General features: G+C 33.7%; 2 protein-coding genes across 6 annotated transcripts; one reads left to right on the plus strand and one right to left on the minus strand.

Annotated features, from left to right (window-relative positions):
• Positions 1-2610: 2610 nt before the first annotated feature.
• Positions 2611-94488, minus strand: LOC142973961 (synaptic vesicle glycoprotein 2C-like). 4 transcript variants are annotated; one of them, XM_076115999.1, is made up of 11 exons: positions 94242-94488; positions 18699-18780; positions 9521-9682; positions 8851-9013; positions 7531-7652; positions 6536-6780; positions 6030-6184; positions 5591-5729; positions 4989-5272; positions 4494-4621; positions 2611-4086 (listed from the first exon to the last, which is right to left on the minus strand). In XM_076115999.1, exons 1-11 carry the CDS (start codon positions 94287-94289, stop codon positions 3986-3988), a joined length of 1629 nt encoding a protein of 542 aa, XP_075972114.1. In that variant the 5' UTR covers positions 94290-94488; the 3' UTR covers positions 2611-3985. The 4 variants fall into 4 exon arrangements, with proteins under 4 accessions (XP_075972114.1, XP_075972112.1, XP_075972113.1 ...); XM_076115997.1 differs by lacking the exon at positions 94242-94488 and adding an exon at positions 41335-41540; XM_076115998.1 differs by lacking the exon at positions 94242-94488 and adding an exon at positions 30468-30667.
• A 1625-nt stretch (positions 94489-96113) lies between these two features.
• LOC142973962 (uncharacterized) lies at positions 96114-108709 on the plus strand. 2 transcript variants are annotated; one of them, XM_076116002.1, is made up of 4 exons: positions 96114-96295; positions 101748-101957; positions 107068-107210; positions 107601-108709. In XM_076116002.1, the coding sequence occupies exons 1-4, from the start codon at positions 96209-96211 to the stop codon at positions 107701-107703; spliced, it is 543 nt and encodes a 180-aa protein (XP_075972117.1). In that variant the 5' UTR covers positions 96114-96208; the 3' UTR covers positions 107704-108709. The 2 variants fall into 2 exon arrangements, with proteins under 2 accessions (XP_075972117.1, XP_075972116.1); XM_076116001.1 differs by having other exon boundaries at positions 96115-96295; positions 101745-101957.
• Positions 108710-144179: the final 35470 nt, after the last annotated feature.

Below are 144179 nucleotides of genomic sequence, written 5' to 3' on the forward strand. Positions count from 1 at the left end.
GTTCCATTTCAAATACAGAACACGCTTGTGGTTGCCGGTAGCGTTAAACGTTGCTAATATGGCGAAACGGTAAACCACGTCAATTATGTCCCAATTTACCCATTTAAATTTCATGATGGGTAAACCGATTTAAAAGCTTGCATCGAGCTAAGTTAAAATTTCGTAGGCTATTTTTATTTTATGCTTCTTTTTAATTTGCCTTTTGCCTCTATAATAAATACATCAGTCTTTCAGAAATATTTCAAACAATATTTTTTAAAGTACAAAATGTTGATAGATTTTTTGCGCATTTGCTAGATAGACAGGGATGGTGAATGCGACAAAAAATCATGAAGTCTGATTCCTGGGTCAGAAATTGTGTCCTTAAGTTTTTGTTCGGAAGCTAGTTTCACTCGCGAAGAGGCTTTTATAGAGCCCTACTAATAATTCCAGCGTGTTTATAAAACATCTACAAACAATTGATTCTATGGGCCTAAAACAAACCTGCACCTACATGAGAAACAATGGTCGCTTTATCATATACCGTTATTGTTTATATAAAAGCAAGAATAAAATAAACTACATTCTAATGAATTTGATAAACCGTAAACACTGAAAGCAACATGTTTGTCCATGTTTGGCGCGAACTTCATAAACTGTATGCGAGGGAACTTTCATATTTGCTCTGTAAACACTGAATATTTGCCGCTTTTGAAGTCACTGTATGAATGAAGGAGTGCAATCATTTACACCAGTATTATGTGCTGTAATTTGTTTGGAGTACCGTACTAAATATTTCGTTATTATTTTTATACTTGCGTTCCAAAATTACATGCATTTTTATTTGTAAATTGCGATGGTAAAGGCTTATGATTACTGTTCTCTCGTCGAAATTAGGTCTTGGTACTAAATTCTTTGATCTAATATGGCGATGGCGAACATATTCATTCATACACTGTAACATTTTTAACTTTTCTAATAGTACGAGTAAGTACCCCACCATTATAGATTTATTGGATCGTTCCTTTTTCGACTACTAAAGCATGTTAAATGCACAGCCTAATCATAAACATTCTTAGTCAATCTCGTAAGTAACTTACGTTTACGAGTTTAGTTTTACGACCCTACATCACTTAAGTATTCCATCAGTACGAATATTCAACCAGACTTCCTAACTCCCGCCCAGACAGGTGTAAACGTGCACTCACTCAACATGAATTTATTCAATAAAAGGAGGCTGTCCCATTGGTCGGATACTTGATACCTACTCGGCGGCAATTAAAATCCCTTCCTGTGCCTCAGGCTATCAGCAAATCAGTTTTCAGACACCCTCTATAACACAACTTTACTTACCACAGTCTAAAAAAATGAACGGATTATTTTTAAAAATTATGCAGGCTCGATCATAAATCCAATGTCTTTTTTTACTCTGTGTCATGCGTAGTAGGGTGACCAAACAAGATAAGGCGCAGCCTAGGGTGTAACATCCATAAAATGACGTAAGCGAGGGTCGCCATGGGTCTGATGGGCCAGTTATCGAATCACTTGGAATGCATGGGATATTTTGCGCTTGCACGACGTTGAGATCGGTAAATAAATTTCACGGTAATTTCCTGCTGAACATAATCAGTTTAACAATGTCTGGTGCATTTTTAATAGTATTTTGTTTTTAATGCAGAAATATAGTTTTCATATAAACGGAATAAAATAACTTTTGAGATAAAAGAAACCGCACGGAAAGCCAAAAATTCACAGTATTTATACAACATTTACCTTAATTTATTCCGAGATGTGATTATACCGGTGCAAAAACAGTGCACGAGAATACACAACAAAGCTCTTGTACCGTCCATTTGCACAACTACAAAATAAAGTGAAATCAAAATGAATACTTTATGCAAATTCACCGTGCACTTCTTGAGTGAACTACAATAAAGACAAATGTGTTTTGTGGAGAAAACCAATATAGTTGAAGCTGCTGGCTTAGTTCAAGACAACTTGGACGTAAAATGTTTAAGTGTGGAAAAAATAAAATTGTTCTTTGCATTGCGGTGTTAAGTATAGATCATTTTATTCAATTACGTTTTATTTTACTCTGTGACATAAGTCCTTTTATTTGATAAGTAACTTCGTTTTGAATAACCGTATATCGAAAAAAGATTTGTTTAGTATACACTTTGTTAAAATGAATTACATTTAGTATATTCCCGCCTGCCTGCTATTCTACCTTCCTCCAAAATCAATTTCTCCTCTTCATTTTAAATTAATTCTGGCACTAGATATTAGCCCAGGTTATGGAACGCAATACGTTAGTGTAGGCATGCCAGCCATAATCATATCGAATTCCTGGTTAGAGTTAAAGCTGCCATATTTCTAACGATTTGCAATCCAAACTAGCGCAGTAGCGACAGTGATATGGCTGCAATACCATTTGTTTTTTCATAACAAAATATTTTTGTTAATATTTTTTGGCATTATGCATGGTTATTGCTGAAATATGCAAGAACCATGTACATATGTTCGTTGTTATTTAAACTGCTTGTGTACTTGCAAGTTGCACGTAAGTATGTTTTTTTATAATAATTATTCCAGTGATGATAGATTAGTCTGCTCCAAATAAAAATACAATGATACCATTTACAAAAGATCTTTTATTCTTAAATAAATATACATTAAGTACACTAGAAAGTGCCACACAAGAACTCACACTTAATCTACATTTCACCTATATTATCGCTAGGCGGACCCGTTAGCTACCGAGATGAGATGACGCCAAAACATTGACGGATCTCGGTAGTTCTCGAGATTGATTATTTATAAGATTATATTTACATAAGATTGGATACATTTTGTACTATTTACAGAAAGAAAAGGGGATTTTAACCACAAATGATGCTTCGAATAGCCAATTTCAACTATAAATGAAACGCCAGTGTCATTATATAATTTTATCTCAATATCGATATCATCTTAAGTGTAATTTTAGAAGTATATCAAAGTACTGATGATGCTATAGTGTCAGTCGCGTTTCAAAAAAATGTGCCTCTAAAAGCTTAAGTGGTTAAAATTCAAATAGTTGAAGAAGTTTACAAATGTGTAATTTACTAAGCTATGACTATTACCCCTCTTATTATGAGAGGAGACCCGTGCCCAGCAGTACAATATAGATAAGTCAATAATCAAATTTATACATAGTACAAAATGAAATTAAATTATGAAGATTAAAATAATTGCGCAATGCTAATTCTATTTAAATACATCAATACTATTGCTGTCTTTGTTCTGCTCAAAACTTCATTCATACCACGGACTGAAGTATTCAATAAATAATAATTTGCTTACAAAAATGTACTGAATTATTAGTTCCTACGGCACCCACTAGGGGCGCTGATCAAGTTTACACACGAAATCTATCGGTAGGTAGCCAGTTGTCTATAGTAGTAAAGAATTGCGCTACTGTTGTAGAAAGGCCTTAGTAAGTAAAAATAATATTAGGCCGCATTTGTGAAGACGCGAATCTCATGCGAGGTCGCCGCGTTACAGTTCAATACGCCGGAAGATCTAGAGCATAACCATCAATGTGATATAATGTTCCTTTTGCAACATACGTCTTAATATTCACTGTGGAACATCGTCAGAAGTTCAAAATACGCGGTTTTTCTTCACAAAGTTCAATAACCCCACAAATGCATTACTATGATGATTTACAATGACTGTTTAAATAGCTGTCTTCTATGCTGTCTCGGATTCTGTTGCCTCAGTCACTAAAGCATTGCCCTTCTTTTCATTGTCCATCGGTATGTCACTTTGGTCACATCTGAACTAACACTTTCACATAATCTGAGCCATTCTCCCTCCACTCATACTATCAACTCTTATTCATTCTTATTAAGTTTTATATTCCTTCTCACTCTTTTTCTATGTCTTTCTAAATATCTTATTTGAGTTTTTCACCATTCATTTCAATATTTACATTTTCTTTTCACCAGATTGTAAGAACGTTGGTTTATTGCTGTTGGCTTTCGATCTGTGCGGCTGTTGGCAGGTTTTCCGTTAATTTCGTCTTCTTCTTGTTGTTTGGTATAGTTAGACAAACTAAACCGTTTACTGGAAATAGAAAACAAATATGTTTATACTGTCATTTAAATTGCATACGGTTTTGACTGTAGATATGTCAGGAATCATAACACTGGCGTAACAAAGATAATAGCTTCGGGCTTCAATGATAATACAAAAGCAATAATAGATCTACATAATTAGGATCGATTTTAACTAAACGTTAAACTATTTACTGCCTAAGTAATAAAGGTCTACTATAACCTTTATTACTTAGGCAGTATATAGCTATACAGTGCTTTGACATTTTCTTTAAGTATCAAACTCAATTTAAAATGACAAAGCATGATAACTAATCCTTGTTTAAGCCGCATTAATTACTACGGCAGTAATTGCGTATTTCCTTCAAAATATGCGTATTGCGTTACTTTATAGCAGGTAAAATATTTTCAACTTACGAACTAAAAGACCACCGAAGAGATAGAAACCAGCTCCACAGTTGACATCCAAGAACCATCCTATGAGGTTGGACCCCACCATGGAACCGCTACGTCCCAACATCATTGAGAGGCAAATACCCATGGCTCTGTAAAAAGTAAAATATTCTTTTATAAGTAACAATACAGCAGTATATTTTTAACGTTTGTTGTATGAATATATTGATATATAGCAAGTGATTTGTCACAGATCTGACATGAATAGTTTTTTTGCTACAATTCGTTAGCCCATAAGTTTCTTTGGAATTCAGTTTCCTTCAAATTTTACAAAAGAGTTACTTTAACCATTTCAATGATATTGTAATCTTTCTGTTCTTGTTTTTCTCACAAAATGATCAAGTCATTTATTTTGTTTTTAAACCAAATTCAATTAAAGGAGGAAGATATTTAAGGCAGTTCTAATTTCGTCGCTAATTTTTTAATGATTAGATACTAAAAAATCTAATACGGCCTTACCTGTATTTAGTAGGAAACAGTTCCACAGCCACAGCATTCATCAACCCTATACAGGCTCCAGACATTTGGAACACAGCGAACAGAATAACAGCGACTTGGACATGAGGGGCCAAATGTGCCGCAATGCCGCACAGACCAGTGACGGTTAACGTGCCTAAAAGAATGTGCTTCTTAGCGACAAAGTCCACGATAACTACGACAATAATGTACATGCTGTAGAATGTTAGGCCAATGTATGTTGATCGAAGGTAGGTGGACGGATGAATGGAGTCATCGCAGACAGCCTGGAATAAAAAATGGAGTTAAAATATCATCTTGGAGAAATTAAGCGAAATTTTACTTCTAAGCACAATTATTTACACGTAAAAACAGCTACAAAAATTACTAATATTATTAAATTTATTATAATATAATATGTCGGTGTAATTTTCACTAATAACGGTATTAAAAATAACTTCATTACATAAGTAGTTTATCAGGCATAAACTTTGTTTTCATCACGTTTTTCGGACAATAACTGTTATACCTATTATTAGTGTCTGTTACTATCTTTATTCTGTGACGCTCGTGAGGTAATTCATTATTGTTTTAATATTACTCACCGTGACGTTTGAAGAAGCAGCGGCTTCGAGACTAGCAAGTCTGTTCTCATTGAGGACGTCACAGATCTTCATGTTAGTAGCGTCGTTACTTGCCAAAGAGTTCAAGATTGAGGGGAACCATACGTAGAAGCCGTTGGTTCTAGAAGATAAAATACACATTAGGTTTTGTTGGCTACAAAAACTATATATACATACATATATAAACGATATGTTAGAGCTATGGAGTACCTACTTTAATTTGCAATTATGTTTATCACCTGATTATACTATAATTGATCGAGTATACAATATCATTTCGTACCAAAACATTGTTTGGATACGTACTGAGAGCAGAGGAACATAAAATTAAATGTTTTCTATAGCCATTGCTTTCCTTACGTTAACAATTAAAGCAAAATTTTCAGTGACGGACACGTGGACAGTGACATTGATTACTTACGCTGCAAAGATCCCGAACTGTACGAAAGATGTTAGCGCAAACCACTTTAGTAGAGGCGGTCTGAGCAATGGCATTGTCTGTTCCTTCATTGAGGTCAAAATACTTCTCTTTTTGTACGCTCCAGCCTCACCATTTTCTATGATAAGAGTCTTAACCTGTAATAGAGATTTCAGATTTAATAACACGTTATGATAGAGTTTATCATAATCCATTATATCTGTGTAAATAGATAATTAAAGTGTTAGAGATCGTCGACATGCTTATCTTTTACTAGTGTATGTACCTGTTGCTTTCGTATGAAGATTTTAGCTGTTACGGTTCTCAGTCTAATCAGTGTTACTAAGGTAGGTATTATTTACTATATCAATCAATCACCCTTTCATTTATCTCATTAATGGACTTTGATTGACGACTGTTTTTATGATTAGCTTTGTATAAATTATTGACCGTCATACCTTTTTATTATCTCATTCATTTCGAAATTGATCTAACTAGGAGTTACTTACGGGGAAGGTATGCCTTGATTTTCTGGTATTCACAGTATAGATAGTCTTCACGACTTCCAAGGCTTCCTCATGGCGTCCAGTCGCGAACAGGAACTTGGGTGTTTCAGGCGCGAACAACAGGAGGATAGTTCCAAGTGCGAACGGGGAAGCACAGATTACCACAAGCAGTCTCCAAGAACGGTATGTGATGCTCAAGAATGGAATTGGATACGCGAATTCAAGAGGTAGAATGAGCCAAGCGAGACCTGGAAGGAAAAAAGTATTATAGATCTTTGTCTCAGTTGTAGTCTTAGAATAATAGATCCTACTAATATTATAAATGCGAAAGTTTGTGAGAACGTATGTATGTATGGATGTTTGTTACTCTTTCACGCAAATTCTTCACAACCGATTACGATGAAATTTGGTATATAGGTAGTTGAAGACCCAGAATAACACATAGGCTAGGCTTTTTATCTGTGAGTTCCCTAAGAATCTGGATTTACAGGTGAAGGGTTTCCACGCGGATGAAGTCGCGGGCGGCCTCTAGTGAAAAATAAAATTGCTGTCCATCAATCAGTATGAATTGTAGCCCTGACGTCGGCTTTTAATGAGTTACTTTTTTTTGTTTATTGTTGGTTCATCTACCTATAGGTACATGTGGAAAAAACATGTTAAAGGTATTTCTTTTCCTTAACATGTTCGAGGTCAACATTTTATTTAATACTGGTTTCGATAGTTTAATATCGGTATCCATTCAGTTGAATCCATTCTCTCGTAATTGAACATGTTAAAACAAAATTAATACAATTTTGTATTAACATGTTGTTACATGAAATGTTGCTGTTTACAACAAAAATACGTATGATCGGCAAAACTCAGATATTAAATTAGAGTCTCATAAATACGTTGTCCATAATTTGCTCGAAGTTTTTTCTCTATGGAGTCAAGCTGTTTGTGATTATGATGCTCTATACTATAAAAGTTTGTATGAGATTTTGGAAATCGATATTTACACGGTAAAACGATCGTGCCCATGCCGATGAACGAAGATCCGAAGGTCACCATCTTGTCCCTGTGGCGGAGGCTGTTGAACTCTCCCAGGTAAGTGTACACAATTGATGAAGACCCCGTCATACTGTAAAACAAAAAATACACTAATTTTCTCATATACTTCTTCACTATTTACGAACTATGTCGTTCACCGGTGGAGTGAGTAGTCGCCGGTGCTGTATAAGAAGCGTGAATAACATTTCGGTTCCAATTCCGACAAAAAATTTGTTTCACATTTTTTTCTTATTAACAAAGGTTTAAATATAAACTCTACCTTCACAATTTCTATGATAAGATTTTATTGGTACTACATAATACACTTATGATACTATCTCTAGTTTATGTCTAATCCATTTATTTCAAGAGTCACAATGTATATTATTATTACACTTGAACGTGAATTATTAAATCGTTCAGTATTATAAAAGCCTCTATTAATTAATAAAACGACGTTAGATAGTACAAGTGTATATTTGCGCGCCGTTTACCGCACGCGCGGTTACAAGCGTGACTATAAAATCAGTCTTAAGTACTAAGTCGATTCTAATTGTACGTAAAGTACAGCTATTTACTCCAAAAGAAGAAAATCTAAACAAAATATTAAAGATTGAACGGCTTTCTAAAGACTGCATAATAGATACATTCTTGGTTACAGTACGAAGAGTTGTATGAAAAATCGGACGGAAAAAAAATATGATTGATTTGTGTTTTGCTAATAATGTGCTAATTAAATACAATTATCGGGGTTAATCGATAGATGTTTCAGAATTTTTATCTTGTTTTTATTAGAATTACACATGTCATTGTGGTCTGACCTGTATCCTGCTATTTAGATAAGCGTATAATAATAACAATATACAAAACATCTTTTTTTTTCTATTAAACGCTTCACGATGCGGATGGGTTTGATACAGTGACGTATTCAGTGACCGCTGAAGATCAAATCAGACTCGTTTTAATTTGTTTTTTTCTCTTCCAGCCAAAGTGAATCTTGAATCACGTGAGAATTTAGGAATATTACTGGTACGTAAAAAGTGCGAAGAGACTCAGAACAGAATAGATACAAAATAATGGATCTAACAATCTTTGTTTAATTTGAGTATCAAAGCTACGACACACCAAACGTCAAAATAATGATGGCGTATAAAACTTAGATGGAATATTCAAGTAATCAATACGGCCTAGTGACAAAGGCAATTTATCACATCAAACTTCATGAATATGGGATACAAACGCAATGACGAATAAACAAACGAAATTGAAAATATTTTTAGACAACTTACAATATAGCCGATAAGAATTGCAGAACAGCGAAGGAGATCAGCTCAGGAGCAAAGCTAGCAATGGTGGACAGTATTGTAGATCCCATCATTGAGTACAGCATCACTGATCTTCTGCCTTGAGTGTCGCCCCACCAGCCCCAGAAATATGACGTCAGGACGATCGCTGGGAGAAAAATAAACATAGTAAGAAATACGTTTATAAAAGAGATTTAGTTTTGGATACATAGGAATAAGAAAAATGCATATATTCAATGTTTAAAAGATCAACTTCATCAATACAGTTCAGCCCCCTTTCTGGATGTGTGTATATAATTTGCTACCCTTACGATATATTCCTTCAGAGATCAAATTCATTGATTAGATGACTAGTTCCAATGAATTTGTTCCTTGGAGGTAAACATCGAAAGGAAACCAAATCTTCTTCGTAATCTTCTGTGGAAAGACTGACATCTATCATCACGCCGCTGGTTTTGTTCGACGGTTTTTCCTATGATATAGAATCGTGACTGTTGTTGGGGATGCATAAACGATACAGTTTCTACCATGAGAATGGGATAGAGATATGAAATATGTATAGCAACTACCTCATTCTTATGGTGGAACTTGGATCGAAACAGAGAACGTCCTGTATAAAATAATGTTCAAAATATAAATGGGGTTTGTTATTTACCTGCAAATGGAATGGCAGAAAGCCATCCCTTCTGCTGCGTGGTGAGATCCAAGTCACATTGAGCTGCCGGTATGACGTAACCAAGTACAAGACATTGTATGATCATGCCCATAAGTACGAGGCCTGACATCAACATGTGGAAGATGTTGTAGACACCGAACCCTGAAACAAAAGTTTAAGTTACCGTCTCATACATTACCATAGTTTATATGGGTGAATAGTATTATTTAGGCATTTCTTTCTAGCTCTTAGTAAAAATATGTGATATTATTCAAGAACATCTTTTCCAACTACATTCTTTTCTAAAACTGTTTTACTAGAAAACTGCAATTTACTGCACTTAACGTCGCAATGACAACAAAGTAATCTATTAGAGTTTTCCTTGTGCATTACCTTGCTGTATCGCCTACCTATGGTGGCAAAGTATTGTTAAAGGGATTCGGATTAGCTTGTAAATTTAATAGATAAAAAACCTAGGCTGTTCAATGCCTCCAAGGTTTTCCTCCAAAATTAGGGAACGCTGCTTATTGTCCAGAATAGTTGCAGGAAGTGATAAATAAAAATGAAATGAGTCGTAAAATGTCTTCAGACGACCTCAAAGAAAACGATATTTTCTCAGTCTAGTTTGTGAGCAGTTCTCCAGGCCATTACCTGTTTCCGATTTCCTATGTATGTATCTATATATCTTTTGCGCAGGAATTTGGATTTTCATATTTTTCTTGGACTGAATCGACGAACTTTAGTTTCTTGGTTCAAATTGTCATCTTAATGTTATAAATTCTTTGATATTTCATACTGACGTCACACGTGTCTAACACAATGAACGAGTGTATCATATCGGCTCGGCAGACCAAGAACATTCTATGGTTGCATATGTAACATGATTGTTTGCTAATATGGATGGGAATCTTACTAACAAGGTATGCCTATCTACGTTTCCGTTTACTAAAGGACTACATACAGTATAATGATACACACAAAATAACATATGCATTTATCATACAAGGTCATACAATACGCTTCGTAACTGCCAGAGAGGCTTTGTCTCTTTGGGTTTTCTCTTCTCCTCACTCTTTAAGTCCTTAAGTATTTTACCAAAAACCAAGCTTGGTTTTAACTTAACTCAGAGTTTGAACATAGATATGAACTGATAGAGTACGTGACCTCGTGAAAGTCGCACCTACAGCTACAATGCTAGTTAGCATGTTTGCTTTATTAAGTGGATTGGAACTTAACCTTAGCATACTAAGAAACAGCAGTTACTTTAGAAGCTCAAGTACTTTTTTATATCTCCATACTTTTTTTGTACAGAATTGCATCAGAAGACCCACTTTTTGGCGTTTGTAGTGTTGGTCCCAAGTAATAAGAGGTGAGCCTATTTGCTAATGTCAATTGCGAAATTAGGAAAATCTCGAAAACTTTTCGTTTCTTTTCGAAAATTTCTTACTGAGTTATCGAACACCAAGTTGCTTATTACACCATCGCTTAGACCACAAAAGCAATCATCAAAGGTTGATGTAAAAAATCAAAGTAATCCTTCAACGTAACAATTTAATTCAAAACAAAATATTTGCCTATTCATCCCACATTTATGTTGTAATATTGTACTCTGGTTATCGGTATAGTATATCATAACGATAACGTGGCGATAATGGGGTAGGCAGCGATGATGGAGCAGAATTCGATTGTAGGCGGAACTAGGGCTAGATACGTCAAAGCGTAGTCTTCAGTACAGAGCGAATCGATATTGAAATTATTACATCTTTTATTAGTACCATTGTTCAACCAAGTCGAGTATTTTGTACAGTTCTTCTTCATTACAGTTTTCGAATTTCAAAAGAAAAGTCCATCAGTTGAAGTCTAAGATACTGAAAATGGTCAAAATTTCAAATTTACATTGTGCTGCATGTGTTTGAAAAGAATAGTCCATTATCAATAGGTATCATTTTACAATATCATTTTTTCGTGGTCCGGGGTTCTGAGTCCCCCATTCAATAAATAAATAGGTATGTGAATCCATTTTGCAGTGAACTGTATTGTATTTATCTTATTTTCTTATAGACCCTAATTCTTCAAGTTTGGTCGTTGAAGTCTTTTAAAGAAAACTTCCACTAGATACCGAACGCATTCAGCATTAAACCATAACGCATTACAATAGTTAAAACAATGCCTATGATAGAACCGATAAATACAATACATTGATATGACAACGCCTTCACACTTTTTAGTATGCATGTGCGTAGCCTCTGACGTCACAACAACCTAAAAAGCAACGCGAAGTTTATAGTAACTCCCACGGAAGTCATAGTAAAAATCTATAGTATCGTGGGCGAATTTGCAGTAAAAAACTAGTTCTTATACCCAGAAGGTCAGTATTGTTTATTTATAACGTTCTAAAATAGTATAGAACACCTTGATAGAAATGTGCTGGTCATTGACACAGTGACATAAATATCGTTGCATAGTTTAAGATTCCGTATAGTATTAATTGACATTGAATAGCTGACCAAAATTTCTATAGATTCGATATTTTTTACTACAGTTCGTTAAACGTGTATTTTGACGCTAGTTTCAGGGCTTATGAAAAATAGATAAAATAACAGCAAATGTATGTAAATAACTGTCATAATTCCACCTAAAAAGCTAAGCAATACTAATTTAGTAGTGGTCAAGCCGGGAGGAATATTTTTGGTAAAACAATGAATGACTCACTTTTGCCCTAACAAAAGGAGTATTAATAAGCGAATGCTAAGTTTAAAGATCCTTGTTATATAGACACTTCACACACGATATTTCTTGACTTGCCAGTTGCTAAGCCACTAAACGACCTCTTAATTTTAATCATACAAAAACAGGTAACTGTAACGAATAAGTTAGTTCTCTAAAATTAAGATGATGTAAAGTTGGTAATATTTCAAGGCAGTCTACACGTTGTTTCAAGTGCATCTGCACAAGCTGAACAAACCTTCAAGAACAGGTTTTTTGGCCATATTATCCGTAACGAGTGATGACGATACTCTTGTAAAACATTTGAACTCGTGAAATCAATGGTGGGTGTTGTGTGTATTGATTTGGAAGAAAAGTAAAATTGTGAATGCCTTGTTATTGTTTGAAAGAACATTTATGTTCTGAAATTATCAACACGGCAGTTATACGTTATATAAATCAGTGGTGAACTAAGTCTGAGATGTAAAAAACGTTTGATGAAAATGTATAATTTTCTTGGTATGGATATAAAAAAAACGTGTTTATTGTTTCCTAATATATTTTGAAACATATGTTTTTAATTGTGGTTTATTATACATTTCTAAAGTAATGAGGCCAGTCGCAAATATAAGTTAGAATGATGAATGTATGTAATTTTCCTTAAATAGTACCTAAATATTGTCATTAAATAATGTAATAGAATTAATAATAAATAAAATGTAGGCATAATAAGTGGTTTTGCACTGTCATCTTCCAGTAATGCAATATCAGAATGACTAACATAAATATTTACTCCGAACTGGAGCATAGTTCGCATAATATAAGGCTTATCAACTTTTAACTGTTTTTTTCTTTTCTGGAATTTAATATCTCATGAATTTTGATAGGACTTTCTCTGTATTATAATAACTTAAAATACCAAATAACTAACCAGTTACCATAATACTAATCTTCGTTTGTTGGGTAAAACCGCAACTTTGTTGAAGTCTAAACGCAAACAAGCAATATAAACGTTACTAACGAACTACTAAAATTACTGGCCGCAATTTCTTAGGTTACACACGCCACTCATACCTTGTACAAATAAGTATCTGTTCGAAACCACATGATTTCGTGTCTATTCCGCATGTGATACAATGGATAAAGCATTGCGTAAGAGTTGTAAAGTATGCTACTGGCCTTATGGCATTTTTTATTTAAAAAAATATGTTGTTCAATCATGTTGATTTGGATAGATCACAAGGAACGGAATACGAGTTCTCTTTAACAATTGAATTGCACAATAACCTTCGGTAAACATAAAGCAGTCATTATTTAAATAAAGTGTATATTAATTGTATCATGTTATTAAGAGTATTTGTACAACCCACATCGCTGAAGGTTTGTTTTCATAGAAACAGTAGAGATAATGTATTTGATATGTCATGATACGTACCCAATTTTAAGAATTCTATTGTTGGGATGGTTCTAGACGTTTTGTCAACAAGAACAGTCCCGCTGTCTATCATATTGAATATGCATGAGTATATCGGCCTAAAAGCCGCTACATTTTTTACGAAATCACCATAGAGGAATATTTTTTGCAATCCGGATATTTATATTTAGTATTTATAACGAACTTCGACCAGTTTTAAAAAAATCTTTGGCTCCATGATCGTGGAAGTTATGTTTTATAAGTTGCCCTTGCGGTTTTTAGAAGCAGTTATGCGATAAACAAAATTGATTCCACACTCCGTAGCCGCAAACATACCGTTTATACGACAAAATATGAATCGTGGAAGTAATTTCACAAGATTGTAAAATAATGTTTTCTGCTACAAGGTCCATAATTTTATAATTTTTTGATGATTTTCTTGTAGGTTGGCCTTGCTACATCGGCCATGACGGTCATCAGTGCTCAGTTCATCGGCACTGAGAAAACTGAATAAGGAATCTAGTAGCAGTATTAATTTCCAACTGTCTTGCAAAAGTACTAGTTTTATCCTTTAATTCGAGGTGAAGATCAACTTGCCTGATCATGCCGCATTTTTTTACGTTTAACGCACTATTTTCTACAACTGAGGTTTTCGTCCAAGTTTTAAATTCGGTCCTTGAGTCTACTAAGGTAACCAAGTGCGGCTTGACTGCATAATTTCAAGAGCTGAATAAAGATGGAGAATTATCAGGCAATCAAGGTTTTCTCCGATGTTTTCCATTTCTGTTGTAGTGACTGATAATATTTCTGCATAGTCATGTTGTGTTCAAATAAGAAGATAGTATATCATAGTTTGAACTGATTGAACATGTGATGTAAGGGTTAAGGTCGTTGTTATCACAGCACGGAGTCTGTCATGTCGCGTACATTATTACTGAGGTCTTATCGACAGATTGACTTTTCAGGTCTATATTTAGAGGCCATGACTTGCATATTTGTGTCTCCCGATACACAAGATTCCTCTCGGTACGGGAGGTTTTTTTTGTAAACAAACATAATGTATTTGTTCGAGTATTTAAATCGTAAAATAAGACCGACCTACGTATTCATTATAATTCAATTCTAACCTAGTAACTTATTTCTATCCTATACCAAATTTTTTAACATTCATCAATATAAATTCTTATGGCTTTTAATCTTCGTTCCCGACCGTACCCGCACCATTTTTTACTCTTAATAATTAAAGTCAATTCGTACAATTGATACGCGTCGTACTCGTTACACTATACGTTGAATTGTTTAATACGTCACTGGCCACTATGTGAGACGAATAAAACCGTTCGATTTTGTGCGCTTAAAATAACCGTGTGTGTGTGTGACATTGAGATGAATGTTAACTCGTATAGTAATTGATAATATTAGTCTGTGAATTTTCCTTGTAAATATGTTTTGTTTGTATAGTTATAATGACATTGTTGAACAATGGTAATAAAAGTCCATTTAATATTCAGAAAATAAATAAACATTGTTAGTTACTTTTAGACGTTTTTGTAAATTATCGTCGCACGTCACGGCACGCTTTTGACGTCACGGTGTAAGAGACCAATGTGGCAACCATTAGTGTTTCCGTTTATTTTACTTTCAAATCTTCTGTGAATCATCTGCCAATGTCAGTAAATGATTGTTAGATGTAAATTGTATCAGTATGTGTGTTTACTAATGAAGACTTTTTGTGTAGCTAGACGTCTCCACAAAATCGGCAACCTTTTAGCGCCAGGATTTTATCTAAACGAGAGGTGTATGAATTCATTTAGATTACGCCACATGTGTTTAGTTGTAATTTGACGGAGGACGAGTTATTAATAGTCCCGTTTATTTACAACTTCCTAGCTGGTAAAATATTCCGGAACATTTCGATTCTGGTTAGCCCTTAGCCATGAACTCGCTATATTCTAGACAACAGCTTGGAAGATTATGATCAGAAGACGCATAATCTAGTACAGTAGTTCAGTACGGTAATAAATACATGCTTTAAGTTTGCTTAAAGCTTGTGTGACGAATTAATGTATCCTTTTGCGATTGTTACTAGACACGGATAGTGTGATTTTGTAAATATCATGGCCAATGAATGAACAAATTTTTTGATTAAAAGTACCTAAGACCTAATTAACTTATTTGTTTGATTAATTAGAAACGCTACAGCTAATTATTGGGTTCCGGTCTAGTATCCGTGTTGGGAAAGGTTTAATTAGATTGGGTGTCTACAAGCAACTACCCGGAAGACCTATACAATTTTGAAAAGAGCACATGTTTTGTGTTTTTGTAATGCAAGATAAGACCTTTTCGAAGTAGCATACCTAATGAAATCTGTCAATTGGTTTATTTGACTGTCTGTAAACATAGAGTGTAAAAGATTATTTTAAAGCTTATGTTTATACAAGGAAGACTAATTCGTAAATATTAGAAAATTATGTATGTAAAGAACTCGTATTACAAACCAATAAATTTCGGTATATGAATTACGTTGTTTTTAATTTATATACTTATCCAAAAATAAACCTCTTTATGATGAGATGTTACACGTGTAAACTGGTTCGAATCGTTTTGTATGGTAGTATAGTACTTTTAAGATAACAAAAGATTTTCTTGTAAGAGGAAAATATAATAAATTGTTATTGTACCTTAAGCCGTGTCATGTAACAAATTTTGACAATTATATCAATGTGACTAGTGACTACGTACGGTATTAATCTTAGGGAGGTTTCCCCCTTGCTTTAAATAGAGCGTAAGGCGGACGATTGTCAGAGTTCTTCAAATTTCCTTAAAGAATCTTCAGTTATACCTTTTTAATTTGAGAGATTTAGTATCATATCTCCAAAATGGTGAGTCTTTATTTAAGTTGAATGGTAAGAACGGTCTGCAGGAGTCCAGATGCCTATATGGTTATGTACAACCATCTATCTAATTCACTGCATAGTGATAGTACAAATTTGACGGAAATAACCAATTAAACTTTCTCTCTCTCTTAACTTAAGGGCACAATAACTTATGGCATGACGTATAATTTTTCTATGCAATTAGGTCGATACTTTACTTAATAAAGTATGGCTAACACATGTCTTTATAGTTTTGATATGCGTCATTTCACATGCTGTGAGGAATTACTGATATTGTCTCGTTGTATGTACTTTGTATGCAAGATAATTTACAGTTAAATGAGAAACGTAGATTATAATTGCAGTGTTTATATTGTTCATACAAACATTTCTTGGCGCTGTTTCTGTTTCCTTTATGTTTTCATATCTTGTTGATTTGTTCGTTTTTGTATGAACAGCTTTGTATTTTCTAAATACACTTTTATGTATACTATTTCTATAAGAAAATAGCAAATTGTATTAAAACATTTTTTTTTATTCCTTTCGTATAGCAATTTATAAACAATTTGTGTAGGTGTGTTAGCTTTAATTATTAATTTAATTCAGAATTGCTCTTGAATATAAAAGGGGCGTTACGATAGTTACCAATACATGCAGTGTATTCTGAATATTCAATATAGAAACAATTTACATAATACGACGATTGATTGAAAAGCACATTGATGGTCTTTTACATTTAACAACTAAGGATATATAATTGTGGAATGCTAACAATGACTCTGCCCTACAGAATTTGTTGAGTTTGTTCTGTTGAATGTAATACTGTTTTACTTTTACATATTTTTACGGACTTATTAGTATCCTGATAATTGGATTTTGATATCGGCTATATCATCGTGGGAATATCAAACTAAATTAAGTTTTGTTTAAAGTTAGATAAACTAATTGTATGTATGTTCCCACATTTTAATGATGTTTGACATTTTAGTTGACATACTGGTGTATCACTAGGGCATATCCATTAAATTATAAAACAAAACGATTATGTGGAATTTGAAATAAGTGCTACGGGAAATGTTATGATATCGAAATTAAAATTAAATTGGTATCCTAGAAAAAGTACCAGCATTAATAATTGTAACTGGGATTATAATTTCTGTTTCAGATTCTTTTATTGCACTCAAAGTTAGTTTAAAGTTCTTGTGATAGCAATAAGACCCCCACGTAGGAAGTTAAGGTCATAACCCTAAGAACCTATGATATTTCGAGTGTATGTGTGAATTAGAGGTAAACTGTCAGTTGTGAATGTAAACAAAACATGGTGACGAAACTTGCATTCGACTGAGAATTTTTTAAACTGTTCTTGAAGAGGTGCCAAGAGAGTACATTCGCATTTTGCTAACGTAACAGACTATGCCCCAAGTCTTATCATACAAGAAAAGACACGTAATTGGGGAAGGCAAATATTAAAATGGAAGAAAATACTGGTCCTACCCTTAATACTAAAAAAGATTAACAACTAGGTAGGTACATCTCGTAAAAATAAATTGACAGATTTGGATAATATTTTATAACCATTATATACATCAAAATCTAAATGGACATCTGTTCAGATGTGATATCAATTTATCCAAGCATATGTTAAGGAGAATAATTCTACGCGGGCGAAGTTAGTTAGAAATATAATTAGAGGAATGTCAATGAGGAAACGATGATGTTTTTTTAATGTTATTACATACTTCAAAATATGACTCGACGCTGATAAGCACATTCTATTGTGTCTGGGAGTGGATTAACGTCTATTATTGTTGACGAATTAGAATCTTTTAATTATATCTCTTATTTACTTTAACAGACATAAGATAGCAAATTGTTATACTACTTACTTATCTGCGGAAGTGACGAGTTGTTGTCAAACATTAATCATGATACTGAAGACCAATATCATGATCAAAATAGACCAATTTTGTTACCTGAATAAGTATTGAGTCAATATAGTTCGATATGCATAGTGAGTACATTGATAACCTTTACAATGAAACAAAGCCTGTTTTTTTTACTCGTTATTATGAAATGCAGTGTCATTTCTTTGGTGTGAATGCGAACAGCCTCTGAATTGTTCTTGACATTAATCATTGCCACAACATTGTAACAACACGTGACAAGATTGACAAGTAGTTACCTGATAGCAACATTGCTTCGTCGAGGGTCGCCGAAGTCGGCTCGCCTTTCTTCGCCACTGGAGCCACACCCATTTCGTGGATCTGAAACAAAAAAGTGCAATTCAGTATGCGGTAACGAGGCAATTTGGTTCAATGACCTCTGCACGGAAACCGGTTTTTGGAAGTCTGTATATTTCAGAAATTCGTGAACAGATGAACAAATTGCAGTTCGGAGGTTTCATTACCTGTAAGAAAAGAAATATGACGTATACATTTTTCTGCTCCTGTGTCAACGAATTTGAGTTTCCTATTAATTTCTGTTACTCGATTTAAGTGTTGGAGAATTTTTTACGTTACTAAGGAACAAAGTATAAAACTTGTAGTTCAAAGACTTTATAAATAACTCTTGATAAGAAAATGGCAACGTTTGATGGTTACACCTATGTTTATGCTTTGTTATAATTATAAGTATATCGGCGTTCATTGCTGCATTTGCTTGCATTTCATGCTTTAAATGGTAAAACACAGGCGAATCGTCTAACGATTCAAAGGTAGCTTATCAAGCTTATATTCTGATGCCAATACATTTAGCCCTTGTGGTAAATTGGTACTCGACTTATGATCCCTTTAAACATAAATAAGTATCATACCTATAATACATTAAACACTTCAAGGTATCGTAAATCATTCTTATCTTTCCTAAGTCATGGAATCATGGAAGTGATCCGATGACAATATCACACATAGGTACCTATGCGCTATTCGTCATCATCACATAAAATACATAATTAAATAGGAAAATTGTCGAGTACAATAAACTGACAAAACCGCAATTTTGCGAGTAATCTAATGGGACATTCGGGGCAGCCGTGACGCGACGCATAGGCGCCTTATTCGTTAACAAACCCCATAAATATACAACTTCCTATGCATACACGCAACCAATCTCCCTAAAGCACTATAAACGACCCACCTTACATGCATTAAAATACCCACATTCATTAAGTATCAAATAGGTGTACTTAGATAATCAATATTTTTTATCTTTTACGCCAAAACATTTGCCTATCGTCTATCCTAGAAACACGCAAAGCGGTTTATTTTTATAATTATCAATTAGGTTGCGAAAGATTATTATTAGCATACGTTACACGGCGCCAACTACCGTCCTTTTGTAAATAATAAAAGTTGGTATGTCAGAAAAAAATAGCATCAGTATGAGGACAATATGTTGTATTTAACATTTATTACGAAGTCGCTATACGCCTCCTCTCGATACGTTTGTTATTGAAAAATAAACAGAAATAGGCCGGCGTACTCCGGCTTGTATATTTACAAATAGCACCAGCCAACGTCACTCTACACGTGGTATTTTATACATAATATTATTCGAAAAAAATTACGAGAGCATAGCAACAAACCTCTATAACTCAATAATTATTTTACATATTTAAATACAATTGCAAGGCCAATAAATTACTGAAATAATTTATTTTTACTTTTACTTTACCTCATTATCCGGGACAACATCGTACGTATAATTTTTTCTCGTCATATTGAATAGAAATTTATTAAAAATATTTAAAATTAATGTTAAAAGTCTAAGCGATGTTTTGGTAATACAAGTACACGGCCAAAGTTTCAATACAGTGTGCGAAACTGAAGTGTTTGTCAATTGTCATACTCGATTGACACTTCACTAGAGTTGGGATCATTTCTATTTTCAGTTCTTCATATCGATACTATTTTAACAATAATATAGATTTGTATCAATGCTAATGATTGATTCAACGTCTTAAGAGTAAACAAAAATATTTCTCAACGCAACAGGTCACGTAAGGTTGTTTGCATGAGTTAAAAATAGCCATGAATATAAAGAGAATATTGCCCTTGACCGTAGTAAGTAAAACTCTATTGCATATTTAAATGAAATTCTAATGCTTTATTAATTGTATTACGTAAAAAGGGAAAAATAAGGTTTGTTTCTCGGTTACCAGCGTACAAAATTGTAAGGTTATGAAGAATGGTTGCCAGCGTAATAATTTGTGTTTGAATAAAACAAGGCAGGGTGAGCGTGTGTGGCTTCATATTAGGGGGATAGCTATCGGGTTTCTAATGTCAGTCTATGGGTAAACAAAGTTTTAAAAGTCGTTGCAAGTTAGCTAAAAGTTTAAAAATTAAATTATAGAAACAATACCAAAGACTGTTAAAGAACTTCCATATTTTTTTACACTTCTTGAACAATAAACTCGCCATCTAAGGTTTTATTCTTGATATAATTTATTACTATAGTTCATTTAATTTAATCAATTTAGTATATAATATATCTCTTAAGTATGTGATATATTCTATATTCCAATGTTATGGTAACACGTTATCACAAAATGTCGTCACAAACCATAATCTATCAGCTGGGCGAAACAAGTTCATGCTACACCACATGCTAGCAAGACACGCAATTAAGACAAAGAAAATTAAACTTTATCGCGAGAGCAGCATTGCTCATATTTGAATGATTGATACATCATATAAAAAAACTGAAATTCCGAGACGTCTGGTCACGCAGTCACGGTTCATTCATATGAGTTAAGATCTTCTCTAACTGTCCTAATTTTAATATAGTTCATGGATAGTTGTAGTTAGAGAAAGAAAGCAATCAGTTAACAGTTTGATGACGTTCAATATTAAATTCATTGAACGAGTTTAATATTTTTATTCTTTTGAACAATGGCTGACGACTGGCATCTACAGTCACAATTTTATTCATTATTCTATCGGTGCATTGTTAATTAGTTAACACCATCTAAGGTCCTTGAGTTATAAAAATATTTGCATAAGTATTTCATTCATAATTAAAACATGATCACGGTACCTATATGTATATGCACTAGGCAATCCTTACGAATGATTGCTTAACTGAAAGTACTAGGAAACTACGGTCGTAGATTATAATAATATTATTAATTAAGCCATAACAATCGAAATAATAGGTACACCTAAGTTCCTATAAAGAGCAAAAATATTAAGGAGTGTAAGTTAGCAAATAAAAAACCAAGTATATGTTTATAAGTTCAAACACGAAGAAAATAGTTTCAATGCAGGTTACATTCCAATCTATAGTGCCTACTAAACCGGTTATAGCATTCGTCTCTCCCAAGCTTTGAGTGTTCATAGAGAAGTAAGTGTAAACATAAGTTTTAATGAAATTGTTTGAATATCGACTTGAATAATTTATTTCGAAGATTTTCGAATTCTTTATGATCTTCTACCATTTTAGCGACAGTTATAGTGTTGTAATTAAAAAAATGTTATCGTCAACATTACAATAAATCTGTAAGTGTTAATTTTTTTTTTAAATCTGTTAGTTTCAATTTACTTCTATGTTTGTTGATTCTTCATTGATTTAAAAATATTTGCTTAAACTTCAGAAATAAAGGATTCTAATCATTGTACTTATCGTAACAATTCAGTATGTATGTATGGAGAGTCAACGCAGTTCTTTTACCCTACAATTTGTTATTGACCTTATCTGAACTTTGTCATGGCGCCTATTCAAATTAAGTAGTTATCTTGATTTATTACAACTAAATATGAATCTTGTGTTTGAATATTTAATTATATAGGTATATTTCAAATCGTGCTTGTTCAAAATTAGACTCCAATTCCAATCAAAGGTAGATTAATCACATTCATTTCTAAACAACTTAACATACAGCATTGGAGATGAATCCTAGATTAGTTGTTTTTAATTATTTTAAATGGTGGCTTGTTAAGCTTTGACAGACCAACTTTAACATACAATAGTATTGAATCTTTAATCTGCTCATAGTGTTATCTAAATGATGTTTCAAATATGAAGCGCCTATCCACAATTTGTCCGCATTTATCGTTGCACCGCGTTGCTCATACGTCACTCGTTCACTATTTAGAACGCCTGATAATAAAGTAATAGCGAAAATTATCTGGGGGCACGGAAGTGCCCCCGCAAGTCGAGCAAAAAAAAGCGGCACGGCCGTAACATCCTTTTCTCGAAGCAATTCGGGCTATTTTTGACACCCCTATAATTTCGTGGTGGATAAAACAAGAAGCCTGGATTTTCAGCAACTAATCAGTCATTGTATAAACACGGTATATTTAAAATTTCAGTCAATTTGAACCAGTAGTTTAAGAATGACAACTTGTTAAAATTTTGAATTTTGTCACTCACTGATTCACTGACTCACTGACTCACCGATCATCAAAAGTCTAAGGTACTTCTAGCAGACTTAGAAGCCTAAAATTTAGAATACAAATAGGGTTTAGTGTCTTAATCATGGGAAAAATTCAATATTTTCTAATTTCGGTCCAGTTTTCTAAATACACTAATTGCAACAATAACTTTGTAATCCCATATAAATGTATAAGATTACAAGGTTACATTTGCAGTTAATGAATTTTTATTACTGTAGAAAATAAAATAAATAGGTACCTACTATATTAGGCATAACGGGAGGGGGTATAGGGTGGGTAAGGGTGTTTAGCCCATGAAACTGAACAACATTCCCATAGGAAAATATGTTGAATTATGAAAAAAAAACGTCTTTCCATACAAATTGGACTTATGTTCGCTCTACAAAAAGAAGTGAGATCCCATCAAAAACATTCTGTAAAAACCTCAAGTCTCGCCGTAAAAAGTTGTGAGATCTATATAATACCAAGTCGATTAATCTATTTAGTCTCTACTTAAAGGACCTTCTGTCTTAAGTTATTACGTATGTTATTATCATGCCAATTTAAAAAAAAACCTTTAAAACAAATAGATCGACTTGGTCATCGCAAGAAAACACAAATTCGCCATTAACATTTCAGGAGCATTAACTTCTCGTCGTGCTGTGTAGTGTGATACATACTAATAATCAAATCATGCGATGGCCAGGTCGGTCTATTTGTTTTAAAGGTATTTTTTTAAAATTGGCATGATAATAACATACGTAATAACTTAAGACAGAAGGTCCTTTAAGTAGAGACTAAATAGATTAATCGACTTGGTATTATATAGATCTCACAACTTTTTACGGCGAGACTTGAGGTTTTTACAGAATGTTTTTGATGGGATTTACTTTGCGTGTGATTTGTTAGGAACAATAGTTATTCTAATAGTCGTCATTTATCATTACTAATCGGTCACTGGTGATGTTATCGAGTTAATATAATTTATAATTTAAAAGATACCCGTATTTCTTGTTCTTTGATAAATTAATGGCTAACTGCTATTTTATGTAAATCGTGACTACAGAAATAAAAAGCACTCGCGATGAGAAATATGTGTCACACAGCACTTGTATTATAATAATATTATTGGAAGACTTGAACAGTTTGAGTAGGACATAATCCTTTTCTAATTTTAATCGTTGCTCCAGAAAGTACAGATGCCGATGGAAGTATGCCGGAAACAACAAATGACGTATTCAAGTTTAACGCAATTCGCTTTATTCTATATTGTTTAAAAAAATGATTTAAATTTAGACTTTAGACGTGACATTCAATTACGTAACTTAGTCGGATAAGCAATTCATTTAATAAATAAATGAAGAAATTCCTAAGTCTCTTCATGACGATTTTGAGTTCAAATTACTCGAAATGGGAACCCTAATATTTTTTGACGATACGAAGAAATATGTTCATTAAGGACTTGCGGAGCATTGTTTTCTACTACCACTACACTTTTAACTACACTTTAAGGTTACTTTTTGGCTGTCTCATATATTATTTATCTACGATATTTCACGCATGGGTATCGACTCCCGAAACGTGGTATTAAATTTGTGAGTCTTTAACTATTACATCTCACCCGACGTTAGTAGTAATTCTACCTTTTTTATCTTGGCCATGAATACAATCTTCTATATCATCAGAAGAAGATATTTCAACCAATATTGAATTGTTATTATTACTTCCACTATACTTGGATAAGTTTTTGAATTCAATTTAAGTAAGTCATGTTATTCACTATATCGGCTTCGAGATGCAGTTTAAAAATGATCACGTGCATTTGTTCATTATCAATTATAGTAAGATAAATATACCTGTTTTTATAGATATACAAAAATAACAAGTTAATTCTGAAGTTCATCGTCCCATTTTTACCCTTAAAACATAGTTCTAAAGGTACACTGTACAATATAATGTAGTATTAAACGATTGTGTTTAGTATTTTCCAAATTCAGATTTGTAATCACATTTTACTCTTTAGGGCACGCTTCTAAAAAGTCGTAAAAAGTCAGTTTAGTGTCAATGAACTTTTTAGAATGGTTCCCACAGTTTTACATAGATGGAAGAGTAAGCATGTTCACGAAGATGTGCAGGAAGCAGAAGAGAAGAGTAGATACAGAATTGTTACAAGAAGAAGAGAAGACAGAAGAATTGTGAATAGCCGTTCAATCTACTGCTTTGATACTTATTTGATTATCTATAATATTGTTATGAACCCCTTTTATTAGGAAAACCTATAATATTATTGTCCATGTAACATTCAAAGCAAATTGACTAAATACAAATTAGGAAATTCTTTATGCAGGCAACAATCATTATCTTTAGATTTATATGCCTATTTCCACTTCATTGCTACTATCACTGATTAAGGCGCTTTGCTTTGCGCTTATTGCAGTTACATACGCCTGTAACTAAGTGTTCAGTAACAAGAGGCGGTATAGACGATAACTGATTTTATTAAGAAATAAACCTGTCAAGGGGTTAGTTCGCTCTAAACATATTTAAATGGCGATTGTACAGTGTACACAATTATGTATATTAATTTATAATAATTATATTATTCCTTTGAACGTTTGCGAGCACTGGCATTGTTTTGATAGCCGCTAAGATAATATATTTTATGATAAAATATATTATGTACTTCAGTAGCAACTTAAGTAGGTCATGTTTAATGACGTACTTATACATTACTTTACTATTATGCAACACTATTCATGAAATGATATATTATTACAAATATTCGATTTTGTTAATGAAAATTACTTTACAAATATTCGAAATTTTGTAAAATCACCATTTTGTATTCCCTATTTTATTTAAAATTAGGAGGTTTAATTTATGTTTCTATTTTTTGTCCTCTGACTATTGAATACGGCTTCACAATAAGCAGGTCACATACTTACGCCACTTCATCACACTGCATTAATTTCCAACTTAGGGGCACAATTTTAAGAATATATTTGGAGGAATCTCTCATAAACTTTATATCCTTATAACGGTTCCCCTAGTTTCACAAGAAAAAACTGCATTTTGGCTGAAATAAAAATCATACTCAGGGCACAATTTTTAGGAAGCTTGTTTAAAATTTTGCTCCAGAAAATCGTTCCCTAAGCTTCACAGGGTACGCGCAGTTACAACTTTGGGGCACATTTCTAAAAAGGTCTTTAGGCTTCATACTATCGCCAATGACCCCCTTAGAACGGTTCCCCTAGTTTCACAAAGAAAGTTAGTTTCAGCAAGACTTGAAATAGTTTTTGTTATTCCACATTGCAACTTTAGGGCACGATTCTAAAAAGGTTTTTAGGCATCATACTCTTGCCAACAACCTCCTTAGAACAGTTCCCATAGTTTCACAAAAGAAGATAGTTCAGGATTGACACGAAGTGGTTGTTATTCACATTTTTCAACTTTGGGGCACGATTATAAAAAGGTTTTCAGGCTTCATACTACAGCCAATAACCTCCTTAGAACGGTTCCCCTAGTTTCACAAGGAAAGTTAGTTTCAGATAGATCTGGAAACGGTTATTTTGACATTTTCAACTTTAGGGCACGTCTCAAAAAAGGTGTTAGGCATCATACTTTTGCCAATAACCTCCTTGGAGCAGTTCCCGCAGTTTCACAACAAAAGAAAAAAGGCTTGAGGCCAGTAATGTTAGTTATTATAATCCAACTTTGGGGCACGATTTTAAAAAGTCTTGGCTTAGAAAAATAGCGTACAGCCTTTTCAAAACAGTTCCCCTAGTTTTACAAGAAAAGTTAGTCTTTTGCAGTTAGTATTAGCATTGGTTAGTTAATATATTTGTTACACTTTCAACTTTAGAGCATAATTTTAAAAAGGCCTGTTAGCTCCATGCAAGGTCCTCCTTAAAACCATTCCCTAAGTTTCACAAGAAAGATTGTGTTAGTAATAAGAAAATTAAAATTAGTTGCGTTATTTTTCACATCTTCAGCTTAGTCCAAAATTGCAAAAAGCATGTGGTGTTCTTTCTTATAAGCTTCTTATTACGCTTTCCCACTATTAGTAAAAGCGTAAAAAATAAAATTATTTGCGCAATTTTTATCACAGATATTTATGAATCAAACTCGATGTTGATTCACAATCCGTATTTGTATTAACACACTTGAACGAAGATTAATTTCAAAGAAACGTACGCAGTAATTATTTAAATCTATAATAGTAACCTAATTTAATAAAATAAAAATAAATATAATAGCTATTTAGTAAATTTATCACGCAATTTTTTTAAAACAAATAGTCCCCTCCAAAACACGATTTTTAAAATACGCACGTTTAGCTTTCCGTTCATCATTGAATTTAAACTAAAACACTTCAAATATTTCATTTTCCGCTCACAAGTGAGTAGTAATAAGTGAAACTGTTACATGCACTGACTTTCCAATAGACTCAATAGTCAAGCAAGTCAGTTTCAAACGTAGGCGCGGGATTATTTCATATAGCAGTTTGGCGCGCGTGCGCCAATTGTCTCACGTTGTGTTAAAGTTCGTTTACACACTAATGTGAATGCATAATGGTTAAACTACAAAGTTGTATTGTAATAAGGAGTTGATTTGAATAATTTAGTACTTAGTTACTTCCTTTTATCGATTGAATTATTGAGTTGTTCAATAATTTTTGCATTGAATTGTAGCTTTATGTATATTATTATTATTGTAATGTATTTTATTGGATTAGGTACTTAATTAAATTTAGTTCAATGTATTGACTTTTAATTTCAGTATTTAACTTTGATTTTTAAATTTGATGAAAGACGTTTAAAAAACTAATATTAAAATAGCGGAGATATTTTAAATATTAATTAAATTAAATAGAACACTTTAAAAACCCGATCAATTTATAAAACCCTTTATAGAGCAGCCGAATTAAATATTTAAATAAATATATAAAATAACACTGTACAATATGTTCCATACTCACATAAAAAATAAAATTTCAGACGAATGCAAACCGCGAGGAGATTCCGAACTGAGTATGTACGAGAGTTGACGACTCTATATATACGCCTAAAAGATAGTAAGTTTGACGTAAGATAAACAATGAACTTATAAGGTTATCATTATCCCCCAGTAATGTTTTTATTATCTGTTGTCACGTTGTGCAGATATTATTTTATGTACTACGCAATATGAAATGAAATTGCAACTGACTGTTCTGTCTATAACTGATTGAAGAATTATTGCGCTTTAGTTCTAGTACGCTGTTTTGATAATTATTTAAGGGTTCGTGTGGAATGTGGAACATATATTCTAAAATTAAGTAAGCATTCAGTCAGATATACAGGTGGTTCAATTTTCGTTTCGTTTTATTGGTTTGTTCGGTCGCAATTGATCCCTTAAATTTAGCTGTATCACTAAAGTTTGTTAGGTGAAATATAAAGCCAGAATTTTGGAAAAGAATAAATGTTTTTAGAGAAGAATAGAATAGAATAAAAAATATACTTAAAAGGCCACTAATAATATTTAAGACATTTTTCGCAAATCTATTCTATACTTATAATAATAGTAAAATAAAATGACATCTTAAACAAAAATACTAAAAGTTATCAATTTATATTTGAGAGATACATGTACATATATATGTTAATTGCTATTTCGTTTTCTTATTCCAATATTACAAGTACGGAACCTTGAGTACTCGATATTGTTGTTCTTGTCCAGTTTTCTTATCGCGTAGGGAAAGTAAAGACAATGTGATTTAGGTCATGTACCTACATGAAAGGCAGTCGTTAAATTGATAATAAAGTGTGTTTACAAAGAAAATAAAGCAAATGACAATATACACGTAGGCATATTAATAATATATTACGTTAAAAAAATATTTAGAAGTTTATCAACGTGTTATAAGAGTCAAACTGAATGACGCAATTTTAAAAGTGCTGGATGCATGGTTAAATATTGTTAGGTTTTTTTTTGTTAAAGCTTATCGTAATTCGTTTATTATTTTGAAATAAAATTGTGTGTATCTTATGAAATTTAGTTACTTTTCTAGATTAATTAGTTTAATTTTGTTATCGGCTTGGCAACTGTTAAAACTAACAGTGAAATCTACATGTATTACTTATGCGACATGCACGAAAAAAAAACGTGTTATCATTGTGAAAAGTCAGTACAAAAATGTAGAAAATAACGACGATAGTCAGGTAATCTCTTGTTGGTACATCCGATACTTGCGTGACATTTAAGCCACAAGATTTTCTTCAAAACTTCATACTATTATTTACAGTATGACGTATTGTCATTTCAAACAAAACTGCAATAAACTAATAAATAATAAATAATAAATTTAACCCATTACTGTCCCACTGCTGGGCAAGGGTCTCCTCCCGTAATAAGGGAGGGGTTAGGCCTTGAGTCCACCACGCTGGCCAAGTGCGGGTTGGGGACTTTGCATGCCCTCAATAAATGTATTAAACAAATTTTTGGGCATGCAAGGTTTCCTCACTATGTTTTCCTTCACCGTTGGAGCATGTGACAATTATTTCTAATACACACATAACTTCGAAAAGTCATTGGTGTGTTGCCTCGGGTTCGAACCTGCGACCACTTGCGTAGGAGGTGAAATTTATACCACTCGGCTATCACTGCAATAAACTAGTAGTTAAAAAATACATGTAACAGTGATTTACATTGCCGTCTCATAATCGTCTTGTAAACAGTTATATCAGATTAGATAAAACTATAGCAAATATTTAACACTTGGGAAACACTCTTCAGATGTTACGAAATATTACTTGTTACAGTTATCTTGGATACCTAAGTCATAAAGATTGTACAGTCGGAAACTAAGGTCGCTGAACTTGATGGGGCAAAATAGAGCAAGGTTAATTAAAGTTTATATGAGGTCGGGGAAAAAGTATTTTCGCATTATAGTATGTAGAACTTGTAATAAAATCTCATTGGCTTCAAGAATCACAAATGAGTACACGGTTCATTAGGTGTCTTTCAGTGAGTAAATTAAATAGAACAGTCGCATGTGTATGTAGTGACTTCTATGAAAAAGTAAAGGTGACCTCGTAGTACTTATTTTTAATTTGCACAACAGAATTTCCAAATACACAGAAACATGAAGCAGATCTGTTACTAGTCCTATCAGAAAATAAACTACGATGTTACTAGACTTACAAACCAAATGAGTTAGTGATAACTGCGTTTGTTGTTGACTGTACGCACACTTGCCGCTTAGTGATTCAGAGGAATCTATAAAGTTTCTAATATGTACGCGCTAAATCAAATAATTTTTCACGGTTTGTTTAAAATTTTACACGTTTTCCTACACTTTTATACGCTACTCCTTTAATGAAACTATTTAATGGTAATCATTTACTTTTATTAGAAATTTTACACTTTTCCGACGTCTCGTGCTTCCAATGCTTCAGAAAACGTGCTCTAATAAATATCAATCAGTACGATTAATACATTCATGAATGCAACAACGGATATATTAGTCAAATCACGGTCACTTGATTGATTTATTGAACACTGTAGGAATATTTTAGCATAGAATGAAATATGTTACTTACATTTGGTCCTCCATTTAAACAATCACATGGAAAACGCCTTTTTAAATACGTCCAAAATTTCAAAAACATTATTCACAGAGAAAAAGTCAGTATTTTTCAAAAACTTCGTAAAATTTTCAAGCAAATACTCGGAGAATCAAGTCGCGTCAACTAAAATCGGGGCCAATACACTCATTTGAAGCTAGAGTTACCATGACACTGAGATGTTCTATGCAGTTTCCAGAAACATACGCTCCCCTCTCTCCTCTATACATGTAGCCTTGAGATCTTCAAAGTGCAACGGGATACGTTGCCCTTATAAAGACAGGTTTCTCGGTAGTAATGCACTAGTAGTAGTGGTTTGTACTATTAGTTATTATGGTTATAGACTAGGCAGTCTCCGTCATTGGGAGAGATCAGGAAACATTTCGAGTTGCTATAAATTGAGTTGTATTTTTTTATTTTATGAGATGTCGATGTTATTGTCGTTTTATTACCTATCTGCGTCTGAGAGAGTCGTGTTGTTATAGTTTTCTTGTACATTTTGTATGTTCTAGGACTGTGTACTTTTCAACAGATTTTTACTGAGATTGTGATTTCAAAACTTTGAATATATTTCACTTTGCCTATATTTTATTTCTGTAGATGCTTTTAAACATGATTTAATACATCGAAAAAGAGCCAAATAGCAGCAGTGTAAAAAGCGGTTTTTTTACGCTAAATTTTTGCACAACAATTTTCTGTTCACTATAAACTAGACTTGAAACACGAAACAGAGATTACTCCTAGAGTACGGATATTAAAGTCGTGGTCAGTATTTAGGAGGTTTAGCCAAAACTTCGTCTGTCCCATGCACATGTGCGGTTTGAAAACAACTTTTGCCCATTTTTTTACGAACAATGCAGCCAAACTTTTCGGAAAACCAAACGTGTATTTAGTTCGTTGCAAAGTTACTGCCATTGTTGAAGTTAAACTGAATATAATTTGAAATTTTGCTGGTTTGTTAGAAATAAGCTTTAATATTGCCATTACAAGTGAGAATCTCTTCAGAACCGAATCTATGTACTATCAACAATTATTATTCAGATATTTTACTGCACGTGACTGTACATGACTATGAAAAAATTAAAAGGCTGAACTGATTTGCTTGTCGGAATAGTTCTATATAGTTTCTATGACAACTTTTTATATAGAAATCAATTCTAATTCTTATTGACATGTGTTGGTATTTTGTAAGTATACGCACATGGAAAATCTTTTGCGTACAAAATGTGTATTCTTTATTTTCATTCTGGTTTCTTTGACTTATTATGTAGTTTTCTCAACCACTTACATGTACCCCCCGTTAGACAAATAGCAGTATTACTGTTTAAATGATTAGGTACAATTTTGCACCCTTTTTTGCCTAAGAATGTAAACCAAAATTGAAAGATTTTACATTTTTTTCTCGTATTATTTTATTATAATTGTTGTTTTAATTTATCTAATGGCATATAAAACCTTTTGAATGTTTAATATAATATCTAAATTGGCTATTAATGTCGTCATAAATAAATAAAAAGCAGAATTTTAAGTAGTTTGGGTGCGAAATTCAATAACAGTTCTTATAATCTAAGTATTTGAAGGTACAAACTAGCACAAAGTTATTCTTTGAGTTCGTAGATTTTTGTTCTTTTTTGTTTATTTAAATGAGTTCTTTTCGAATTACGTATTTATTTTGGACACATAAAAGAGGACTAAAATAAAAGTGACCGATATTTTGAAGCGACGAATATTCGGATACTAAACAGCATCTGATGCTGCACAGGTCTCAAGCGTTTGAAAATTTAAAGACTTCGATTAATTATTTGTTACCCGGCGTTATTAAAATCGTTAATTGTATCAATTGAATGACAAATATTTTTGATTACTTTCCTATTGAGTTTTTTATTTGCGTTCGTATAATAATATAATTGAAAATAAATACAATTTAGGGAACTAATTAGGAAGTTACACGATTAATTATAATTGCTGATAGCATACTATCAATTAATTCGTGTTTATAATAATTCCTTATCAATGCATCTTGGCTCTTATCAGATACCCACAGATTAATTTCTAGGTTAATATGTTATTGACATATTTTTGTTGCACAATACTCTAGAAATTACGTTTTAATTGTTAGAGTATACAAAACAACAAAAATAGCAATAATAAGTAACATTGTATTAATTTACCAGCTTTTACCAAATATATGTCGAAGAGAATTAGTCATATTTTTCCGCCTAGTAACTAAAAAGTAACTTGTTAAAACTATTAGCATAAGTCATGTGACCACCTATTGAATAATTGAATATGGACCAATATTTTATTTGGCTATAAAATCGTGAGAACATAAATAAAATGACTGAAATGTGATTAATGGTTATTTGAATATATTGCTAATGTGATTATTTAATTTAATCAGTAATAGCAAGTTTGGGCAGTACTGTGACTAATACACTATTAATGTATAAAAATAAACCATTAGAAGCGAAAATAATGTAAATATTAAGTGTTTTTTTTCGTTTTTCTAAGGTCTTTAGGTAGCTTGTTTGATGACCTTTATACAATGTAACATGCAAATACATATTGATATAAAAATAGTTCAGTCAGCTCGTATTTTCCAAAATACAAAAAAAAAAATGTTGTTATCATTTTTTGTAGTTAGGTACTACATACATAATGATTATACATAACATTACGTTCGTAAGACGCAACTATGTAGGGACATATGAAATATACCCCGTTTCCCAATTTATAGTATTAATCCCGCGTTGTCAAATTCCGGGCTACAAATATAAATAAGAAAGTACTAATAGCACTTCGCTTGACTCGGAAATCGGACATGTGATCAGCCGCCATATAAACCAACCATACCAACCGCGCCATAGGAGCAGTCAATATAAGAAGGACCATTATAACATTTGTATTTTACATATCTTAACTATTGTACAGTTATTTATTACTTATAGACATTGAAATTAGCTGTTAGAAATCCTTGTAGAAAACGCTAGTCATGTTGTAAACAAAGGATAACAAATAAGTCCTAATTACTTCATTAATGTCTGCGTGATCTTAACAAGAGATATTGATCCTTAAGTATTGTTCTTATAGTATTACTAGCTGACCCGCGCAACGTCGCTTGCGTCACATAAGAGAGAATAGGTCATAATTTTCCCCGTTTTTGTAACATTTTATACTGGTACTCTGCTCCTATTGATTGTAGCGTGATGCTATATAACTTATAGCCTTCCTTGATAAATGTGCTATCTAACACTGAAAGAATTTTTCAAATCGGACAAGTAGTTCCTGAGATTAGCGCGTTCAAACAAACAATCAAACAAACTCTTCAGCTTTATGATATTAGTATAGATACTTGTACAATACTTCCTTAGTAACCTTGTCTTAGGAGAACCCATATTTCTATTTTTCATTAGAAAAAGAGTTCACTTGATAGTTGATATAATATATGTAGTTAACTCATACTTGACTTCCTCTATGATCTAAGTGGTAATGGATATGATTGCTTATGCTGAGGTCTCGGTTTCGATTCCTGTGTCGAACAAAGTGCCGTTGGTCTTTTTCTAGTGCAAAATTATAGAAAGGTAATGTACAACTTCGAACTGTGATTAAATAGATATTGTATTAATGATTATAAATGAATGCTGTCAAAACTTTTCCTCATGCTTTTTATTACTTGAAAAAACGATTATGTGTTGGACTTAAAAAGACATACATATGTATATTGTAAGTAAATAAATATTTCTTTACATTTTATAAGGTTAATTTATTATTATGTTCTATGTATAATCATAAAGCAACAATTTATTTACTTCTTGTTTATGATAATACCATTAATAAAGACTACGGAATGCCATTTACTGCACATTTATACAATGTCATTGATTATTCTAGTTTGTTGCAACTCCTACGCATCTGTCTTGAAGGATATCACCGATTACATCCGTTAATGATCTTTTTTATATACTTATTATTTATTTGTTCTAGAAATACCACTGGTTTATTCATCTGTGCTTCAGAAAGTAGATAAAAGTCTTTCTTGTTGGTGTCAATCAATAAATTATGTATTGGGCCTTTTTGGAGGGTTAAAAAACTTTGGCATTATAGGGACCACTAGCCATACACTGAATTCAATCAAGGAGTATTTAAAGAAAACATATCTAACTACATATACGCTTAATTTATTTATAATATCCGTAACCTGTTTACATACAGATTATGATATAAATAAACATAAAATTGACATAACAACAAAAATCATTTAGTAAATACAAAAATCAATCAAAAATATCTTATCTTGACATGAATGAGAGAGTTTTTCCGTTTCAATAAACAAATAATATTATAATACGATAAGGAGATACATTTTTATCTAAATGTGACAAGTTGTAGAACAGCTTAGGGATTAGTTATCTACATTGCACCTGTGAGACGCAAATCATTGAGTAAGTAAAGTGAAAAGCAAAAATATGTTCACACTGGCACAATTTCTCTAGCATTCATGTTTATTTATATATAAGTGTAAATGTTTTATATCATTTCAAAGTATCGGTAGTTAATTAGCTACAAAGTAGTTTTAAAATAGTTTTGTTAACCAAGCAACAATTAAACTGATATTTTCACAGGAAAACAACGATTGAAAATGTGATACTGTATAGTGTATATGTTACTGTAAAAGCCCGAACGGTGGTGAATCCTAAGATTTTCCGGTATAACCTAAGATTTACCAACTCGCAATGGTAAAAGTCCGAACAATTTTTTTATTTCGAACTTTTACCTATATTCACTTGATGATGTCTAGATGTCGCCGGAGCCCCGCTTCGCGGGGCTCTTCCTTCTGGGTGGTTAAAAAAAAATAACCACGAAGGCTAAGGTGGAAGCTTCGCTTCGTTCGCTCCCACCTTAGCCTTCTAACCTAACCTACCCATGTCGCTTTGCCCAAAACTCCTTCTTTATAACTATGTCACAGTATATAATTATACCGTTAAATAATTATAAACATAGTTATGAAGGAGGATTTTTTTATATATCGTAACATAGTTTTTTAACTCTGGCTTGTTCGGAATTTTACCATTGAGAGTTGGTAAATCTTAGGTTTTACCGGAAAATCTTAGAATTTACCACAGTTCGGGCTTTTACAGTAACATATACATATTTATACTTGTGGCTGTACAAAGATGAAGAAATTTGTATCAAGACATTGATCTCTCAAGTGTTCGGTAGAGGTGTGTCATTACATCATGATCTAATATTACTTGGGAAATACAACATCCATAATTTCAAGTACGTAATCTTAGGTTAGGGACAAATCCGTATTAAATAATGTGACAGAACTTCAATCGTTATTCCTACGAGTAAATATATTTGTCTAAAATGTTTCTTGTAAAAAATATTTTTTTATGATTTTAATCAAGAAGGCACCTACGAAAGTGAAAGTACATGCATTATTTGAAAACAAGAGCCAAATGAAAAGACTCAGTAGGTAACCATTATTTAAGTGACTGTAAAATTTGATTCTAATATTATTCACGGTAGCAAGCTTCACGGTTTAACTGTTGAATCGATTTTAATGAAATTTGTGTGTAGATCGTTGAAGAGCTCAAGTCAATATGCTTAATTACATCTAGCGTATCCGCAAGTTTACCATATGTGCCAATCATGTTTATCTGTGTGCCAAGTTTATATTAACTGATACTTTTTATTACGGACACAGGCAAGGAAAATGTTCCCACAGTCGTGGGCAGAAGTGAGTAGGTTAAATATAGTTATCGTATTGATCTCATTAATCGGATCTTAAGTCGAGCAAATAATTCCAGGAATACTAACAATACGCTGTCATGGAGATAGGTTCAAGTTTGATCGAGTTTATCGCTAAGTGATGTATAAACTGAGTAAACAATTTAGCACTGAATTAACCTTAGTAATAATAATGTCCTTCGCCAACTGAAACAGTACAGTAGAAAGGTATATTCTTTTTTCTCTGATTTTCATTACCCAATGGGCGACAAAACTGGTGACGGCTCTATGAACAGTCCAAAGCACTGTTGGTTACTTTAACTATGCTTCAATCGGAATTTAGTTTGATAGAAAAATTAAGAAATACATTTTGGTCCCACCCGTACGAAACGAAGACTTGAAACGACGAAACTTGAAAGGGGTGATTAAGTAATACTACTACGACTAAATTATCGACAAGCGGCTAGCTATCGACAAATTTTGAGTTAAAAACGAAACAATGTTCCTAACGGATTTTGCAAGTAATTGAAATGTCAAACGCTTACTAGTCAATAGCACCGACTGTAGAACATCTGTCTATGTTTCTATTATTCACTACCGGTGCGCCACGGATGCAATTGACCTCAAAACGATACAAGTTCAAGTTCATCTTATCTTAAAACTTATATCACAATATCGTCACACATTTTTTGTACTATATTGTCACCTTTTGTAAAAGATTCTGTCTCGTCATTGTTGATGTTGTACATTATAAATTAATGCTAATACTGGTTGCTTCTTAAGTAAACGTATTGTGATTAACGATGGGCTATAATTCATATAGTGGCGCAATTAGTATACGATATATTTCTTATGTTGTTATGGAAATGTTACTTTGTTGAATAAATACATACTAGTGCTTATATTTATTAACGTTGATCTAAAAAATATTTGTATGTCTTTCACACATTAACGATTGAATTTATACTTAAAAAAATAGAGCAGAATGCAACAAAATCCAAGCCAAGGGAGTTACGGACAATTAGTACTATCACATTTTGCAACCTAATTAAATTAATTTACCGATCGACTTAATAAAAAACATGCGATCAATGTTATCGTAAAAACACCACTGTGAAACTTGTTTGTACTTTGTATTATGGGTAAATAATAGATCTATTTATACAACATTAAAAGTTAAGCCTAATTGTTTCCTATTAAAAAAATTACAATCAAATCCAACTACGACTTTATCAAAGAAAAACCGAACAATCTATTCACTTTAATCGCAAGCGCTAGGAGAATTTACATAATTTATTCAAATTAGCAACATCGTAATCGACCGGCAATATTGTCTTTTTTCTTGTAGAAAGTATTTTGATATACTAAGTTGACATTTTATTTCATTATTGAATGTTGGTTGTCGACGCATATAATTAAAATGTGTATTCGAAAGTCATCTAATTTACTAAATCGTAGTAAAATGTGTCTAAGAAGACTCAAGGCTGTTGAGAATATGCTGAATCATTCTGTTCGTTCACTAAACTTGTTTGAAAACATTCCATCTCTATAATTGGAATTGATTGCCCCACCTGCGGGCTTATCTCAGTTGACAACTAGCATACGTCAAATCGATGGTCACTATTCAGTGCATTGCTGTTTTGATGTAACGTGTTAATCACTATCATCTAAGGGAGAAAACAATGTACAGCATAATGGCTGTAATTGTCAACTGAAATACGTCTGGATTCTGTCATAAGTATTCGATTTAAAAGTATGCTAGTTGTCTAACAACATTTTTTCCTGAGGGAATAGGTAAAGATTTGAATGCGGTACGGTAGTTTAAACAAAAACTGGTTTTATTTCAATTTTACTGCACTGTCTAGGATGTTTCTTTCAAATCATTTTTGATTCCTGTTGCAACTACTTTTCTAATCAAATAGAGATTTTAATAAATATATGTGTCATTATTTGACTTAAATGATTCATTTAGGTTGATATAATTCTTATTGTTGTCGTTAGCTTCAATGTTAAGTATTATTTAGTTATTTGGTTTTGGCTGTTTTTAAACAATCGCATTCATCATTTAAAAATATTTCTGATTAGTTCATCATAAAGACAAGAGAGATAACGTACGTGTATACAAATACGTATCCAATTATTAGGTAAATATAAAAAAATATTATAAAATTCTACTTGTTACGTTAACTGCTACTTATCCAGAGGTGTGGAAACCGGCCATGCGAGTGTCTTTATTGGTAAACACTATGTAATAAGTACTTATATAGTACAGGTGCAATATAAACAGTAGTTAATACTCTTATTAATGTTGATGTAGACGATGACTTGCATATTGCACGGATTTATTACTATGAAGCGATAAAACTTAATCGATCTCTGTCTATACCTACTACTATAAAACTGAAATACGACAAACTTTATTTATAGATTGTGTTATTCGAAAAAATCTGTTACAATTAAAAGGTCTATGAACTCGAAAGAAAAATTCGTTGAAAGCCACTGAATCTATTTTTAATAATCCATTTCTTTTGGATATGAATGAATTAACTAAATCTACAGCCCATTTATATATTTGAAGAAACTTTTCTTAATATAATTAAAATAATATCTCGTTTACCTCTTCTCAGGTCTCGCAGCCATTATTATAGAAAGGCAACCATAAAACTAATGAACCATAATAGTATGTCCAGTCGAAAGATTCCAATACTTATAATTGAAATAACAAATTATTTAAAAATGCACCATACCAACATAACCTGAGGTACTGGGTACCTGAACGGATTCACTCATTAAGATAATTTTAGAAGAGCTATTTATAGCCGACGAAAAATAATAATTTTTTGCTCAATCCGTTATTAAGTCCTTCAAAGTCTGGTGACTAACATATTAACAGTCGTGTGCGATTGTAAATTTATTATTTTTAAGTAATAAGAACATGAATATTGTGAGTTTTGAGAAGATAAATGCATTTTCAATACGTCATTTGAATACCTAGTTAACTTCATCTTAAATTATTTACAGATACTTCAAAAAAGCAAATAGATATACCTAATTTATTTAATTAACTAATTTTCAAACGACTGCCAGCATCAGTGGATAAGTGCTGGAATCTACTTAAATATAAAGGTTCTCTTCAAAGCTTAGAAACGCCCAGTTTGAATACTACCAAGTGCCCAATACATTAATTGCCTCAACTTTATGCAAAACTTACACAATTTTTCGATATGAATTCACAAACTTAAGAAAACTAGAGGTATACAGCGCTACGACAAACCGGCTTCATCCGCGAATCTACGCTTCTATTCTCGTAGGCTTGTTTCGCGGACGTTACAATGACTTGCGTTTTTTTAATGAGCGTCTACGGGATCTCAAAGCATTGAATGGTTCCAAAATGCTATGACAAATTTAGCAAATCACTATTGAATCAATGTTTTAATACAATTTAGTAATATGCCACGTGGAATTTTCTAGCATAATAATAAAACTAAATAAGCAATGGAACTGGAAATCATAGTGTCAATAATTGGTTTGCATTCCGGCTGCATTTTTGTTCTGCGTTTTTTCTCCTAGAATATACCTAGTAGTTTTATGTTTAAGAATATGCCCAACGAGTTGTATACTTGTATTAGATACCACTCATATTATAAGGAAAATAGTTGCAACAAAATGCTACAAAAGTTATATAATTTTATTGATTCATGTTCTTAGCAAAGCTATTAACTTTCTTTTGTAAAATGTGTTAGTAAAGTTATCTATGAACTATAAAAAAACGGTTTTAGACTTCACTATCAGGGAGACGTTGAATCATTAATTAATTTTGATGGTGCATTATATATGTGTACGGAAATAATAATATTAGTTCTATGTATTGGCAATGCCAAAGTATAGTTTCAGGCAGTATACATGCAAGCTTATGTAGGGATGCCAAGCGTAACGTGACACAAACATAAAGTGTTCTCTAAATATTTTTTTTTCTAAACTATATTTAGTAACTAGTTTAAAGAGGACAAGATGCAAGTCTTTAATTAGTCTTTAATCATTTTATTTCAAGAGGATTTTAACACTGAGTTCGTTGACCATATCTGTTTGGTTACCCTTTAAACAATAACTTAATAAGGCTTGGCGTGAAACGGATTTAGTAAATGATAAGATTTAAACAAGTGGTTAATATATGACCTTGTAGTGCAATGCTCTTGCAAAAAAGCAATTAAGTGCACTAATATTAGTTTTCTGAAGTGTCTGACATCTTTGCATAATTCGAATAAAATGTCAACATTTCTAAATACCACTGCATAATATAAATATAAAAAAAATAATAAAAGCGTCCATTCATACCTATTCAAAATGTGCATTTTGGGAAAATAAATTTCAACACGATTTTCCGTTGTTTTGGGATTATTTAAACACTTTTAAGCAACATATCCCAGTGTATGTATTTAAACATGCAGATTTCTGACTTCATGAAGACGCTCACAAAGATAATCCCGCGAAGCCACAAAGTTCCTTGAATAAGCACCTCATTTTTATATATTTAATAACCAGAAACAGAACAATCCTTTATGTGGTCTCCAATGTATAGATACCGTAAGTTAGTAAGTTTAGCTCAAACCATGTTGATTTCATAAGAAGTAACAAATAAATCAAAATCATTTAAAATAATGTAAGCAATGAATAGAAATTTAAAATAATCTGTCAAGCTACGCGACCGAGAGGTTCGCTATCAGTATCGGTTTCTAAGCAGAGCTTTTCATAGAAGATTTTCGCGCAGCTTTAATCTCTAAAATATATTAGAATTCATACTAGGTAAACTCACTTAGGTCCAAATTATTAAAAGCAATGTTAGTTTTATTTCATTGTTGCTTATTTTAAGCAAATTTTTTATGGTCACTTATTATTTTTTTACTACACTTTTCATTTTATAAAAAAATCCAAAATATTTGTGAACCATTTCTATACTTTTTCCTTTACTATAATTCTCAGGGTCTACCGTCTCACTATTAAATTTTTATAGACTTAAACTCTCACATTTTCTCTTTTCGCTTACTACCCGCAAAAAATATACACTAACTTTCTTTTACTCTTACATCTATTATTTGCAAAAATAGCTTACCTCCCGTATATAAATGCCCTTAGGTGTAGGATCGGGCCTCGATCTCCCAAATAGCACGAAACAATCAAACACACCCAACATAGTTTTAGTTTTCACTCACAATTTACAAAGGTAGGTAAACCACGTTTTGAACGTAACCGCGTTCGCGTTTATCAAGCGACTGTGGCTACAAAGATCGCGAGCTTTTCACGGCGGCGTGCGTACTAGACCAGTTAGACTTGTCCAATATACACCATTATTTTTATCAATTCATTTATTGGTTTTTATACATTTGTGTGCGTGCGTCTGGTTCACTCAATCAGTGCATTACTCTTGCATACACACTGACAATGTGTGCAATCTTTTAGATGCTAATGATAATACTTTGTTTTGTCTCGTTACGGTGTTTGTGATGTTGATAGGCAATTTAGTTTTTTGTTTTTAAATTGTTTGGGTTTGCCGTTTTCAAGGATTCGTGAATCAGCTAACTATTTATTTTATAGATTACACAGAAATCATCATTCAGATTTAAATTAGATTTGGATTTAGTAGTAGCAAATGACTGCAATTATTTACGTTTAAAACACAATATCAGAAACCAGACAATGGGTTTCCAAAAGGTACTAGATAGGACTATCAAAATTAATTGCAACCTATGTTTTTCTACTAACATTGGATTCTAATATTTTTATAAAAGACTCCTGATTGTGCCTTCTACTAGTATGTTGATTATCTACTAGCTTTCTACAAAATGATGTAAGTTTCTGATGTAATGTTTGCACGGAAGTTCTTTTCAATATGGTAATCATTTGAACACACTGTATAATGTGAAAAACGACTGTAGTCATCTTCCCCTGACTAATGAGGGAAAGTAAAGGGTGTGTTTCTTCGTTTGTAGTACTGAATTATGATGAAACATTCGGTACTTTTCTAGTCTGCCACCAACTTCCTATCTGATGACTCTTACAAATCTATTAAAATGTTAAACAAAACCGATGGTTGCTCTTATGCTACCGACTTTTACTTTTATGTAAGTAATACAATTAGACATTTAGAGTAATCTTTACTTTATTTTTAAACACGCTGGTCTGATCTGATATAAAATACAGGTGACAAAATAACGAATCATTCCTTCTTTGTGTAAACAGACATTTTATTGAATTTTCGAAGACCATTAGATTATTATTACAGCTTTTACAGAATGTGACCTTTCCTGACTGTTTGATACAAAACCGATTACGCCTTCCTTGAATTTTACCTCCCATCGAGAAGAAAATTGAATCAGCAAATAATTTAGACAGTGACATTTAAGATAAGAAAGATAACGGTCCTCTTATCATAGAACATTTCTCCAAATGGTATTTAATTAGCTTACCACTATCAGATGGTCGTGAATTTGGCAAGCGGTTTTTTAATTAATATTTGTTAATTACGGTAGAAGTTACGCGAAAATTGCTTGCATTGATTCGTTGTAAGTATTGACTACAAATTATTATGTTTAATCATTAAATAATTTTTAAGCACAATTGACATTTGAAATCTTAATTTTACGATGCATTTCATATAATGACTTGCTGTTAGTAGTAGACTTTAATCTAGACATTTTCCCTTATTGCTTGTAGGCAACTCAGGGAAAATACGTGTGATGAATGCTTAATGATTTCTACAGAAAAACACATTATTATTGTAGTAAGGGGCTTCCGATACCTATAACACAATTAATTTACAATCATCCTGATGAGGCACTAGAACATCCTAGACCACGGTAATATTAGTTGAAGATGAGTGGGATCGGGTAAGGCTTTTGCTCGACAGTCGAATAGCAAAGACAAAGTAACAGTATCTTTTATAGTCCGACAACTTCATAGAGAGCCCTAGTAAGAACAATTTGTCAAGATTTTTATTAAGAATTCTATGTATTTCCATTGATGTTCTAAATCCTAAATTTGCCCACCGCGACCCTTTCACATAATGTTCGCTAATAAGTTGTAGGACTTTATGTCTATCTTCATCAATCTATCTGTCAACTTTTCCAAGCAGTTACCTAACGCAATAGTAATATTATAGGAAAATAACAAACATGCATATTAATAATATAAAACAGAAACATAGATACAAGTATTTCCTCTATCTCGATGGATGCATCGTGATTATACCTGGACATTCCATTTATGAGTATATGCAATTGTGTGATGATGTAATGAGCAGATGTATCATGATCCTTTATGTACAGTCAGCGTCAATAATATGCATAGGTATGCTGTCATATTTTCAAAAGCATTTCATTATCTATGGAAATTGTTAACTTGCTGCAGTATACAAATTTATTTGACGATTAATGAATAACTTCATGTATATTTTAATACAATAAAGTATACTATGATTGAAAATTAAACATTGTATACATATTTCACGCTGACTCCAGTCAACAATGTTTTACAAGAGCCTTTGTTTTCTATTCTTAATTAGTATGTATTCTTTTGAATTATTTGTATGTAAATTTGTTACAATTGAGAACCCTAAAACAAATATTTCTACTTAATTACATTAATACATTTATACATAATATCAAGCCTGTTGTAGCCGTGGGTGTATCAAAAACTCCCGCGTTCACCATTAACGATGTTAAATAAAATGAAGTAAAGGAGCTGAACCTTTTGTTATATACCGGGAACACTACTAAACTCCAGACTGCTAATAAGAAATACTAATTGATCTTATAAATTAAACAGTTATACAGTATTTTTTGTTGCTGACTGTACTTTGCTGTTTCATTTCAAATGATGCTGTGCAAGTGTGCAACAAAGATGAGGACTAGTAATACTTGAGATAAATGATTATATTTAATGTATTGATACAAGTTGATAAAATATGAGTGGTTGTTAACTTGTTAGACCCTTGGTGATGAGATAAGGCAGTTTCTTTATCTTAGAAAAGCAGACGTTTTTGGTAATATTCCAAATCCTATACATAAGTAAAAGACTGTCAATCATAAGATCTGGAACTCAATTCCCGAGTCAAGCAAAGTGCTGCTTAAGTCTTTCAATAATTTCAAAGTGGGTGTATTTCTAGACGTCTCTTCCTACACATTCACGTATACCCAACAGGCATGTAGGATCAAAAGGTGGAAGAATTAATAAAATATATATTTATTATATTTGTTTATTATAAATGAAAAAAATACTGTTTATCAGTTACGCTGTTGGCACAGCGATATTTCCCAAAAGACGCTACGGTACTAAAGTACGTGGGTGGAGTCGTGAGCAAATGTATTATTATAAATTGTAAATAAACTGTTAGTTTACTGCGCAAATCCCATCTAATACGAGAATATCAACATCGTATAGTCGTTGCGACTACTCGCGGCCATGACTAGACATTTTACTTAACAACGCAAACATTCCATGAAAACAAACACATACCGGTTTACATTAACACGGGGTTAATACACCAATATTTCGTATTCCTCTTTATCTATACAATCCAAACTTCCATATCAAAATTCTAAGTGTGAAAGTTTGCCGATCTTCTATTCTAATATTTATTTATTTAAACGTTTTCATACATGGTACTGGTCTTCCGCGAGGACCTAATGCATCAAGGCATACCTGTTAACCATTTCGTAAACACGTAATTATGTATGTTTGTTTGTACCCTAATACTGCTAAACTACTGGCTCTTTTTGATGAAATTTATCGTGTAACTAGTTCGAGGCCAGGAGTCAAAATAAACTAATTTCAACGCTTCTTTTTAAATTTTAATAATTAGCCTCTTAAACGCTAAACAGGGCATTAAACTTTGTAAGCGAGTAAAGCCGCGTGGATTATCTAGTCTAAAAATAGCTCTTCTCAATCCATTTAACCGACTACATAGTAAAGATTTGTTTACTAGATAAACTACGCGATAACACAGTAGGTTACAAATCTGCAGTCCGTAATGACTTGCAAGTTTTCTATGATTAATAGGAATTTTACCGATTGATTTGTTGTTTTGTAAACAGGAAGGACGGAATAAAACATTATCATATCGGATGTAGGATTAAACTTGAAAGATATTGTAATAATATACGTAGTTTAATTTAAAGTGTTCTTAGTTTTAGATAATTGTTGTAATTATTGCTGTGACGAACTCTACAATAACATGTATCTAACATTGAAATTAAATATCATAAATCAGAACACTTCTTTAAAAATGAAGCATTATCAGAAGTTTAGCCAGACGATTGTTCTGGAGTAGTTAGAATTACTTATTAAGACAGTCGAAACATGAAATCGATTTAATACTCTTACTCAAGTAATTTTAAAATTCCACTTGTATTAATACTACTCTACTTGTTTATTTCGAATGAATGAAATACAATGGGTATTCCCATTGAATGCTCCAGGGAATAACAATTGTACCCACAGTGCCAGCACCTTACAAACTCCAGATCAAAACTCGCACGTCTCAACATTTTTCACTTGTATATTGAAATAGTACACACGTAAGAATAACGCTGACAGCTTGATAAAGACTACCGCGGGCTTTGAAACAAAAGTGTTACTACATCTGATATTCTAGGAGCATACAACGTCTTGTAACGGTGAAATGCTGAAAGTTGATGTTCAGTTTAATCTTTGTGAAGTGTTTCTGTACGAAGTGTATAGCTTCTACTGCAAAAGCTGTTTAAATATTGTCTCTTTTTTGATGTTACTATTCTTGTAAATGGAAAGTTTCTTAGAGTTCTCGAGTGTAAATGAAGTATCATTTATGGGAAAAGATGCAAGTATGTTAAATGAGAAGGTTGAGTTTGCCTTAAAAGCACGCCAGAGATAAGTTCAATGTTATGCATTGTTTAATCAAAGATTATTTGCTTTTCTTTACCAAATATATCAAGTGTAACCCACGAATACAATATTGATAGAACTGGAGCAACGAAGACGCAAAAGCACTACCTAGAAACAATTTCTATATCTCGTTGAAAATACGTGTCATATATTCGGGAGGCGCGACACCCTATTTCCCGGGGCACCTATCTTCAAAACCACTCAATAGCGCCTACGCTCTCGATGTATACAATTTTTTCTCACACCCTGATACGTAGAATTTACGACTATTTTCCTGTGTGAGACACGGTGAAATATCTAGAGGAGATCATGAAACACTATCGATGTGCGTTTCACGTAATAGGCACCCAAACGCGCGGCGGATATTCAATGTAGCTTGTGACACCCGAAGAGGTTCGATCAAGGTTCTTTTAGGCTTTGTACTCACTACCACACTCGATCTATTTTAGATTTCAGTGTCATATTTTTGCTCTTCTTTGTGATGTTCCAGGAATCAATGTTCGTTCCAGAAAATAAGAATAATACGTCTAGCCAATAGACGCACTTTTGTTTCGTCCTAAATATTGTAGAGTAAGATCCCAGAGCTGCCAGACCTACGTCATTTTAGCAAAGCTGAAACTTTGAGGATTGTTAGTATAAAGGGTCTGTTAAGAGGTATGCACATCCACTACCTTGAAAGCGGGGCCGTTTCTGAGGTAGCGCGGAGTGAAGGTGCGTAAAAAACGACCCAACCTACGTTATAGTAGCAAAGTTGGTTTTCAGATATGTTATTAATGATATTATGTAGAATTAAAATTGACTATTGCCAGACCGTTTCCCGGGGCCATTACTTCTGCCAGACGCCTTAAATGTTATAAAAAAATGAGGTCAACTACGTCATAGTAGCAAGCCTAAATTTTATATATGTTATTAAAGGTACAATTTTAAGACCCCCTGTATGCGGACAGACCATTCCGCGGGGCCCTTCGTCCCCTAGACGCCATTAAACTTTCCCTATGAGTGCGAGAGTAAGAGCATTATTCATACGCATAAATGAAAAACAATTGAATTAAAAAAATAAAAATTGAAAAATTATTGAATACTAACTGACCCGCGCATCTTTGCTTGCGTCACTTAAGAGAAATAGGTCGAAATGTTACATAAACGGGTTATGTAACATTTTTCACTGGTACTCTGCTCCTATTGGTCGTAGCGTGATGATATATAGCTTATAGCTTTTCTCAATAAATAGGCTATCCAACAGTAAAATATTTTTTTATTCGCACCAGTAGTTCCTGAGATTAGCGCGTTCACACAAACAAACAAACTTCTCAGCTTTATAAAATTAGTATAGATTAAAAGTACTTGGAATGTTTAGGAAGATAAGTAACATTATTTCAATTATTATATTATATATTATATTATTTTATTTCATTATTTTATTATTTCAATATACCTACTTGTAACTGTTTTCAACATCATTACCTACATTTTTTTTACAGAGAATTCAAGTAACAATGAAGACGATGGTGGCGATGATTTAAATATTCAATTTGATGAGGGAAGTAAGAGCTCAGATAATGATGATGATGATGAATGACTACAATTTTTTTTTCATAATTTTTGTGAATAGTGTAAACCATATCTATTTCTAAAATAATTCCCAAAATAATGTTACTTATCTTCCTAAACATTCCAAGTACTTTTAATCTATACTAATTTTATAAAGCTGAGAAGTTTGTTTGTTTGTGTGAACGCGCTAATCTCAGGAACTACTGGTGCGAATAAAAAAATATTTTACTGTTGGATAGCCTATTTATTGAGAAAAGCTATAAGCTATATATCATCACGCTACGACCAATAGGAGCAGAGTACCAGTGAAAAATGTTACATAACCCGTTTATGTAACATTTTGACCTATTTCTCTTAAGTGACGCAAGCAAAGATGCGCGGGTCAGTTAGTATTCAATAATTTTTCAATTTTTATTTTTTTAATTCAATTGTTTTTCATTTATGCGTATGAATAATGCTCTTACTCTCGCACTCATAGGGAAAGTTTAATGGCGTCTAGGGGACGAAGGGCCCCGCGGAATGGTCTGTCCGCATACAGGGGGTCTTAAAATTGTACCTTTAATAACATATATAAAATTTAGGCTTGCTACTGTGACGTAGTTGACCTCATTTTTTTATAACATTTAAGGCGTCTGGCAGAAGTAATGGCCCCGGGAAACGGTCTGGCAATAGTCAATTTTAATTCTACATAATATCATTAATAACATTTCTGAAAACCAACTTTGCTACTATAACGTAGGTTGGGTCGTTTTTTACGCACCTTCACTCCGCGCTACCTCAGAAACGGCCCCGCTTTCAAGGTAGTGGATGTGCATACCTCTTAACAGACCCTTTATACTAACAATCCTCAAAGTTTCAGCTTTGCTAAAATGACGTAGGTCTGGCAGCTCTGGGATCTTGGTCCATTGCTCTTTGTTCTCTGGTTTATGCTTCGCCGAATTCATGACGTCAATTTTTTTAATTGTTTGCTTATTTTCTGTAGTATCTTTTATTTTATATTTACTATTGACAGGTTGGTACTTGATGTACTGTCTTTTCATATGATGTTTTGTTCAAATCAATTAAATATAACACACAATAAAAGCGATACGCATCTTTTAAAAATAAACTATTTTAAGTCCACATATAAATGTGTAACGGTCTAAAGAAAACACCCCTATCCGTACCACAACAATGCGAGCGGAGCTTAACCCTCGCGACACATATTGCGAGCGTGATGCGAAATATCGAGCAGCAACGCAATACATACAACAGTCGAATGTGCCCGTGAATCCCGAATTAGGTTTGATTATTGCCGACAAAGATACGGCACGTATTAGGAGCTTGTGTTTGCAGTCTTCATGCCTCTTGATTTTAAGTGCCGATGAATTTCGCGGAAGGTTTTCCACTGTTTGCTAAAAGGGTGGCCCTGTGTAATGTTTCTACGATGTATTGTGGCGTATGTCAACGACCCCGATATGATTATATTGTTTAATGCCTGTATAATTTGTCGGTAATTGTAACCCATTGACCTAAAATGTAGCACTATTATATTTTTGTCTATTAAATAAGTTGTCTAGATGTTAGACGTTTACTTGATATTGCTAATAAATGGTGATTGTTTGAATGATTAAACTTAGACGCAAGTTGTTTGAATGTTATCTTAGAATTTTTGTTACACATACATAATGATTAAAATGTGACTTCGAGTACATGTAGGTTAAGAAACGTGTGAGTAAAAATTCTAAGCAACCTTTTTAAAATAATTTGGTTTGTTTACCATCCATATCCATATATATATAATATATCTCTTAATAATGTGAAGTCAATGTCCTACACCTATACCCAAAAAATCACTATCAGTAATGAAATATTTTCTTTTCTGATTGTACTGATGATTAAATTACGCAGATAATTTAACTAAACGTTAGACAATTACTATCTTTAGCTCTACATTTTTAACAATATAATGATTCTGTCAGCAATTGGATAAACACACGGAAAAATACGATACTTTCTAGGCCAATAATAAAAACAAGTAGCAAATCCTTGTAAGTTTAAGAATGCTCACTTTTATCGAAATGTGATCCATTTATTTTTAAGTCCCATAACATGTTTCCCTTGTAAAAGCACCGAAGTATCACCCACGTATCTTGTAAGTCAATCGTTGTGGCATTCCCCTCACGTAGCTAATATTGTTTAGGGGTAATACTTTTACCTGCCGGAATTGTGTTGTGTCCCCCATCGAATTAACGGCGCTGGGCGCAGCTTGAGCCTAATTGTACTTGGATGTTGCAAAAAATATAAGGGGTTAAGATTGTTAAGAGTGATGGATTTAAGACTGCCAACTCATTAGCGGCTTTAGTACCACTAGGTAGGAACATTGGCAAATGCGATTCATCTAGAATATGAAAAGATGTATATCGACCAATTAAAGTAGCTGTATCAAATAGATCACAGTCACCTGCATAAGCCTGCGGGTCAATGATGTCCTAATTTCTGAACGTTGTATACCTCTGCCAGCCGCGAAGTAAGCATAAAAGATTCTCTACCAAGTTGTTGTACAATTAGTTGTAAATAAGCCTTAATTGTTAAAAAACATGCAGCCTTTCGTATCTTTAGCCCATTCAATGTCAAGTTCAACGTTACAAAAACTGATCACAGTTAAAAAACGATTAACAGCTGACCGCAAGTTATTGCGTTGGAGTTATGCACTGATGCGCAGCGTGGCTTGTTACTTCGGCTTTTAGTACCTAGGTATTCTGTTTCATAAGTAAGTAAATGAATAATTTTATCTCTGTTTTAAACAAGGCATATTGCAGACTACTTATTTTTTAAATTCTTTCTTCCGTGACTGTCCCACTGCTGGGCAAGGGTCTCCTCTCGAACGAATGAGGGGTTGGGCCCTGGTGTAGACCACGCTTGTCAAGTATGGGTTGGGTACTTCATGCCCACAAGAAATGAGTAAAACAATTTTTAGGCATACCAGGTCTCATCGCGATGTTTTCCTTCACCGTTAAGGCAAGTGATAATTATTTCTAATGCACACATAACTTCGAAATGTCATATTATATTTTATGTTAAGGTACATACTATACATATTGAGAGCATAAGAAGCTTAAATCTAATTTGATTTAATTCATTTTTTTTTTTTGAAAGCTAGATATAGAAATTGTAACGAAAACGCAATCTACAGACAGGTTTTGGCCATTCTATTTTAGTCAGAACATTGCACCATGTTGGTTTTAACACGTAACGATAAAAAACTGCTTCTATCATCGTAAAATGTGCTTAGTCATGTTTATTTACATCTTTGATAAATTAACGGCATAATATTTAACTACGATATTGATATAACGAATACCATTAACATAATTGAGAATCACAAACCTGTTTTCTAAAACCTGTATTTTTTTGTTAAACCGACAATCTTTCTCTTTGTTGATTTATTGCACAGGAAATTAGTGAGTTACTTGGCGAAATGTATAATTTTTCTTTGATGAACTAGGGAGAGCTAGGAAGAACTAGGGCTGAACTATTTCTTTGATCTCTATTCGATATATCGCACAGATTTAAATTGTTGGATGGTTCATCACGTTAAAACTCCTCAACGGATTTTGGTGAAGCTGGGCAGTGTTAAATATTAGTTTATTCATCAGAATAACACGTAAGTTATAGAAAAATAGTCTAGACGAAATCGAGGGCAAGAACAATCTGAATAAAAAAAAAGTGACGTAAATATGCACGCTCCATCATATATTCTTTCTCTCTTACTTTTTCTGGTACCACAAATGTCAACACTGCATTCATTATTATATCGTCCGTAGACCTACAGAATTAATATGCGTCTGATAATTTTCTCAATAAATAGGCGACGAAATACATAATAATAGTTATTGAACATGGTTATTCTAATATTTTTCTTATAAAAAGTATAAAATCTGGGACCTATTCATACGTTACAGTCACACACACCTTGTTTTCAAATAACACCATCTTCTACTGAGTTTCATCTTCATTTAGCGTAATCTGACTAAAACAGTTTCGTCCGTCATAACACTGCAGGTTGGAGTCTAAAATCGAATTAACTAAGTCTGTTCCCGTCCACGGTAGTTATCATGTAAACACAAGATGTACTGATTTAATTAAACGCCACCTTCAAATGGATCTGCCCTGTTATTTGCCTTGCCCGGGAACAAACCTCCCGAATTAGTATTCTGTTAGCTCTCGCCTGTTACCGCGGTAAACAATACGACACTAGCTTGTTTGTGTTCAATAATGATTCATTTGTTTGCTTCTAAAGACGTTTTAAAAGAAAAGTGGAAGACCCGTTGTTTAAATGAAAACATCTTACCCTGTAGAATTGTTCATAATAATATTTTTCGCGTTGCGCAGTCGAGTAAAAAGTATTGTTTCATCGAGCATTGCGATATTCGGTTTCGTAGCCACACACTATGGGATGTTAAATTTTTTGTTTAAGGTAATTTGTTTTATCTCAAAGTCTACTATGTATAAACGTATTTTCTACGTGTTTGCTAATAAAGACATTCTTATTCATAGTCTAAAGTGATTTGACATTGATTTAATTTTGATGCATTTATTTGAACACTATTTCGACTTTACATTATCTCTATATGTATAAATATTTGTATAATTAATTAGAAGTCGTTTTTGTATTTAAATCTTATAAGTTAACAAAGAAAGGTCATTAAACTTTTTATCAGCAATTAATTATTGCATGAATGTTGTTTGTGCAACTGTAGTGACCTATAAATAATTATGAGCAATCAGTGCATTAGCCCCTTATCTTAATTGCGCCTTCACTAAATACATTTTTAATCGATTTTATGAAGCTTTGATTTCAGTCAGACGTCAAGAGTCACATGGTTTATGTGATTTAGTCTCGATAGAGTTATTGAGGAACGATAAAATGATTTTAATTTTGTTTTGTACCAGGACATCTTCTACTCGTAAACCTTCAACCGAAAAGGTTTCCAAACTTTTGCGCAACTCATTAGATTGTTAGTAGGAGATACTAAGGAGATGAAAATGAACTACATTTTGTTTACACTGTTTCTGTATGACCAACTATACTACAATTGCCTGTTTCAACTGATGGCATGCCGGTGAAAGGACTATGGGCGGAATCGTCCCCACCCATCAACAAAAATGAAATGTAGCTCAATTGATATATCTTGGCAAGACGATATTTTTATACTATGGCGACATTGCCCAAATGCATGGGGTTCTCATAGTATCTTACGTTTAAACAAATATCTCGTTAACGTATTATTGACGACTAATTCCAAAATACATGCTCATTTATTTATTAATTAGTGCACAGCGGCGGACGCCGCATGCACATAAAGATAGCTGGGTACAAAATAACCCCCTCCCCCCGCTCTCCAACCCACGATTTTAGATCTGATCAGATTTTAATCTGCTAGCGCATCTGTTAGACAGCATTATAATTGACGAGTAAAAATAATTATTGAAATATGAAATCAATAACATGTATTAACCATATAACGGAAATGATATAAGTATATATCTACATATGAGTGCCTCTGTGGCGCGGTCGGTAGTATATGCGACTGCGGTGCGAGAGGTCTCGGGTTCGAATCCTGGGTCGGGCCAAACAGTCTTTTCTGAGATTTTCTGTTAAGAATTTCCTAGAGATTGCCCGGAGTTAGGAAGTTGAGGTCGAAGACCTCCGTGTCTCGGAGAGCACGTAAAGCCGTCGGTCCTGCGCCTGACCTCTCACTGGTCGTGTCGGTTATCCGTCCCACCAAACTATGAGAGTGATGGAATAGAGAGTGTACCTGTGTATTGTGCACACACTTGGACACTATAAACAAAGTCCGGCACAGATGGCCAGTTTCAATGAAACTGACCGCCGTAGCCGTATATCGGCTAGGAGGACATTATTATACATATGAGTTAGTACTGTAATATAACAATAATGTTAAAATAACTTACAAATGTAAAATAAAAATATACGTTAAATAACAATTACAAATTGTTTTTTTTTTAAATATACATATATTCCCACTGATTTATCAAAAACAAAGGATTTTAATTAAATAGGGGGCACTTTATGAACACGTTGGTATCAGTTCCATGTTTGTTGGTAGGTGGGGACGGAGCCCATACATTTTTGCCCATAGTCCTTTTCACTGAAATTTTCATACCTGCTTACTTTTGTAAAGGGGTATATTTCAATATCAATACTGTTGGTATGATATCAAAGCTTTCATATATTTTTTTCAAGGTCAGCAACAGGGCAGCCATTTAAATTTCCGCTTACATTCAAAAAGGGTACACATGTTGCCCTATCCGCATTTATATCACGTTTTCAATAATATTTAGCCGCGATCTGTTCGAAGATCAAAGGGCCACGCACGACCGTCTGCACTCCGACAAATGAAATGGTTCTTGCCAATTTTTATTCATAGGCATAAAGAGTGTGAACTGAAAGTTAATGGGAGTTGCTTGTTTATGTTTAGAATTTTCTCTGTAATAACTGACTCTATTTCTGATTGGGCACCTTTAGAATTTCAATCATTTTCCACTGCACAATTTTAGTGACGACAAACAACGATCATAATCCCGAAACTTTTGATTGGAATTGCATGGTCATTTTCCAAACTAATGGAATCGAAATGGCGATAATTTTAACCATCCATGTGTTTTTTACGACAAAATCTTCAAAAGTATTACGATAATATCAGATCTCACATTTCATAATAAATATTCTCTTGATTTAAACCACACAATAGCAATTTCTATGAATCTCCCTGAAGCTGTTTCTCCTTTCAGCTTTCGCAAACATCCCTCAGCAGGTGTTACTAAAACAAAGCTTAGAATACGACCTCACTAGTGAACAAGCACAATAGACATCGTCTAATCTAACTCATTTATGCCACAGTTTAGACAAACGTACTGTCAAATTAATTCACTAGAACTACGCCTTTACATACTGTTTATTAGCGTTGAGATAATATTAGGTAGGTATTTGTGAGTTCGCAGAGAAAAGGTATAAATCCGTTTGATACAAAAAAAAAGATGAGTCTTAACAAATGTTTTGCTTTCATAGACCAAAGTTGACTCTATAAAGTTATTGTGTAATTGTAATGTAAGGATATGTATGACAATGGTTCAAGAGGGTCCTTGTAATTATCAATATTTAAGTATGCTAAGATTTTTACAAAAGATGCCGCTTTTTTAAGGGTCACGATCACCAACATACAACTATCTAAACTAAAGCTCCAATTTTTTACGTGACTTTAGAATCAAAGACCATTTTTTTTCATAACTTATTTTGGCATATTTGTTAATTTTAAGAAAATAAAACTCACATGACATTATATGACAAACAGTTATTTAGTATTGAGTACTTATTTAATTTTTCGTAGGAATAAGCAGGAGCACGCGACATCGATAAATGTACTGTCCGTCTTAGGTACTTGGAGACGCAAAAGAAAAAAAAAAGATATAATTGTATGAGTGGTCCAACGACGGCTTTTTGCGTATGACTTATTTTTCGTACGCCACATTGCATTATATATCTCTTTTTAACTCTTTCTATCTATCTCTCGTATGGTTAGTGGTCAACCTAGTGTCAAAGTTATTCAAGCCGCCCGAAGCCTTTGACATGGCTTAACGACTGTTATCTTGATTGACAACAGCCGGGACCGACTTTTTACGTGCCCTCCGAAGGACGGAGACGCTCAGTACAAATACCACTATGCGGTCACCCATCTATAGAATGACCGCGCCAACAGTTGCTTAACCCACAGATCGTTTACAGACCGGTGAGCTCAACTGGCTATGAGCGTCTCCCTAATTATTAACGAGATTAAAACCTATATATAAAGTGTAACTTAAAAAGTAAACTGTCTTTGAATATGTAAAGTCTGGCTCATAAATAAGGCCGTAACCTCACAATGAAGATAGCGGTAATTGTTACTAATTTTGCACTAGATTTACGCGGGAGCGGTTGTGTACATAGAGATTTATGTCTAACCTTATAAGTAGCAACGCTAATTTATCTACTGTCGTGACAACAAATGTCGTTTGAATAATTTTGCGATAAGAGAAAATCAACTTTAAGTTAAATTTACTCAATGTATGTTCAACTGTTTAACATATACTTACATATATTTAATCAATATTTGTGGCACACGGCTTAAGTACCATAAAATTAGTTTTTCTCCAGAAAATCCTAATTACCAGCCATAAAAATACTGTAGGACGATTTTTTATTACTAACTTTTATTGACGATCGGCTAGCTGTCACCAAGGTACGAAAACTTAATCAGCGCCCCTAGCTAGCGGTTGCCATAGGTGGTAATTTTTAAATTCTCTTATACTAAATACTGTAGACGACTGTATACAATGCGCTACTGAAAGCGTAGCAAATTATTGTCAGTAGCGAAAAGAACAAATAATATTCTAGAGCAGACAGTAGGTAGCGTTCATATAACACAAATACACCGACAAGAATTGACATTGTACCCAGAGAGATTCACTAAAGAAACAACTGCGTAAAACAATAAAGTAAAACTTAAGTGCGGCGTCGACAGGACGAATTTCCCACGAGATGTGTACATCACTGACATCGAGCCACGTATAATAATACTGTTTTAGACCTGTCACGATATACTGTAAAACAATACTAGTAATGTCTGTAGTGTACTACAGGGTATATTCAAATATGAGTAGGTTCTGTTCAGGCGGTAGTGTTAGCAATTTTCTACGCCCGATAATGGCCATTGTGTTCGCATCGAGACAGGACATTTAAATTTGCAGGTTTTTTTAAAATAGTTCCTTCGTAAGATACTAGGAGTGCTAGTCAGTTATCCATCCATTTTTTTGGTAAATATTCAATCTTCGATACCAACTACTCCGACAACTTCAGTGATGTGGTAGATAAGGTGGTCACCACGCCAGTACTATTGCGTCGAGAGCTCATGAGTTCCATTCCCACATGTAACATTTATTTGTACCATCCACAAATAGTTACGGTTCTGGTTATACTTTGTGTCCGTCGTTTGTATATTTTTAAAAGTCCTCGCGACACAAGTCTCGATCATCACCCTATTAATATTCTACACGTGTGGAAATGATAAACAATCTCACAAATTATCGTAAATGCACAAAGTTAGAACCGATGCATGTGCTTTCGTATGATTTTAGTGCGAGTTTCTAGTCTGCAGGTAAAATTGAATGCGTAAGCTGCGGTCAATCATTCGTAAGCTGGCCTCAGCATCGTTCATCATTGCCGATGATATTTCCAGCAAATCTCAACCGTGTGACGCGGGACTGTAGGATGTATGTTTTCAAACTGGTTAAACAATTTGTACTGACTATGCCAAATGATTTTAATCTATCGACGAATAACAGATTTCTTTATATATTTGTTTATTACAAAATTATAGAGTAATGTGACTGCTCAATATCAGTTACTCCAAATTCTATGTTAAAACATCTCACACTGTACTAACAAGATTCATAGGGGTTTAATTTGGATACCTTATGATAGAATATGATGGCTTATCAGTAACAAGGAAACTTGTGAATAGTTCTACCATATAATTGTCAAAGAAAATGGGGAATCCCACAATCTTGTGACGGTGAAATAAGTAATCTTGAAAGTATTTACAATCCTTTCTATCTTGCATACCTAATACTTATGTAATAGTAAAATTACGCAATTTAATTAGTAAGCAAACCTTGGTTTAATATTAATGATGTACTAACATAGTAACTAGATAACGAATAATAAAGTGAGATCATTAAGAAGAAGTCACACACGCGTGTACTAGAAGTTGAGAATTACATTCCTGGGAGATTATAAAACACTTGCGTAATGAGTTATTTCTTATTTACGGGCGTATAAGTGGGCTAGGAGTACATTTAATGAAAAGTTAAATCTCCAGGATTCTAGCACGTAGACGTAATCAAACTATTTTTTATTTGTTCGATCGCGATGGCTTTAAGCAAAATTCTGCTAATATCACAAATAATAGAATATTTTCAGACAAACATTTGACACACCTCGGAACGCGCCTGGCAACACAGAAGGAATGTGTTATAAGAGGTCAAGTAGGACTTAAAGAAATGTCACAAAATATTTTATTTTATGTTACATTCGGATTTCATTATATTAAGCTAACTCAAAAAGTCATGGTACACGTAAAAAGCGTCTTTATCTTTGTCTTTACTAGTCTTTCTTTTCGTTTGTTAGGAGCACACATAATGGCTCTTTAAAAGAACCAAAAAGCGGATTAAGTATTACGGCTGCCGGGCGCTCGCTACATACCAGTTTCACAGAAATCTGTGTATCTGTTTGTTATCTACGAACAGAATAAAACTAGTATGTACATGTCGAAAATCTGCCAGAGTTTTTTGGTTCGGCCATTAGTCTTTCCCGTTTTACTCTTTGATTTATTTTTCTAGCTTTCCTGCTGTTGTAATAATGACTCTGTGCTTTTTGGTAAACATTATTTCATCGCTAATAACAACTTTAATCACTACATAGTATAAAACAAAGTCGCCCATTTTGTCTGTAGTCCCTTCGTATGCATAAAACTTTAAAACTACGCAACGGATTTTGATGCGGTTTTCACTAATAGAAAGAGTATTTTCTCCGACAGGTTTTTATATATAATTGAAATACATTGAAACTATATTAGCTGAGTTATAGCGATTTATGTCCAAGAAGTCAGAAAAAAAATCTAATTGAAGATTGGATTTGTGCGTGCGCCGCTTATACCGTTGGATACAAGTAAGAACAATGTATAGCAAAAACATTGGTCTTTATTAGTTCTACAAAAAAGTCCGCGATGACATATATCCAGCTTTTTTATTTAAGTCACAAAAACTACTTTTCTGTATTAAAAAAACATTTAATTCGTTGGGTGATGTTTAACTGGTGATATAACCAATAATACATATATCCTTATCAAAATAAGTAAGTTCATCATCACGAGCATTTAATTTAGATTATTTTTGCAGTTTACAGTGTGTTATTTAGACATATAGTTTAGGAGATATCACGATATTAGTATTGCGGCACGGTACGGGCCGGTCGCGGCGGCGGGAATATTAAAAAGTAGGTAAGTACTACGACTTTGATCTATGCATATAAGACAAAAAAAAAACTGTACATTACTTAAATATTTTTTCCAAAAACTGATAGGGGGGGCGATCAAAGAAGAGTCACAGAAACCAAAAAACATTTTAATATTTTAAACGCGGTTAAGGGAAAGAGAAGTTATTGTGAATTGAAAATTAGTATCCAATATGTGTTGGTGCGTTGACTGTATTTGTCGAAGTAGCGGGATACACGCAAACGAAGTTGCGCGGGTCAGCTAGTAAATCTATATTTGCCTCTGTAGAATATTATAAACACATTTTCTATATTTTCTATAAAGTAAATGTTTGATTTGGGAGGAAAGGACGAGGCTTTTGCCCAGTTGTGGGACACTCAACCAGGCTAAGGAAGAAAACGAAGTAACAGTTTACTTATTTTTTTTAATTTGTAGGACGAAGAATAACTAGACTCACAATTATCGTTGTTACATATGATTATAATTTTATTGTTAATTAAACTGATTTAACTATCTTTTTCAGCGAACATCGCCGACGAACTCTCCTATATCATGACATTATGTTTTAAGGCTTTTATTTCATATTATCCTTCAGAGGCCGGGGTCGGCACTAATGCTCTTCATGTTATAACGAACCTCCCTGTATGATTTCATACTCATAGCGTTCGTACACTTCGGACATAAAAGTGAATCTACCTTTATAAAAAAAGCTATGAAGGCCGTGAGCCATACATGTGCGCAGGTTCTTATACTTTTATGTTTAGAAAATTTAAAAAATAAATATTGCTTTTGTGGGGAAATTTATCCGAGAGGTTAGATTGGAAGAAAATGGTTATACTGCGCAGTCTCAATTCCGTATATGCAAATCTCGTATCATAAAGTGCGTAGGTATGTCTATATCGCAATAGTGTGCAAAGTGCTTTAGAAGAAAATATCTGGTATAGTATAGTATAAGGAAACAAAGACACGATGACTTTTCATATAACGCTTTGTTCTTAACGGATGTAAAGAGCCAAACAGCGAAAACACAACAAAAGAATGTTAACCTTGTGAACAAGTAAACAGTTTAAAGAAATATCAGCATCACATTTTTACTTAATTCGATGCTAAAGAAAGGGTGTCGGAATCCCAAGACCGCTTACTTAGACAAAAAGCGAGAATCTCACACTTTTTCGTTGGAAATCGTAATAAGTTTTCGTATGCATAAATGGACCTCATTCGGGAATGTTGTAACAATGGGAATTTCTCTTCCGACCGGGGATCCTTTATTTTTCTCGTCTCCCGGCTTTCATTTCACTTGCAAATGTTTCATTCTTTATGAATTTACCGCGACTCTTAGGGGAAAAAAGGTTTTCCGGAATCAAACTTGTACAAATATTTGAAGTGAAAAGTTTTGCGACGGTTTTTTTTGTCGTTCTCAATTTCCTATCGGGGAATTGTAATAACATTTTAAAGGATCCGTGGGTGTTACTGTGTTGGATTATAATAAATTTATATCTAATAAATGAATAATATTGAGCTCAGCTCATGGATTTATCTCAGTTCCATTGTGGAGAAAATATTTTTTTTCAGTATAAAATAAATCAACGTACTATATACTTTTCCTCGGTGACCTAGAGATTGTGGTTTCTCTACCTAGTATTTTTTCATTATTTATACGTCTTTTTTCATTGTATTACTTAAATAATTTGGTAAAGTCAGTTCTCCGAATTGAAAGCTACTTCCTGAGGGCGGCGGTTTTCACTCGGTTATAGCAGTTCATGTGGAATTGTAATAACATTTTAAAGGATCCGCGGGTATTACAATGCGGGATATAATAACGGTTTCATAGAGTGAATCCACTTATTCAGCTCAATTACACAATCGCGTTATTTCGTGTGACAGTCAGCTCTCGGGTGAATGAGCCCGAAATGTGAAACAGTTAACATATTTCATCGCGTTGAATCTGATTAGTGTATATTGAATGAATTTCGTGTAATAAAGTTAAAAGCGTATTTATTGTTTTTGTTGATGTTACTTTCTGGAAAACTTTGGGAAATATAGATTTTTAACGTTCAGCGTAATGTCAATGTTTACTTGGAACGAGACTTGAAACTATGTGTAATAATAATTGGCAGCTACATTGATCTTCCTCCAAGTTAACATTTAATAAGATAGTAATTTCATACGCCTTACTATAAGAAAAAGGTATCTTTAAACTAGCTAAACATAACAACATATATGATCTATCAAAATTAAATAAAAAGAATCAAGAACATTTTATACAACAAATAACCGATTTCTCTTGAGAAGCTCAGCAATAACGTGTCGCCAATTTCCTGTATAAATCAGCTACATAATACAGCTACATGATTGGGAGTAAACAGCGTTAGAATTGTTCTTTTGTTTCGAGTGTGATTTGTTAGTAAAGTGAACTGTTAGCAGCTGGACAAAGACAAGGAGCTTGTTTAAGTTTGCAGGTCGCCTCGTCCGCGCAAATAGGCAACTTGTAACATATTAGCGCTCTGTAGACTGTGGATTTGAGACATTTTGTGTGGGTACTATTTTCATTTGCTGTTCGTATAGAATAGGCAAGGTTAAGTAAAAGAGGCGTGTTCCGTGTATTTAAACTGTGATTCATGGACCATTGAAAGTGTTATATTATGTGAGCATGTTATAAATAGGATTTAATATTATTTATTTATTACTTAAGTTTTTTAATGGGATCCCAATAGTTCACTTAAATGCTATCTGCCAGGAAATGTTTGTCAAAAATATTTAACGAACTAATGATTGAACTATGTCTATTGTCCAATGATATTTATTTATTTATTTATGGAAAAGCTTTTAGACAACAAAGAAATGTAAATATGTAGAGTTACTACTCTACTACTCTACTTAAATGTGTTTTCAAAAGGATTAGGAGCCAGAATTAGGGTCACCTTGGGACATTGAACAAGCTTTCTTTATAAATACATTTTCATAAATATTTTCAAGTCTCTACTATTCATAGTGGTACATAACTAGCCGTCCAGCGCGCCGGCCACGTGCCCGGACTGCGAGGCGAATCTAATTTCCTATAGCATTGTCTACACTATCATCCCGGATCGACCTTACTACTACAGCCTTTAAACTATCGTTCCGATGGGTTTATACGATTCTTTATATACTAAATAACATTTGTTATTTGGGTCTTAGTAGGTATTGTAAAACAGAATCCGAGTAGGAAGTGTTTAAGTGTATAGAGAGAGTGCATTTGTGACTAAAGTCGCCTAAAAAGTTTTTGTAGAAGGGTGTCTGGATGAATGAGAAAAAAAGCAGAACGAACACTGTATTTTGTTTTTCACCAGTATATTCCAGAGTAATTCTATAAAATTTAAAACACATGAAATAGATCGTAACTTTAAATTTGGTCAAAGTGGTGGAATCAAGGCCTAACCTCTCCCTCATTCAGGAGGACATACTTGCCCAGCAGTAGGACAGTAATGCGTTGAAAAAAGTTTAGGCTTTTATTCCCTCGATGCTCGTCTAATGTTCCTTAAATGGATTCATAGTAAAAATTGCCCTAAATATCAAAAATCTACATTTTGGAATGGAAAACAGACCTCGGCATCCAATATTGGATGCTAAAGCTAGCGTTTGCCGACTACTGTGGACATTCTCATATGAACTGGATGAAACGTGATACGTGACGTGCCGCGAGTTGCGACGTCCACGGTTTTTGATTGTCAGTACGTAGTGCTATGTACTTAAACGTAGATGTTAAGCTATTTCTGACGTTGATAGCTGTAAAAATGTACAAGTCCATTTCCTGCGTGAAAGTTTTCAATAGGATTTTGGAGTATGGAATTTGTAGAAGGGCTACTAAAATGCACGTAACATTAATTGTTGACAGATAATGACATACAATATGATACAGACAAATATCTAAGTAATTAAGATTGATATAGTTGTGTACCACCAATGTAAATTAAAATAAGAGATGAAAATTTAAAAAAACTTACAAGAAAATAATTTTCTAATATCAGTGCTACATTTTACAACATCCTAAGTAATCCCTCTCAATAAATTTCAAGCTAACGTTTTCATATTCATAAAGCATAACGAAATCCTTTATGAGAGAAGTTTAAAAATCTCGTGCCGGCCAACTTGGAGCGCTTTACTTCATAAGTTTATGGCGCCTAGACAGTTTTGCGCACATTAGTTTCATACTTTCGAAGTTAATACGTAATCCTTTCGTGGATATTATGAAGAACATGTTAGTAGTTTTATTGAAGTAGTTCGCTTTATCTTTATCGCGTTTAGCGAGACCGTAGGATTTTCGGGTTCCGTAAGCAAAGGGTAAAAACGGGACTCCATTATTCTCCTTTGACCGTCTTGTCTTCCCGTGTGTCGGTTACCAGGTCGTATCTTATGAATTGTGATAGTGAGACAGTAGATTTTTTTACGGATGATGTATTTCTGTTGCAAATCTTATCCGTCTCTCTCGGCTTTGCTAGTTTACAACGTAATTCTCACAGTAACAGAACGTTGTCGTTTTCTAAAGATAATGTACGGAACCCTAACGATACGGAGTACGGAAGTCCGGCACACACTTATAAATCTCTTGTACTCATGAAGAATACTGGGTCAAACTGGATTTTGAAATTATTTATGGGAATCATAAGTAATTAATTACTTTTTTCTGGAGTTACTTTTCTTGTGTGTACTAATTTAGATTGGTTAAACATAATATATCTTTAAATCTTTTTGTTTGATTTGTACCGAAAATAAAACAGACAAAAATTAAAGAGGAAGGTTTGTATATTTTCTTGAAAATGAAATCAAATAAAACGATATGAAATGACAGTTTACATTGTATGTAAATAGCGCCCTAGCGGCAGAAAGTGGGAGTATGGTTCTCTATAAATTGTTTCACAAGGAGTTAATTCAGGATCGACGTGGTCTCGAGCCTTACAACGCCTTTACAATGTTAGTGGGTCAGCAACTGGTTTATCCGCGTATCATCATGATATGTCATTATTTATATTATTTATTTACATTTCACAATGTTGCTAAAAGTGAACAGACTACATAGAGCGAAGTACAATTATGGCACCTGTATGGGAAAATTAGAATAAAATTATAATATTATAAATGACGGTGACAAGTGTTATGTTAATCGATAAGTATAAGTAATTATCTACCTATGGATAACGTCACTTTAGTTGATGTTTGAAATCTAAGATTAAAATCAAAAATCAAAATCAAATCATTTATTCATTTAGGTCAAGTGCTGACACTTATGATAGTCAATGTTACAGAGAGTTAATTTACCGCCAGTTCGGAAGGTAGGGCCAATGAAAAGAGCTAGCAAGAAACTCCTGGCCACTCTTTTTAATCGCCAAATGATTTTAACAATATTTATGCTGGTATAAAACATTGATGATGTAAGTAGCTGCTACCTACCAACACTACCGAACACACTTTGGTCATAACATAAATTAAATTAAATCAATATATATGTTACTGTAAAAGCCCGAACGGTGGTAAATCCTAAGATTTTCCGGTATAACCTAAGATTTACCAACTCGCAATGGTAAAAGTCCGAACAATTCTTTTATTTCGAACTTTTACCTATATTCACTTGATGATGTCGAGATGTCGCCGGAGCCCCGCTTCGCGGGGCTCCTCCTTCTGGGTGGTTAAAAAAAATAACCACGAAGGCTAAGGTGGGAGCTTCGCTTCGCTCGCTCCCACCTTAGCCTTCTAACCTAACCTACCCATGTCGCTTTGCCCAAAACTCCTTCTTTATAACTATGTCACAGTATATCATTATACCGTGAAATAGTTATAAGCATAATTATGAAGCAGGATTTTTTTATAAATCGTAACATAGTTTTTAAACTCTGGCTTGTTCGGACTTTTACCATTGCGAGTTGGTAAATCTTAGGTTATACCGGAAAATCTTAGGATTTACCACCGTTCGGTCTTTTACAGTAACATATACAATTGAGAACTACCATAATTAAGTTATACTTCTTCCTTGGCAAGAGGTTAAATCTATTTATACTGAAAATGTGTTCTTAGCCATTATTTTTTTAACTGTGGGTACGAAAATCTAGATTTTTAATATTATTATTTTGGCCTTTATCAGTATAGGTATAAAATAAATTCAAATTAATTTTCCTTATCTTGGAAGATTATAACTATAAAGCATTCAATAAAGTGCCGAAAGTAAACTCACAATATATTGTAACTCTTACTTTTTTACAAGAAAATATTTGCCGTCTCAACCAGACCACCATGATTTTTGGTTGTTTTTTCCTCAAAATTGAATGAATAATTCGAATTTGCCATAGAGAAAACAAAGCCGTTTAAATTATTTATGTGTTCAAAATGATGTCAAAAGAATGTTGTTTTGTAATTGTTATTATGGATTTCAATATTGCGAAATCATTCTGCGATTATAAAAACTGCGTAGATAGAAATTGCGACGGACTGTCCCTTATTGTGACTGTGTTGTGAATTGTGACTTAAAAATAGTCCCATCGAAATCAATTTCAGATAATTTAGATCAAATATAGACTCACTTATTTTTGACAAAAATACAGTAGGTGAATATACCGCCAGTTTGAAAAGTAGAGCCATTTACATTGTACTATAATATAATCAATGCAGGAATCAAGGCTTGTTAGTAGTCTTACTATCCGCTAAATTAATTTACCTACAAAGTATTGCAATCGTATTTTTGTTACATAAAATATGTACTTACATGTTTGTAAAGTCAGTACAAAATAAACGAAGCACATGAAACCATATTGTTTAACAAATATCACGGCAAAGATAAAAATAAAAACAGTAGTATTATGGGAATTGTCAATGGCTACAAAAGTTATTATTGGTGTGCTCGGTGAGATAATCCATCATTGAGATAGGACACAAAAAGTGATTTATTGCTGCGTCCTTCGCTATTTTAAATTTTAAACAGCTTCGGAACTTTTCGTACTGTTGTTTCGCGTGTAGCTGTAATTTGTTTGTTTTTCGCGAACTTATTTCTTTTCGAAGCGTAACTATAGGACAACATCTTAGTAGAAAACGGCTTGCGACTAGCAGTTTGCGACCAGCAAAATTTAGAATTTAGAACGTCAGTGACCTGTAACGCGCGATTCTCTGCAGTCGGTACCATCGAGTATCGAATATGTGACATTTAAAATGTACATGTACAATAGTTCTTACGACGCCCGGTAGAGGCGCTAAACAGATTTAAGTGTAAAATTTCCCGATAGCTAGCCGGTTGTCGGCAGTCGGCTGTAGTAGAGAATTGAAAACACACAGAATCTTGAATTATAATATAGATCACGCATCCCAAGGCTCCCTATTAAGTAGTATAGGACTATAACGTATTACGTGTGACGTATGTAACTTGAACAAATAGGTGATTTGTTTAGTTTTTAACTACGCAATAACAGAACGTTACGTTTGAACTTATAGTATAGTGACTAAGGTCAGTAATGTTAACAGGAAAATTATTTGGAACCTTGAAACTTTATCGATATACTGTAGTGTAAGTAAGCGTAAAAGTTAAAAGTAAATACACTGCATTGGGCGTTAATACAATATTGCGTTGCATTAAGTCTGGAAGTTTAAACCAACAATAAAATTATTTTGTCAATCCTATTTATTTTAAATGCTTAAATTTGTGTGAATAGTTGTACGTATTATAATAATCGCAACCTTTTTAAGAATAACTTTGGTTGTTTACCATTCATAAATTATTATTCAAAATTATTAACCTATTAATATTATAAGTGTGAAATTTTGAGAGTTTGTATGGATGTTTGTTACTCTTTCACACAAAAAGTGCTGAACGGATTTTAATGAAATTTAGTACAGTTTAAAATCAGCATTAACATTTGTTGTTACAGGAAATGTTTCTACACGGATACAGTCGCAGGCAAAAGCGAGTTATGTATAATCAAACTAAAAAATAATGAGTATGAATTTAACCTATGAACAAACAATCCCAGTGTTTATGCTATTTAAACGTATTATTGTAAATCACTGTACCCGTTACTTGTTATAATTTATCGGTCGCCGTCAGCAGGTGGGCTCCGCACGGTACCGTTTCATAATTTAATTAACTTAGGTTATGTCATTTTATTATAATTTAATGCCTATAAATTATGCGGTTACCAGCCGTGTTACTTCCGACTAAAACCTGCCCTATTCTAGTTATTCACGTTAAAAGAACAGAAAACGTAGGAATTTTAGCTAATATTCTCTGAATCACTCATTTGATTTAATTACTTATTAAACTACCGGTAATGGTTAAATGGATAATAAGTTATATGTGTTTCTTATTTTTAAAAACACAGATTCAACTCACTAATACATTCACTTAAAAACAAGCATATGTTATCTGTTTCAAGTCATAAGAACAAAACACAGTTTTCTGAAAAATATCGTCGTAAAGTCGCTTGGAACTTATATAAATTAGCTATGACTAAGAAATAATGACCATAAACTTAAAGATCCTTTTCAGTGACCTACATCATAGATTATTATAGAAATTTACCTCATACACAAATCAAAACCTTTGTAAATATTTATTCAACAGTTGTTAAAACATATAAACTTGCTCTAGTCGAAAACTACCTTGAAAATGAACTCGAAATTCACAGCATTTAAGTTTCAGAAGTCTCCGCTTTTATTTACAAAACAGTGTTTAGATCTTTACAATTGGTAACGAAATAAATTTGTTTTGTTCTTGTTTTTCAATTGTTATACCTACATTACCTAAATACATAAGTGTAAACCTCTTCGAATAATTTCTGGTCATTCCTTTAGAGAAAAAATGTAAAGCCAATCCGTGCTACTCCGTTATCGTACAAATTTTTAGCTTAGGGATTTAGCTCATAATAATAGTTTCAGCCGTTAAGCCTTAATAGCGTAACATATAGACAAAAAATCATTCGCATTTTACAACATTGATTTGGTTTGTAGTATAATTGAACCGTTCATTGAAATAAGATGTCAAAAAGTACGTTATACTCGTCACAAGCTCGTCGTGTGTAAGTCGTGACTCTTTTGTACCAGGTCAGTTCAATATGTTCAGTAAAAATAACATGCTAATTGCTATCTAAATGTTTACTCGTTACTATGTTTATTTTCTAGAGCCGTATGAAAATAGTTTGTGAGTATACTCACGAAAATTTCCTATACAAACGCGACGTAAACTGCATTTAAGATATATGCCAGTCATGATGATTTTTTTATATCACGTCCTTGGAAAAACATGTAATTGATAAATATAACGAATCTTAAATAAATATTATTTAAGAAAACAAAGGTTTTACAATAGCGCCAAAACTGGAAAATGCATTTCATGATGATGTTAAGGTTTCAAAATTAGTCACCTAATATTTACAAAACTGATTATGAACAGTTCTCGAACAATGTATTTTTAAGTTATGTACTAGATTCGTATTCAAGTGTTTATAATATCCTATTACGTTTACTTCGGTTTGATTTAAATACATTCGTCTACATTTGTTGATAAAATATCCAGGCAATATGCGCCAAAAGTATGACTAAGTAAATATGTAAAGAACGTTTATGTCCGAAATTAAAATCCAGATTTTGAAAGTTCTTTTATGACTAGTAACATAAGCTGTTACTTAAAGGTACCGAGAGAAACAGTCAACAAATTACGGCTAGAATAAAATAAAATTTCAAGACGCCTGAAAAGATGTCAGCGCACAAATATGGTCGTAGCTACACAGGTACACGGAGTTCAAACACGGATATCATCGTACGTGACATACGCAATAAAGCCATTCATTTATAGCTCAATATTTTTACGTTATATATGGGTCCACAAGGAACACACCAATGGGACTGCTATATGCAATAATTCAGTGTAAATTGTTCGGCGGTGTGTTGTACATTACTCTGCGACATCCAGTGACGGGACGTTTGGGCCGCTATTGTTTGACTCCCAGTTCGAATGGACGACGAATTGCGCTCTTTTACTGTTGTTATTTTGTATGAAAAAGATGATTAAATTGTTCGGAGTTTTTGGATGATCAGCGCTGTTGTTTACGGTTTGATATTTTTTTAAATAATTTATTGCTGGGCCTTTGTTTGCATTGGGTAATCAATCAGGACATTTGATATTGGCTGTGATTAATGTTTAGTGTTGTTAAGGGATTTTTGTGAATATGACTATAATGCGCTTTAAACAGCTGTAGTGCTATGAAATATCAGGTATACTATGCCTATTGTACCTTAATATGCGACTAAGACAAATATTACAATCGTAGTTTTGTAGATTGTAATTAGCACAATAACAGCCTTTACAGTAAACAAACTTTAACCTAGTGCAATTTTCAGTAGATTATAAACTCAAACTGTAGTGCTGGCGCCAAAATTCTCCACCTGATTTACCTAAACCGTTTACGACGTGTCCACGAGAGCTTCCAAAGCACCGCATAAAAGACTATAATAAATTCAATTGAATGAGTGTCGCCTGCAGACATAACTCGCCGCCCGGCCCCGCCCTCTTTCACCCGATTCCCTTGCAACAGATTTCTTTAAAGAAGATTGCTAAAGGAACTTTAAAACGGTGGTAGTCGTTTGTATAAAACTTTACTTTCACGGTATTTCTCGTAGCTCGGCGGTAAATCTAACTGGGATGTGTCGGTGACAGGCTATCTGTTGGTTCCGATTTATTTTTAATATCTTCGGCGAGTTTCTTACTTGTTTTTGTATTCTCTTAGATTGCTAAGTTGGAATAAGGTTTAAATTGTTTATTTAGTTTAAAATAATTAAAAGATATTGAAACAAGAATAGGTTTCATTTCATTGCAGTCATTGGTAAGTATTACTAGTGTACAGGAGACATTGAGTTTAGACAAAAGCTTTCTATTTTGTCATGCAGAACCTTTGCAAGAAGTACGACTAGGTTCTTAAGATCTATGTTAACTATTTAAATATTTATTTTGGAATCATACCGTGGTGGAACGTGATAAACGGTTTTTTTGGGTAGCAATAAACACAGTTGACATTTAAATTGCCCGGAGTGAATAGTTCTTGAGAAATACGCTAGAGAGAAAATCAGTATTACATACAAAATTTATGGAAAGATTATTTGTAGAAAATTGCTCCATTGCACTAACTGGTGATTATTGGAACCGCTATTATCTTAAGCGTAAACAAAAAGAACACTTCTCACTATCAACTAACCACTGCTTGAGGTATAATAGTTCTACCAGTGCTTGGAAACAAACAAAAGGTCAAAGTTACGTGTTACATGATCGTGTGACCTCCGTGACCTTATCATTGATAAAGTTATGTCACATCGGTTATGTAAATAATGGTTTACGTAACGGTTATGATAGCTACAAGCTTAAAGTTACTTTTATAAGAAAATGTGGTGCTTATTTATTTCTGAGCTAGTGGTAGCTTCAGTCGTCGTAACGACATGTGTTAACATTTGAGCGAAATTAATAATTATTTTTGATCTTGATTTTGAGCTGCCTGTCATTATAAAGGATAACATTCAACTTTTCTTTTGATGCATATCTAATCAATTATGTCGTCCACGAATAGTACACCTTAGATCAACTCGTAGTGTAAGAGTTGCCTTAGAAAATGTATAACCCAACTTAGTGACACGCTTAACATACAAGATAGTTGTTCAGCGTATTAGCTAATGTAAAATTTATACAAATATCTTCTGGAACAAAGCCAAAGCTTTGGACTCCATAAAATAACTAATTAGGGCGGCTAATTACCAGCACGGCACACGTGACGTCAATCGATCACTTGCCAAATGTTGACGAGGCCGCAACCGATTACTACCCAGCCTACTACTGCAGCTATAGGTGATATTAGGTAATAAGCACCGTAATGAATTATGGTGAACGATCACGTACGATGATGTGCCTGTATTTTGGTCGAATCAATGTGCTCTATTCGGTATAGAGTGCGTTGTGTAAATTCTCGTTTCATGATGTTATTTACCAGCCTAAGCAGAGTATTCTTCATTTTTTCCACATCATTGATACAAGCCCAATTGATACGCAAGTTACAAAAAAACGGATATCAATAGCCCACTCAGCTATTGATATCCGTTTTTTTAAGTTGGTTCTCGTTCGAATCCGAGGCAACACACCAATGACTTTCGAAGTTATGTGTGTATTAGAAATAATTATAACTTGCTCTAACGGCAAAGGAAAACATCGTGAGGAAACTTTGCATGCCTAAAATTTGCATTACATTACTGAGGGCATACACAGTCCCCAACCCGCACTTGGCCAGCGTGGTGGACTCGAGGCCTAACCCCAGTTTTGGGAGGAGACCCTGGCCCTGCAGTGGAACAGTAACGGGTTAATATTAAAATAAAGGATTTAAAAAGATTTCTGTGGCTTTTTCATAAACTTCACAGATCGACTGACATAGTAACGACAAACTGTATTTCCTCGCTAGATAAACATTTTAATGGCGAAAGGTAGGTGTGTTTCATACATTTCTGGTTATGAGCACATTATTCGTTTTCTGTAATTCGTACATTCATTATACCCTTATCTACTTGTAAAAAAGTTTAATGGTCGTAAGGTTATTTCCAAATCCTCATCATTCTCATTAGCAAAATACGTAGTACCTAATAAGATAACATGGGCTAGGGTTATCAGGTTTAAAATTATACATTCAACGTCAATTCTAAAGTTCGGTGTGCTTATGCGTCATGTGAATGACTTAATGACGGCGTTCACTTGCTAAGATAATGCTATTTTGAGTTTTTTCGGATCATAAATTAGTATTTCATCATGGTGAATAGTTTTAATATTGTACTTTACATTTTTTTTTTAATTTCATGGATTGTTGTGTTTGTGTTAACCTAGTGTTAAAGTTGTTCAAGTCGCCTGAAAGGCCTTTCTTTGGCTTAACGATTTTTTCTTAATTGACAACAAACCACATTAATGATTGCACCCAGGGTTGCTTAACGCTCATATAATTTACCAACCAGTGAGTGCAACTGGCTATAAATGCCTCAAATTTGCTAATGCCAACAGACCTAAGACAGCGTCGTACATTTCAGTAAACGGGGTTAATCTAACACAACTGTAACTTACCAAAGGTAGCCAAAGTCCGGTCTTAATAAAGATAAACATGTACAAATTGTTATAAACTTATCATAGAAAGATAAACGGAGGCTTCAGCTAAGTTAAACGTTGGTAAGTTTGCTTTATTGTGCCAAAGGCCTTCCGTCTGCTTTGGGGTAATTGAGGATGTTAGTGTTTCTATAGTGAGTTGATCTAGGGTTAGGCTTTAAAGTAAAACACGACTGGATCGGTACTAATTTATCTGTTATAAGTAACCCAAGATATACTCTTATAATTAAAATCTAAAAGTCAGATTGCTTATAAGTACAATTGTTACTCAAGCACGCCAAAAAGACCGAACAGATTTTAATGAAATTTGCTTTAGAACCTAAATCATTTTACGAGGGCGAAGTTGCGGGCAGAAATTATTATACTATATTAACCTATAAACAAATATTCTATGGAATGCGACAATTTTTGATGTAAATTTTAATTCGAATACTTCCATAATATAATATGTTCATACGAATATATCAAAATGTTTTGATAAATCAAACGCCTGTCAAATATTATCGACTATGTTTTACACGCTAGCCAATTAGTTTAATAATGCTTGTTACATCCATTTCCAATTAGTGCTTCCTTTACTATTATTATTTACAATACTTATGGATGTGATAATATACTTAAAAACTTAAGGCAGGAGTAGTAGTCGTTAAGTAAAAGAAATAACGTAGATTTTCTTTCGTTATCTGTGTTATAATGGGTACGATTGAACAAAACTAGCGTTAAAGGAATAATATTATGATTACTTCTTAAGAATACGTAGGTACCTAGATAGTCTTACAAATTGCTAAAATATTAAAAAGCGCATAAATACTTAACGTTTTAATATTTAATTTCAATATTTCGTTCTATAAGTTTTTCTCATAAAACCATACAATATTACGGGGTACCATTGCATTAGTTACAAGTTAAACATTTAGAAAATGTAAAACGGTACAGCATGTGTAATATTCAACCCTTTTCACTATAATCCTTTAAATTTATGCATATACTAAATCCAAAATAGCGCTAGCACATTATGAATATATCGAGCGAGTAATTAAGTGGCTGTCAGTCATTTGTCTCGACGAAGCAGCCACGGTCATTAGTATTTGATAATGCACTATTAATTCTACGTAATATTAATGCGCTGAGATCAGCTAAGATTAGAGATCATATTAGGTGTATTGATTGGGGTTACAGGGTTAGTTTTGAAATGAATATAGAGCTTTGTTCTTTTGAATAATTTATTACTAGTTGAACTACGCTACTCCTTTCGGGCAGTAAAAAAGGGGTATTGTAAAAATGTAACCTAAATATCAACATGGGTCTCTGACAATATCTATTATTATCTGTCGTTATACTTATTACATTATTTTACTCGGCTCAGCGGTTAGGCTGTGATGCAACAGTCAACGTTTGAATAAATAAATTTAGGATGAATGAATAACATCATCGAAAGCTTTAAATTAAAACTTATTCTGAATGCAATATTGGTACTGCATGCTATATTTTTATCGGTTTTCGCCTCCGAGGTGCAGTGGTTAAGGTGGTCAACACGCCGCGCGCTGTACCGTTACCACAGTGCCCGAGGGGTCGTGAGTTCAATTACAATACGGATAAAATATTTGGGTGATTTACCACTTTCCGTTGAAAAGTATGTTTTTCGATGGGATCTTCTGCTGCTGACAATGCACAACAGGCATGGACGAATTTAAAATGTATATCTATACACCGCCTCCAGCGGTTGAAGCTTGGTTTCTGAGGTACATTTTGCGGTAGTTTATCTATTCAAACAGTTTTTTATATGAGTTGTAATGCTATTGAATAGATAAACTGTCGCTTAATGTACCTCAGAAACCGGGGGGAAGTCCTGTAGCGGTTAGTCAGTTAAAGTCTGTAAGAGACGATTTTTTATGTCAAACTCTCCGTTCCCAATAGTAGCCACTGAAGAAAATTGCGCTACAGGTGTGTATGCGTTTAAATGTAATGATTACTGCTTAAGATGAAGTACAAACAAAAACAACTCTTCGAAAAATACCCTTGAATGTCATCTTAAACGAAAATAAAATAAAGCACGTAATAAAACGTTCCAAACGTATATACAAGATTAGGCAGAGATTCCTTGCACGCCGCGCGTATCCCGACATTGCACGCGGGATTAATATTCCCAACTCGACTATCATAACTCCGCAACACGAAGCCAAGACCACAAATCTTGAGGTTGTGGTTTCTACTGCATTTGCATACTTGCTTCTGTACTGCGACTGTTTAATTAATTGAGCATCAGATTGTTGAAGTGCAGCTAACAGTTTACCACGGTGGCTCTTAAGAAGACGTTATGTAGATTTTCATAAACAACTATTAAGCTCTGATGTACTAGGTATATTACTAGCTACTGAGTCAGTAATTTAATTGTTTTATGGTAACTATACTTACAATCAGTTGGATTAAAAATAGAGTATTTCAAGATTTATCCGAAAAAAGGCAATTTGACCGGACTACAAATAAGGTTTGTGACGTAAGTACTTGTCTAGCTTCGGATTAATTCTTCAACAGAGACATCTTTAGAAGGTCTAACGTAGCTATACATAATTATTATATACCTACTTAAATAATATGTTGACAAAGTTTTCTAAAATACTCAACACGGAACAACTAGCTTGTTGCATCAGGTAAGGTGGAAAGAAACTTATATTAGAAGGTTCGGAGCTGGAAGGATAATAATATACCGTACAAAAACACGCTTACCCAAATTTTACCTCTCTTTCAGCTTAAAACATGGCAGAAACATAACAATAATATTTTCGTATTCCCCTTTCTCGATTACCATATTTTAGAAGCCCCCTAATTCAAAGGGATTGATGATCCCTACCTTTGCTTCTCCATGACGTATATGTTCGTCATGTTAATTTTAATCCTATATTATCATACGGTGTGATTAGAGAACAACAAAAAAAAGGGGCGAAGGGTCATGATTCGGGTTTAATCAGAGGACAGGGCTGTCCCGTGGGGCATATTGACCTTTGGCCCTAATGAAGGATCGCTTCCGTGGCCTCTAGCGTCTTTGTCACTGTGTTGTGTACTTTTTTGGGACGTGGTTTAAAATAAAAGCATTCGCGGGTCTTTGTACTGTCATATTGTTGACTGCTGCTACTATATTGATACTTTAATAACGGTGCAATGCTATTAAGTAGTAAGGATATTTTAACGACTTTATTAAAACTAGCGAAAAGTATCAAGTAGATACATGTTTTACCAAACAATTTGTTTATTTCAATCGGCATTTCAATAACCTAAGCTAATTCGAAGCTTATAAAGCAATTACAAATACAAAACTGCAAACAGCGGCGTATAAATGCTTGTTTTGTAAACTTTTTAACGTTGCCAACGTACAACCTACATCACAGGAGCAGTTTAAGGTCAACGCTTTGCAAAAAAATTACCTTTTCACCTCACTCCGCTATTTTCCGTCCACTTGGCGCGCTTTTCGCATTAAAAGCCTTTCGGTACTAATTGCGGCTTATTGTGGTAGAGGACGGTAATCCGAAGCTTTGATTGCACGTAACCGCGTCGCACATTGGATAATACGAAACAATTGGTCTTTGTATGCGTCCGTGATGTGTGGATTAATGTGGATGAGTCTGTTTTATAAGATTTGTTTAATGTGATTGGGTTTAATCGGTAGAAGTGGTTCTACAGAAGAGGCTCAATTGTAGAGAGTAGTATATACCGAAGAAATTAAAGAAAAAACAATGTTGTTAAAATAAAATAATAAATTTAACCCATTAATGTTGCACGCTGGCCAAATGCGAGTTGGGGATTTTGTATACCCTCAAGAACATGGGCATGAAGCATGCAAGGTTGCATCAAGATGTTTTCCTTGACAGTTAAAATAAGAAGATGAATAGAATTACAAATTATTTCAAAACCTCGTTAGTAGCCAAAACTTGTTTTAGTAGCCTACCTGCATACAAAGTCCGATCGAACTAATATTTCGAGTCTTGCACATTTTCCTTTGGCAAAGTTTCTACACGACTGATCCATTAAACCATATCCTTCTTTGCTAACAATAACCCATTGACTTTCCTTTGTTATTGCCACATGCATTCGCAACCGTTGAATACAAATTCCATTTGTCCTAGTTATTGGTAGCTTTAGGGTATATTCTAGTAATTTTTGGATGCTTATTTGAACTAGACTCGGCTTATTGTTCAAATACGCTCAATGACAAACTAAATTCAACCACGAAATCGTGTACCAGTAGCGACAGAAGGGTATACTTACTTCATCTTAACAACTTTGCTACAATGAAAACAACGTCCAACGCCTATTTTTGTTATTATTTTTGGTACTTAAACAATATTAAACATCACGCAGCGGCCACCCATCTTTATAAGAGATAAGGCAAAATCACTTTCATTATCGACCGGTGAACGCCACAGGCTATGAGCGTCTTTAAATTCGAACTTATGTAAGTAATTCAGTTAATTAACTTCGCATTACCACCTCTCAAAATATTATCTCAAATAAACTTTTAGACGTTTGGTCTTTTAATTAAAATTAAACAGTCATACAAATCATGTTTACATCTTGCAACAAAACTCAATATTTAAAACAACTTCTGGAAACTTCGTTTAATTAAATCTTAGCGATTTCAAAACAGATGCTTGGAAAGTGTTGGAGTTTTGCGGTTTTGGTTCGTGTGCTTTTTGGCCCTAACCCAAATTAGGGTTTCATAAACATAATTAAACTTTACGCGTTACGTTTATTTGCAAGTCTAGACAGTTATTTTACATATTCAGTAGTCATTAAATAAGTCTCCTTTATGAATTAAATGGCCGAATCCTTATATTATATTTCTTTCCCTTCTTCTCAAATGAGATCACAAGTATATCACTAGTAGTAGGTTTCAGTTGTCAAAATTAAAATTTTGTCAAATTCCATGATATATCAGATAATTATTTTGCTATTATAAGGTTCTATCTCGTTCCCAGTTTGTAGGGACATAACAATTAGTTTAAATTTATTTCTTGCTCACGGAGATATTTATTTATAATTTACCAACAAGAGACTAAAATGCTTTACAAAACTTCAGACCAAATTAGCGTTTAGCGACTTTAGGAGTGATACTTTTAATTAAGTCAGCTTTACTAAATTCAACTACAATCAAAGACTGTGGTTTATTCAGCAATTTCGAGGATTAGAGCGAAAAACGGATAACTTGGCAATAATAATAATGTAATAAAATCTTGTCTACTTTTAACACTTTTTAATACCTTTATATGAACAAATGACCAATAAGAACAAGATGAATATGCTTCAGGATAACTAAAGGCCCAAATCGGTTTAATTCTGATTTGTTTTAGATAATGCAAATCTGAATTTGAGAGATTACTCCTACATATAACTCCTTCTTTCTTTTTAATAGAAGGTTTGTATTGGTGAGTTACGTGGGATTCTTATACAACATTATTAACAAAGTGGGTGTGTATATCTTGGCTTAATATAAACACGACAAAAAAATGATTAAACTATATGTATTTATAATGCCTAAGCAGTCAATAACTCATGCAGAAAGAAACATGTTATAACATGGGCGCGCCAAGCAAAACCGCTGCCTAGAATTCGTGTCAGATTTCTTAGAACAGGCAAAAAATATCCATTTTATTTAATTGCCTTGGACTTAATATATCTTGTTATAAGGACCTGATAGTTGCCAGTATTACTAAAGCAACAACAAATAAATCACAAGCAGTGTTTTCCAGAGATATACAGGTTTTCTATTAATATCGTAGAACAAAACAAGCTTAACATTAATCACAAAACCAATAGTAACTAGTAATAATAGGTAATAAACAGGTATTATCTCACATCAACAAAACAACATGTCGCGTGTTCAAAGATGTTATCAATTCACAAAATGTCAAAGTACTCCATACTGAGATTGTGGACCAACTTTAATGTGACAATTTACATTCCAAATTAAGCCTTATGTTAATAAGAGTAGAGTGTGTTAGAAATGCAAATGAAAGTTAGTTTTAGCTTCAAGTTTGCCAGCGAATATCGTGAGGCGTTACGGTCCTTTCCGAGTGTAATGGTTAGAATGACAAAGATAGTTCTCATAGGACAATTATTGTGGAAAGTTTTGTGCCTTCAGACGGAATGCTTCTATGAGAAAATCTCGCAAGGGAGTTCTCTACACAGTATGAAGGAAAATTATTCAAATGATGTTTGCTGTATTTAGTCGGTTAGTTAATTAAGTTTAATAAATTCTACTTAATGATGAAAATTACTATTAATTAGTTTCATACTCCTTAAAACATAATATTCTCTAAGGGATAACTTTAACGATATTATGTCCTATTTTTCACAGATGTGAGGAAATATTACTTCGTATAATATAACTTCGTTTGGTTTCAGCGAAAAGAAGATCTTTATCTTCAAAGTTTTCTCTTCATATTTGGTTTCTTTAATTATTGCATGTCTCAAGCTTATCTACGCAATTTTTTTTACATCATATTTTTACGTACTTTTATGCTAAGATGTCTCGTCTTCACACATAGTCTATGTTAATGACTGACTCAAAGAATTGCAGCGTTTGTGAACGTACGCTAGTTGCACAAACATTTCGCTTATTGCAAACGTTAGTTCAGTTGCGTTCCGCGCTGTTCGCTTGCGATCTACTGAATATAGTTTTAATAATAATATGATATGATATTTTTTCTGAGTTCTTGTGTTCGAACTGAGAAAGCGAGAATATATCGTTTATTTCTCATTTTTATCTACCACTATCGACATCATGATATTTTTTCTTTTTATTTTTTAAATATAATGAACTTCAGCTATTTATTTGAATTACTTTCTTCGTTAATTATTTTTTTCCATGGGACGCAATGAACCTTTTCGATATACTCTATTTTAACTGAATAACTTCACTATGAAACTGCAACAAAAACTGTCCAATCTCGACGACTTCATTCCAATTTTAATAAAACCTGTCATTAGCGGAATTGTTTGCCATATTAAAATGGGTTTTCAGCCAACCGTTATATTCACAATTAATTTTTAACTTTATATCTTAGTTGTTAAAGTAGAAAGTCGTTATTAAGTCATTCATTTTACTTTTTTACAATGTGAATTTAAAACACAATTGTAAAAAAGACACATGTCATATGATTTGTAAGGTGAGATAAGCTCTTTTCGAAATGACATGCACAATTATATTTGCAACGGAGGCTCAAAAAACGGTACATGTTTCATTTTATTCGCGTTGATGTGAGTATGAATCGGTGACAATTTTAATTAACGCGTTTAATCTGTCTCATGGCTCATTTACTGTTACTAATTTAGGGTAATATTGTTAGTAATTAATTTGTGATAACGTAATTAGATTAGTATCCCCTCTGCGGCATCAAAGTGTCATGGACAGGTATCTATGTAACTGTATTTATACGATATAATAATCAATTGCTGTCCTAGGAATGTTGTGTTATAGCATCCAGTTGATATGTTGTTCACGACGAGACCAAGTCGGTCTATTTGTTTTAATAGTATTTTTTTAAAATTGGCATGATAATAACATACGTAATAACTTAAGACAGAAGGTCCTTTAAGTAGGGACTAAATAGATTAATCGACTTGGTATTATATAGATCTCATCACTTTTTACGGCGAGACTTGAGATTTTTACAGAATGTTTTTGGTGGCATCTATATATCATAAATACAAGTGTTTTACTGGTTTCTTTAACAAAAGTTGATAGTCTACTATTACATTGCGAAATAAATCACCTCTATTAAATAACTGAACACACTGGCCACCAGTGTTTCAAGCTACTCTTCAGAAAAAAGAAATATCCAGTTTAATATGACCATCGACACTCCATACGTCAACATCATTTCACCCCAAATTTGAACGAAGAGCGCGTGAGGGGAGACCAGGTTAAAATGGCCGACGGGTGTAAAAGACGTGGAATTCGAAAAATTCAATTTCCTAACTGTGAATTTAGTACAGAATGTAAGAAATAACCGGCTCTGTGTCGGAACGCTCCCAGGAGACACAGGGGGAATGTAAAACATAGAGAAACGAGAGAAATTACACGTGCTCCGGCTGGTATGTGCCTATCTTTATCTTGTAAAGGATATTTATAATGTACGAACTTAGGTTACCCGTTAAGGGAATTGAAAGCGATTGATTTTAGATTCTGATTGTGGTTACTACATTTTATTCTATATTTACGACATAAAGATACACAGCTATGAAATAAATAAAAAAAATACTGACTGGCTTCCATTATGGCGTAAAACATGATAAAAAAATGCCATGGCCAATTGTTTTCGCACTGTATAATTAAAGAATTTTCCATTAGCATGGTAAGTCGTGGTCGTGTCGTAGCATTTAAAAGTTCCCATTAGGGGTGCGAAGCAGGGTGTCGCGTTCAATACAGCGAAACCGATCAGATGCTCAAAAGATAAAAGGGGAGAATGTTAAACCATTTCCATAGTCCTAAAAATAAAATGATATTCGTGATATTCAATTTATGAAATGTTTGCTAAATTACATTAACTTTGTGATACGTATTGGAACAGCGCCACCTAGAGACATTTGAGGGAAACTTTTGTGTGAGATTTAATTGTCCATGAGTAGTCATTTGTGAATAATTGAAAGGACGTTGTTTAGCTCGCTAATTGTTTTGGTAATGTGATTTTATCACTTATTCCTGAATATTATAATTTATCATTATAGTTTTAAAAATAAAACCTTTCACAGAGTGCAAAGAGAGCAATTATACGTTTTGAAGAAAGTAGCAAACAGTCTTCATTATCGTTATCATCAACAGCCTATAGCACTTATGGAGCCGGCCTTTCCCAAAGAAACACTTCCTTTTAGTATTGTACTACGTGTGATAATCTGAAAGTGCCTACTTCTAATGTGACTGTTGTGAATCTTGAATGGCCAAGTATTCCAACGGTGTAGACGAAAGGATTTTTAGGTCTTTTTCATTGCATTTTTTATGTTCCAGTGTTTAGCTTTGTGAGGGGGAGAAACAATTTTATCTCACTCATTCTCGGATGATCAAAAGTTGGTTTGGTAACCCATTTGTTCCCAGTAACCATGCAAGTTATTATCGCTAAGTTTTATACATTTAGAAAACAACGTGAATTGTTTTTAGGTATACAGTATTTCAACTACAGCATTTCTAACACCTTTCGTCTCCATACGATTTTAGCCTCAGAATTATTATGAAAGCACCTATTGGGTTGCAATATGCTATCGGGATAATGGAAAGGTGCCTTGTTGATAGTGATTGCAGCTTTGCCAATGCCTACGGTATTTCTACGGTAGTTTCTATCTCTGTACGGAACAAATATTGGTATGATCTGCAGATAGTTTGGTGGTTTGGGTTTTGAAACTGTTTGCAAAGTTCATTTCATGGATATAGAAGCCGTTGGTTTCTTGTTAGTGATTCATCAACAGACACAATCATCATGCCCAACATAGCCCGGTTTAACAAAAAGCCTATACGTATTTGCCACGCTTAGGAGTGGTTCCCGTGGTCCTAATCTTATTTTGGCAGGCTCAGTGCATTAACTTATACGCTCCACTCAGCGTGATAGTACAAGCATTATAAAGAATAAACCTGTCTCTATAATTATGTCTGAAGTTGTGTAAAGCGATTCAATGCGTAGTAATTCAGTAATCTACACGATAAGTTTAATTTATACCTATACAACGGTATGTTTGCCGCATCGTTGTTATGTCGCATCAAATTCCCACTCAAGATTTATCTGCAACGTAACATAATATGCAAGGGAAGACGAACTTAGTATGTGTACAACTTATGTACGTGGTATTGGTGTTTGGAAGACAAATTCTAATTGAATACGTGATGCGCAACCAAAGGGGACTCTGTAACATACGGTTATACACCTGTAAAGCGATTCGGGGGTATTTTATTGGACCAATTTACAAGGAAAAACAACATTTACGCACGTTGTACTCGTTCTTTTAATAGGTTCTTTGATTTTGGTTGGAAAAAGGCGTGGGAATCAAGCGTGGTGTTTTACTCGTTGAGTACTTGAAAGTTTTCTTCTTCTGTTGTTCAATAAATGGAATCCTTCGCATTGAATATTCTTATATAGTATTATACAAAAATCAACTATAAAACGGACAGTTTTATTCTTTCATGTGTTGTTGCGTTTAAGATGGGTCAATCGAGTTGATTCAACTGATTGCTGAATACAAAAGGGCAATCAAGAATCACTTGCGTCAACAAGTAACATTGATTTCTGTCGAACAGAAAACACTACCTTTTTCGTATGTGATCAGTTCTTTAATTGAGTATGGACGTTAAAATCGTTTTTCCTTGTTGCAGCTGTGTTGCATTGGAAAGAGTTAGCCATGACTTAACACAATAAAACGCGGGGGCGTGGGATACATTCTCTTTCAGAACAAATATTTGTGACGTAAAAATTGTTTGTAGTGTTGGAGTAGATTTTTAAGATAATTATCAAAGTTTTCAGCAGAAGGTTGCTGAAACGAATGTCTTGACTGACGGAAAACGGCTTCAAGTTACGCGTTAGTATTACATCTATGTTTGTATGCAATATTGTTACAGTTTGTGCTAACCACAATTACTTCTAGTAATTACCGCAGTAATTATCGATGAGCTAATTAAGTCCGTAATGCTGAGCCAAACAAAATTATTGAATACGTAAATCAATCGGAATTCAATTAGTATTTTATGATGTAGTCGATTATTGTGATATCCTTTATCTCTTTAGCATGACAGGCGCATACAAATTAAAAAGAAATTAAGATTTAATTTTGAGCGTGACTATGCACTTTTGACAAAAACTGTTCTCGTAATGTTAAGAACAGAGATCGAGAGTTTTGTGCGGAAGTGTGTGTAGTCGGTAAACTCCGGATACGTTTCGGTATTTGAAAAAATATTTCACTATTTAAGAGATACATTATTCTTATTGGAAAATGGACAAGAGCAAATAAACCAATTCCATCCGGGCGAAGCCGCGGAGCATGTCATTAGTAAAAATATAAAAAGGCTTTGTTTGGCGATATAGGGAAGTGTTGTGTTTACAAAGAGTGACCCCTACTTAGGGATTCGGTTGACTGCAACTTAACCCGAAGGGAAACACATTTCTAGTAGTCGGACAGTAAAAAGGGTTGATGTTATTGAACTTAATGACTAAGCGAAAATCTTGGACTCTATGCTTTGAGCGTGAAAGCAACAAAACAAAGCAACGCGACGTAATTCCAAGGAATGTTTCTAACGCTTCAAGCTACTGTTGAGAAGATTCCAACAGAAATCGTTAACAGAAAGCTGGGTGTCTAAATCGGAAATCGAACCCGAGTCCTGATCAGCAGTTGTAAACACCGCCGTTCTGACGTATTGACTTCTTCAAACTATATGCTATTTTACTTGATAAAATCTAAAATTAATGATATTACAATTGATATAATTTTATAAAATAACAGGCATTTACGTAATAGTGCAGCATTGTGAAATGTAAACGATACCTCACATTGTAAGTAATCATATAAGCGATTTCGAGAATTCCATACATAAATGCTATGTCGATTTAACGACGCTAATTGGAACACGCTGACATTAATTGAAAAGGAAATTAATACTGAATTGAATATAATGCAATTCATTGTTGGACATGACCAAGAGTACAATATGTTCTAATATTATATGTGATAGTTATGTCATTTTCAATATCATTGGCGGAACAAAACCGGTGACCACACTAGAAGAATAGAGGGTCTTAAAATCTACCAACGTAATTATTTCGTTATGTTTAGCGATTTTCAAGTTAGAGTATAGAATTACTGAACTCAATTTACTTTTATAGATATCATCAAGCAACGATGGCCGAGTGGTATAATTTGGTAATAATTGTCATTTGTTCACCTCTACTGTTGAAGAAAAAACATCGTGACGCAACCTAGCATGCCTGAGAGTTCTTTAGAATAGCTTGAAGACTAGTCTGGACTCAAGGCTTAACACCTCTCTCATTACGAGAGGAGACCCTTGCCCAGAAGGGTGGGATATAATTGTGTTAAATTTATTTTATTTATTACAGAATGATGTCATGGGAGACAACTTTGCCCAGCAGTGACTCGACGTAGACTGGGAGTATCAATATAATCTATTTAAATAGTAACCAAGTTATCTATAACAAATGTTTATAGTTCCAAGATTCGCTACTCCGTTAACACGCTCTATAAACTTCACCGAGCATCATCAATACAAGCTATCTTAACATACATATGTATAATCCTAGCACCCAATTCTCTGGGTAGTGTTTGAATTAAGCATAAAATATAATAGGCCATTAAGACATGGTGAGAGCACTATCGCGGCACGTTACTGTTATGTCCACATTAGCTGAGCGCTTTGGGGAGGTGCCGTCTCAGTGCACGCGGGAAAACTGTTAGAGATTAAGCCTAATTTTCGTTCGTTTTATATGGATTGAATTAATTTTTTGATTAGATTTTTTAATTGGTTAAGCGCATAACAACATCCATGATGGACTTTCGATAAGTTTATCATTGTATAAATAAGGCGAACATAAATATTACAAAGCAATCACTAACCCCCTGAAATGGTAGTACCAGTAATTGTACTTAGTGACGAGAAATAAAATAAAATATTCTCCAGACACAACCCTACTGCGCGTTGCAAAGAAGCAATAACCGAAAAACTCTTAAGTATGTTTCTTAGAAAATGTAACTCATTTCCAATGCTAGTCTATCTATCATATTATTATCTTCATTAATAGCCGAATTTTGTCTTGATATTCTAAAGTTTGTAACCATAATTATAATACTGACAAAGTAACTTTAACACAATGTAGTACGGATTTAGTTGATCCGCGAGCACTAACACCGCTGCTTTATTCTGAGACGGGTGTTGCGAACTGCTTTGTGCACTTTACTCTAGATAGTAATAAAAAAATACCTTGACACCTTCACCAGACACACTAAATACGATATCAGATATAAGAAGCGGTTACAAAGTATGTAAAAATCATCGTATGCTATCTTTTTTGTTTCAAGGAGCAAATGGAGAAATGACGGAAATGTCCCATAGTTTTTAAGCATTGGTTACTTTACCGTTACTGGTACAGTGGTACGTATTTTTCTTTAATAAAAATATATGTTAAATTAGCAAAGACCTCCATTCAAAACTGTCTCTTTGAAATGTTGGTGCTGCTTAAAATTATTTCTATCTACTATCTATATACAAGTCAAAGAAGCAACAGCGGGCTTAAAAATTAAAATTCGGAAGGCCGTTTAGCATACGTTTCTAGATTTGGATATCTCCCACGTAAAGAGGATTTAGAATCCAAAAATCTTTAGTATCCTTTCAAAATACTTGAAATTCAAATCCCTTCTAAAACACTCGCAAAGGCGTCTAAAAGCGGGCTAAAATAGCCTGTACATTTGAAAATAATTTACAGATTAACCCTTTGACTCATTCCGACATTTCCTCGTTACGAGGATTTTTGAAAACATTACTTTTAAACGTTGAAAGAACACCACGTACTACCATGTACGAAAAGGTTTAAAAATGGCCAGCTTATTAGCATATATCATGAATACGGGCCCTTCACTTGCACCCTCTTTGAATACAAATTTGCAGTTCTATACCAAACAGAAGATGTAACTGTTTGTCTGTTTGTTTTGAATTATGTAATACTTAGTTATTTAGATCGCCACGCGTGTTTTACCCAAAAGTGAAGTCGTGTCAATACACTCATACTTTAGCAGTACTATGTTTTCTTTGGTATATTTGGATAAAATCCTCTCTCAAGATTTAATTTTATTGACTTAGCTAAATATACCTTGTTATTTTAAATAAAATCTTCGTATTTTATAGACATTATAATAGATATTGAACTACGCGTGCGTAAAGTAGCGGTCTTTGTCTAGTGTTGCATAATATCAGTGCATTTGTACCTCTATTTAAATTTTCAACCCTTGTATAATGTATAATTATTATGCAAACTACATTATTGCCGCGTGGTTTGCTTCGTTTGCCACTGATTTGATTGTAGGTTAGTTCATGGTCTTATTAATTGTGCGTATGGGATGCCTGGGGGTGACACTATCGTATAATTACATTACATAAAGGGAGTACTGTTTTAAAAATATGTAATTAGCATTTAGATGCTAACTACCTTTTATAACTTTTGTAATAATTTAGGGCTGAAAATTTTGAGCTTTTTGGTTGTTGACGAACCACAACAAACTGTTTCTTTGGCATGGTTGGTAGAATAAACCACTGCTGATCATGAGGTCACGGGTACGAATCCCAGGTCGGGTAAAGGAGAGTATTGCTTTAAAAGCATTTTTAGTCATTGCTGTTATCTCAAGATAATAGGCACGTTATATTGTTGTTATATTATACTGCAGTTTCATATTTTTTAAGTCTTGGTGCATAGAGAGAAATATCGCGGTTATAAAACTAAACTGCGTGAAATCGTAAAAAGAAATGACAAGTTTGTATTCGAAACAATTCGTTAATCGTTCTTTGTGTAACGATAGGATTCCAATGGAAGGTATCACTTAGCTTTGAACCAAATACGACATATGCATGTGCAATAAATATCAGGTTGAACGGTCAGTCAACCATGCGACAAGCTTAGGTCCTTTCCCTTCCACCAAGGCCTTTAGTATACGTATATGTTGGCACAAAGTTCATGTGCACATAAAAACCCGTATTGGACATAGGTTACGCCTATAATGTACTATGTAGTTGGTCTAATCTGGGTGTGTTGTACGAATGTTATCGGTTGGCTATGATGTTGGATATAAAGTTGGGACAAATGTTTGTTATCTTTTGATATTGTAGTTATCTTGATACTTTATTTATTATTGCTGTGATATAATGTTATTTTAAAAGATTGAATCTAGCAATCATATCACCTTCGCAAGGGCGTTACAGAAATAACACCTTTTATCTTTACCAAAATAGGCTGAATTTCAGGAATAATATCTGAGAAGGTTCTTGTAATCAAAAAAGTTAGAATTGCTTAAATTATCTCTCTCTACGTGTATACTTCAGCATTGCATATTCTTTAGTACAAAGCGGACAGCGAGACTTTTCAATCCCACTACTACTTTAAAATATATTATCGACTACCTATTTTTCTTTAAAGAACCGTTAAGACAGAGATTAATTTCGTTGCTATCGACGTACGGCACCGCGGAGCGATTACTCTTTCATTGTCACTTGTTAAAAATTCACCAAAATCTTTTGTCCACAATTTCTTGTACAAAAACAAAGGGATTTCATAAGAATTTCTGGCCGTGACGTCACATTTTACTATCGTGTGAATATTGCCGGTGTAGTGTGTGACAAATTCTGTACCTCTACTATGATACACCGTACTTTACAAGACTATACACGGGTGAACTATTGGTAGGCTTATATTTATTCCACATGTGACTTTGGGAAGTATTTTTAACCTCTTCTACGTATGCTCTAGTCTACTTGTCATAAGGCTACCTCTATCTTGCTCCAAACTCAATACAGTTTCATAGCCTTTTCACCAGCTTACATACACTTATTGCTTTAAAGAATACCACTTATCGTAGTTTTTATATATTGACAAGTTTATTTGTTTTAGAGAAATATTAAAATTGAAATGAATACCTCTGAGGAATTTTTCATAGCCAGAACAAGCCTAGCTTGCTAACATAACTTAAACTATAACTACCATAGTCACTAACCACTGATGGTAAGCGAACCGAACGCGTGTATTCATTATGTATTCCCCTAAGTAAACATGGCTTGTTCAATATTAGGCTGAGAACATATGGCTCTGTGTAAGACGTATTTTATTAAACCGGGAGCACAAGTAAGCTTGGTTTCACGCATTTTAAGCATTCGCCACATACGGCCGAAACTTCTCAGGCGTCGCTTTTTATTCGCTTATTTTATATTGTACGTGTATAAATTAAAGTTGTTTACGGTCTCCCTCTGTGCCCTTTTAACTGTAATAAAATAAATTTTATGGGATTTTGTTTGTTCTTACTTTTGTATATGGTTTTATGGACAACATGTGTAGCGTGGTTGAGTTAGTTTGTTGAATGTCGCAGGTAATAGGCGTTTATAAAAGGCTACCACAGAACTATTTCGGTTTTCAAGTAAGAAAATAACATTTGAGACGAGGTCTCTATCTTAAGTAGATAAAGTATGGTATTTAGTTTGTATTGAGGTCTTCTTAACTTATCTATCGGTGACACCAGATTTTTCTTCCTTGATGACAAACACCCCTATATATTATTAAGAGAATATTTTTTAAGCTCTAGAAGAATACCATATCCATATATCATTCTTCTAAACCTACATATTTAATCTACAAAAGATCTGTCGGAAAATGTAAGTAAACAGCGAAGATCTAGCGATACATAAAGATTGACTCTTAATAAGAAATTCTTAGAAATGTTGCTAAATGTTACATGTTTAACATTTTTATACATGTAAGGATTTTTTTATACCTGGAAAAATGACCCATTGAAATATTTAATGAACAAGGATTTTTCAAATATTAGGTATAAAGATTTATTTCGTATCAGCTACAGACAAGGTAGTTGATGTCAATATCCTTTAAGCTAAAAAAATCAGCTTAGTGTACTTACATGAAAGTGTTGGTTGACTTTTTCTGTAAAAACGTTTATATTTGAAACATAAATTCCATAAAATATATTAAAAATAAACTACCATATTAAAGCGATTATTGTACAGGAGTTCGCTTACAACAACGAATGTGAAGAATCGAGACAACTACAAAAAGTTAGATAGGTACAATGTTTCATCCAGCATTATCAAATAGCAATATCGAATATGTGTGATATTTTGTATTTTTTTATAAGTTTCTAAAAGTAACCTTCTAACTAAATAGCCATAATAAAGTAAGCATTTTAAATAAGCTTGTTTATAGAACACTATCTACGGGTCCACAGCATTATGGAGTCGCTAGCGTAATGTCCATAAAAGTGTCGAACGTTTTCAGTATCTAGATTAATGTTATGTGTCCTAGACGCCGAGTACTTAGCTCTGTGGCTAACCTTTTAATAGATTCTCTATTAACTTGTTACATTATGATGTCGTTGTGTTTTGACTGAGTTCATTTGCTTAAGATTTTCACTGTCACTGTCCATATTTTGTAGTTCTATAGATGTTTACAACATGGCTTTGACGAAATAAAATATTTATTTGCTTACTCAAAATTTATTGTGTGTCGCGAAGAACCACTACTAATTACTGGTTTATTACAATAATTCGTGTACGTATTAGTTCTTTTTTGTTCTAAACGGTTTTCGAGCCCATGACTACCGTAGTACTTTGGTAGTTAGGCTGATGAAATACAGATATATTATGGCACTTTTCCAGACGGAAAATCGATCGTTAAACTGATAAGTGACATGTTTAAAATAGCATCATGAAATAGATTTCTTATACCACAGCAATTTCTTTAATTGAGTAAAAGACAGTAAAATACACCGGAATTGATGACAATAAATGCCTGTTACAATGACATATGCATGAATATCCATGATACCAATAATTATTGAAGTCACGAAAAGTAATTATTATAAGCTATGAAGCATTTAAATCCAATAAAATTGCATTAATCGGTCAATAAACTTGTTTAGGAAATTTGTAGCGCACATTCCATAGTTCGGTAGCCAGAAAGTGGTTTTTGAACTGAGCGTTTCTGTGTTTGAAAGAGCTTGGGGTAAATTTAAAGGTTTTTTCGGTGCTTTAACAATTGATTGTTCAAGTTTATGAGAAGGAGTAATAAATCATGTAGAGCAGTTTTTTTGCCACTACCTGTCTTCTGTTGTGGAAATGTCATAAGGCCCTAAACGTCATAATGTGGATGTTATGATACTCTCATAACTAAAGTCTATAGGGATGCATTCTTCGCGTCATGAATATCAATCTGACTAAGTCTTTATGTAAGTAATCGGAAGTGAACTGCGATATTTACATTCAATTGCTTGGGAAAGTGCTGATTATGTGATTACTTTATAATCAGTGCTCGGTTGAAAAGTAATTAGAATGGGCGACGGAAATACAAGTAAGTGCGAACTAGAGGCTTGAAGACGTTTTTTAAATTGTTGAGCCACGTCTTATTTTGAGCATATTTAATAATATAATTTATGTAAATGAGCGGTTTTTAACTAAAAGATTTATTGCATCTACTAAAATCTATTATTTGAAACCTATTTTTTAACTCAATATTAACCGATAAAGCAAATTTCGTATGAGTGATGCAGATGATTTACTAAAGTAAGTATTAAAGGCGTTTAGATCCTAAACTTCGTTTAAACTAAATCAAGAATTTCAAACATGCCCAGTCTTTGGATATTTTGTAATTAATCTCGTATAAAACGTGTAAGAGGGCTGTTGAAATCCTGACCGGTGGTCGATATTGTTAGGAACTATTAAACTGAGAGAAATAGCCTTCACTAACTTACTCTATCTAGTATCCTTCTCGAGAGCTCCCGTGTACTACAACGATGTAACGAGAATGGAATAGATTCCTTAAAACGTACTTATTTAAAACAATTATTTAAATAAAATGAAAAATTATGCACAAGACATAACGAATTTTAGATATTGGTATTTATTTTGAAGTGAAATATATTATTAATTGTATTTTGAAGGAATTAGGAGTTTTTTGTTGTGTGTAAAATATCTTGACGGCTTTAAAACAATGTATTCCAGAGAACAATTAATTTGATAAATAAATTCTGCACCCATGTAAAAATACCGCAAAATATCGAGTTATAAAGCTGGTAGCTTTTTCTTTTTTGCTAATCTCCTAATAAATACAAAAATAAAAAAAAACGTGTGTCCAACAATAGGGATTCAACACTGAAGAAGATTTAAATTCCGCTTAGATGTCATTGCCTCTTCATAATACCCTACATCCTTGCCTTAGTACGAGCTGCGTTGTTTCAGTAGTTAGTTCCGCCTCTGACGGTCTTTACTGCTCGAGTTTGTTGCAAAGCCAGGCGAGTACATTCGTTATGTGATCCAACAGACCTTCGCCACCTTACGGGATTGCACCGAAACAAAGGTACGGTCAGTAGCGAACGCTATTAAATACATTTTGATATTCAAAACCCCTTTACATGCCTTATTGTGAGCATAAACTTGGCTATTTGGGTTTCTCTATGAAATCGAGTATTCTATCTCTGTTTTTGGTTATGTGTATAAATGAGACAACACGACGTAACGGAACAATATATAAGCGAGTTATAGTTCATCATGCGAAAGCTCTGAAAAATGTTTCGATTGTCTGAAACAGGTGGCTAATTATTCAAGTGCGTATGCTCTGATTGTATAATTATTCTGAATGTCTTAGCTATTTTTGTTGCAATCTGTACATTGTGTACGACAAATACTAACTACAGTCTAGTGTCGTATCAAATAGGATTAAAAGGCACGATACGGTTTGGTTTAAACTAGATTATGGTTCGTCTTATGAAATAAATCCGTACTAATGTAATAGAACTGAAGATATTGTTTGTGCAATTTAACATCAGAAACTATTGGACCGATATGGATAACTGTTTTGGTATAGAATGTCAATTCTGATACGAAACCGTTTCTAAGTAACGCTACCGGTTTTTTAGTTATGAGGATTTGGTAGTAGTTTAACCTTTGTATAAACTACCAGTAGTTTTTTATACCCAGGTATAAAGTTCTATAATGGGATATTTGACATGCTTATTTCCTGCTTCATACCTAAATTACACTTGAGTGCTTGTTATAAGCATTCTCACAGATTCCAAGAAAATTAGCCAACGGACAATGAATTTTGTATGCTTTATGCATTTTTCTCAAAGGTCACAACGTCTTATCAACAAATTGATTGTTCGTGGGAGTAGTATTTCTTTAATTGGATGCTTATTTTCTTTAAGAATTGAATGCCATTGAACTGATAACTTAGATTACAATCAATATGCTAACGAAAATAAAATAGAGGTAAACTAATGTTTGTTTATGAAAAGGTAGGACGTTGTGTTTGTTATCTATGACTTCTTGCAGTAATAGAATATATTTTAAGTGTCGCTCGTTGCATTGTACATGCATAAATAAAAACTACGCTTTTCCCTTAGGCGTAGGCAGACACTAGCGTAGACCACATCAGTGATGCCTACGAAAAAGGTCTCGTGTATAGTACTCGTAACCGCCGGTCCTGTATGCCAAGATGCGTGGACGTAAACGTAGCAAGGGATGTTTGGAAGAATCATACTAAGTGGTGTTCTTTGACCTCTGCCTACCAAATGTATCTAAACTTTATGGTGTTACACAGTATGGCACGGTAATTAAATACTACGAGAATATATAAGTACTATATAATTAGGTACCAAAACCGCAAGTAACTTATTGTCCTACCATGTGCACTTTAGTTAGGAACAAGTTTCCGAAGGCCCGCGTTGTATGTAACCTGTACTTTCGCAACTGACCAGTCATTCTGGCTCAGGGGTTCCGAACTACTATGCGGAAAAGAGATAGAGTTACATGTCAGATAGAGACAGCAATGGTCTTTTGCAAGACTTGGTGATAGTACGAAATAGAACCTGGATGTGGTCAATTTAATTTTGTTTACGGAAATTTGTTCAAAGCAACTATTAATACTACTACACGACTTTTTTTAGAGATTATGGAATCAACAACACTAGTTACTATATTCTAGATAAATGAAGATATGTATAGCTATATTAATGTGATATCTTTCATGTCTACCATCTATATGACTAGATATTAGCGTTAGACAAGAGTTTTTTCTTACTTCCTACATTTTTGAAAAAAAGGTAGGTAAAACTTGCGACGACAAAAAAATCCAAAACATTTGCACAGAAGTTTATGAAATTTAATTGTAAGTACTGACCTTGGTTCCGGCAAAAATGATTGACGAAAAATCCAAGACACTGTGTGTACGTAAACGAATGGGAAACTACTTTTCTACTGACAGCTCTTCTACCATTTAACTAATGATAATGTATATGAATCGTCAGCATAGTACCTACGTAGAAATACGTGATAGATCCAGTGTAAACAAGTCTTTAGGGCACGTACACAAATGTGCAAATACGTGACGTCCCTAGATTATAGACAGTTGTATCATTTCGGTCAATGGTTTCGATACTAAAATTTTTTGGGTGGCAAAAATAATATAGCGAAAGGGCAGCTAACCTAAAGCCATGATGTTATGCGACTTGCTTGAACCAATATGAGACGATGAGAAATATAATAATCCCGTAAATTTCGTTCATACTAAAGTTAATAATACACAAAATGTTGTCCTAAATAAGCGTGATTTGAGGAAGATATCCTCGTTTTAGAATTCACAAACAGAAATCATGCCAATGGCGGCCCCTATAATTTGAAACCTTCTTCGCCTTCACTCGTCTCAAGAACAATAACTTAAGAATTTGCACGTCCTATGAGAAAAATAATCCGCGCTTACATCAACGATAACTATTACCGTAAACAGAATGTCTAGATAGGAAGCAATTGAGTAAAAAATATGCACAATGAAATCCGGAAATGATACTATTGATCTCGTGATAAACTTTGGCACAAACATAACAAATTCGCGACGATAATTCTCTATAGTTATTGTTATATTATTATATTTAAAAATAATATCATAACTTAAAAAGAATTTGAAAGGAAAATAAACTACGATTACAATATTCTAAGAAAAACATCGGAACAAACGCACGGTCAGTGCCGCATTCACCGGCCCGTAACAATTGAAAGTGTTTAATTACCAACTAACTGTTAGTAATTTCTACCGACGACGCAATAGTTATGTGGTATTATGTATTTACGAGTACATTGTTTTGTTAAGGCGCATAACAAATATTACAACACGATACGATGATAGCTACACAGTTTACTGCGAAGTTCTGTTTACGGTTACTCTGAGCAGGATATATTAGGTATAATATTATGAGTATCCTTAAGTCTCCTTTCGTCTGCTAGCTTAATCACAAATATTATTTTTTACGTGTGTTTTATAAAACGCTTCCACAAAAACCTTTTCATGTGCAAAGGGGTGATGCATGTAAAATTATTTTTAACTATCAGTTAATCATTTTTTGATTGCAAGACCTGGAAGTCTATTCGGGTGTATACCAGTGTTCCCTATAATATTTTATCCAAATGATAAATTATTCAACACATCATTTTTATTAATAAAAAGCATATAATTTGACTTGCAATATTTCATACACTGCGGCCAAACATTGATTAGCATCTTGTAAAAAAGATTTGGCACTTACCTCTTCTTCAACCGCAACATCTTCTATTATGTCATTTTCCGAACTCATAATGAAAAGTCTTTCGTTGCAAATCAGAAAAAGTGTCCAACTTTAGTTAGAAATTCATTAAACTCAAAAACTGAATTTAATTATTACTTTAAAATACATTGAGTTGATTGTAAATTGTTAAAACAGGTGTTAGAGAGTTTCTAGTGTATCTTCCGTTCTGTGTAACATCGCGCACTAATGTTAATCTACATTAACTGCGTTATGCCGAACATGCACGTTTTATTAGTGATGCGCCTAATACAATACTATTCGATTACTATCAGAACGAATATTTTGTCAAATTGGTAACGCATGGCTCAGTAGTTAAGGTGACGCCGTTGCGATGTGATTAGTTGGATCGATTTTGACAAGGAATAAAGATCTTCTAATGAATTTGTAAAAGAAAACGAATCTACATGATAAAGGTGAAATAAAATGTTTTAGGCGGTGAAAAAAAATATACAAAAAAATAAATATTTTAATTAAAAAGCGTGACATTGATTTCGACTTCCATATTTCCACGAAATGTTGAAATTTGTTTGTCCTTTGCTTCATAAAGGTATTCTTCGAACCATGAAATAAATGAATTTATAAACCTTAAGTACAAGACTGTACTTGATATAACTTTGTCGGGATATTTCACCAGACGGTAACTAGTGAAGGACGATCGTTACAAAATGTACCAATGAGGAATTTTCTAATTATTATACACAGGAACTTATATAGAAGCCGAAGTAAAACCGATATTATACTAAATATGATTTGATGTTTTTATGCCTCCTAGGTTCGTGTGTCAGTGTCTGTCGCCAGTACGGATCACGATGTCCTAATTTTGTGTTTTGAAATTTTAATGCTTGAAAGTAATGCGTTTTGATCAAAGTGAACTATGGTCTAAATTCCGAAAGTAGGTACCTATTTATTATTTTTGACTGTTCAACATTTCAGATTCCTTAAAAGTATCAACACTGAAATTAAATTCTAACGTGTCAACATTCCATAAGCAAAAAAATCGTCAACCGCTAAAAATGTCTTAATCCAATGGACGTTTGATAAATTTTTCCAGCACAAAGTCAATCACAAAGTGCTGGCAGCATCGACGGGTTTCCACCGAAAAATGCATCGTCGAAAAAACCGTTTTCGTTGTAAAAAACCGATGTTAATCCCCTGATGTGTTTCGAGTGACGAAAGCACTAGTAATCTTATTTTCTGCGCAAATTGTTTTAAAAGCTTTATTTTGAAGGAAAAACGTTCCTGTTACGGCAATCAAAATAATTAATATTGTGCTGTTTTTGCTATTAAAATCAAGCCAGTGTTGAGTAAAAGGTTTAGTGAAAGTGCATCAATATTCCCACTTATTGTCAGTACGTAGTTTACATAGGGAGTACGCAGAGGGTAATGGTTTCAGCAACGATATCGTTTGATCGGCGATATATAGAAGAACTTAGCATTTTGGTACTTGTTAAAGTTTAAAGCTATGAAAGTTACTTTTTCTTTTAGATTTTACTTACATATTATGTGCGTGAAATCATGTGTTAATTCAATAAGGGTAGACAGAAACTAGAGAAACATCGCTTACTGCTTTTGACCTCAAGTTTGAATTTTCGTGGTAAATCTAGAACGAAGCTAACATTATCATGAGAAAAAAATTGTTGCAGCAGGTATTTTGAAACTGAGTCAAAGGGGTGCAAAATGAAATCAACAACTAAACGGGTGTCAGTCAGTGATATCTATAATCTATATCTTTCTACCTATCACTCAAAACCTACACCGACATTATATTAAATTGGACAGGCACTCTTTCAACAGTCATGCCCTACCACGACGGTCTTTTAGTGGGGAGTCAATGCAATGTTACCAAGCATTCAGTTAGACCGACCACTCGAGTTCAGTACCTTCACGAATATATCATTATATAGTATAGCCTTAGGAGTTTGATCAAAATGTGTGGGGAAATGGGTAAGGCAGTTTTGAGGGCGTTGACGGGAGCCCTGTTGTGCGGCCTTGTGTCTGATGCAGCGTACCTACAGGTATGTATCTAAATTAATTTTTAGAGTATTCTTAAATATACCGAATATTCGTTAGTCTCTTGCTTGTATAAGATTTTTTTGGATAAAAGTGGATAATGTTCTGCATTTGTCTACTTTGACTTTTCGCTAAGATGCCTTTGATAGTCTTTTTCATTAAATGGAATTGGAAGAGATAGTTACGTATATTTTAATGCTTTGATAGTCTCCTAAATAAGCATAGTAGATCTCATTTATTGTACCGTTGAAACAGTAGGTACTAGCTTTTATACCAGTGAATTGGACCAGGGACCTTTCGAACGATTATGCAAGGAACGGGAAGGTATAATAAAAATGAAGATAGATTATCTTATAGATTAACAACATTTTACTATATCTGTGTGATTGAATTCAAGTTATTATAAAAATAATTTAATATTAAGAATTGAAATATACGTATGTTTATTATAGTTTGCAATACTATCTAGTACAATAATGTGAAATCCCTTGGATAAATATATGCAGAGTAATTTTGTATTGTTTAATTCATTATTACACAATTTTATTTGCAAAGAAAAGAAAGTAGTTGGTTTTGACATTTGATTTATTGCCTCATAGCAAAACGTGAATGACTTTTATGAACCAAAAGCTGTCGTATGTGATTGAATACTTGCATTTTTTTAATTCATAGTAACTTTGATATTCATTGAATAATTCGGATTGTAGCTTTCTAATCTAAGATACAACGGGACCAGTTGGTAGATTCATTTGAAGCCTATAATTAAGATTTTATTAAATACCGTGAATTGTCTTAGCAATTGCTATTTATATTTTCACGATTGACAGAGTTTAATCTTAGCTAGTCACATAAAAAATCAACATTAGCCAAGTAAATGTTTCCTTGTGGAAAAATCGAACCAATAATTCCGGCGCAGTAGTACAAATGTTGCGAACACTTTAACCACTGCGGCAAACGTGACATCTAGCTAACGCACCGCTAGTTTCATATATCTTTTCCTCGAACCCCTTAGAGATACAGGTATAACATTATTTTATAGTACTTTATTTGCTTGTACAAATGACGTACACATCCCACAGGACACAACGTAATACAGTCGCGATTACACCACGTGGTGAGCAAACAAATATTGTTGTTCAAACATCTGGTCCAGTCAATAATACTGTTTGTTAAGGCTGTTTGTCCCTCTCGTGTTTTCGGTACGTTTCGTTATTTTTTTAGTACGGATACATTAGGGACAACAAAGTATTTGTTGAGTTTGTTTGATTTGTGTTCGTTGTAATTGTGGAAACGGAAATTTTTGATCGTTACTACGGAGGTTTGTTCAAATGTATGTTTGTACAAACACGTTTTCAAGTATTATGTAATTCTTAGTAGATGATGTGATGAGTTGCTGGCAATATTTAATTATGTTTGGCCAAAACTAACTTCATGTAGGTGTCATTATACCCATAATATTTGCCTTCTTATTTCTTTTTTAATAATTGCACGTTCGTGTAACAAAACTGTATAATGATGGCCTAGAATTTGCGACTACAACAAAGATATCGTAATCAAGACAAAGTTCACTTCAAAATAAATACCAGCAGCCTAATCAAATTACCTTTATTTTACAGCCAAAATTCTTCACATTAGCATGCAAATAAGAGCGTAATAATTTTTGAAACTTTTCAAATAATTGCATAGTTCAAAGGCGCAAGTTGTTCAATGTTTCAAGTAGAGTTATTACAATAAAAGGGTAGCCACTCGCGACCTTAAAATATCTAGTTGGTATAACTCGGCCCCTCATAAGGGAACGCTAACTTTTGCAATTTTCCTTTCAGCTGGGCTCCCTGGAGGCCTTCAAAGGCGAATTACTGTTGGTTAAATTTACTCTCATTTTCGTCGGCAAGCCTGAGGAAGGCCTGTTTTTTAGTTTTATTTCTTTGATCAAGCCTCTCAAAGTGGAAATTGTTTGAAACTTGGTTTCGTCCAAGAATTGGTATTCAGGAGTAATTTTGCAAATTCGCACCTCTAGTGTTGCTGTTATATTTTTCTTTTTCTTTGAGTTTCTTACTTTCTTTTTGTTAATTTAGCTGAACTCTGATGTTTAAGGGTGCTCTTATGAATTCAATTTAGTTAATGGGTAAACTCTAGGCATTAGCGCACCTCTAAGCGGATTACGCGAATAGGGTTAAGTATGTTAGTGATAACGTAATTGGTTCGTATTAAAAGTAAATAAGTTCGAGATGTTGAGAGAGTAATCGTGCTGAAAACTATCATAACATAATCTAGATTCTGTTTAAGTTCTAATAAGATAAGTATTATCTTTAACACAATTTTGTTTTTCTTAATTATTGAGCTCTGAAGCAGTCACCGTTTTAGTGCTCTATATACTAATGAGACTTGTTTAGCTCGTAACTAGCTATTAATTTGTGTTAAAAATATATTTGATAAAAATTCGTCGAACGTAGGTCAAATAGCAAGGGATTAGAATTTAATATTAAAGCTCGTAACATAAAATCTTTGAAATTAAAGTTTTTATTCGCACAAGTGTCTAATTAATAATTTAATGAAGAGACTTTTAAACAACCGAGTCGTAAAAAGAAGGTGAAAGGGTGAATGTTTTTATTAGTTATATTTATATATCATAGGTATATTACAAGTAGATTACAGGTATGTAAACTTATAGTTCTTGTCTTTTGTTTAGTTCATAACCTGGTCTCATAATATTGTAACAAAATACGAAGTCCTGCTGGGTGGGTGCTTCAGTGCAAAATAAAAAAAATGAAAAGACTAAAGTACTTCCTTAAATTTTTTATTCGTTCTTAAAATTCGGCAAACAATATTCTTTACATAATTCTGAGTTGCTTTAAACATCGGCATTGGCAAGTATCGGAAGCATTTTGTGTTACAAAACCGACAAGACAAACGGGTACAGTCTTTAGTAATAACTAGATCTAGGCTTATAAATTTTCGAGAATGTCCAATAGGTATTGCTTAAGGTTTTAAGCGAGAGGTTTACTCGACGTACACGGAAACCTTTCTCTTAATAGTGTATAATTGATATTCCATTAATTTGTATAGCTTTTATGTTTTACGCAACGGTGTTACATGAAATTTGGAAAGTACTGCTTGCCTAAATGGGAACGTATGGACATATTGTTCCGTATACGTTTTCTTTGTTTGACACCTTAGTGTCATTTTTATGCACAATGACATTTAATAGAACATTTGAAATTTTATTTTTTACATAAGTAAGAGATAAGTTGGACTCTCATATGCAAGATTGGTCACATGTTACCCTAAACAGAGATGTTAGGAGAAAAGGGAGCCTAGAGATCCTATGATCCTCTGCAGTGGTACAATTCAGACTGATAACAATGGTGATGGACTTAATTGTTATATAATTTGCAAAGAAAATAAAAGGATACTTTTACGAACATTCGCAATACAACGGCAATATGCGATATAATACGAAGCTCGAAAGTCTCCGGAAATATAACAGTGCGTTGGGAGTTCCGGTGCACTCATGCTTTTTCTGGATAATACTTATTTCGAGTTAACATTTTTTAGTATTACCAATGTTCCTCATCACTAAATCGGGTCTACTTACATAGTAAGAAAACAGTTTCAAAACTATCTACAAGCGTGTTTTTTTAGTCATTGTTTGCGTAGTCGCCATGCTGTCTTGGTCGACACATGTTCGACTTCCATATGAAACAAAATACATCCAAAAAGTGGTAATATTTTCGATCTAATATTTTATAAAAAAAAACATTAATCAGAATAATGTTGTATTTTCTAAACAAAATACCAAACAGAACACACGCTGACCACAATTAAAAGAAAAACAATGTAGGTACGTAATAACGGGCTTACTTAGTGGGTCCCTACTCCAACAACGATCAGATAACCACAATAATAAGACCTTGTGCGTTATCGTCCAGTAAAATTGTTACGACTATTTTATGAGGACTAAGTAAATTGTATTTTTTAATTAGTTTGGGGTAGTGAAGAATTGGGTCAATTGTTTTTGGGGTAATGATACTGTAAATTGTCTTGGATTCGTACGTAATGTAATACTACGTGTAATTAGGGTTGTGTGCTAGATTGTGCTTATTTCAGTATGAAACAGATTAAACAATCTCACAGCTACTGTCTATTTCAAGGACCTTCAAGGACCTTCAAGAACCAGAAACTAAAGTTTATTAGCCTGAGTTTTATATTTTCATTTTAGCAAATGAGCATGAGTGTGTGAGACTGTGATTGTTTGTAGAGGCAGAAAAAGAGTCATCTTTTTCGTATTTTTCGTCACTGTAATTTCATGATAGTGTATGGCTGATTGGAACATAGGTGCAAATATTTTCCTCCTTACAATAAAAAGGTTAAAAACCCCACATTATCAACGAACATTGCCTTTAGATCTTTCGAGTTGCATTTCGGTGCGGCTGCGCAACTCCGGGCGTCCGTGACAGCGCATGCGTGCGTTGATCCCCTCTCACTAGCTGCGGAACTTGCGACATCATGCGAATTTAGTTTACTTTATAAATGTTAGGATATAATCTTAATGTTTATTTTGTAATGCATGCATAAAATATTGTAAATAGGTTGACTTTATGTTTAAATATTTTTTTCGATTAGTCAATTATTTGATGAAATACGTCCACTTTTTATTACATTGTGCGAAGAATGCTGATTGAAATGCTTAATTTTTGTTTTATTTCATAGAGAAAAACACGTTACCCGTATTTTTGTCATGTTTTTTTTGACACTATTTAGCGTGATTGGTCGTCATAAAAATTACTATAAGAAAAAATATTTACAAACATTCTTTAGAAACATTTAGTCGATCGATTTAAGAATTTTTATTAAGGAAGTAATAAATATCTCAATAAAACTCACACAATACCAAAATATAGTACTTACAGTAGGTACCACAAACGCAATGCAAACATTTTGCGCCGAACTTTCGCTGCGGCCTCAATAACACCGGTTAACTAAATAACTGTAACAGTCACGTTATGTAAGAAAGTCGACGATACACATACTGTGTCGTAATCCATTTGTAACGGTGTCACGGTCGGCCATTGATTGTTGCTCTCAATTAAAGGGCGAGTGTATAAAGGTTGATGTAGTTAGTATGTCAAAAGAAATTAATGATATGAAAAGAGAGGTTATGATGATTGAGTACTGTAGTGTGTAACTTACTAGTGCTTAAACTGTTTAAAGTTTTTTGTCACCATGGCTTAGAAGTCTGGTTGGTCGTCACGCTGCATTCACAGTGGCAGAAAGTCGGGGTACTTTGCTCATGGAATATATCTGTAAATAACTGTGATTGTGCTGCGTTCATTCTTTTTATGCTTGTACAAATCTCCTTTAATTAAGACGAGATCTTATTGTTTCCGGCGCAATTAACGAAAAATACATATTTAATCTCAATTTAAGATATTTAATTTACACATTTTGTTCCAGCAGTATGACGCATACGAGCCAGTACCTTACCATCAAGCAGTGGTTCGTCCCAAGCCTCTCCGTGAGCATGAAAAGCCTCAAGACCTCCGCAATGTGCCCGGCACGCCAGGAGTCGACTTCCCGATATACCATGAAGTTCCGGAGACAGGGTTCTCTTGCCACCACGTGCCGGCCACCCCGGGAATGTACGCCAATGTAGAAACTGGATGCCAGGTACGTTTATGAAAAGAAGTCTTTTCGATTTTTGTAAATATCTATGTTTTTGTCTTCAATCTATTAATTTTTATCAAGTCAGAATTTTGTTTTAAAGTTAGTTGTTTAATTTTTCTGTTCCTTTTCAATGTTAATTAAATTTTCCTATTTAATATTCAGAAATCCCAAACATATTTTCTATGGAAGTAGATAGGGGCCAAATAATAAATACCAAATACAATAATATTCTCAGTATTATTCCCATAGTCATCGTACATGTTCACTCTATATTGATTACGGTAATATTCCCTAAAGTGCAATTATCCAGTTAATTACTTTTGCATAATGCTATTACGGTTGATAGAATATTGATGGCCTCTAAAACATAATATTATAACTAAATTATAACTCATTCAGTCAATTGTGCGATGTTGAACAAGCAATGAAACAAACAGTTTGATAATATGACTGTAAATGTTTGCTGGTTCATTGAAATTATTGTAATAGACCACAATATTCATTGAATTAATATTGGGAAATTAGCAGACTGAATGGCTGTATGTGAATATTTAAATACATTGAGAGCATTAAGTTAACTATAATTGCCACTGTATACATATAGAAAGACAATGCTCCGTGCAATGTTTATATTGCAGACAAGTGTACAAATATTATAAAATATACCAGTTCGAGTAGAAACATAAGAACTGACGATTTGAAACAGTCTAAAATAAGAAACACTACACTATAAATATTTAATTTAAATAGACGCTTAACGAGTAGACTAGTGGTTAGGACCATAGTAAGATAAAATATTTGTCTAAGCAAAAAGCTTGAGGGAAAACCAGCCAGTAACAGCCTAAATTACGTTATTCAACGCTTTAATTTCGCATTTCAGTCCTCACAAAAGTATTATTCTTCAGATTTAAAACCAGCGCAATAAACAGCGTCCAAATTACTAATTAAGCGGCCTGCATTCGCCCCTCACATACAAAACAGTATGATTTTAATTTACGTATATTTATAAACCGTATAAAAATCCCAGCGCTTCGTATTTTACAGTGACACGCGTATAAAGTGAATTAAAATTCGAAACACATTTGCGACCTCATATTTCTCTAGTAAATTCATTAAAGTCGGATTGCAGTTACTGCGATCACAAAACAAGCAAAATAATTTATTTGCGTGACCATTCTCAGAATATTGGATCAGTATATTTATTTGAGTTATTATTCGCGATTTGTTAGGCTTAACGAGTTTTTAAATAATCTTCATTTTATTTTGTTTTACTATGAGCTTATTTTGACACTTATCCCTCTCTATTACAACATACACTAGCGCCATCTGCTTATAGAATCTGAACTAAAACTGACTATGGAAAAGAAAATGATACCGAGTCAATAATAGCACCAATTTAATTGAATTAAAACGTTTAAAGAGTAAAGCTTTGAAACGAAATATATCGTAGGAAGTAAGGTACAATGTGTCGGAAGATTTTAATAAAGTCCGTAGAGGAAGATAGCTAGGACAACAGTGCCAGTTAGCTAATCACAGTTTTGCCTATGCTTATGAGAAAGAAGTGTTATGAATTATTGGCATACAGGCCATACAGAGTTATTGTAATACACAAATTAGTCTAAAATCAGTTTATCCTCCGTCAAGGCTTTGCGCCGGTTTAAATTAGCCACAGCGGCTAATGATAGATGGACATTGTGCAGATTGAAGCTCTGAAGCCTACGGATAATAGTTCGAGTGATTTATGCGCCGTCCTATATTATTAGGATTAGTACTAGGGTTAAACGTATAGCCCTATGTATTATATGTATAGAAGTGATATCAGATTAGTTTAATATCCGTATGCGTGATCAATAGTGCGAACCGAGACTCCGATTTGGTGGCTGTGTGATTTGAACGGGTCGACTGATTCCTCAGACACAAAGTGATGTTGACTATGGTTTTTGTGTCATGTTTTTAGAACTAAAACCAAAATATTTCGAAATTATGTAATTAGAACTCGGTAGCAGGTTAGTAGGTACATTAATAATTTTAAATGCGATGATTTTGAATGCTACTTAGCGTCAACCAATACGACCATTAACTTAGAAATAACGTCTATGTAGACAGAAAGACTTTAATGTACTTATATGAAAAAAATCCGTCAAGCATACTTCAGGCGGACTATTTTGATACCAAGCTGTAGCTCTATCTTTATTTCAAATGGCAAGCGCTCTATATATATACATATACATATATATAAAGCCTGTACTATAGAGAGTTCCAAATCGCGCTACTGATTTTGTAAGCATTAAGCACGAACGATACTGTCGCAAATTTTGATATACAGTGAAGGAAGCACGTTAAGTTAATTAAATGTCAATCCAGCTCTTGACACGTAGCGACGGTGTAAAGCTTCACAAGCATATTCTTGGTCTAGACTTTACACTATGTCTCAATAGTTTGAGAACTTCGCCTCGGGAGCGTTGCTAAAATCATTGAAGGAATTTCCATGTATGAGTAGAGCTTGCTGTAATATTCTGTGAGATTGGTAGCGATAAATTGACTTGAACTACAAGTACCATAACAGGAAAATGCCTTTAGATTATAACTAGAATAAATTAACATGTAATAAATTTCCTGGTTATATGTACTTAACAGAATTTTACTAACAGGAAAGTAAGATCCAAGCAGTTTAATCTGGTTTGAAGCTAGATAAGTCTTTAAGTACCTCGAAATCTGCAAAAGAAATATGTACTTACTTCGTCGTATATTTAATGGAACCATGCGTCCCTTTTCTACCTACTGTAATATTCATTAAACATGTCAAATTTTGTTTTACATCAAAACAATAGAGCGACGTCACAAAAGGGTGTGTACACAACGTAACATAAACAGCCAAACAACTGTTGAAAGCCGAGGTGTTTACACGTATATCTTTTGTTATGTCCTTACCTTTAGTGCCTTTAGTTAAAGGTTGCATGGTGTAAATGTCAAGTGTTTTGTTTGGAAAATCTTTGGGTGATGAATTATTTGGGTGTAGTATTTTTGGCTTTACGAACTGGAACACGTATTATTGTGCAATTTTTTTTAATTTCAATGTTTTTAATGATAGCACATTTGAGCAATTTTAGGAACGCTTTGCTAATATCATATTTTTTAACTAGCTGACCCACGCAACTTCGCTTGCGTCACGTAAGAGAGAATGGGTCATAATTTTCCCCGTTTTTGTAACATTTTTTACTGGTACTCTGCTCCTATTGGTCGTAGCGTGATGATATATAGCCTATAGCTTTCCTCGATAAATGGGCTAACTAACAGTGAAAGAATTTTTCGAATAGGACCAGCAGTTCCTGAGATTAGCGCGTTCAAACAAACAAACAAACAAACAAACTCTTCAGCTTTATAATATTAGTATAGATTAAAAGCTAAAATGCATGTTAAGTCTTTCGTCACACAGTAAGTAGCTACCAGTTTATTTTAAATGACTGTAAAAAAAATGTTGCACCTACAATTACGCCACTAAATAGCAAATATAAGCACTAAACCAGGTTAATTGAGATTAAACACGAAAACAATACCATTACACAAACAACTTCCTTATTATACAAAACATGGAGCAACTCCAAAAATCAAATTAAGCAACAGAAAACATTGGCTCACGAATTGATACGGTTCAATATTCGTACGAACTTTTCTCATCTAGCGTGTGTGCTGTCGACCGATTTATGATGCAAGATACAGTAGCAATCGCTTCTGCAATCTGCACTCACTGGGTTCACTCATACTTGGTACTTGCATTTTCCAATATAGTTTCCCAGTATCGTTTTTGGCAGCTTGTTCATTGAGAATTTCTAGATTAATAGAGTTTTCAATATTGAATTAGATATGTTACAATAGTTCAATGAAAAGCCTTTGACATTTTCTAAGCCGCAACAAAATTAAATGAATTTGATGACAAGGATAAATACGAAAAGAAAAAGATCCATACCAATCTATAAGAATACATACTAAGGTATAAAAAATCTAAAGTAAGAGGAAAGAAATAAATGTTTTCTACGCCATAACCCAAGTCAAAGTGTATGTAACAAAAATCCAGAAATATACTAATATTTATATCTTTTAATATTATATAATCTTAATCCTAAGAAAACTTAATCATATTTCTTTGGTCACAATAAAACGAAATCCAAAGTAGTGCGGCTAAATTATCATGGCGGGCCAATTCCACCTAATTGGATAAGTTCCGAGATATTGTATTATTACCTACTTCCACAAGGCTTCAGGCGTCGACACTAATCCAAAACTTATGATTTGAATCACGTTATAATTTAGTTAAATTAATAAAACTTTTGAGTAACGGTCGACTGTGAAAAAAATACCCCCTTTCTACACTGTTTGGTTATATAATTACTTGGAAACCTAACTTTCATAGAGTTGATTTAGTAAAAGTTCCTTATTAAAGTTTTTTAAGGTTTCCGTTTCCTAAAGGATCCCAAATTATTTTGTTGAATTTAATTAGTATGAAAAGTTTTCCGGGAAGTAAGAAAACGGGAACACGTGCATACTCCTAAGAGAACACGGCCTTCTGAGTAAGGCAAAGATACACTGGACTTTCTAAAACATACAACTTGTCAAATACTAAGAAGTTTATATTGAAAAGGCAATGTTTCTTATAATTGAAGTGCAAAGTTTAAACGAGATTAACTATTATGTTGTGTAAAAAAAAGTCTAAAGTTATTGTAAAGTTAAGAGAGCTATAAGATAATTGCTTCTGTTGTCTGAACGGACCGTCAATTGCGGTCTCGTACTCAGTTCTTGGCGCGAGCAAAGTGTTAGTTGGGTAAATCCCGTGGGACTATTTCCCGAAGTAACGCGGAATTATAACACGCACTGTGTGAAAAATAAACCGATTAAACAGTAGCTCGATTCTCTACTACTATCGACTACCGACCACCGACCTGTCATCGAAAAATTTTGAATGAAAATCTGATCAGCGCCTCTGACGGGCGTCGTAGGAAATGTTTTGGCAGTACATTCTAAATTTCAAAATTTCGGTAGGTAGCCGGTTGTCGGTAGTCTATAGTGGTAGAGAATCGAGGTACTGACGGCATACTCTATAATTCTTTGTTTTTAGGCCTACCACGTCTGCCACGACGGTCGTGAGGGTGAACAAGGAGCGTCGTTCCTCTGCACTAACGGTACGCTGTTCGATCAAGCCAAGTTCGCGTGTGACTGGTGGTACAACGTCGACTGTTCCAAGGCCATCAATTTGTACAAGTAAGTGCTGACTTTCTTAGTGAAAGTATTGAAAGGTTATTTATTTGGGGACAGTAATCACCATAAGCTATTATGAGGTTTAAAGTTGGAAATTTTCTCAATGTATCTCTCTTCTCGTTAAAACATCATTGTTATTTAATATATATCTTAACTGGGCAAATGATGACTAGGATTTTAGTCAAGCAGTTCTAGAAACAGGCGTCGATTGAAAGAACGGTTGCTAATTTGCAATGAAATTTGAAACCTATCCATTACTAGGGGTAACAAATGTATCAGAATTATCGATTTTTTTTAGATCACATCAGATCGCGTATTTTTTTTCAACTCTTAAAAGTATGGTAAACAAAACTTATGGGGAAAGTATAAAATAATCGTAACTTTGTTAACCAGGTTAAACGCGGACCCTTACCACAATCCGTTCCTGCCTAAGCCGAAGCCGGAAGAAGAAGTTTCTCACGGACACGGACATGGAATATTTTACAGGAAAATTTAAACACAATACATAATGTTGCAGATGCGTAGTGAAAATGGGCTTCTTGTTAAACGACTAGCAAATTCTTGCAGTTTCATATACACAAGAGCACTGGGAAACTAGTTGATCATGCTCATACTGTTGTCAGGGCAACTCCGAACTACACCTAATTAGATAAAACAACATTAGTGAAGAAAGAACAAGATTCTTTAAGACAAAACAAAGGTGTATTTTATCTAAAGTCCTATTTTTACTATCCGTCTGTGACTTGTATAAAATTCACAATCCGCCATCATTGTAGAAAATATCCTTTATCCATTGGATAACAATAAATTAAAAATACCTAATGTAAATTCAGAAAGCAATTTTGTAAATAAGGTAAACGCCTATTACACATATTCTTTATAGGATATGCACATATACATAAATCAAACGTTTCATTGTAGTTTTAGTTTGATATATATTTGTAGTTATTTAAGACATTTCATCGACCAATCAAACAACATTCATATAAGAATTTTGTAATTTATTTTTAGCTTCATTCTCATTCATTATTTCATTTTCGAAAGACACGAAATCAATAATATATTAGTATTCATTACGAAATACTTCCTTGGAATTAAGTTAGAATAGTAATTTTCAAGTTGTGATCAAACAAACCGCAGGATACATCCCTAAACTGTTCTTTTTCACAAATAAAATGTCTGCCTCTCTATTAAAACATAGTGAAATCTAAGTATCTAAACGTTTCGTTAGTTATCTAGATTTGGGTGTAAAATAAGGAAAAGAAGCTAAAGATCGTCTAATATAGACGTATCAATTTCAAATTGTCTTGTTACTTGTTTGGTCATAGCTTAACATTTCCCCGCAGTACTCACTGAGTAAATTACACTAGTAAGAATCGTCACATGGCCATAATCATGTCACCATATCATCCCATTTCGTTTATTGAGAATATAAAGTTGGCTAGATAAAAACTTTTGTAATATATTTTTAAACAATAAAATCCTACTTTCTTATTTATAAAGTTGTTTTAATTTTCTTCCATCTAAGTGTTATATTTTAGTTTAATGTGATACAGGAAATGTGACAAAAAGAGCATTGTAAACCTTTCAATCTTAGGTTCATATTCCACACACCAACCGTCGTTTAATGTCTTTTTTATTGATGGTGCGAATGAGGAGACCAACTGCTTCACCTCACGTACGTATGAACAAATGAAAACATCATCGAAGTTAGTTCTACGAACCTTTTCCTATGATCAAGATTGACAAGTCCACGTGGAAGATTGCCTCAATCATTGTTCTACAATAGATTTCCGAAGGCTGATTCAATTCATTACCCATATTGATCCTGTAAAGGGAAAATACAAAAAAGATCTTTTCCGTTCAAACGGTAACTTGTTACGTCAAACGTTCGTTGGGTAATTGACAGGGAAACAATGGTTGCTTGATAACGTCGACGGGAAATAAAAGTAGCCTTCGACTCGACGGCCAGGACGAGCCAGTTTTGTTGTTTGTATTGGGTGAAATAACGATGCGTATGGCAGAGAAGGATAATCAAGGATTGATGCGCTGCGCGACGGCAATGAATCAAATTGATGAGCTATTCCATTTTTACCCGACTGTATGAAACAAAGAAGGATTTGTTTGTGTGTACTCATACAATATCTAGATAATACCCAATTTTTGATTGGCAAAGGAAAACATATCTGTTCCTGTAAAATGAAAATACAAATCCCCGGAGATAGTGTTCGAGCAATCGTCCAATCCATATTTCTATGCCATCTTCAATACTAAACCGTGAGAATAATTACATACCGGGTTTAATTTTATAAAAATAATATATTCTTAAAACGTATCACAAAAGTTTTTAGATTTAAATAACCATTACTCATAGATGGCCATATTATAAAGCTTAGATAGATAGAAACGTTCAAACACAACAACGTGTCCTCTTTATCTCTAAAAAAAGAACTCGACCGTAAAAACTGTTTTATGATTGTAATTCTTTATTATTCAATGATTGAACTTAGCTTTTACTCAAAAATGTTTTTCGGGGTTGAAATTGTATGCTATCAACTCTATAATTTTCAATTTTGCAAGACCGTTTGAAGTATAAATTATACGTAATTTCACAACTTCCTTGCAAAGAAACGACGAGGTTCTAACCGAAATATTATTACGGGTTTTGGCGAAACAAGAACATTTTTAGATGAAAGTAGCATAAGGTGGGTAAAGGGGGATGAAATAGGTTTTTAAGGGCTTGTTATTCCATTAAAAATGTTTATTACCAGCCGCGCGGCTTACGGCGTTAAGCGTGATTTAAGTAACTTCGGGCGTTTTAAAACGAGACCTTTTATTATATTAGCCAAACACCTTCCTGAATGCTCAATGTGACGTACGAAAACGTAGTTGCTGAAGTTTTAATTACCGTGTGACGACAATAGCGCATTCGTTATAAACAAGAATAAAAACATTGTTTTAAACAATACTCTCATTACCAGTGACTTGTCGGCCGCCGGCGAAACGTTCGTAAGCGCTCTTTCGGAGTTTTAATACTTAAATTAAATTTTATTTATCATCATTTCGAGTGGTGCAAGCTCGCATTGTATGATAACAAGCGTATTATAATGAAACGCCTACGGCATCGTGTTTCACCGCGACGTTCGATGCAACGAGCTTGTGGGTAATTAACGTTTTCCTCGATTCAATTAGGTCTACTGCAGTTTTTATCTGGTTTAGATACAATTAATTTTCCATCTACATATATATTTTAAAATTGACTAACACTTTAAGGTGCGTAACACGTATTTTCAACTTTAATAAACATACAAATCCCAGAAAACAGCTGTGATAAGTAATATAATATGTGGATCACAAAAAATGTGGGAAACGAACCTACGACCTTTACGCACAGTAGTTACCTTTGCAAGAATGCTGATAAAAATATAAGATTTTTTTTCTACTACTAATCACGTATAAGACAGATCTAGTGAAACTGAACTCCTATATTTTCACGGCAAAACTAGTTAAATAAAGGTGTCAGATTCAGTGAAATACACTTCACTTTGTATTCCGTCAATTCCCTATCGTTTATGAAGACGTCGTACGTGCAACACGTCTCTTTGGAAACTCAGCGGCACCGTCGCCTGTCCAATTTATTTTGACACCTGACGCTTCCGACTTACCGCCAAAATAACCTTAGATCTTTACGCTTGGGGGAGAGGGTAGAGGTCTTCCTTTTCTGGCGACGGTAGCACGCGTCAGACACATGTCGCTTGCGCTCTGTTCGGAAGGTTTATTGCAAAACTATAAGAGTAGTCGTGGCTTGGAATAGACAGTTCTTGTTTGTAGTCAATGGAGACATGGAGAAATAACAAACTGAAACTCTGGGTGTGTGCGGTTTAATTAATTGTTGCTGTTGGGACCATTTTGGGAGATTGAAAAATCGCAGTGATACATATAGATGTGCGAATGTATAATTTATATTATTTTTGGAACTTTCAAACATAATAATGCTGGATACAAACATATTTTAAAAGTTTTATTAGTTGTTGTTCTTGCAATTAATGCATTGCTAAGTTTCATATGCATGATGTAATAAAAATATGGGAAAATATTTATGACTCAAGGATTTTTAGTCTGTAATAACGTGTGACGGTTGGAATCCCGTTCGTCAACAAATAGCGCGTAGGCCCGTGAAATTAAACTGCCAATCCTGTCATCCCCAGAAATTCGTCGACTACCAAATAATTATTTAATTAAAAAATGTTTTAAACGTTAACAGAATCAATTTAATATTGGAAAAACTGTATCCACCCTTTCACTATGGGTGGTACTCTGCCGAGGAGCTTTTCAATTAATTGAATTAAATTTTTGCCACGCATCGCCGGAGATCTTTCCATTTGTAAATTTCAATAGATTCGGTGGTGCCTAAAGGAATTAATTTAATTATTATTTATTGAAGGGTTTTCTGAAAAAAAAAGATAAATTAGATATAGGCTTCGAGAGTAATGATACAGAACATTATGCTCCTTGTTTAAGTTGTTGAATGGCTAAGGCGTAGCCATAGAAAGGTCGTAGGTTTTTATAGCACTCATTGCACTACCTACGTGTTGGGCTGGAGGAGAGAGGAGAGAGGTTAAATATTGTTTTATGAAAAGAAACGCCAGTTTAGGAAAGTAAAGAAAAAACTAGGAGATCTAGATTACACTCAGCTAGTGTTGCTCTTTTTTATAATGTAAAACGCAGCACCTAGTAACGGAAAAAATATCGTTTAATTTTACGAAGTGTTATATATGAGAACAACCTTTAGGTCCTAAGTTAACTGAACCGTTTTTTCTCCGTGTGTGTTTCATTAAGTTCACTTATATTAGACAAAGGCAAATGTTCCCTTTGTCCGCGCTGTCTAGTTGAAACAGGAAAAACATAACTTATTCTTTCAAGCAAAACCTACAAAACCCCGCTATTCCTCACGCTTGCTTTAATATAATTTTTCGGTGTATCAATACTTAATGTGTTCAGCAAATTAGACATAAATGAAACGTTGTATTACCCGTAGTCGCGGCTAAACGACTCTTCAGGGTGTTGTAAAACACCCGTTATATGCCCTCAACAAATCCTGGTACGGATTCATAATGCCCAGGTAAATTAAATATAGAACCAGGTATTAGGTACGGAGCATCTGCTCATAATACAAAGATGGATTTACGACTTTTTTACGGATGTAGAGGTATTAGGTGTGAGAGGCCAAAGTAATTACGATTTCGGTTGTTTTCTTTTACAGTTTTTTGATGAACAAAGAGATTTGATACTGATTGAAAAGTTAACGATTTTGTGATTTTTCTTTTTATGTAATGTAACTTTATTACTTTTTTAAAAGGAGAAGTAACTTATCTGATACTTTAGTTGCTTATTGACTCTTTTCTCTTTAAATGTAGTATTAGAATTTAATTGTAAGATAGCGTTTCGAGAGCGCTGCTTATAGCGCCTACTAAAATACAGCTGCAATATCGCTGGGCTGCGTTTTTAAGAATAACGTTTAGTCATTTCGAGTTAGAAATGTATTAAAGTTATCTTACAAATGTTCTAAGAAATGTTTTATCTTTTGTTTTCCTGTATAAATCACATTCAAACAAAACTAAATTCAACGAGCTGAACTAATAAAATAATTAAATATGTAACTAAAAGCACTAAAAAAGAATTACTGTCTTCACCAACTAAAGAAGTCAGAACATATATCTCAACTAATCTTTGAACCAATTGATTATTTCCTTCATTCCAAATCCCGTGGGATTCAACTATAGTCGGGGAGCCAGACACCACACAGTTTATCTTGGCGAGACCCATAAAAATGGGGGATGAACCAAACAACTCCATAACGTCTTACCAAATGAATAGTCTGCGGAGAGCCATAAATAAGGCCAGCGGTACACTAGCACCAGATAAACGGGGATCTATTGAGCTTATATAGCACTTAGTCCCGTTGAGGTATAGTCCGAGCCCTTATAGGCACGATTTATGATACACCTGTGGGTACCTCGCTTAGTTTGCCGTTTGATTGTGTTCAGTAGGTCTTGAATACGGAATACGTGAAATTTCTCCCGATCGAAAAATAATTCAAATGGGACAACGATTCGGCAAAATATCTGATTTGGTGCTTCCTTAGTGTTAACAAACATCACCTACCTTTCCTCATCAAACTCATTAAGCGACTTCAAAAAGGAGGTCTTTGATTCGTAGGCACAAAAAGTAAAGATTATATTATCATTGCATATATATCATTCCACTATGAAGCAAAAAAATGCAGTTACTGTCGAATAAAAAATATTACGCCATTGCCTCACTTCTATTTTAGTAATAAAAACTTGAAGAAAAGTTTTTACAGCAAGAAAATGTATTGTCAATATAAAAAAAGCCTTATCTTTCCTTCGGAGAGACAAATTGAAGAAAATAGTCTGCACAATTTGAATCAAATAATATTGAGACAATGTCTTACAGGTTCTTGCACTTTCAATCAAGTACTTGTGCAAGATCGTATAAACTATATAGATTAGACAGTATCAAGCGATTATTTCAAATTAAACGCAATATACGGTGGTGAATTGAAGAGGCTTCATTCTGTACAATACGTATATTAATAGAGCCGCTTAATCCCACCGCATTACTGTATGGTCCGAGTTATAAGCGATAGCGAAACATCCTTGCATAGTCATAATATCGCAAATATGAAGTTGGTGTGTCCCAAAACGAAATGTAGAAGTAAACTGAAACATCTAATGTAGGGAAATCAATTTTTTTTTCCTTCAAAACTACTACCAACAAAATAAGGCGAATATCAAGAAATTTATACATATATTAAACGGGCTACCGTTTAATATATGTACTTATTACCTTTCTATAAAAATTATAGATAGCTTGGTCAACAATGTTGTTCATTAAAATTTCACACTCATGAGTGTTCTATTTTATTATGAGGGTTCACATCTCAAGAGAGTCGTCCAATTTATGAGTTTTATGCATTAAATTTGACATCAACGTAATGTCCGTTATGGCCCCTATAGTCCACTTCTAATTTATTGCATTAATAATTAATTTTGACCTTTACATGCTCCTAATTTAAGGGTGAAGCAAACCCAACACGTGCACATGATTTTTGAATTAAATTTACGAGATGTTATACTGACAATATGCTGCCATTTTTAAACGCTTTCTTCTTTATATTGGACCACGAAGTTACAGGAGTAAGGCGTATTAATTTAGCAGAATGCCGCTAAGAGGATGATCTGCGGTAATTAGGGCTGCACATTGAGAACAGACTTGGTGTCAGGAACCGTTACACTGAGACGTGCTTACTGTGTACAGCTCTTAATTGTTGTATCAGAGACGATTTTGAATGCCATAATTTATTGTCTCAGCACTAACTGCAACTCAGCAAAAACTGTTATGCTGTATTGTAAGGATTTTTTCCACACTATCTTAAATTATTTTGGTTTAGGCTATTTAGAACATTTCAAATGTTTTAAATTAGCCTTTTATGTACCTACATATATGAGAGTGACAATTGACAAACTAAACATTAGTTTAGAGAGTCGGTTTTTCAAAACCTTAAATTAGCGACACAATTCTATGCTTTAATTAAAATTGTGTTATTAAAATTCAACTTTATTGAACTCCTACTTATATTACAAAACCATCTCGTTGTGCACACCCCAGTTCTTGTTCAATTGTCTGGGAATCTCAGATATTCTCTACTCAGACCCAATCGATGGTTCGAGTGTAGAATTTCACAAGTTCCTCAACATTCCTGGCTAGCTTAAATACTTCTGAAAGCGAATAAAACGAAGGTTCTAACCAAAATTATAGACTGGCATTACAAAATTACAAGTGAAACGCCTCGTGATTACAAGTGACGCAAAAATCACGATTCCGTACCGATTACTTCATTATTCTGTCCGTTCGGAGCTTCAATTTATTCAATTATACCAATTTTAATTAAGAAAATTAAGGCGTAGATCGTAATAAAATTGTATTTTAATTACTTGGGTGGTAAAATGCGAATCTCTATAATGATTTTTCCCATTCAAATGTATGATTCAAGTATTTTCCGTTAATTGGATCGGTATATTGTTAAGGTGTAAGTACATTTTGATACTTAACACAAAACGTGCGTATGAAATGTTTGTGAAAATCCCGTTAAAAATAATTTAATATTAAATTTAAAGGTAAAAGAAACACTAAGAGTAGAAGTAAAATGTGCTGTTACTTTATTGATACTTCTAAGAACTAGCAGTGATAGAGAAGTGTTCATATTGTGAGATTTTATAGTTTCCGTTGCATATTATCTTCGGTGTTTTGCGTGTACAAGTGAGTTTTTGCAAGATGTCTCCCGCAAATAACGTAAGTTACGCTAAAATATTACTACTAATTTTCTATTCCATCTGAAAAAATCCAGGCAGTTAGTTCATTCTCGAGTACTAAAACTATTTCGACTGTCAGAAGCGTGAAGAGCTTTGAAAACAATACTTGAGAGCTTCTAGAAAATCAACGAATTCTCAAAACGTTGGAAATAGTACTGAAAATTGTATCCCAACTTAATTTGGAACGTAAGTTTGTAGCAGTCTGCTTTCCAGACTGAATAGCTCAAATGCTGGACAGAAATTAAACTAGCTATAATAAAGACGCCATTGCCACGCTCACAGCTAATTTCGGCCTCTTTCAAAAGTTTTTTCGTATTTTTTATGGCCTCGCAGACTAGCCTCGAAACCTATGAAAGTTTAAATTGGCTGCCAATCTGGTCAGAGTACTGTGGACATCATCTGTGACTTGTGTGCAAAATAGAGTTATTAATATAACGCTTGAAAACAAAATACAATCTAAATTATAGCTTCTTTAAACTCAATCGGTTATGGTTATGAGCAAAACAAGACTTTGCTTTCTGAATAAAAAAATATTGCAAAAACTGCTTGCAACTAGAAACAAAATAGATCAATAAACATTCAAAGCGATTCGCAATCAAACACTTACAACAGAGAAGGGAAATGGAACTTTTGAAAGAAATCAAGTAGTCTGCCAACTTCCCACTTTGGCGTTAACAAGAAAACTATTAGCAATTATCAGTTGCCGAGCGTTTCAATCAATTTACAAGTCGAAAACAAGGCGCTTCGGCAAATACTATCGCAATCTAACTGATAATATTACAAGACCTTAAAACTATAGCAATAAAGTTGCTTTTCCCACGCTCTGAACTCTGAAGTAATTTTGCTTGAACAACGATATGGTTAAAGACGTGACAGCAGTGCAATTTCATCCTTTTGTGTGTTCTATTTGCTTTTTAATTTGTGCTATAAGGTTTATGGTGACTGGGAATGTAAGTGTATTTTAAGAGTGTCAATATTTTCACACCCATTTTTGTTGAAGCCAGTTGAAGTTATTCTATCATAATACTTTGGGGCGAGTGCGGCATTTTGATAATTGCTTTGCTTTAACCATTGAACTAAGAAAATAATTTTCGACAAATAAATGCTCGGATATCACCAGAAAGGGTTTTACGTGTTTTGTTTTGTACACTAAAGCTTAGTGCACAATTAAAAGTCATAAGTTTCATCAAATGCAAAAGGACGAAAAAGCTTTTACAAATTATAAAATATCTGGAGTTCATTTAAGTAGTACTATCATAAAATGTACTCTTATTCTAGATCCAACATTAATTGAAATCTTTCCGTAAGAAAAATCTAATTGCCTTCAGCTAGGAGTACGAATGAAAAGCCAGGAGCTATCTAAAGCAGTCTATTACAAGCTTAATTACTTTTCTTGAGTAAAGTCAAGGTATTTTTACATTAGCTTCTATCAAACACCGTTTTGTAATTTACACAACAAAGGTATAACTGTGCACAAAAGCTATTAAATCCTTCCACCCTTTAAGGAATAGACACCCCGTTTGTAGGGGATCGTTTTCTTATAATCTTGGGATAATGGAAAATACCTGTTGCATTACTTTTGGAATTTGATAGACTGTCTACTGTTGATATAATTAAGCTCCTGAGATGAATCATTATTAAAGTAATGGCTTTTGATTCTTACGGTTATTATGTTTATGGCTTTAATTAAAAATGTTAGCGTGATGAAAGTATAAAAAGGGAATGCAAAAAAAAAATAACGCTGCAATCACTAATGCACTAGAGAAACAACCATAGCACTTTAATCCATGAAAAAGACGTGAATTTTAAGACAGTACTTAGTATTAGATTTTTTTTGTGAAGTGGTTTTTATTCAAACGATTTCTATGCAATAAATAACAACGAAAGTTTCTTTCTTAATCGATACATTTTCCCATAGCCGTATTCAAACTTTAGTCAAGTGGATAATAATACGCATTATAACGAGGAAAATTTCAACAAATACCATATTACTTACGAAACAATTAGCAGAATATTACAACAAAACATTATTTTTATGACCGTAGAAAACAATTTCAGCATAGACTCCAATCAGATTAAGACGAGTCTATCAAGGAATAAATGACTAAGGCGGCATTTCTCTTGCCACAAAATTCAGTACAGTTCCCTCCCTATATTTAGGTACTCTAAACGCAAGTTAACCACCATCTGATGAGTCTCGGCCAGTATTAGATTACGATGCTCGACGCCCCTCGTGTTTTTACCGTGTCGACTAGGCTTGTGATTGGGCTGTCAGTACCGATCGATTCTGACGCGATCTGACGAATGACTGACGGTATGTTGAGAATACAGACGTGCGATTGATAAAGATGATGTTTTTACAACTGTGGAGTTGAAAATGAAAAAGCATTTGATGGAAATCTAATATTTTTTGGATGTTGAACTTTTGCGTCTTTTTCTACACTTGCACACACTGTTTTATAATTCGTTCCTAAGAGACTCCTTAGTAGCGCTGGTCATATTTTCGTACAAAACTTCTTACTAGCCGGTTTTCTATAGTAAATTTTATTAGGTTGATGGAAAAGGAAATCTTATAGATTTGAAATCAAAAAAATATTATATTTGAACAATTCTTTTTAGCACGTGCACCAGGTTTAACTTCCAAGAACGTATTTGTTTGACATGTCAAATTGGAAGCTCGTGTCTCAATTTTTCAATATTTCGAAGGTTGTTTTGATGCGAGGACTTTTCCCAGTATAGAAGTTTGAAAATAAAATAAGATAATTGCACGTGTCTGTTTTGTTTCAAGGAAACAATGCCGCTTACTTTAATAGGGCACGTTAAGAGTGAGGGAGATAGCAATATTTTAAAATGAAATTCTTCTTCTTCTTCGTCAATAAAATAGAAATATTTTCCCACCCAGAATAAACAACTAAGCATGTTTTTTTGGTCGTTACAGTTATCAAATTGTATTTCGTTCTCTTATTTACGACAATAATTTCAAATAAACGGAGTAAATTGAGTGAAAAGATTTATGATGCTTGATATTGTCCAGAGAAATAACTATAAATTGAAATTAATGTTGTTGATTCTGCGCTCGAACTGGTATAAATTCCGTTTCATATATTTGGATACAAAATGAAATAGAAAGACGTGTTTTAAATGGCATCAGGGCAACTGCAAAATTAGAATTCAATAAGCTACTGCTAATAATGGCCGCTTTCTTACAATTGAAAGTTGACGGTAACCCGCGTACAATTTTATTTTGGGGTTTTAAATCACTCCATAAGCAATAATTAATTTTTAAGAAATTTAAAAACTTGTCTCGCGTTAACATTGCGGTCGGTAGCTTTTATATCGACAATTTATAACAAAAACCACAAGTGCTTGAATAGCTGTTTTTTCTCTTAGAATTAACATAAAAAAAACTGCTCGTCTGTTCAATTCAAAGTTAACAGTGAAAATCAACAGGGGATTCGATTCATACCCGGATATGGAGGAGTGACAGAATTTTGAAGGAATGGAAATCAAATTGTGCCGTTAAGTTAGTTGATACATGTAATAACTGATCAGACATTGGGAAATGGCATAGGTAATGTGTTTTAGGGGTGGTCGGAATTCTCTTTTCGTGAGATTGGGTGCTAATTGATCACGCCACAGTCTACGTATTCATGTAAGTTTGTTTTTGAGATGCAATATCTTATGCGAAATGTATTTTAAGGAATATATAATTTTAGAATGCTTTTAATTACCGTGAAGAGATATTTTTTTTATCTCATAAAGTTTTGGGCATAATCATAAAAGGGCATTTTGTATTTCGACTGTTCAATCGCTCTCCTAAGTAGTAGTTAAACTTGATTGATATGGCAAACTTCTTGCATTTACTATATACATAAATACGTAAAGACAGCTTAAAGCTCTATATTATTGTGTATGTTGCCTTTTATATCGCGAAATTTCCTCTCCAAACCTCCCTAACGTTTAGGCAGTAGGCAAACAGTATTTATCGCAGTACTAAGACTAATCTTATTGGTTATTTCTCGTTTATTGCTTATTTTCCCGACGTTTGGGACCTTAATCGTCGCCATTATAGCAGCAGACTGGATAATAGAGGGAAAGTAATAGTGAGATAATACGTTTCACTTCCTTTAATTTGGTTTTTGGGAATATTTTTCGAGGAACATGAAGTCGTTTAGTGTATTAGGTTTTATTTGATTATGTATTATTTCAATTGTTTTGAAATAAGGAGGTATAATACTGCCCATGAGGAGGTATAATACTTTTTGATTGTGCGAAATTCTTAGTTTCTTATGGGAAAGGGAGGATTTATTGCCATGTCATGGAGACATGCATGATTTGAAATTAATACTAACTGACACGCGCGGCTCATCTCTAATACAAAGTTTCATCTTATATTAATGTTGCTAGGGTTTGCTTTTTAATAGACTGCGTTGGATACTGTATCTCTTCAAGTATTGTAAAACGTTACAGACAAATGTATAGACTTTTGTATGGAATTGAATCATGGATGAAAGCTTAATACCACCATTGTTAAATAAATTAGTTTGAAACCTTCAGTAACATGTGATAGTAAAGCACATTTCCTGTACCGCTACTAAAACAATACTAATTAAAATTCATTTGTACGACCAAAACCCATGACAATCATACAACCGATTCAGGGGCTGTTATTATTAGTCCAACATCTACATATTCCATTCGCTCCACGTCTATCGTTCACAGGTAATACAGTTATTGAAACTTAGCACAAACATTGGCACCCGATTGTATCGCGACCCACCATACATATTAATTTCAGGCTTCATTTCAATATCAACAAGCGTCGAACAGTTGAATGGGTGCTCGCAAGTGTGGTCGTGACTTTATAATGTTGAGCTCAAGTAAGGAACTTCGCGTTGGGTTTTTTGCATACCAAAAATATGCAAAAAGTTTGATATCGTCCCACGTCTTGGTTTTCTATAGTCATAAGAACCATAGTAAAGGTAGTAAGAAGTAAGGGTTTTTGAGTTTGCACTCAAATTTGTTTTAATATTCTCTTCGCAGTGACAGGTATAGAAAATGTATCAATACAATTTTTAAGATAATCTGTCAGCCTTATAGTCTATTTATTTTCTAGTCTATGTATTTCTGCCAAACGCTCGCTGGTAAAAAGTACCGACGACAGAAAATTGCGCTTTCTATGTCAGTGAAGTACCTAATGTATGTATAGCATTACAACATGTTCATATTTTTTTATTTTTTTTTTGTTTAATAATTATAAAAATTAAAATACTACTTGTGCTCTATTTGATATTCGATTATTACTACACTTGTCTTCAATCAATCGCGTTCTCCTCTAAGTTAAGGTGGTACAACTTCGACAGGTAGTCGTATGTTTGGTGCAGGCACCTTCAATAATTTTATGCATGAAATTTGCTTTACGCTGAGTATGTTTAGTTTAAACAGACAGGCAGTATTTTGCACATCGCCTCTGATATTCACACTCGTCTTCAACATGATATTGATATGTTTGAGGCTAGTTTAGAACACCAAGTATAGTGTTTCTCTAAGGTTATTAGATCCTGGAAATGCGAACGAAATACGATAGTTTTGTAAATTACGATAAGTTTCACTTTACACTGTCATACATTATTGTTAACATTAGGTTTCTGAATGTGTTGACTGTTTATAGTCTATTTTATGTTTTTGAACTTTATATGGCAGCTCTCTTGTCAAATTCTTGACTATATATTAGGTATAATGTATAGGCAGTGTGATGACAATGGCTTGTGGGCGCTAAAATCTAGTGTTGATTGTTGCTTGAAAACTAAACATTCTATATGACCTGATATGTACGTATATGCTGAGAGGTACGTCTTGGGCCTGTTATAAAAAACTAATTTCAATGTTCGTTATACAACGCTTTCGAATAAAAGTTATTCACTTCGATTTTCACTTGGAATCGAACATTTTATACTGTGTGATTTAAAATCCTTTCAAATAATCTATTTTTCATTTAAGTGCGACAACTTCTTTTTTTGTTGGTACTTTGATAAATCGGGAAATCGAGTGGCGAGCTCGAGAAATTCATGCCGTTGGAAATTTTCTATAATTTAAACGGAAATGGGAATGCGAGTGCGAAATGACTTTATGTTCAAACGGATGGAAAAACGAGGTAAGATTTCTTATAAGATGTTTGGAGGTACAGGTATCGTAAGACGCGCCGTTACTATGTATCAAAGAAGGCTTAAATTTTAATGAGAGCTTGTTACGCGGGATATTATTATTGTCAAACCTTTCAAAGCGGTTATATCCAAGTTATTTTGGGGAACAACAATATAGGTCATAGTTGTTTTATCTAAGCAATTTAACGTGTTTCAGATACGTTTTTTGTATGCTGACTTACTTATTCAGTAATTCTGCGAACTAATTAACATGAACAATTTAATCGATATCCACATAATTATACTATCAAATACATCAAACGATAATAATTATTGCCATCAATTTACAAAGTAAGTCCCACAAATAGATTGGAATGTCTTTACGAAGAGTTTGCGCTCTTGAAAGTCAGATTCTACGTCTCCGGGGAACTATTTGTGCTTCACGTGTTCGCAAAGAATCTGCATTTAAAATTCCAGCCAAACCCATTATTTTTCACCATTTCCGATTTTCTAGCATTTAAATTTACTATTTGCGTTGCTTGCTTTTGGTTTCTTGTTTGTCCACTGCATATTCAAATGCAGATGTGTGTCTTACGTTCAAGTCAAGTTTTACAACTAACTATGTCCAATAGTTTGTATGGGGTGTCGAGAATTTGTATACAAAAACATTGTTGAAGAATTTCAAAGTTGAACAACAGATTCTGAAAAGCCGTAGCAGAGCCTCTTCGATTGGGATATTCATTTCTAATGCCCATGAGGTCATTGACCTACCAGCATTAAACTAGAAAAATGTAGATTTAAATATAAGGTTTTACCGCTATACGTTAAAATATCATAGCAAGTACGTATCAAGTTATTCCCTCGGCTTTACTTGCAGTACTTCAAAGTCGTGTCAAGGCGTTCCCGCGGGCTACATGCAAATCTTTCATTAGCATTCATATCATATGTTTCGTCGCCCCCAGCAGCTGTTGTATATAGATAATGTTTGGAATATGTTTCGGTAATTACTTGTGCTCAACTCTAACCTTGGCGGTGGAATGACGTTGTAAACAAATTATGATAGTCTGGAGAAAGGAAAATGCGGTCCAAGAGTCGTTCCCTGTAAAATTCATTTACCAATTAATATTGAGGAGATGTTTATTAATTAAAAGTATATTTACAAATATATTTTTCAATTTATGATAATTATAGTAGTTTATTAATAGACAACTAAACACTGCTGTGTGACAATTTTAATCAAACATGTTTGTAAAGCTTACAATGTGTGATAGCAGACCGCTAAGTATTTTTATTTGAGGATAGAGTTTATTTCCTCCTCAACTATAATATATAATATGCTGTAAGACTACTAATATCAGTAAATACATCGGAATATAATAATATCATAAGAGTTCATATGTGTATCTAACCGCTTAGTCAGCTTAAATCATGAACGTTAACGAGTACTAAGAATTCAGGTTATACGTCAATCCGATTAGTAATATCGATTTGGATGAGATTAGTAATAATAACAGGATGTTGGCGTCTAGCTAAACTCTTTATAGTTAACTATTTAGTAATTACTTCATATTCATGCTTCATAGTTTTCGTCAATGTCTCACTACTGGGCAAATGCCTTTGCATTACACCCCTGAGTCGCCTAAATTTAAAATCATGTTAAAGAACACAATCGTTAATAAAGACTTTCCTTAGTATTATATTAATAACTAACCTTAAAACATAACTTGTATTACTATTTCTTCATTAGTGCTAGTGTTACAATCGCATAACCTTTTCTTACATATACTTTAGCAACTAAAACTGCATCCGTATTATATTACGAGCTATTCCAAATACAACTATCTTGTTCTGAATGTCTTATCTAAGAGCTAACATTTATCTAACAATGCATGTACTTCTCTCGTGTAAGTGAAGTGATGCTAATGCATGCAATGCGTATGATACTCGTACTTCCATTTACATTGAACCAGAACGTAGCATAGCTGTATGGAAATTAATTCAGATTTATGTTGACTTGCTCGCTTTACAAGATGATAACGCTTTTGTTTAAGGGCATGTAGAATTAAATAGTAACTTAAGTATCTAAGTAATGATTTCCTTCGTGTTTCAAATTAGCTCTTTATACAAAATATGTTAACAAAATTCTCGTTCAATATGCCGAACGTTAGAAACAAATTATTATTCTGTTTTAAAATAAGTAAATTGCCTAGTGGTAGAAAACTATATATAAAAATAAAATATAAACTTTAGATGACTGCCTCCGTGGCGCAGTGGTTTAGGTCACCACGCCGATACCACTGCATCGGGAGGTCGTGGGTTCGATTCCCACACGGAGCAATTATTTGTGCGATCCACAAATAATTGTTTCGGGTCTGGTTGTGCTTTGTGTCCGTTGTTTGTATGTTTGTAAAAGTCCCCGCGACACAAGAGCAATTCTTAGTGCGGGAGTTGTCTTTTTAAAAAAAAAAAAAAAAAAATAAGATATCTCAATCTAAGATTCCCTTTTTGTAGTACCTAGTAAGTAAAATTTGTATGATAGAGGTTTTTTTCTACATCTACTAACTACGCCTATTCCGTGAAACTAACAAGACTTTATCATAAACCGTCCTATTTAATCTTCTTTGAAAGATGGTATTGTAATATTTGTACGGTATAAGTAGATTGGAGTTCCTTTGATTTCATACAAAAGTAAAATGTGAAATTATGTATATGGTAATCCTTACGCTAAGCTTTTAGGTTTAATTTGAAAACCTTGGAGCCTTTTTGGGTCGAATGGGCAACAAATATCAAAGTTGCTTTAGAATTAATACCCATAAAAGTATGTTTTACGATTAACATAATGTTAATCTGTAAATCTTATTTTAGAATTACACAGGCATTTATAATATTCAATGATATAAAATGATGAAATTTAACAAAATTTGTTAATTTAATTGTGAAATTTAACGAAATTTGTTAATTTAATTGTGAACTTACAATTGAAAAGAAAATGGTAAACGAAAATGTTTAGCAAACGTTATTGGATCAAATAATACAATCTCAATGTCTACCAGTCTCCTCCCTAATACAGTAAATCTAAGAAAAAACTTCTTTAAGTATAGTACAAATCACTTACCGGAATTTTTCTCGGCAACTCCATTTTTTTCCCAGGTAAGGATCGGCACAAACGATAAGAAGGATTGACGGCAACACTTCTAATTCTATCGAAAATTCTTCTCTGATATTTTCACCGGCCATAAGGTAAGGGATATCTGATCCGAACAATATTGGGCTTTGGTATAAAATTTTGTGGTTTTGCTTTCTGTCAAGTCGTGGGTAATATTTTTCATATAATATTTATCAGCCTATTAGATCAGGAGTACATATATAAAACATCACAAAAGATCACTACCGCTACGTATTTTTTTACATAAACATCTTTCTAGACAAGACAAATTGCTATTAAATTCAAACAGGCGTTCCAAAATTTTAATACCCAACGTAAACAGCCCCCATGCGCATCCAATTTGGGCGAACAAGCTCAAACATCTCTGGCGCTCATAATGAAAATTAAATTTAACACAGCCTCAAAAAAGGCCGCTCATTCCCGAAACAGTATCAGTCGTCAATTGCCCGAACAAAGTTTCCCAATTACCGCACTCCACAATAACCGTGAATATCGACAAAAATTCTGTTGCGCCACGATTAAATTCGTAGCCGTAACACGAAACGTCCATTATCGCTAAAGGTATATTATACCCGCATTATAACGACTGTCTAACCGTTAAATAATTTTATTTTTAACTCGCGACTCGCAGATAAAAAGGCTGGGAACTTTAAATGGGAAAACTTCCTTTTTGAAGCAATGAAAAGGCGTCATTACTGGCTCGTGATTGATACAAAAGAATTAGATGTAGATACATAATGATATAGATGTTAAGAGATTTGGGGAGGCTTTGTGAAGCAGGTGTCTTTCAGATCAAGTGGGAAGCAGCGTTTCAATGGAGAAATGTATCATCGTGATTCTTAATGATAGCAACGAGCTTGATCTTTAAAGATGTTTTTCACATTATTTTTTATACATTTTCCTAGTCAGATTTAGGTGGATTATAAAGTACGCCGTGTTATAGGGTACGATGACTTAAAGTCTATTATAACAAAACAAGATTTTGATGCTATAAAACATGAGTAACGGCAGATCTCTAAGTAATAGCTAATTATCATGCGTAGCGTAAACTAGGCTATTTGAACCAATCTGTACAAGTGTATACGCCTAGACGAGAAAATACTTTTGTGTGAAAATCGATGCTAGAATTTAGTGTTAGTATATTGGATTCATGGCACTCGATATATTTGTGTGTCGCACCTGCAGTAAACAGCTTGATAGATGACGTTCTCCTTTAAATGCGGGCCATTTTGTTTCCAAACAGGCGACTTTTGACTCGATATTTTGTCAATTTAAGTAGAAGAGTATGGTAGGTACAAAGTAGTCAATTGCTATTAATATCATAGCATAGCACATTTCATTTACTTACTTTTAATTACATTTTATAACGTTATAGTGACGTGACTACTTTTTTAGGCTCTACCAAAAATTCAATAGCATAGTTGGGACCTAGTGGGTTGAAAATTTATTTTGATGTTAACCGTGATTTTTTTTCATCTCAGGGCAGTGATCAAGATAATCGCGATATTCACGATCCCTGTCCTTCCCTATCAACAACAACTTTCACCTCCAACACCTTAAATGAAAGATGACGTCATTACTCCCGCAGCAGGAACTGCGCAAACACGTCACTGTTTGACCACTTTGATGAGTCGATTGTCAGGGGAGGAACACCAATTAGACACCCGTTGACTCAGCGGGCACCGTGATTAATTCACCACGGGCAGACCACCTGACCGAGCGCAGTTTGCTAAGCCACGGTAATTATTTAAGCTCTGATTGCAATGCAGTTTGTACATAGGTTTGTGAATTTTGGTGGTTGATGAAAGTACAAAAATTAAGTAAATCCCAAACCCTTTTAACACTTTTTTCCTATTTTATGTTGGATTCGTTTGATATAATAATTTACATTAATCGATCACTTGTACTATTAATATAAAGAATTGTTGAAATGAAAATAGTTTGTTTTACATTGTCATACACTGCATATATCTTTTTCAATAGTCCTTTATCTGTTCATAAGTTTCGTATTATATTCAAAACATTAAATACATTCGTGATCAATACCTTCATTATGGACTCTCATCGTTTGCTACATTGGTAATTATTTTAAAATAATTAACCCACTGTAATTAATATTTTTTCCGTAAACAAAATAAGAATGAAAGATATTTACCACAAACGTAAATCAAAGACGATCCGGACCAACGTATTTTTAAATTTTAGCAAAAATTCTGGCGTTAATCCAGTATAGCTTTTAGTACCCAATTTGGCAAGTTTATTGCTAAATCGAGCTTTTTGTAAGCAACAATAAACATTGTTAAGAACAATGTATTTTTCGCTTTATGTGCTGCGGAGAATGAATTTTATTTAAAATGTATCAAGAAGTATCAAATTAAACATTATAAATGCGAGAGTCTGTCTTACAATGTTTTGTGCTACGTTTATTCAGCTAAACCGCTAACTAGATTTTCATGAGTAAGGAGATTGAAAACTCAACAATTTACTCAAATTACAATTACACACAAGCGCAGTCATGATAGTCAGACAATTCTTTAAATCAAGAAAAAAAATAACTAATCAAGAAACTATGTTCTCTGTTTAAGTGTTGGTGCATCCCCGTCTCCCTTGATTAGTTTCACCTTTAATTACATATTCCGTCTACCTATCAAGCGTTGTGACTCAGTACGTGTTCTCATTACAGCACCACCATTAATCGCCACCACACCCTCTATAACTAAACCATTAGTTGCTGATACCTCTCATCAATTTACCTTACACCTTAACCGAAGCTCATAAACGGACCACGCCCAAACATACTTCATGTTTTTATACACAACCTTTGCCAAAGCAAGCGTTTGATTCCTGAAAATCAATGGGTCCATTAGCAAGCATCTCCTACCATTTCCTTTGAATTCGGTCAGGAGGCTAATGCAGGACCGCCCTTAAAAGATTGACCCATGTAATAAGATATAGGGTTGCTAATGCTCAGTGTGGGATGTAAGGGAGGAATTCGGTCGAATCATTTCGTTGGACATGGCAAATAGTGTTTTTGTGGATGACCCTTTAGTATATTGGTGTATAAAAATACGGTATTTGGTTTAGGGATGTTTGTCTGTTGTTTGACAGGATTATAAAAATAATTTAATGTTTGTTTTGCTAACGGTACGAAATGGGCTTGTATTTGATTTGATTCAATTTAACTACAATTATTTATTATGTTATTTATATAAAAAATCAAAGGGTCAATTTTAATCAATCGTTACTTTAGGAGTCCATAAAATTGAAGTTTAAACCAACAATCTACCAACAATGTAGCGCCATAGAACCATTTAATAAAATGGCTGTACTACCAGTATTTCGTGTATCAAAGTTTTCTCAAAAAAAATGTCTAAAACAAAATTTATATGCGAGTAGTTAATAAACAACTAACTCCGAACACCATGCGTAGCAAACTCCTACGATGTTTCAACTATTTTCCGCCCAAAGAGTTTCCATGCTAACTTTTGTTTTTCCGCTACAAACCACTTTGGCTCACGAGATATATCATAATGCCCAAAAACGAATGCTCTCCTGTATCCAAATCCGTTGAGTGGTTTTGGAGATTTTCGGGCCAGCCTTTTTCCTTCTTTGATATGGTAATGTTTGGTGGTAATTTTTGTTACGTAAACAGAATTTGCTTATAATTATAATGAATTAGAAGTATACCGTGAATAAAGAACAAGGAAGTAAAGTTTAAACAGATAATTATCTCTTAGAAAACACTAGAAGTAACTCAGGTCATAACTATTAAATTTAATGTAGTTGAAATACACATTACTACACGACTACACGATGCTATCTTAAAGTAAAACAGTGCAGCAAATGACTTCAGTATTTTAAGTTTATACAAATGTCCACTAAATCGGCATGTTTCCAAAATCGGCAACAGTAATATATTTAAAAATTATCTGTCCAAACAATGCTATAAAGTGTTATGTCGAAAAATAAGTTGGAACGGCTACAAAAACATCTTAAAATGGGTAATTAAAAACATGGCCCCACTTAACGCCACCAGAAAGTGCTCAAAAGATAATATAATGCCATCAAAAACATTCTGTAAAAACCTCAAGTCTCGCCGTAAAAAGTTGTGAGATCTTTATAATACCAAGTCGATTAATCTATTTAGTCTCTACTTAAAGGACCTTCTGTCTTAAGTTATTACGTATGTTATTATCATGCCAATAAAAAAAAAATACCTTTAAAACAAATAGATCGACCTGGCCATCGCATGATTTGATCATTAGTATGTATCACACTACACAGCATGACGAGAAGTTAATGCTCCTGAAATGTTAATGGCGAATTTGTGTTTTCTTGCGATGACCAAGTCGATCTATTTGTTTTAAAGGTTTTTTTTTTAAATTGGCATGATAATAACATACGTAATAACTTAAGACAGAAGGTCCTTTAAGTAGAGACTAAATAGATTAATCGACTTGGTATTATAAAGATCTCACAACTTTTTACGGCGAGACTTGAGGTTTTTACAGAATGTTTTTGATGGCATCTCACTTCTTTTTGTAGAGCGAATATAAGTCTAATTTGTATGGGAAGACGTTTTTTTTCATCATTCAACATATTTTCCTATGGGAATGTTGTGCAGTTTCATGGGTCAAACACCCTTACCCACCCTATACCCCCTCCCGTTATGCCTCATATAGTAGGTACCTATTTACACCTATTTATTGTTCTACAGTAATAATAATTCATTAACTGCAAATATAACCTTGTAATCTTATACATTTATATGGGATTACAAAGTTATTGTTGCAGTTGGTGTATTTAGAAAACTAGACCGAAATTAGAAAATGTTACATTTTTCCCATGATCAAAACACTAAACCCTATTTGTATTCTAAATTTTAAGCTTCTAAGTCTGCTAGAAGTACCTTAGACTTTTGATGATCGGTGAGTCAGTGAGTCAGTGAATCAGTGAGTGACAAAATTCAAAATTTTAACAAGTTGTCATTCTTAAACTACTGGTTCAAATTGACTGAAATTTTAAATATACCGTGTTTATACAATGACTGATTAGTTGCTGAAAATCCAGGCTTCTTGTTTTATCCACAACGAAATTATAGGGGTGTCAAAAATAGCCCGAATTGCTTCGAGAAAAGGATGTTACGGCCGTGCCGCTTCTTTTTTGCTCGACTTGCGGGGGCACTTCCGTGCCCCCAGATTAAGCAAAGGATTCCGGAGTTCGCAAATTGCAAGCGAAATCTTATATTTATACGCAACGCTTTGCTCAGCGAATTTTAATTCCGTAATGCAGAAAAGGACCGTTATAATTTTAAGTGCGCACCTATTCTGTAGATTGTGAACAATATCAATATGAACTTTGGTAACCTTTCTAGCTACTGTTGCTTTACGAAAATAATTATTCATATTACTTTAACTGTAAAGAATGAACATTTCGATATGAGAGTTCTTTAAACCCTCTTTCTCATCTATTGGCAGGATATTTGTTTAGGTAAATTTGCTTAACATTATCAATATGTTATATTGAAGATATTGCCTTGCTCATATTGTATACTATCGATTATGTTATAGTTCACAAGTGGAGCTATACATAATTGGTGCGATAGGAGTAAACTGACACGACTGTGCCCTGAAGTTACAGGCGTATTGGAGCAGATTATGATTCAATATCGTGGCTATAGAATTGAACCCAGCAACTCGAAACTCAATATAGGATTCAATGCATTAATAGAGGGTAATGAATTAATTGGCCATCGATCGATGTGTTCCATAGCACTGAATCGACTGTTCAAGCATTGCAATGTCCATCAAATTGCAAGTTCTGAAGAAGATTAACTTAACTTGAGAAAAATATGTAGTGCAAGGACAATTTCGGTTTCTTAAAATATAATCTTGCACTATTTCCCACTACATATTTTTATATTCGAAGTGACATCGAAACAGTATCCCAGTTGCTTTTCAGAATAATTCGCCGAGACAATCGTAGGAAGTTGGACATAATTCAAAAGTAGTATGCTCTTGTGAGATAACCGTGATCTTTTCATTTCATAACCTAATGGAAGTTTTCCCATTTTAACTTATTTTATCTGCCTCAGGGCTCGGGTGCGTCTGCTTAATTTACCACTTCATGAGCCGGATTTTGGGCCCTAAATGTGATAGCTTTGAACTTTGTTTTGAAGTGGAATATGGGGATTAAAAGTGGCTTGGTTTTATTCTTACTTTATTTTGTCATGAGTACCTACATGATGGCAAGTACTTAAACGGTATAATTTAACGCATCTGTATCTCCTGTGCATCAGTAGATCGTTTGAAATAATTTCAATTATGCTGCTTTTTTGAACCACATATTTTTTTTCCAACTTTGTAGTTTAACACTGCAGCTAGACTAACAGAGCTTAAGGATTTCAAAAGTAAAGCAACAAACAAACTACACATATGAAATTAAAATCCCTGTATCTGGTCGGTCCATATCACGGATGGATGGATATCACCAACATGTTTTCCTCGCCACTGTTCCATTGCGTTACGTTCTGTAACACAAGGGATTTATACATGAAGGGATTTGTGTCTAAAAGCATTCTCACTGAAACTTGCAGTACACTAGTTTATTCAATGGATTTTCAATAAAACGCCGCACAGTGTTTTATATCTAAGTTCGTTGTACAAACATTTTACCGCACTAATGCGATGTTGTGTTCTTTGTTTTATAAATCTCCGTGTTTGTACGGTTGGTGTTTTATTTACTTTTGCAGTGATATGTGTTGCGATAGCGAAGTGTAGCATTAGACAGTAGCGGTTTAAAAGCATTTTGTTTCTTTATTTGGGTCAAAAAGATACATGATAATAATTAAGAGACATATAGTGGCGTAACCAAAATTGGTTTACCACAAGGCTTTAAAAATGCAATCAATTTAGAATTCATCGTCAATAATCTCTAGGTACTAAAATTTGCATAGTTAGTGGGTCTAATTTGTATCAATATCACATATTTGATGAACAAATGAGTGCAAAATATCTGTCAATGATCAATTCCTCGCCCGTCAGGTGAATCCTTCACGTTACAGTGATGGATGATTCAATTACACCATGACATGAACCGCCAACTCATATTTACTATCACTATAATCCTTATAGTATAACTATAAGGTCGATTTTGGTTTGGCAACATAAAAGTATTACAGAAACATGTAAAAAGAGATACTTTATTATGATTATGATAAATACGCGTCACCAGATTGTCGGGATGATCGATTTCGCACTTTGTTGTGATGTGTTGAAGCTGTGCTAGTAGAACAAATATCAATCAAAATATCTAGAATTTTATTTGATTTCTTAGGTCTATAAATTGATATTTATTTTTTTTTTCACGAGAGTCAGCTCGTGACCACGGTCGTTGTAATGCGATCGAAACGTCGGGCAGCAAATAAGGTATCCTAACCTTTAAATTTTCAATCGCGTATAAGACCCGTTGCATTATAATATTATAGATATTTAACTGCATTATTTATAGTTTAATCATTATGTATTTCTTTAAACACGCATTTTGTTATCATTGTCAGGCGCAGAATTCAATTAATGAATTAGGGGAATTATTTAAATTATTGGTCATTATAATTAATTCGTGTTATTAATATTATTTTTGTATTTGTTGACACAATTCGAATCAAATTATTGGAATAAAAATAAAATTATCAACACTAAATTCGAAGAATTGTCATTTCTGACGAGTGTCTATTTTCAGATTAGGTAGCGTTGTTTAGTAAAATGGGCCTTTGATAAAAAAGAACTTATAACCTGAGACGAGAATATTTTAACCTATATTCATCTAACATACGTTAACCCGGCACCCTTACAAGTCCCCATTGTCTACAGACACGTCACCTTTGGATCTGTAATCAAAGACACAAAGGTTAGAATTAGTGGTGTCTTTTAAAAGAAAAGAAAGGGTGGCTTTGTGCTCTAACAAGGGTCAAGAATCGAGGCTTGACTTACAAAGAGTTCGTGGGAAATCACACTTTTTCTCGCAATGACGCGACGCTAACGATTGCGATTCTTTAAATTGCAACTAATGTCGATTTTTGGATTTAAAATTAAAATCGATTTTAAAGTGGAATAATCGCTTTCAATCCATGTAAAGTGATTGAGTACACTGTTTTTTATCATAACTGTATTGGGTTCTGCATGATGTCTATGGCGCGATTCTGTACAGTAGGTACCATCGAATATCGAAAGCTTGACATTTGAACTGTACTTCGAAAATTGTTAGTCGATAGTGGTAGAGAATCGCGCTACTATCGCACCAGTTGAACAGCAATTAGCTATTAGGTTTTGTTGAAAATAATATTTTAAAAAGTGATATAAAAAATGTTCAAATTGATCTGTGGATATTTGTTTTACTAATATGTTTGCGCCAATATAAGTAAAAAAGTCATCCCGGAGTTTTAAAACAATCGATCGATAAATATGAAATTTAAATCTAGAATTTTAGCAGCAAACTTTAGTTTCTCGTGATGATTCACTGACGTGGATTTAATCCGGTCAGGTAGTGTTGGAATCCATTTTTTTCCCTGAAATATTTATCAGCCACAATCGAAAATATTTGGGTATTGGGTGATTTTTAGTATTTTTTATGTTTGGCTTTATGCTTCTGTAGTGTATAAAAATGTAGTATTTCGAAATCCCAGTACCTATAATGGTACTCGGATTTAAAGGCTACATTTTGGAGAAATATTCATGACTGATAAAATAAAACACAAACAAGAAGGTTCGTTTCTCAATAATAATTCAACTTGCGAACAACACCGATTGTATTGCCTGTAGGCACACAAAAAAGTTTTTACGATCACATCTCGTACTAAAAATGTTTATGTTCTTATTACAAACTGAGTGACGGCCGAGCGAGCTAAAACATTGAATTTTTAACTTTAGAACGGTATCTTCGCGGATGGAACATTTTTAACCACGTCTGCACGTTTCGCGACGTGACTCCATCATAGTAAAGGCGTTTTCACATGCTGTATGTATTATGTACGAATTTCAAATAAGATCTCAAATATTCTAGATTTTTATTGAGTGAATACTGTGGTGATGGCGGCTGGAGAAGATTGGATGTCTAAGAATAGCGAAAAGCCGCATTGCAATATCGATGATTTATTTGTGTATCTGATTCCTTCGGTAAGCCCATAGATTCAATGTATCCGATTACATGAATTTTAGAGTAAAAGACTTGCAGAGTTAGTAACACGGTACCTTTGACCATTTTTGTAATGGAACGCATAACGTTTTTTCGAACGCAGAACGCATAACGTTTTTTCGTCTCAATGACTTGCCTTTTTCTTGATTTAAGCTTGGATGCAACAGCCGCTATTGGCAATTCAAAGTGATTATCGAAGCACATTAAATTTAAAAGCAGCTTTTCATTCCACAAAGCAATGCCAAACAATTCTCTTCACATTACTATATGCAGTTACCAGAGTATGCAATTTACATTTAAATATTAAAGTTAAAAACCAGTAACAATTACAAAGAAAGATAAAAATGTACAACGGGATTTAAGTGAAATTGTGAAAATCGAATGCAATATATTTTTATAGGCACTTCGATAAAGTCATTATCGAGAGAATATTTTTTGGCTTTGGGACCGTTGTTCCATTGTTGAGTTCAGAAATGCATTTCCTTTCTCAAATGGAAACGAAATAACTCTTGATATGCTACTGTGATTTTATGTATTTTGTGAATTGTATAAAATTCAACAACTTTAAGCTTGTTATTTATTATTTTTGATTGTTTAAAAAGGTATTAAAAATAAGCCATTTTATTTTAAATTATTTTCGGCTTATCTGTGAATACACGAATTCATTGTCGCTCAGTATTTTATATTGAGTTTTACTCTGGTTTGCGGTATAAAATGCATATCCATAGAATAGAACCGGCTATAGTATTATTATTTAGGACGAAGCTTAAAAAATGTAAAACATTGGGCACTGTGCTTGAATACTGTACTGGTTAAAAACCTAAATGTATTTTTTTTATTGTTTATTACTACTATTTACTTACCATTCAAGATGACGACCATTATACCTATACGTAATAAAATTTAATTTGCCAAGCTTTACATATTAACACAGTAACCACGGTGTACAAGGCTTTAGACCATCTTGCATTCGAACGCTAGAATTACAGAGCGTGTACACGCGGAGTCTGAATCGCGCAAATTCGCGAGCTTACAAAAATGTTACTCTCAATCAGCCGCTATTCACTAGAGGTGACACATTGAAACATGCAAAGTTTCAACGTTTCCCAGCTCTATTTTAATTTGTTTATTCACAGTTTCCAACAACTATTGTCTTGTTTACGCTACTGTAGGAAAAGAACGTTTATTCGGCGTTTTATTGGTGTCTTTTTGTGATGGTCCCGGTGTAAAAAGAGGTTTGAGTTCCGTGCTCCGCGTTTACACTTGCTTTTCTTTTTATCTTTTTAAAAGAACATATTTCACAAAATTGGGAGATGGTGTTTAATTTACGTCAGTAAAATTTGCATTCAAACATTTAAACTTGCTTGTAGCTTTGGCTGACTGCCTTGAGAAAATTATAAAATCAAATATCGGCACGGAAACCATAAGTAACAACTATATTTGCGACTAACATAATTGATACCTTTGCTGTGTTGATACAATAGTATAGTTATCGTTGTTTAAATAAATAGAACAGGATATTTCAAAGGTACTTCTACAATTTATAATTACATTTTATAGTCAAATATAGCGGACACCCTTCATATTTATTCTTCAGGGGTCCTTTAATATATTCACCTCCCTTATGCAGGAACAATAATTTGATTTAATTTTCGTGAATAATACGTAGCAAATTGTTTGCCCTTTAAAGGGCTAGAGGGCGTTGTAACTGAATGACTTCGCCAAGATCAAATTATCTGGACGGGCAAACAACGCTGCCGAGACTGAGTTATACAAAATCATAATCAGAGCTGACAAAAATAAAGGTACAGTTAGCGATAAAAACTAATTAAAACCTTTCAGTGACATTTAAAATTTGGTTTATTTTTTTATGTGTGGTCTAATAACATTCTTTAAGCTGTTCAACCAGATACAAAACTATTTGATTCACCAAAGAGAGCTATGCAAAAGCAGCAAAAGGAAGAAAATACAATTTCATTATTAGAAGCCCATAATCCAGTTGTTTACGCAAAAAACATTTTAGTGAAAATAAAAAATCTATTGAGAGCGGAAAAGTGCTTGAAATCAATAAACGGATTACTCCGGCTCCCGCGGTTCAAGGCACGATTTTTATCGGAAAAAACACGATTAACCGTTTTTGTGGGAAAGTGTATATTTTCCAGGCTTTATCAGGCCTTACAGCCTTTTGTTTTTGATGAAATGTGCAGCACTGTTTAATAAATTTTGTGGGTAGCCTAAGCTGCCAAAAAGTTTATGATTATTTTAACGATAAAAATAAAATGATAATATTTTTCTGCTTTGGGGAATTTACGAAATTAACGATATTTTAAATTGAATTGAATAGAAAGAAAAAATTGATTGAGTGCAATTGTAATATAGTGACTAGTAGAACGGATTTATAAAGCTTGTAAACAATACATGATGCCTCACACCGTTAGCTGGCTAGTGTTGGCTAAGAGTCAATTTTTTCATCGCAATATGCAATCATGAATCTTACATATTCAAATGAAATAATAGAGATAACTTTAATTGTACGTTTCAAATAAAGGAGGCTAATAGTCGATATTGTCAAATAAACACATTTATTTTTATTTAAAAAACCAGTAGAGCGATTCGTACAGTTTATGTCCGCGACCCGTCATCGTTTAAACGTCACCAGTCCGATGTATGGTTTTAATATGTAGTTGCAACGACCGCAGCCGCTAACGAATGAGTTCGGTTTAGAAGTATTTATTGAGTCGTGATAATTTATTGTAACTGTAGTACAATGAAGTGAAATAATGCGTTTTAACATTAAAATATTGGTTTGTATGATGGTTACATGGTACATTGATCATTTTATACGGTTTTAACTTTAAAGAATAATTGTCTTGGTAGTTTAGAAACTGATTTGAATGGGACTTTCTTTCGTCTTTAGCTACGAATGAAATTGTATTGTGTAGTGTAATTAAGAATGCTTTTAAAGAGATACAACATTGATATCAGCAATAACTGATTATATACTTAAAAATTTCTTTTATAAGTATATAATCAGTTATTGCTGATATCAATGTTGTCTGTAAGGTTTGAATAAATGGATATTGGTAAAAAATAGTTTTTTGTTATTTATGAAGGTTCAACAATCCAATTGATAACAAAACTTAAAAATATTGTTGCTATCTAGGACGGAAAGACAGGGTGTTCTTTTTCGGAAAGGGGGTAGGTAGGTAGAGAAAATGATTTATATTATAGAAACTTGAAATGGAAATGGGACAGGGTGCAAAATATGGAAAATCTAATTTATTGTACGTCGAAATCTGAGTGAATATCAGTTATGCTACGGACTAGCATCATGTTATCTTTTGAGCCCAACTTTTACAACCGGTGATCTGATAGTTATTCATAGTTAAAACAGTTGACCGCGTAAGTGAGATCTGAAATAGCGAAATAAGAGCTATATGAAAATTCGGCAGACAACCATTGAACCGCGTAGGTCTGTAGTACCTTTCATACGCTTGAATTGGGAATCAAACTCTGGACCGAACGATATACGTTCTTGAATTTAACAGCGACTAGCTTATGAAATACCTATCAAAATATACGTAACAACAAGGCAATACAATTGCCACGAGATAGTATTAGAGAGCCGATGTTAGTACATGATTCAAATATTTATGTATTTGTCTTAAATTAATGAAAGTAAATCTAATGGTAATATAATAGCGCGTTGTGAGAAATTTTTAAGCAACCGCTCAGTCTTATTTCTATAAATATAATTTTTATTAAATATCTTCGTCAAAATATTTGTTCAAATAATAGTGTCTGTAATATAAAATAAACTACTCGTAATACCATGAAACGCCGTAAAAAACATAGCTTTATTAAAATTTCAGGATTCCGGCCGAGACGAACGAATATTTTTTTGGATGAGGAAAAATATTTAAAAAGAATTCAATTTAAAAATCTATCGTATAAAATGTTACATTTTATGAAGTATCTCTCATTCTCTAGATTTTTATTACTTTCGTAAGCTTACGATTTAAAGGTTCGTCCATTTAACGACTCGATGAAAATGATAACTAAAAATATGGGCGATAAAAATGAAATAGCCTCGTGATATAAATTGTAGAAATAGTTATGTATTTTTTTATCTTATGAATTATTTTCTTACGAACAAAAAATATTTGAAATGTTTTTACGAGATAGTTCGGTTGACCGAAGTATTAAAATGCATATGCGTATGGATACTAATTGAATATTCAATTTTGAAAAGAGCGTTCCACAAAATCACAAGCGCGTGATGTTTTTTTCCAAATTGAGAAACCATTTGATCGACGACTATTTTATTAACATTATAGTCGTATAGTAACCAAGCAATCCTATCTCTACCCCAAACTAAAGATAAATTATAAGCACCGTATGTCATTGCTACTTGATAACTTATAGCAGTAATATCTTAAGGCACTCAAAGCTAATAATACGTATAATATCACTGCCCTTAGCAATCAAAACTCCCCTTAACTAGGAGGAAAGCACTCGACTACCCGACTTGTTACGAGCCTCGTAAAACCTGTTGTTCCGTGTATAGACAAACAAAGGTTTTAGCTAAAAGGTACTTTTCTATGGATTTATTGCCTTATGAAACATCAACTTTACCGGGAAGTTACTGAACAATGATTAATGCTTTAACTTTTCGTACACGTATTTAGTAGGCTATTGTTCGGAGATAAGAGATGATAGTGTTTTGTTTTTTCCTTCTTTATAAAAATACTAACATAATAATAATATATTATTCACAGTCTTTAATCTTGTGTTTAGTCTATTTATTTTCTAGGTAATGTAGAAACCTAGTCATAACAGCTAGAGGTGTTACGCCATCTGATTAAAAGCATACTTGCTAAAGATATTTATTTTATCGCATATAGTAATTAAGTACAAATACAAAAATATTTTATGATTAGTAGTTCTTTGTTCTCTACCTATGGGAAAAAGGCGAAAATATCATTTCGTTATTTGAATCTGCACTGACCTGACTATTTAAAAATTATACAGGGTATTTACGAATGTGTAATTTAATCATTCTGTCTTAATTTCCCCAATAAATTAAACAGCGCTTCAGCTAAATTAAAAACTATACATATACTTAAACAATTAATTAGCTTCTGTCTCATTATTTAGCTCCTATCAGTCCAATCTAAAGTATACGTTCTTAGTTGCGTCCGTCGATTAGAGCAGCATGAAGTCATCAAGGCCCTCGGCCGTGGTACGTGCCCGCCATGCAAGATGTACAGGAAGGAAGTGCCGATATTACTTTCAGTGGTAGTGACATAAAAACGCTCATTTCATGTCTATTGTTATTGTAAGAAATTGATATTTGGGCTTTGTTTTTTTGAAACAAGGCAAATTAAATAAACGAAGAGTAACATTATAAGTTTGTTTGTTGATTCTTGTGTCGTTCTAGTAAAATAAAATTATTTGTTGAAGCTGAATAAAATACGTATAAATTAACGTTAGTATAGTTTTTTAGTTACTGAGGTCTTGACTGTACATCTGCCGGTGTAGATGTTACACTTTAAGACTATGCTTTTGTTATGTTAATTATACAGATATAGTTGTATGAAGTAAAGAGAAATGAAGCTAAGATTTATCTTGAATATTTATAACTTAAAATATAAAACGTTCAAAAAGTATCGTCAAAAGATAAGCTGAACCCTAACGCTTGATGAATTTATGAGCTATACAGTAAAGTGAACAATCTTTTAGTATTTTGACATTTATTACATTATAAACATGCAGTACTATCGAAACGTACGTACGTTTTTACAGTATTTTTATCATGTTTCTCACAAAATGCTTTGTACTAAAAGTTTTTCAGGCTCTTGTAGATAAAGGTTCATTTATGCCTTTCTGTGAAAGCATAAAACCCTTAACTATTCACCTGATTATTTACGTTTAAGATAAGGCCCGCCGCACATTCACGTTTTGTCTCCACTTAATTTATTTTACTGCGGTTTTGTATGTTAATTTATGTGTGGTTACGGTTTAATGCGTATTTAAAATTTTGAGCGAGAAACTGCATATTTTATGCCATCAAAAACATTCTGTAAAAACCTCAAGTCTCGCCGTAAAAAGTTGTGAGATCTATATAATACCAAGTCGATTGATCTATTTAGTCTCTACTTAAAGGACCTTCTGTCTTAAGTTATTACGTATGTTATTATCATGCCAATTTAAAAAAAATACCTCTAAAACAAATAGACCGACCTGGCCATCGCATGATTTGATTATTAGTATGTATCACACTACACAGCACGACAAGAAGTTAATGCTCCTGAAATGTTAATAATGGCGAATTTGTGTTTTCTTGCGATGACCAAGTCGATCTATTTGTTTTAAAGGTATTTTTTTAAAATTGGCATGATAATAACATACGTAATAACTTAAGATAGAAGGTCCTTTAAGTAGAGACTAAATAGATCAATCGACTTGGTATTATATAGATCTCACAACTTTTTACGGCGAGACTTGAGGTTTTTACAGAATGTTTTTGATGGCATCTCACTTCTTTTTGTAGAGCGAACAGAAGTCAAATTTGTATGGAAAGACGTTTTTTTTTCATAATTCAACATATTTTCCTATGGGAATGTTGTTCAGTTTTATGGGCTAAAGACCCTTACCCACCCTTTACCCCCTCCCGTTATGCCTCATATAGTAGGTACCTATTTACACCTATTTATTTTATTTTCTACAGTAATAATAATTCATTAACTGCAAATGTAACCTTGTAATCTTATACATTTATATGGAATTACAAAGTTATTGTTGCAGTTGGTGTATTTAGAAAACTGGACCGAAATTAGAAAATATTAAATTTTTCCCATGATTAAGACACTAAACCCTATTTGTATTCTAAATTTTAAGCTTCTAAGTCTGCTAGAAGTACCTTAGACTTTTGATGATCGGTGAGTCAGTGAGTCAGTGAATCAGTGAGTGACAAAATTCAAAATTTTAACAAGTTGTCATTCTTAAACTACTGGTTCAAATTGACTGAAATTTTAAATATACCGTGTTTATACAATGACTGATTAGTTGCTGAAAATCCAGGCTTCTTGTTTTAATCACAACGAAATTATAGGGTAGTCAAAAATAGCCCGAATTGCTTCGAGAAAAGGATGTTACGGCCGTGCCGCTTTTTTTTTGCTCGACTTGCGGGGGCACTTCCGTGCCCCCAGATAACGAAAATATGATTTTAAAGGACTTCACTGAATTTTTAAACGCCAATTTTAATTTATAAGGTAATTCATTTACTCCGTTTAAAGGACGGTTAGAAGTTACCTATGATTTGTAACGACTTGATTCGAGTACAAACTATAACAAAGCTACAAAATTATATCGTCAGCTGGTTTTTTTTCAGAGTAAAATGCAGCGCGGTACTTAAATAATAGTATGCGATATTTTCAAAGTCAACTTCTCGCATTGAAGTTTTTGCGATATATCTAACCTTTTCCCAAGCAATTGGCAAAGCTATTTCACCTTGCTAAAATATTGCTAATAAAAATATACTGTTACAAAAAAGTAAACTTGAGAAACATAATTTCTAACTTTTTTAGGCTTCATCACACAAAAGTTTGCGAAATCTTTTAAAATACGACAGCTTGGTTTCTGGGCTAACAATGCGCGGTTTCCCTTACCCGTCCGAGTCACGTGTTCAATTTACTGCCTCGCCACTCTCTCAAGATTTATTTACGATTAGTACATACTGAAGGCAACCCGGCCCGAATAGCAATCGTCCGATAGAATTCTCAACGAATACTTTTTTCTTAATTTTATTTAACTCTATGAAATATTTATTTAACAAGGCTTTTGATGGTAATTTATCGGGTTATAAGAAGTGGATTGTTGATAGAATTATTTATATTTTATTGCTCTTAAGATATAATCTCGTATTACAAGCATATGTAAATAAAAATGAATACTTCTGTGGTCTACTATAAAACGGATAATACTAACACAAACAGCATATTTTGTGTTATCAATTCTATACTATTTTGGTTATTTTCCAATGTTTGTTTTTTTCTGAAAAGTCAACTGAAGCCACCAAAATGACTAACATAGAACAAGAGCGTACGGGCTGAGTTAATCATATCAAATTATTGGAAAGGAGATCATCCATTTTGGGCCTTTTTTCAAAGTGCCGGCCAACAAAAAAAAGTGGCATGTGTCGATAGAGCTAGCCATTTGAAGCAATAGTTAGTATGGCACGAAACCGGTAGGATCGCTTTGAACCGAGTTATACAGGTTTGAAGATTCATAATATTCAAACATTAATTCATTTCTGAAAGTGCTGTGAAACGTAAAATAATGATTGATTTTGCTAGAATTAACTATCTAAAGCAAACGACCACTCTGAAGTTGATTTAAGGTCGTAAGCACACGTATCAACTCGGAAACGGGTCGTCACCGTATCAACTCGAGCTCATCAGTATTATTTGTATGTAATTCCCTACTGTAACACACTTATCGGAATCGTTATGTGATCGCCCCGGCTCACGACCATAGGAGTGGTTCGTATGCGCATTATGCATACACCAGCACCCACGGTGGATTGCGGGGCTATGTGCAAATTCCGATAGAAGGGCGGGCATACCTTCTAAACCGCAACATGTGTCCTCATAACAAGGGCCCTCATCACAAATCGTGCCCGAAGCACAACATATTGTTCCACATGCCGATGAGTCGGACATAACAACCCAACGGCAACGCTCTAGATGACCTCTTACCTAGACGATGGTTTGTTAGTTGCACACAACCGAGGGTGCGGCCCCTAAGGTGCGAGTTTGATTCCCCCGGCGCCTCAATGCGTCGCAACTGGACTGGTCACTGGCGACTAGCGCAAGGTCAGCGCATCCTCCCTTAGCGAACCCAAGGGGCCGCACCCTCGATTGTGTGCAACTAACAAACCATCGTCTAGGTAAGAGGTCATCTAGAGTGTTGCCGTTGGGTTGTTATGTCCGACTCATCGGCATGTGGAACAATATTTTGTGCTTCGGGCACCATTTGTGATGAGGGCCCTTGTTATGAGGACACATGTTGCGGTTTAGAAGGTATGCCCGCCCTTCTATCGGAATTTGCACATAGTCCTGCACTCCACCCTGGGTGCTGGTGTATGCGTAATGCGCATACGAACCACTCCTATGGTCGTGAGCCGGGGCGATCACGTAACGATTCCGATAAGTGTGTTACAGTAGGGAATTACATACAAATAATACTGATGAGCTCGAGTTGATACGGAGACGACCCGTTTCCGAGTTGATACGTGTGCTTACGACCTTAAATCAACTTCAGAGTGGTCGTTTGCTTTAGATAGTTAATTCTAGCAAAATCAACCATTATTTTATGTTTCACAGCACTTTCAGAAATGAATTAATGTTTGAATATTATGAATCTTCAAACCTGTATAACTCGGTTCAAAGCGATCCTACCGGTTTCGTGCCATACTAACTATTGCTTCAAATGGCTAGCTCTATCGATACATGCCACTTTTTTTTGTTGGCCGGCACTTTGAAAAAAGGCCCAAAAATGTATGGAGCGTGGATGATCTCCTTTACTTTATCAAACCTGAATAAACATACTAGTAAATAAATATACCTAGCAAAGTAGCAGTAATGCAGCGACTGCTTTTATAACTACAGTTACCACTAACTTTATATTTCAAACTAAGGAATATATTATGGCCTTGCTGTCTTTTTTTTTTATTCTTTATTTAGTTTAGGGACTTTTATATAAAATACATGACAGTCCCATGCCTTGCTGTCTTACTAATAAACACTGTGTAAGCTCTGATACAGCTACTGATATACAGTTCCAAAATTGTTTAGAAGTGACATAAAGATATTGGGTATCAGAGCTAACACGACGTATATAATAAAACAGTTGATATCTATTTTGTGTTATTATTTATACCAATATCCGAAGCTGATATCTTACATTAAATAATATCTATATTCACAGGAAGGTAACCAATGTTTTGGTTGTTCGCTACATCGCATTCACGTTATACCAGTTGTTAGTACACACATTATGTTAGATTAATATG

Source organism: Anticarsia gemmatalis, chromosome 7 (genome assembly GCF_050436995.1).
Source record: "Anticarsia gemmatalis isolate Benzon Research Colony breed Stoneville strain chromosome 7, ilAntGemm2 primary, whole genome shotgun sequence".
Lineage (NCBI taxonomy): Eukaryota > Metazoa > Arthropoda > Insecta > Lepidoptera > Erebidae > Anticarsia > Anticarsia gemmatalis.

Coding starts and splice junctions, on each gene's coding strand:
- LOC142973961 (XM_076115997.1), bottom strand. CDS start 41,415: ATGTTGGGTGTGTTTGATTGTTTCGTGCTATTTGGGAGATCGAGGCCC. Junction 18,781..41,334: donor AGGGCATTTATATACGGGAG/GTAAGCTATTTT, acceptor TTTTTGTTTCAG/ATCCACGAAATGGGTGTGGC. Junction 7,653..8,850: donor CAATTCTTATCGGCTATATT/GTAAGTTGTCTA, acceptor TTTGTTTTACAG/TATGACGGGGTCTTCATCAA.
- LOC142973962 (XM_076116001.1), top strand. CDS start 96,209: ATGTGTGGGGAAATGGGTAAGGCAGTTTTGAGGGCGTTGACGGGAGCC. Junction 96,296..101,744: donor CTGATGCAGCGTACCTACAG/GTATGTATCTAA, acceptor ATTTTGTTCCAG/CAGTATGACGCATACGAGCC. Junction 101,958..107,067: donor ATGTAGAAACTGGATGCCAG/GTACGTTTATGA, acceptor CTTTGTTTTTAG/GCCTACCACGTCTGCCACGA.